The following is a 128,456-nucleotide window of genomic DNA, read 5'->3' on the forward strand; positions in this document are numbered from 1 at the left end:
ACAACTGAAATGCTCTGTGATCATTGTAGGGATCAGTAGCTTCATTCTGAGTTGGCCATACAAATAAATCATAGGAATCAGCCTTTCCTGGTCTCCTATGTAGACCACTGCATCAGGAACAAGATGTAATCATAGGACTAATTTCCTATACTTGCTGAATGTTTGTTTGTTTCTGCTTATGATGCTGCCCTCCTAAAGTGTTACATAACCCAGGGAGAAATCAATAGACATCCATCCTAATATTTTGAAGGATGTAGTTTACGTTATATGGGTGGAACATTACATAAATAAGCTCAGCCCTGTGGTCCGTAAATAAAATCAATCAGCAGAATTGGATAACAACTTTAGTGAACTACCAGTCAGAGAGGTGGGGGGCGGGGGAGGAAGGAAGATCTTCATCATCTTGGATGCTGGAAAACTTGGGAACTAGGGGGAGAATTGCAGTTACTTAAGCTCCATAATGGAGAGTGCAAACATAGAGCCAACAAGAAGCAGAGATTTAGCAGGTTGTCCCTCCAGGCTGCCCATCTCCATCTCTGTAGATCAGGGCAGGAATAGTTCAGTCCTCGGCCTACAGGGATCCCACAAGGCTATTTCTGTGGCTTTAGCAATCCTCCAGGCTCCCCATTATCCCCACCCCCAAAGTGATCTGTAGTTCCCAGAAGTCTTCTGAGTGGTGATTCACCTTTTAAATTGACCACAGCCCGCTGCAGTTTTCATTTTACGTAACTGAAAACTGACTTTGAGCCACTTCCATTTTCATTTCTTGCAGTTGGTAGTTTTTGTTTGTTTGTTTGTTTGTACAGTACTTGTGCTTTGCATCATGGCATCCCATGAGACCCCTGGGGGAGTCTTGGAGACAGAAAACTAGTCCCAGGACCCACCTAAACTGTCCATCCCACTTCTACATAAAGAGCCTTGCAGGCTGAGAGAAAACTATCAGTTCACTGCCTTTTACTGAAGCACTTCTGTATTGGCGCAGAGCAGTACCAAGTTAATTAGAAATTTCTATATCACCCAAACTGAAGATTGAATTGAATCACTAGACAAAACAGTGTGTAGAAGCCAAATTAGATTACCTAATATCAGAGGAGATGGAATATGCAGCCTCAGGAGAGAGCATATCATTTATGCGAGGCTAGATTAGATGTTCTGCCATGAAAACATACTTCACAACACTGCCCTTGACCAAAATGTGGTGCACACATTGTGATATCAGTGCATTAATATTCAGACTATACCTGAATAGAAAAGAGAGGGAATTTCCTGGCCTTGGCTTGAAATGAAGGTACTTTCCATTTAGCTCATTAAAAGTAATCTTTGGGCATCTCTGTTGGTTCATTGGACCTAAAAGAGACCTTGAAACACAGATGACTGATGAATATGTAGGTTTCACTTTCTTTTTTGTCCTGAACCCAAGGGTGCCCCAGTAAATCTCATGACAATATTTTAAAAATTCAATACAGTGGGGGGTCAGAATGTAAGTTATGGAGTCAAATGCATCATCACTGACTGACAGGACCTCCATGGATAGATTTATTCAGAAGAAATGAATAACACTGTGGGAAATGTAAGAATGAAGAAAGAGATTTATTACTCAGTAGGAGTGGGTTGAAAAGTGTACATGGCCATTTACCACTTTCATAAAAGACCTGTTCTCCAACTTCATGTGTGGGCGTGGAGAGGCTCTGGCAGCAATGTGTGTATCATCTAGATCAGGGAAGGGCAGATTTCAGGCTGGTGACATCTAATTTGCTTTTTTTATTATCAGAAGCTACGGTCTCAGCAATTTGAGCAAAAACTCATCTCCCCCCCCCCCCGTTGCTATTTTTAAACATCTGGCGTCAGAAACTCTTGACGATTATTTCCAAAATCATTCTGCTAATAGATCCATTTATATCTTCTCCTCATTCAGATCTTTTTTCCTATTATTCTGTATTGCCTCATGATTATATGTGCTAACTCTCCCAGGGAAGGATTCTTCAGAAATGCAAATTCCGTGGATAAAAGGCTACCATCAACAAGTTCTGTGCTTACCTACCACAAATCTTGCAGTCAATATATGTAGAATTAGTCATGCTTAGGAGCATGGGGAGGGACAATAACTCTGTGGTAGAACCTGTTTTTCCATTCATAAAGACCCACATTCAATTCCTGGCTTCTTCTGAAAAAATATAGAATAAAATCAAGTGGCAAACCACGGTAAAGAGCCTACCAATCAACCACAAAGTAGGCTGCCTGGACAGGTGATCTGTCCAGGTATAAGGCAGCTTCCTTCTTTAAATCAATAGGCTAGCTGAACCTGTGATACCCGGTATGGTGAAGTGGGCAGAATGATGGATTAGAACTCAGGAGGCCTGGGTTTGATTGCCTGCTCAACTATGGAAACTCACTAGGGGTGTACAACTAGTAATGTCTCTCCTTAAATATCTCACTTACCTTGAAAGCCCTATTAGGATTGCTGTAAGTCAGTTCTCACTTGATGGCACATAACATAAAAGCTGGATCTGACTCAGTATAGAATTAAACTGTCAATTTCATTATTTGTATATGCTTCAAATGTCTGCATGGATTCTTGTGGACATTTATCGCTGTGAATGCTCATGAAAGAAGAGAAGAGTCAGTGTTATGTAGACATGTGGATGGTCAGTGCTACTATAGACCTTCGTTAAAATGAAACAAGTGGTTAAAAACAAACACTGAATTTTTATTGAGAAAGTTACATTTCAGATAGAAAAGACTAAGCCCTAATTCCTAACTAGATGAACATATTCATTAGATCACATACAGGAGAAGAGCAGTAGCATGGCTACTCTTTATAGAGAAATAGAAAAGGAAGTAAGACTGTTAGATGAAATCCCAAGAGTATCAATTTAACAAAGATGCTGGAAAAATAGAGGTCAGAAAGTCAAAAGGATAAGCCTCCCTGGCTTCTCTACCTCTCCTAATAACAATGGAATTAAAGTGTGAATATCTTAGGCTTTGATCACATCAGCAAAATGTTTCTGAGTTACTCCTCCTTAATGCTGACAGGTTTTTTTTTTGGGGGGGGGGGGAGGGTTTCAGATGAGGCAAGCCCATTACTGATTCTTTTGTACCCCCTCCATGCTATCTCTGCATCAAATCCAGTCTGCTGGGAGGCTACTACTGTATTTGTTCCACGTTTCATCACACAGTACAACTAACATCCCACTGAGTGTGTACTCCAAAAACTATTCATTTCCTATGCATCTGGCATGTGGTCCCACTTCCCTCACCTTGTTATTCAACTCCCTTAATTTTTAAAAAATAATTTTCAAATGAGAATGTTGGCACGTTCGTATATTCCTGTCAAATATGGAGCATCACTTCTCCACTGTCTTTTCACCACCACTGCAGTGAACTGTGTGTTCTCCTTCATAGAGGGTAACGAAGCACAAAAATAGGAAGAAATGGCCCAGATCAGTATGTGGCCAGCAAGGACATTTTGCCGACACATCAATGTACCCACACAAGATTTTTTTTTTAAAAAAGGGAAGGGAGGCAGAGAAAGGCACAAGAAAAGGAAGGAGATATATCCTGCTCAAGGCGTGTAGATGAATGTACCACATGGAAGAGTTAAAAAAGATATGAACCACTCACATGATCACAACATGTGGCTATACAGGAAGCAGAAGACACAAGAAAGAAAGGGGGCGTTTCTCTAGTGAGACTGTGGCCTTAGTCTGGGTCCAATCCATTGTCTTTAGGATTAAAAGATATGTTATGCAGACCTGCCTGGAATCCTTAATGAACTTGGTAAATTACTTCAGAGTAGACATGTACAGAATTGCACTCTAGAGCACATGTGTTGCCAACCATTTAGTCAAAGAAAACTGCAGATAGCTTTAAGCCTTAAACGGTTTAGGGCCTCATTACCTTATGGAACGCCTTCTCCCACCTACATCTACCCGTATCACCCGATCTAGACAGGAGGTGAGACTGAGGAGCCTAATGCCGAGGCCCAGAAGGAAAAAACAAGAAACCGGGCCTTCTCGGCAGTGGCTCCTTGTCTCTGGAACAATCTCCCTCCTGAGATTCACATGGACCCTTCCCTGAGCATCTTCAAATGCCAATTGAAAACCTGGTTGTTCAAGCAAGCCTTCCCTCCATCCACAGTCTGAATTTTTGTTTCTTGTGTTTCCTCCATCTTGGATCATTGTGTTTCTTAGTAATATATTGTCATTTTAAACTGTAAATTGTTATGTTATGTTGTTACCTGTCCAGAGTAGTCTATATGGCTAGATGGGCAAGGCTATGAATGTAAACAAACAAACAAACAAACAAACAAACAAACAAAGCTCCATTCCTTTGGCTATACTGAAGATTCTCCACTATATCCAATCACTGATCAGAGACAACATAGATTCCCATCTGCGCTTTGCTCCTCCTGCTCCTTCCCTGCACAGCTATTTGCAAATATGCTGGATGAGAGCACTTCTCCTCCCCCTTTCTCATGCCACACTCTTTAGTATCATCCAGCCAACAACACTCTTCTTCTTAGCCTGCCACCCTTTAATGCGTGTGGCAGCACCTAGATTCAATTTCTGTCATCTCTAGTTTAAAAGGATCTCAGGCACTAGATTTGAAGATGGCAAGAGGACTTTGGAGCACACAATACAGGACTTGAGAGAAGGCAACTCGAGAGAAGTATGTGAGAAATTGACAGAAAGAACCTATGGATCACTTCTTCCATCAGAATTTGGGAAAGTTACGTTTTTGGACTACATCTTCAAGAAAGCCCAGACAACACAGTCAGTATTATAGTCTAAACTTTTCCGAACTGGACTGTCCTCACACGATATTGTTTTTGTCCATTCTCCCAGCCAACAGGGAGAAATGCCTTTCACAACTGTGGCAGATAAGCATGACCAACTGTGCTCTTACATGGAGAATCTACACTGCTTTTTAGACCTATTCTGGACTTGTTTATACAACAAAGCTTTCTTACTAATGTCAGAATAATCAGGACCAACCTTACCCTGAAGCAACATGAAGCAATCACTTCAAACAGATTCCTAACCAAGTGCAATTTCATGCCTCCCACCTCTTTGCCTGCCACGAACTAATGCATGCAGGATGGGTGACATGTAATTTTGGCTCGCCTAGGTAGCACAGAGAACGTTTTTCTTTCAAGTGAAGAATGTTAGGACTGCAGAGATCCCAGCTGAGAGCCACTCGGAACATATGGTGGAAGCAAATTTGTAGCATGCTTAGCAGAGCCCCACCTAGAGCTCTCCATGTTAAAAACCTGGTGCAGTATTTGTACAGTAACTAGACAAGCAAGGCTCTCTTTGGCTTGAAAATGCAAATTAAAAACAAGAGCTGCCTCTTTTAAGGCCCTGCAGAAGGCAGTCTGTCATTCACAACCTTCCAAACACACTCTCCTCCCATACATCTAGGGTTACTGAAAGAGCTCTCCAGATACTATTACAGTATCTGCATCCCTTACATCTGCAGAGCTTACAAAAGTCACTGTACATAACATTTCACACTCTGCTTTGTGCAGTTTAAATTTCCGATAGCTCAATGGGTTAGGTAGAGGCTGGAAGTTTGATTCCCCACTGTGCCTCCCTGACAGGGGCTAGACTCAATGATTCATAGGGTCCTTTCCAACTCTACAGTTTAAAGGCTATTATTATTATTATTATTATTATTATTATTATTATTATTATTATTATTATTATTATTATTATTATTATTATTATTATTATTATTATTATTATTATTATTAATAATAATAATAATAATAATAATAATAATAATAATAATAATAATAATAATAATAATAATAATAATAATAATAATAATGCTTTCAGTAGCAAAGCTTTCCTTGCCTTCAGAAGGAGCAGCAGAGCGAGTGCGATGGTTAGGATAGGGTTAGGATACTGCACTGACAGTTAGTAGTCCTGAGTTCAAATCTCCTCTCCCTAGGGAAGCTCCTTGAGCAGCCATGGCAAAAACCACATCCTCACCTACCTTGAAATCCCTCTTAACCCCATAAATCAAATCAAAGGCGACTTGCTAGCACCCCGAGCGCGCGTGTGTGTACAAGAGCAGCGAAGGAGGCAGCACGCTGTAACAATTCAACAGGTGCGGCTTCACCCTTCAGCGACGAGCCCCTTCTGTTTACTTTCTGCCTGTTGCGCTGTCCCACGAAGGACAAGAGCCCTTTTGGAAGGAGGAAGGAAAGAAAGGCAGGCTTTCCAAATCCAGCAATACGTAAAGCAAAAAAACGACACATGGTGGACTTTTCCCTCTGAGATTGCCCTTTCCCCTCCCCCCACCCCCAGCTGAGGGTTCTTCTTTCGAGCCGTGATGGGTCAGGGAGGGGACACGGGAGGCCCGAGGGTGCTTTCGACCCCCCCCCCCAGATCAGAAAGCACAGGCTTTCTGTTAAGTCGCGGCGCGGGAAGAGAAAGCGAGGGGGGGGGAAAGACGACGAGCGCGGGATGCTGCCGCCTCACCCCCCCTCGCCCCGCTTTCCCGCCCCCGGAGGCCCATTCCCCGTCGGGAACAATAGAGCCAGCCGCGCGAGCCGGCGCCCGACAAAACAAAGCGAAACGGCCTGGGCGACGGCTCCGCGCCCCGCCTTCTCCCCCCCTCTCCCGTCCCGTCCCGCCCCCACACCCGAGCCTCCTTCTCCCCCCTGCTTTCTCCCCCCTCCGTATGTCCTTTCTCCCTCCCTCCCTCTCTCTCTTTCGTTCCTCGCCCGCCGCCAGAGAACCCCGCCGTCAAGCAAAGAGGGCTGGGAGGCAGCGCGGGTGGGTGTGTGGGCTCGGCTCCCGCGCGGGGCGGGGGGGAAACCCCGCCGGCGCGGTGGTTGGCGGGGAGGGAGCCAAGCGCGCCTCCGCCGCTCCGCTGCCCACGCCGGGACGGGAGGAGCAAGGCGGAAAGAGAGAGAGAGAGAAAAAAAAAGAGAGAAGTTCGCCCTGAGCTGCAGGAGAGGGAAAGCCCCCTCACCGAAAGACCGACGTGCACAGTTTGATGTGTGTGTGTGTGTGGTGGTTTTCTCTGGCTCGCTGGACAGGGCGGCACGTCGACGTCGCTCGCCTTTTTCTTTGCCTTCGCGCGGCTGCCGAGAAGCGGGCGCCCCTTCCCCGCGTTGCCAAGGCGCCGGGCGCAAAAGCGGAGGGAGCCACAAAAGCCTTTTGTGTGCGGCCGCGGCGGCGCCCTGGGAGAGCGAAGCGGGGAGGGGGGGGGACCGCCCGGGCGGATGGAGAGCCTCGCTGGGAAAGAAGCGCTTCGTACGTCCCGCTGTCCCGGTTGGACGGCCGTGGCTTCGCCGGACGGGTTGCCGTGCTCGCCCTGACATGCGGCGGCGCTGCTCCGGCTGCTGCTGCTCCGCCTCCTCCTCCTCCGCCGCCGCCGCCTCCTCTTCTTCCACCGCCACCGCTGCTTCCCACCTGCGCCTCCGTGGGGTCGGCGGAGCCTCCTCGGGTTGCCCGCCGTGCCCACGTCTTCGTCGCTTCGGCGGGGGCGGCGACCCACCCGCCGGCCAGTCCCGGGGCCGAAAGTCGCCGCGGCCTCCGAGCCAGAGGAGAGGGGCCGCTTCCTTGGCATTATGTGGATCCCGCTTTTGGCGGTGCTCACGGCCGGGCTCGTCTCCCTGCAGAAATGCCCTCGAGGTCCTGCTGGCCCCCTTCTTGGGGTAGCTCGCTTGGTCGCCGCCGTGGTGGTGCCCGGCTTGTGCCAGCGCCGTAAGTTTGCTCTTTTGAGTTTTCTTTGGCGAAAGAACACCTGTCTTTCTCTCTCCCTCTCCCCCCCCACCCCCGTATACGAATCGACAGATATAGCCGGAAAATGCACCTCTGTGGCTGCACTGCTTTTCGCATTGACCTGGGAGCGAATCCCTCTTAAATAGGGCTGGACTTCAACTGGAGGGGATAACCTTGCGATGAAGTTTTACCTGTTGCTACCAGGTCACTTCGTACTTCGAAATAGATGGGGCTTTCGAGGAGGGATTTGCTACCCCACAGTTTTCATGGTCCAGTGGGGGGATTTGAATCCAGATTCGCTTAGTCCTAGTCTGACGTTCTCCCACTGTCTCAGCTTTTAGACGTGCTTACCAAAAAGGATGTCTGGTAGATTTAAGTGGGGCTTGCTGCATCAGGGGTGCAGCCCTGATGTGAGAAGGTAGTATTTCAGTTGCCAGGAATGACTTTCAAAAAACTGAGGATTTCTATCTAAGTTGTGGCCTTTTCTCCCTTTAATAGAACTGGCTCTCATTCTTTTACATATAAAGAGACCTGAGTTTTACTTTGCATGAATAGAAACGGGAGTTCTGTGATGAGAGCGAGTGACTTTTAGTGCTCTGGTGCTCCAAGAAAAATAATTTGTAAGTGGCAATTGGCCCATGATTCTTGGATCCCAATGCCTACTGTGCCTACTGTTTTGTTACCTTTCATCTGGTCCCTTCCACTTAAGGTGACCTTTTAAATTAAGGACCCCTCATCAATTCTCACATTAACAGAAATTGGTTCCTTTAGTGAATCAGTGCATCTCATATTTGGTTTCCCTCATTCCCTACTGTCTTCTATTTTTATTAGCGTTACTGTGTTTTCCAGTTATGGTAGTCATGTCTTCTCATGGCCCGTCCAAAGTATGGTAGCTTCATTCTAATTATTTTAGTGTCTACTGAGAGTTCAGCTTGATATGATGCAGGACAAACTAGTTTGTCTATTTTGCAGTCCACAGTATCCCTAAAACTCTCCTCCAAAACCACATTACAGATAAATCAATTTTTTTCCTGTCAGTTTTCTTCATTATACAGTTTTCACATCCATGTATCATAACTAGAAATACCACAGTATTGTGACCTTGGTTGCCAGCCAAAACCAAAATTTTTAATGTGTGAGGTTTTTTCTAGTTCCTTCGCAGCTGCCCTTCAAAATTTCAGTTTCCTTCTGATTTCTTGGCTGCTGTCTTTATTTGGATTGATGGTTGAAGCAAGATATTATAAATATTTTAACAGTTTTTGCTTCATGTAATTGTTATGTATTCATTACAATATTTTTCTGTTCTTAATATTCAGCTGTAATCCTGCTTTTGCACTTTTTTCTTTAAACTTCTTCAGTACAGTAGTCATTTCAAATCATTGCTATTTTCTGCTAGTAGTACTGAGTCATTTGCATATCTTAAATTACAAATATTTCTTCCACTGATTTTCCCTCTTCTTCCATCTGAATCTAATTCAGCTTTCTATATGATATGTTTTGCATAGAGATTGAACAGAGAGATAAAACACCCTCATCTGACGCCTTTGCCAGCTGGAAACCATTTTATTTTTCCATATTCTGTCCTAACAGTAGTCTCTTGTCCAGAGTGTAAGTTACACATCAAGCCATTCAAATAATAATCTTAGAACTGCAGAGCTGGAAAGGACACTATGAATCATCAAGTCTACCCCCTGTCAAGGAGGCACAGTGGGGAATTGAACTCCAAACCTCCAGTTCTGCAGCCATAAACCTAAACCACTGAGCTATCACTTGTGGCACACACCTTTCTTGTAGAATGATCCATAGCTTTTCATTATCTGTAGAGTCAAAGGCTTTACTTCAATCTGGAAAGCTCAAACTGTTTATAGTGCAGTCCCAAAACTTTGTGATTTGAATGGCTGCAGTATCCTTCAAGTGGATCATGGGCCTGGTATCATAGAAATGGACCGTACTCTGAATCTAAGCATCTGTTTCTGTATTGTCTCTAAGCAGCTGTCCAGGGTTTCACACAGATTTCTTTCCCAGCCTTTGGAAATGCCAAATATTGAACCTGCAGCCTTTTGCGTGTGCTGTAGCCCAAATCTTAGGAAAGTTACTTTTTTTGGACTACAAGTCCCAGAATCACCAGCCATCATGGCTATTCTGGGAGTTATCATTGAAGACAGACAGACAGACAGACAGACAGACAGACAGACAGACAGATAGATAGATAGATAGATAGATAGATAGATAGATAGATAGATAGATAGATAGATAGATAGATAGATAGATAGATAGATAGATAGATAGATAGATAGATAGATTTACAAGCCCTTACTGTACCACTGGGATATGGCCCTTAATTGTATGTGGCTCTATGCATTCCTTGTGTAGCTATCACACTAGAAGTGTTCATTAATGCAGAAACACTTGGGTGATTGTACAGTATTATGGACAGTTACTACTGCTGTGTATAGCCACTGCACTCTTATCTGAATTGTACTAGACTGTACTTCTTGCACTCCAGTTCCATTTGACAATACTTCTCTCTGTGCTTATGTATCTAGAGGTGCTACTAGATTTGAGAGTCCCCTGCACAAGCCTCTCTGGACTGCAGCTCCCGAGATCTGCACTCTTGTTATCCAGCCCCAGCAATATTGTATAAATCTAAGGGCAGCCCTTCATGCATTCAGTGAAATCAACAGGTCTTCTCTGGGCCTGGTGAGAGTCTGACAAGAGGAAATGGGCCAAAACAATATATGATAAACATCTCTAACAAGTGTAGCATGCTGGGGAGTATTCTTTCAATGGAGGATATACTCCTATTCTCCTGTTGGATGGTGTGAAGCCTAGCAGAGCAGCTATAAACAGGACAAGAGTGTTAGATTTTTCCATTAGAAGTATTCAGCTTGTTGCTGAGCCAAAATCTGTGAGAGTTAATGAGCAGTTGGTTCACCTTTTTTCTGTCTCTATCCGTCACTGAAATAATAATAAAGGAAGAGTTGCAATAAAAGCCTGGGTGGAGTGCTGTAGAAATAGTTGTTGCTGTTTCAGTTCCAGAGACAGAAAATATGTAGGTGATATTTGTATTGGATCCGTTCTTGTTAATAAGAATAAGCATGTTTTTGTGTTTCATAGCATTTGTCACTGGGCAAGACAGAAAGGCAAATTAAACCTTAGCAGTGTACAAACCAGGGCTGGTAAATCCCTGAATACTGTATATTTTTAGCCATTTCGACAGTGGCCTAACTATCAATAAGTTCCTTTACTTCTTTAAAAGTTATATTGCTGGCCTCTAGTACCTACAGCCTTGCATTAAGCATCTCTTGTGGCCACCAAAACCAGGTCTGTGAAACTAAGCTGGGTTGGGCAGCTGGGTGACCTACACTGTACAGTATTTGCTAGCATTCTCTGCCATAAGGACACAACCCTGAAGTCAAATAGTTTTGTCTGCTTTTTCAAGGTAAGCAGAGTATTTGTTAGTACTTAAATGGAAAACTATGAGAGAATACCAGGGATCACCAGGCAAGGCTAGGAAAGAATCTTGCCTAAACCTCTTGAGAGCCATTGCTGTCAGTCAGAACAGACAGTGCTATCTTAGATGGACTAATGACTTACTAAAGAAGACCATTAGTCTATCTAAGCTAGCATTGTCTGCTCTGACTGACAACAATGGCTCTCCAGAGATTTAGGCAACGTTCTTTCCTAGTCTTGCCTGGTGATCCTTTTTTTTATATACTAAAGTTAGCCTCCTTTGTTTCTAACCATGATCATCTAACAATGATATGCAACATTTCAGAGAGCAGAATTTGCTCTCTGAAATATTGCATATCACATTTTATATGTTGCAGTGCAGTTGAAAACAGTGTGGTTTGGATATCAAATGACCTAAGTTGAAAGTTTTGCCCAGTTGTGATACTCACTAGATTGCCTTGGACAATTTGCTTGTTTGTGTGTGGATATACACTTCTCCCTTGAATTGCAGGTCTGAGCAGACTTTTTTTCAACAGACAAACAAACAAATAAATAAACCGTTAATAAATACGCTTTGGGCACCCAAATCCCATGGGTTAAACATCTGAGGTGTTGAAATGGTCTGCTAGCCCTCAAACACAACCAGGCCTCTAGATCAGGGGGGTCATAAGAACTTTTAAAATTCATTACATATGGTACTGTATGGAAAGAATGTCAATGCTGTGGAAGAGAACTTTGATAGAGAGAACTGTGTGTATGTGAATCAACTGTTTATGCTTTGTAGTTATGTTTTGGGGAGCATAAGAGTTACACATGCTTTTTGATCTACATCGGGTGCCTCTAACACCAAAATGTTGAAGGGACAAGTGTATCCAGTTCACTGATGAGTGTATCAAAAGTGGAAGTACTTCATCTGGAGATCACCCATGCACATAGAGGAGTACTGTTTACAAATAATCATCCCTAAGCACATTAGTGTGGAGAGTCCGTTTATACAAATACAAAGGCATGCGTTTGTACATTTGGCAAAAATATATTCATTTGAAAGGAACAATGAAACTTTTGATTGCACCTGTAAGGAGTAGTTGGGCTAACCATACTGCCTTGCAATACACCAAGGATGGACAATGTGTGGCTGTCCAGGTGTTGTTCAAGTGCAGCTCCTGTCATCCTTCACTATTGGCAGATTGTGGCCAATGGGAGTCGCCTGCTCTTGCTGTAATGGGTTAGGAACTATCAAGGCTGTACCTCCTGATTTTGCCTTAGTAATACAGAAGGTGCAGCTGCACTGAAATTTAATGAAAACTCATGTTCATTTTTGCTCTTCTGTATGACCCATATGCTATATGCCTCTGGCAGAGCAGAACTTGGAAAAGTTGCAAGAGTACCACTACTAGAATCCCTGTGGCTGACATGGCTGGTGGTGATTTTGCATGCTATAGCCCAAACTAACTTTTCTGAGTTATGATGTGTCACACACCCCCAGTCCCCCTGTTTGTTTTTCTACACACCCAGGTTCCCTTTCGGGCATGACATGTACTTTTCACCCTTTTTCTCTGCCACCAGAGGACCTGTTCCTCTCTACACCAAATATGACTATTAGATCATTGTTGTCCAGTATAACAATGTTTATTTATGGGTTTGTATGTAAATCATATAAAGAAAATAATGGATGGTCTTCTATTCTTCATTCAATAACGTTGCTTTGATTACATTTTACTTATGTAGATTCACTTTAATCAAGGTATTTATATATTCAACTATTTATTTCTTAACACATTTAACTCTGTTCAATCTTAACCATATAAACTTTCCAAGACTTGTCCTATTCTTATCTCTTTCTCTATCTCTATATTACTCTTCTCTTTAACACAACCATGGCCCTAACTGCCTAAACTCACTCCTCACTAGTTCTAACTGATTATAACTGTCTTTCTGTTCCCTTTTATTTCCCTGGTTCCGCCCCTTCTGTCATGTCATTGGTTATCACATCAGTGTTCTACTGTGATGGACAGGTTAGGTATTTGGACTGTCCATCATACGAAGTGAAGTGTAAAAGGAGAGAAAGAGAAATCTCACACAGGATAGCTTGCATTTTTGGCCTTACCTTGCAGGCAAGAGACCTCAGACGTAAAGCTTTGCATTGCTATAAGACATAATAGTTATTTTGGTCCTCTGTACAATATGCTCTTTCAAATCTTGAAGACTGTGGAAGCATAAAGAAGCTGCTTCAAGTCCCATACAGAGTTAATTTCTGCATACTTTAAGCCCTGGGTCGAGTAATACAAACCTTTTAGAATACAACTTTGGAAAAGATAAATGCGGAGATATGCTGGCAATATATTCAATCAACAGGGTGGATTAGAATCCAACTCCCAGAATTTTCCAAGAATTGTCAAAGGAGAATTCTGGGAGTTCTAGTCTACATACCCACACCATCAGCAATTTAACATCCCCCTTGCCTGGGGAAAACCTACCCTTCAGAGACTGCATTCTAGGCCTTTATTTCCTGCTGCAGTGCTTCCTGGGCATCATAGTTCTTCAGAAGGCACCCTCTATAGAGCTGAAAGAACAATGAAACAGATGCCCAGGAAGTACAGTGGTGCCTTGCAAGACAAATTTAATTCATTCTGCGGTTAATGCTGTCTTGCGAAAAATTTGTCTTGCGAAACGTGTTTACCCATAGGAATGCATTGAAATCTGATTAATGTGTTCCTATGGGCAAAAAAAGTCAGAACAAAGTCAAATTTGGTTTACAAAGGGTTTATTAAATGTTCTTTAAAGCCATACACATTGTGCGGATGATTTTAAAAAATCCAATCAAAAAATTAAACATCATAGAAAAATAAACTCCAGAAAGTAGAAGTTTAATAAAGAACTCTGCATTCCCAGGGGCCTGAATCCAGTTCAGGTCAGTAGACCCTGACCTGAAGGCTTGAATCCAGTGCAGGTAAGCATTCTAGTAATAGTCCAGCTATGACCTAAATTCAGTTGCTAGTCCCAACCAAAGGAATTCCCTTGAATCAATTGCTGAATGATGAGTCACTATTTACAGGCCAGTGTAGGATCATAATTTATAAATATTGACTTGTCATTCAGTACTTGATTCAAGGGAATTACTTTGGTTGGGACTAGTCATGATTTTGAACAACTGGCACATAAACAGAACAATTGGAATTAGCAAGTTAGTGATAACCTCTTCTGGATTGGCCCTGTTTGGGGAAAATTTGACAAGCAGCCAGCATTCACTTTGCAAAAATGAAGTACTGCAGGAAATAGAAAGGAAAAGAATAAAACTGGTAGCTTGTTCATCAGAATGAGATAGAAGGCAAAGGTAAAGTAATTACTGTATATATTCGAGTATAAGCTGACCTGAATATAAGCCGAGGCACCCAATTTTACCACAAAAAACTGGGGAAACCTATTGAGTATAAGCCAAGGGTGGACAATGAAGCAGCTACTGGTAAATTTCAAAAATAAAAATAGATACCAATAAAATTACATTATTAATTACTAATTGCATCAGTAGGTTAAATGTTTTTGAAGATACTGTACTGCCCTTTTGAGCTGCAAGACACACTTCACTGCCTGTGGAGGGAAGACTCATATTGGTTGCTGCACTTATCTGCTGCTCTACTACTGCATAACAAGTTGGAGGGAGACGGAGGATGGAGGAGGAAGGTGGGTGGAGGAAGGTGGGTACATAGAATATGCAGGAGGAGGAGGATGGGAGTGCCCTGGAAGCTGAAATGCAGTGTACTTAACCCGGGATATCAGACCACCACAGAGGCTGCAGGTGCCTGTAGATGAGCGGGGGAGTCTGGAGAACACTCACACTACAGGGGGAACATGTAATTTTGACACTGACTCGAGTATAAGCCGAGGGGGTGCTTTTTCAGCCAAAAAAAAATTGTGTTGAAAAACTAGGCTTATACTTGAGTATATACAGTATGTGTTGTTTGGAGTCACCCAGAAGCAGCACAGTGTATTCCCTTTCACTGCACCACTTCACCTATTGCTGAGATTGGAAATGTGATGCAGTGTTTTCTGGGAGGGAACGTGCAGGAAGCAGCATGACAGCTTCCTTTTTTTGTACATTAACGATAGGAAACAAGGCCAGAGACAGCCATGCAGCCTCAGAGATCAGCCCTGGTCCAAGTGAGTGAAATGTAGGTGTCTGTAGGTATGCGTCTGTGGGCTTGTATTTTGCCTGGAGAATTCTTGGGAGAATACTGGGAGTTGGAGTCCAGAAAGAGAGACAGAGAGAATGGCACATCGGTAGTCGTGATCCTTGGTGATAGAAATGGTTGGCATGTACTGTATTGTTCACCTGTAATGATAAATGAGAAGAATAAGAGGCTTCTAAAAAGTGTTTGTGGCAGTGTATTATCAGATAGGAAGTAATTTAACACAGTAAATGGAAATGAATTTATCCTAAATGTTAATGTGATGGTTTCCTTACACTTATGCAGATGTTAGTATCACAGCCTTTTTTCCGATAGGACTCCCTCATTTAAGTTGTGAAAGGAAATAAGCAAGGTTTACATACTATATACAGTGGTGCCTCAACTTACGAACATCCCTACTTACGACCATTTTGAGTTACGACCAGCTCCGGCTGCAAAATTTTGCTTCTACTTGCAACCGGAGCTTCCACTTAACAAACAGAAAAAGGCAGGGGGAAAAGGCAGGAAACTCAAATTTCTAACTGTAGGTGGCGACGAGGCTGCTTCTTTGTAGCTCTTTTGTCCCATCAGTTAGAGAGTGTGCATTGTTGGAGGCTTGTGACAGCTTCGCTTCTGCTTCTGAGTGTGTGTGTTTGTGTGTGTGTGTGTGTGTGTGTGTGTGTGTGTGTTTTGCTGGGAGGCTTCTGCTTCCTGGTAAGGTGCTGTTTTCTGCTTTTTAAAAACTTCTGGGTGTTTTTGCAGTGTGGTTTTGGGCTGGGGGGTTATATTTCTGTGCTGTGATCGGTCTTTGGGGGTTTGTTTGTTTTTTGGTTTTTCCCCCATTTCCTATGGGTCTTGGGGGGTTGGTTGCTTTTCTGGGGGTCCCCATTTCTGATGGGTCTTGGTTTTTTGGGGGGCTTCCCCCCATTTCCAATGGATCTTATGGGGTTTGGTTGCTTTTGGGGTTTTCCTCCCCCATTTCCGATGTTTCCTGCATGCTTCCCTTGCTTTTCCTTTGTTTTCTTTGCATTTCCGACCTGCCTCCTTTGTTCTCTGTGCATTTCCGATCTGCTCCGTTTGTTTTTTGTGCATTTCCAATGGGTCTTGCACTCTTGATTGCTTCCCCCCTCCCTTTGGCTGGAAGGGATTAATCACATTTCCAAAGAGTCGTGCAGTGATTTTGTGTGTGTGTGTGTGTGTTGATTTTTTTCCTCCGGCCAGAACAGATTAATTGCATTTCAATGCATTCCTATGGGAAATGGTGCTTTGACTTACGACCATTTTGAGTTACATCCGTCTTCTGGAACGGATTATGGTCGTAAGTCGAGGCACCACTGTATATCACTTCAGACACTTGTTTCTTCTCTTGTCAGTGGGTTGGTGTTCAAGACTGCTGTTCTATGATTCAAGTCTTCTTGGCCATGTATGTTAAGTAAAGGCAAATTCTTGCTGTAATTGGAATGAAATTAGTACTTCAAATGCTGTATTGTGAACAGTATTGTGAAGCTGTAAATCTCAGAAACAAGGGTCTTCAGAATGTTGATTAAGTAGATCAGCTTTACACCCCATGACAAAGGATTCCTTGTTCTGTGACTTTACCCACAGGAGAATTGTAGTTCAGGTCAGCCAACTGAAGCAAATACCTGATGCAAGGATGGGAACATTGGAAAGGAAAACTTGCCAGAACCGCTGTGCACAATGACTTCGGCTCTTTTTAAAAATAATGTGAAGAAGTTATCAAATGAAATACATTTAACAGGCTAACATAAGTAAGCCTATGGTGCTTGAAAGAATCTGCTGCATGAGGTTGTTCTCTGAATTAATGCATTTCTGTGGACGCATTGCCAAGATCCTGAACTTGCAAAAGGAGGAAACAGAGTCTCTTGCTGAACATTGACTTCTGCAGTTACTGAGACCTGGGAACTAAGTAGAACAGGAGAGTTGGGAGTGGAGGAGGGGGACTCTTTAGCACTTGGTGAATGAATAGTTGCAACTGTACATCAGGAAGATTTTGCAGTGGTTGCTTAAGAATGCTTTGACCAGGTGTCTATCTGATTATTGTTAACAGTCCGAGAAATACATTACATATAATAATACTACTTAGGGCACGGCTTTTGCTGCAGTTATTCACCTTATTTTTAAGGACCTGCTGTGCTTAACATAGGTTTCATGCCAGGCTATGTAAAGTAAAAAGATAGTAAAACATTTTGCGCAATTCACATTCCAGCCCACAACCTCTCCTTCCTTCCTTCGGCCTCACCTCTTCCAATCTGCCAGAGAACTGATGGGAGTATAAATATGGGAACAGATAATAATGGTGACCCAGGAATATGGTGATAGAATGATCTAGTTCTGATCTCATACAGTGGGGTCTCGACTTACGAACTTAATCTGTATTGGAAGGCAGTTCTCAGGTCGAAAAGTTCTTAAGTCGAATCTGCATTTCCCATAGGAATGCATTGAAAACCATTTAATCCGTATCTGCTTTTTTCGTCCATAGAAACTAATGGGAAGCTGCTATTCCACCTTCTGCCACTAGAGGGGGATATTTTTTCTTTTTTTCTTTTAACCTAAGATGACTTAGCTTTTTAAAAAAGGGAAAAAAGAGTTCGTAACTCGAATCTAAGTTCGTAAGTCGAGTCCATATATTCCTATGAGAGCAGTTCGTAAGTCGAAACGTTCGTATGTCGAGCCGTTCGTAAGTCGAGACCCCACTGTATATGTAAGAATTATTTTCAAATTTTAAATTTCAGAGGACAATTAGAGAAAGGAAAGAATATGGGGGCATGTTTCCCCAGTCATGACCATCACACCCCAACTGTCTATGTCACTGAAACACCACCTATAGACACTTCCTCCCATCTTTACAAGAATTTATCATAACTAACCACATGGGGAAAAGCCTTTCAAATTATTTAAGCTTAAAAAAGGAGAGGCTACCCTCCCCAGCAACAGGAAAAAAAACTGCTTTGGGAGCAAAAAGGGCTGGACCAATTTGCATCAGTCTTTGCATCATGTGGTCAGTAAAAAAATTACTTCGAATTCACCCGTTTTATAAGCAGAGCAAATCCTACAATATTTGACCATGTAGTCGCTACCTGAGTCAGATGTATTTGCTGATCTACTCAATATCACCAAATGATCTATTAGTAAATATTGATTTATTTTGTGCCTTCCTCTGCAATAAAATGGTGTCATTATACCTGTAAAAGCTGACATGTGGATACTAATATGTGATGGACAGAAAAGTGTTCTTTTCACATACGTACAAATGCAAGTTACAGGTCGATATTTTCATTTTCTTGACAAGTAATCTGAAGCAGTCTGAATATTACTTTTGAAGATGCTAAATTTGGAAACAGAGTCCTCTAAAACAGTGACATTGATTACTTATGGAGAGATGATTTGATTAATTGTCTTAGAAAATTTATCTTTATGGTGTTGCATTTCAGCTAGGCACATAAAAAGCGAGCAATCCATTTTACATGTAGTGTTAGTTTATCTACCCTGTTTCCCCGAAAATAAGACCTAACCTGAAAATAAGCCCTCGTATGATTGTTCAGGATGCTCGTAATATAAGCCCTACCCCAAAAATGAGCCCCAGTTAAGTGAAACTCCACCATTGTGCAGCAACCAGAAGATGACATGACCGCATTTGAATCAATGTAGATTGTTGTACATAAAAAAATAATAAAACATCCCCTGAAAATAAGCCCTAATTTGTTTTTTGGAGCAAAAATTAATATAAGACCCTGTCTTATTTTTGGGGAAACAATAGTGGAACAGAAACAAACACTCAGTTTCTGAATCTGAGGATTCCACTTGTTTGTGTAGAAACTTAGTTAAGCAAATAATTAACTCATAAGTTAATGTTCACTATTTGCTGTATGGTAACTAAGGCAACATGCAAGTTCAACTGAGGTTCTTTTACAGTTGTCATTAAAGCATACAATGTCACACCAAAACTGCAGCTAAATTCTTGATGCAAAGAATAATGGAAAAAATGCTGGTTCCTTGGGCACTGTATGGGAATGTAAAAAGTGCTTGCTAAATTCTTCATGCATAGTGATTTACACTGTTTCACCTAGATAAGATATATTGAGCAGTTTTCAAACCATGTGATGTTCTTCACCTCCAGACAAGAATGAGACAAGGGGAGCTATTTCCTCAAGTTTATCATAATTTGTCTGTTTTCATTTGTATGCTGTCTTTCTCCTGATTAAGGAACACAAGGTGTCTCACAAACTATTAAAAATATATAGTTTTAAAATAAAAATTATGCAAATTGTACAAAACCAATGTCTTCTGCCTTTCAGAAGCAGAATGTACACACAGCAAACATAGAAAGACTGGCTAATTGTTGCAAAAGACACAAATCAGGCCTCCAGTGCATCTGATTCTTAGCGGTACCTACATTGTTTGCATTTAACTTTTGTTTGCATAATTTTCACAAAAATCATTCCCATTCTCCCCTTTGTTGAGAGCATCACAGAAGACCGTACTCTCAGAATAATTCTGTGCTACCTCATCCTTTCACTGCACTGTCTTGCTCCCAGGTAGGATAGTCCATGCAATGATAGGCAGACATCCTAGGAAATTCCACAATCATGGTCAGTTGGGAAACCAGGCAATTGACAGAGTTTGATCAGAATCAGGTAAATGAGTTGTGGGAAATCCAAACCTAAATTCTTAAAAGAACAATCCAAAGTCAAGTTATTCTAGCAGTCAGAATAAGCTAACAGAGTGCCAAGAAGCATTGCCAAGTCCGTCCAAAAGTCATATATAGCTAAGAAGTCAGTAGCAAAAAATCAAGATATTCGGAACAGATGGTGCTAAAAGATGCATTGTCAGTCTGTGAGGGTTCAAATTTTACCTCCTCTGGTTTCAACAGAGATACTGGGGTCACTCGCTTTGGAAAATCGTAACTATGTTTTTTGGAACATGTAACAGAAAGTTCGTATGTTCAAACTCAACTTCTGCATTGTCTCTCGTTGCCAATGGGTCCCATGAGGGCATCCAAATGTCTTTATTAAAGGGGTTACAGTTTGAGTCATTCCAAAGTCCCTTCATAAATGGATTACTGCTTTTCATCTCAGCAGTTCCTGCCTCAGGGTTTAATCAAGGGGTGGTCTCTTCATCTCGCCCCTCCGATTCATAAGGGTCTTTCTCTCCTTGAAGAGAGGCCAATGGTCCATCAGGTATCCCCTCCTCTGGGCTTCCTCCAGACACCAAAACCGCTGTTCCTTTTCCTCCCCTTCTACCGCCTCCTTCTCTTCCCTGAGCCGCCTGCGCTACTCTCTGGCTTCTGACTCATCCCAGTAGGAAGGATGCGGTGGCAGCCCCCTCCTCCGTCTGTAATCAGCTTCTTCCCTAGGGACCTGCACCTTCTCCCATTTTCCTGTCCATGGGTTCTCTACCCATATCATTTTCCAATCTCCCGGTATTACGTCCACCTCCCCTTTTATATCTTCCATTCCTGCCTCTACGACGGAGCTCCCCCTTTCTTCTCTTCCCGCCAACTCATTCCCCATCTGAGTGGCTATTGTCATCTTCAACAGTTCCCGCTCTAATTCCCGGGTATCAACTCCCCGCTGTATATTCTCGATCGGTGGTGTAGATGGGTCTGCCTGTGCCTCTTCTTCCTTTTTGAGGGAGGACAACACTCCGGCGAGGGCTTCTACCCTCTCGCCTCATGCCTCACACAGTCCTAAACTGGAGTTGATGTATCTGAGCTGTTAGAGCCTCAGTCAGAGCACAGGAGCAGTTATTTGAACAAATAGTAGTGGAGGTCAGCTGCAAGATTTTTGCTGTTGATCTCCCTGGTAGAAATAGCTTTCACTGAAGAAGACACCCAGATTCCTCTTCTCCTGGGGAGCCTTCAAGGCTGTAAAGCAGGGGTCTGAAACATGCGGCCCGGGGGCCATTTGTGGCCCGCTGGATGATAGTTTGTGGCCCCCAACTTGCCTGCCCCCCCCAAAGTGCCCACGCGTCCTCTGCTGTCAAGAGCACCTGTGCGGCCCCCGCCCCGTTCTGTTTAATTTTGCAGGTACCGGTGGGGGCTTTTCTCCTTTGGCAAAGTGAATTCTGTGAGGGTTTTTTAAAAAATTATGTCTTGCCCTCCTTCCCAGCTCCCGCTAGGCGGTTGCCGGTGCTCCCTCCCTTCTCCACTTCATCCTGCTGCTGGTGGTGGTGGTGGTGGTAGTAGTGAAGTAGGAGCTGGAGGGGTTCGTGGCTGGCGACGAGGGCTCGTGCACCCCTCCTCCTCCTCGGAGCCCCAGCCGGGCTAAGGAAACTCCTGGGTGCCTTTCTTGGGCACTTGCTCCACTTGGCGGGAAATCTGATGCGGCCCAGCCTCACCCAGATTCTGCCTCCAGCGAACCCCACGTAAATTGAGTTTGAGACCCCTGCTGTAAAGTATTTTGCCTGGGGACTTTTAACCAGGTTCATGCCATCATCCTGTAGTATTCCTGTAGACTGGTAAGAACCCCATCTCCTTTCCCAATTTGGGCACAGAGCCATCATCATCTAGGGGTTCAGTCTCCTGGATCTTAGAAGGTTCAAGATATGCAGTGCCCAGAAATTCCTCCCTCAATTTGAGTTGGGGAAAGGGCATTTCTACCTCATTTTCATTGGATAACTGATCCAGGAGGGCCATGATATTGCACTAGCTCACTCTGATCAAGGATTGCTTCCTCCTCTTCTTTCGTTCTTTCTTCTTCTCCTTGACTACCAGAGGTTAGAAAACATTGTGGCTAGTTTGACTTTGCATATAGAAACTCTAACCAATGGTGTTCTGCTACATCCAAACCAGCTGTCGAGATTCTTTGGGCAATAAGGCCTTCTCCTTCCTTCAGTTTTTTTTTTAACCTTGGAAAATCTGTAGTTCAAGTTCTTTCTGCTGATTTAGTTTCAGTTGTAAGTCTCCTGTTTTTAATTTTTCATGTAGCATAACAGAGTAACATTGGATTTGGGTATGAAATAGTATTCTGCCATCTGTTGGGCTGTGATAGACAAAACTGGTCCAGAATTGTGGAATATTATGAAGTGCAGGTCCTCCTCCTTCCTCTGCTTGAGCTCCTTGCTGAGATTTGGGACTGTAATATATTTCTATAGATCAAACAAGAATTAGGTAATGAGCATAGGTGGCTGGTGGATTTTCATTAATGCAGATTGTAGCAACATGGCAGTATAATGATTCCTTAAACAAAGTGCTAGATGTGAGCGTTTTGTGGCTTGCATAGTATGTAAGGCATTCAACTTAACTGCTCTTCAAGTGTGCTGTGTTTCTTGTTCTAGAAGAATTCTCTTTTTTTATAATGAAATTTCATTCTTGCAATATCTGGCCTATTAAGCCTTGCTTAGAGATCTGGGATGTAATTCTTCTAGAATGCATAATATGATATACAGTTGGACATGATCTAACTAGCCACACATACATTTTTATTATGTATATATGCTGTGTAAGGGTTTTGAGCCAAAATGTGGCCTGTCTTGTTTTAAAATACTTTTTGGCATGTATTATTTAACTAAAGCCAGTAGAAGCTTGCCTCTTGATTTTTGGCAACACCGTGGTTCAGTTTTGTCTGGATTCTGTTGGTAAAATGGTAAGAAAAGTCTCTCTTCTGTATAAAGCCAACTCATAAAAATATTTCTGGCTCTGGTGTATTTTTTTAAAAGATATAGCTAATTTAGTAGTGTCTTGGTTTTAGTTCTTTTATTTATTTTTAAAATAGACTGGCAGCTAAATGAGAAATACTTCATGAATGAATGTATGTCTGTAACTGGTATTTCTATAATAAATAATTGGAACAGATTATTAACACAGATTCTGAATTTTATTTAAACATGATTATATGAACTGAATTCAGTTTTTTCAATTTGTTACACTGATTAATACATGCACTTTAAAACAAATGAGCCTCCTGAAGGGAGTTTTTTCCAGACTTCTCTGTACTGGTGTGATTTCATTTATGTCCATGCTGCTACTATCTCTCAAAAGCCAAGCTTCCGTTCTGAACAGGAAGCTAGGCAGAGATAGGCCTCTCTCGGCCTCGTGATACTTGGGAACTTTCTTTTTAGACAGAGCTAGGTCAAGCTAGGCCTGATAGTCTTCCAATTTAGCCCTTTTTCCCAGGTGACCACATGCAGATCAAGTGGAGCTCCCAGAATGGAGGATTATGGGATTTGTGGTTCAAAAAATTGAAAAATCCAATGGCTCTGTGTACATTACCAGAAATGTTCTTTGAGAGAATATTTTTAATCTGACTTGGCCTACATACCGTATTTTTTGCTCCATAAGACGCACTTTTTCTCTTCAAAAAGGTGGGAGGGAAAGTATATGCGTCTTATGGAGTGAATGCAGTAACCCAGGGCTCAGCCACCACCACCCAAAAGCCTCCCACTGCCATGCTGGGAGGTCTCTGAACTGGCAGCAGAGACTGCTTGCTATTTAGACCTCACCATTCTGCACTGCTAGCTTTCCAGGACCTGCTTCCTGCAGCCCACCTGGAAAACCAGCAAGGCAAATAGGCCTATGGCAGCAAACAGTGAAAATAGCCAAGGACCAAAGGATAGTTCTAGAAACACCAGGGGAAACCATAAACACAGTCTCCCACTTAGGCAGTTGATTTTCCCATGTTTGGGGAAATCACAGGAGTCAGCTCATCTGAAGTGCAATAGATGAGCCTTACCCTGGGAGAACCACTTTTACAACAATGGTATCTCCCCTGCCAGGTCTGAGTTTGAATGGCTTCTAAGCCTCCTGGCCCTTTGTGTGCCCTACCCTCCAAAGGCATGGTGACCCCCGGCTGCACCTCCTGATTAGAACAGGGCTGCATAGCCCCAATCCCAAAAGAGGCCAGGAGAGCTCTTCAATGTTTTGGGGTGCCCTGCAGGACCCCCATTAGGGGCTGGATGTTCCTCCCACAATCCTTCAGTGCACAGATATTAGCATATCTGCCTGCTTGCATCACCCAATTGGCTATTGGAGAAGCAAAGCAGGAAGGAGGAGTCTCTTTCCCTTCACCTTCTGCAGAGAAGTTAAACCATGTGACCAACCAGACATGTGGAGAACCAGAGAGAGAGAGAGAGAGAGAGAGGACAGAAACAAAAGCTTCTAAAATTGCCAGTAAGTTTAATATTTTTTTATTTATTTTATAGGCCTTGGTAGTAAGCTGCATCACTTCCCCACAAATTAAGCCTAAATAGAAGTAATTTTGCAGATATTTAAAACATTAAGGGACCTGGGGGGGAGGCTAATGTGTATTGTTAGCCAAATTTCATTCTGAAGCACAGAATGATTAAAAAGGCACTGAGCACATGCAGAATAAAGTTCAAAAGGGAAACTAAAAGGGACCTAACACTCCTTTCCTTAATATATTACCACTAGGGCTACAGGTTTTATTTGGTGTATTAGCTTGCCACAGTTTTTATGGACTCATCAGGAGTAAGGCAATTTGAATTGCAGAGGGCAGATCTGAATCACAGATCTGAATATGTCCAAGTAAAGCTTTGAAATCTTGAAAATTGGTTTAAGAACCCAACATTTCATAAATAGCATTTCACACGTACACACACACAACTGGAAACAGAAATTTTAGTACTATTTTTGTGTTAATAAAAGCTGCATGGTGTCACTCCCCCTGTTTTTATTGGTTTTTCTTAATCATTGTTGTTCTACAATATTGCTGGTAGATTTTATCTTTTTATTGTGATTCCCAGCTACTGTATTTTATCCTATTGTAGTCTCTAAAACTGGACAACCATCTGTCAGATCTGCTCTGATTTGGATTCCTGCATTGAACCAGGGGTTGGAATTGATGGCCTTACAGTATAGGCCTCTTCCAACTCCATTATTCTATGATTCTGTGCTGCTTTGAGATTATATTTGTAAAAGCAAGCAGGCAGTAGATGTTGTGATGTATAAGGGGCACATTTTTCTTGCAGAGTATGGGAACTCATTCTACCAGTGCAAGGATGATAAAGCAGAAAAGGCTAGCATATAACATTCCTTTTAAACTAGAGGTAGTAAAATATGCTAAGGAGTATGGAAACAGTGAACAGTGCAGAGACATTTTGGGCCTCCTCATCTGAAAAAATGATTAAAGAGTGGAGGAAACAGGAGGATCAGCTGCAAAAAGCTGATAAAAGTAAGCACAGTTTCTGTGGACATGCTGCATGCTGCAAAGTAAAGAACTGAATGATGGAGAGAGAAAACTTTATTGCTGTAAAGAAGGAAGGGAGGAAGGGAGGGAGTGGAAGTGAGGCATGCTTTGCTGTTTGCTTACACCTGTGCTGGTGGTGATTTCTTCATCATAGCTCTTATTGACTACCCAGCAACAATCTGTTTATTCATCTCTTTCAGTGCAATAACAATTCATTATAAGTGTTAAAACTTGAGATGGTAATTCCCACTCATTGTGTGTCATCTTGGTGTAGAAGTCTGCTTCATGATTCTCCACTTCTGGTACATGTATGACTTGTGAAATGACATGCTTGAGAATACACCAGTCCCAAAACTGTACTGTTAGTAGCAAGAAAGACATGGATTTTGTTCCTCCTTGGTGGTTGATATAAAGCATTGTAGTGTTGTTGTCTGTGGCTATTGGAATAACTTTGCCAACTACAAATTGTTCAAAAGCTCTCACTGTGTTGTACACTGCAAGAAGTTTGAGGTAATTGATGTGACAACATCTATCTATTGCTACTGCCTTATGAATTTGCCAGAATATTTTTTCCCTGTTTTCCTCTCCTAAAAATGAGGTGCGTCTTACGGAGAGGTGCGTCTTATGGAGCGAAAAATACGGTACTTTACCTTTCTTAATTGCCTTTAGTGTACTGCAATTTAGGCTCCTACAGAAGAAAAAGGGACAATGAGAATTATGACCTTCTGCTTAATGTTTAGCCCTTAGTGACCCTGCCCCCAACTATAGTCCCATTATTTAACACTGAAGTACTAAATAGTTGTTATCAAGGCTCCTTCATCAATGCTACCTCAAATAGATTCCCCTTATACAGTGGTGCCTCGCTAGACGATGATAATCCATTCCACTGAAATAGCTGTTTAGCGAAATCATTGTCTAGCGAAAAGCATTTCCCCATTGGAATGCATTGAAACCTGTTTAATGTGTTCCAATGGGGAAGAATCGTCATTGTCTAGTGAAGATCAGCCATAGGAAAGCCGCTTTGTGAACCGCCGATCAGCTGTTTAAATCACTGTGAGCGCGGAGGGAGCTGTCAAAATCGTCATCTAGCAAAAATTGGTTTGCAAAGCAGGGACGAAACATTGTCTAGCGAAATTCCCCCATAGGAATCACTGTTTTGCGAATCACTATAGCGATTGCAAAAAGCCAATGTCTAGCGAAAAAACTGTCATGCGGGGTAACTGTCTAGCGAGGCACCACTGTTCATGGATGTGAATGCAGTAGTTTGTCATTATTACCCCACTGAGTGCTCTTGAGACTGGACAGAACAAAGAGTAACAGTTTGCATTTCAAAGATATCTTTTAACGTTCTTTGTTGGAGGGAGAAAAATAGTGGATGACATGTTTTCTTTTTAAAAAATATAAAACATATCAGAAGGCATAAAGTATACAACATTTTGGAATGCTGTTGCAGCAGCAAATCACTTGTGCCTAAATGATTTCAGATTATTAACTGAGGAATAAATGCTCCATAGTGTTGGAAATCCAATTTTGGCTGATGCTGTCAGAAGAGAAGTAAAACAAAGAATTAAATTTCCACTCCTTCTAGGCTATTTGAGTATGCTAATACCTGAAAAGGGAATCAAATTAAGGTAATTTATCAAAATTATGAGTGGTTGGCCACAGAATATTAAGAATGACATCTAAGAACAGATCAGTCAGTAAGTGGCCAATGAAACAGTCATGGTAGCCAGGATTGCCAATAAGGTTTTCTGGGAATTATATAACATTTGTAAATTCCCCCCTTCTGTCACACACACATAGACAGAACTCCTGGTTTTGCAGGTTGGTATGTTTCTCTGGATTTTGGAAGACCAGAAGATTTTTAAAAAGGCAGGAGGGCCAACATTTGAAGTGTCCAGATGAGCTAGGACCTGTGGAAATAACCCTTCGCAAACATATACGGAGGGACAGCACTGCAGCCACTCAACACACCTGCCTTTCCGACAGGCTGACTGATGGACAAAAGAGCCTCGTGGCGCAGTGGTTAAAACGCTGTACTGCAGCTAAAACTGTGCTCACGACCTGGGGTTCAAATCCCAGGTAGCCGGCTCAAAGTTGACTCAGCCTTCCATCCTTCCGAGGTCGGTAAAATGAGTACCCAGCTTGCTGGGGGGGGGCAATGTGTAGCCTGAATAATTAAAATTGTAAACCACCCAGAGAGTGCTTGTAGTGCTATGGGGCGGTATATAAGTCTAATTAATAAATAAATAAATAAATAAATAAATAAATAAATAAATAAATAAATAAATAAATAAATAAATAAATAAATAAATAAATAAATAAATAAATAAATAAATGCATGTGTAAATGAAGATTGCCAGGAGCTTGTACCCTATTTTTACAAATTTCCCTTTCCCTGTGGTTCTTATTGCAGCCCTTATTGAACCCTCATGTAGAGTACCTCATTAATCCTTAAAGCACCAATTATCATCTGTTTATGCTTTCCAGCACAGTTTGGAGAAGTCACTTGGACTAAAACTTCCAGCATTCTTCAGCCAGTGCAGCCATTAGCTACAAGTACACAGAGGGATTCTAAGAGTCACAGTCAAAAAATAATGTTTTAAAGCTCTGCCGTGCAGTTGTAGTTTTACAACAGTTCCATTGCTAAAAAGAATGTAGTGTTTTGTGTTTTAAGATTGTGTTTTAAAATAAGATGGATTTGATCTAAAGTTGATTTTAAATAAAAATATCTGGTTTCTTTGATGATTTCAATCAATTTTTATTTAAATAATGATTTAATGATTTAAATTAATTTTTCATTTTTATCCACCTTGTTTAAAATTGTATTTTATGGACTGTTTAAAAACAGTGCTCTGTTGAAGGAACCTTTGAAGTTTGCATTTAATATTTTTGCCAATCATTGTTTTAAAATTGCTGCTCTATTGCTGGAAAGAAATTGTGACATCAGCATTTTAATAGTTTTCTTAGTCATATGTTTAAAATTAGGAGATATTGTGCCTCTGCCAACTCTACATACACATAGCAAATTGCTGAATGGCTTTTCCTCCTAATTTTTGCTCCTCCAGCGGACAACAGGTGTGCACTGTCAAATGCAGGAACATGTACTAGCTGTCTTGCTGTGGGCCCAGAATGTGGATGGTGTACCCAAGAGGTAGGTTATTTTTCTATATTGCTTATCTTGGCCCTTATTTGATTAGCTGCTCTTAGCCTATCTCTGCCAATAAACAAAATCTTCAGAATCAGAAGTAAAATTTTAATTGTTATGATACATTAACTTTTTGAATGCACAAGAGAATGACAGTAATAATCAAGAAACACTGGGGAAAATATTTTCCATGAATATAATTTTTATAATTGATATAATTTTATAAATGATTTCTTCCATGAATATCATCTTTTTATAATTCGTTGCATAGATGTTTACTGAGTTTTAGCAAGCCATGGTGCTAATTTTCAAATTCCTGGCATTTCCCCCTTATAATGTAGCAGCATAAAATTGTAAAAACCTGAAAACCTGGTTCATTCGTCATGTGTTTCCTTTTTTTTCTTCACCCTGAGAGGACTCAAAGTGACTCATACTTTATAGGAGGAAAGGGGGACATGAGGTCCTCCTGTTGGTCTTGAACTTCAGTTCACCATTCTTCACCGTGCTCACTAGAGCCGATAGAAACTGCAGTTGAAGAATATCTGGAGGACCGCATGTTCTCCATTCATAGTCTCCAGTACTAGAGTTTGAATATTATTCAAAGATCTTTGGCATACATTTTGTACAAGCCCCAGCATTGCCCTTGAGAGAGATGGTGTGGTAACTCACCTGACTTAAATGTGCCACTTCAGATCTACTTAACAGTAATCAGAGATTTCCAAAATGTCTTGAAGAACAATGGTGGCTATTATCTGAAAAGAACAAGAAATGTTTTGCTGAGGCTCAGCAGATCTTAATCATAATCTATTGCGGCTCTTAAACTTGTAGCTCCTCCATTGGTTGGCAAAGAGGGCACAACAAAAATATCCTTACTGATACAAGAGTGGGGTTGGAGTTTCTTTTTTCCATTGCAATATGGCATCTATCCCTGCTCCTCCCCTTTTCATGTTATTCCTGCCTCCAAGCCATTTTCACCAGATTTACTGCTTTCAGTGTAGACAATGCCTTTGGCGCCAGTTTGGCCTTTCATTACAGCCAGTTAGCTTTTCTGGTTCCAGCTTAATTTTAGAAAGTTGGCAAACTGAAGGTACCTTGTAAAAAAAAACTCACATACTTTACCATGTCTAAAGCATTTACCATGTCTGAGTTCCACTTTTAGAGTTTGGAAGGAAATTGTAATGATTCTGAACAACAGCCAAACTCAAAAGGGCTTAAATTCTCCTATGTTATAGTTTAGACCTTTATAAGTCACTATTTTTGCACATTGAAGAAGAAAAAGTAGCTATGAGACTTTTATACTTAAAAATGTTCCTCATCCATATTGTAAGTAATGTGAGATTCTTATGGCAGACGTAGGTATGCCTAAAACTGCTAAACCATACACTTCTTTATTACGTACTGCCACACATCAGAAGTAATGTGCAGTCTGTACAGAAGATCACAGAAACTTGAATTTCTTAATTGTACCCCCAACTATACATATTTAATCCCATGATTATATCTTGTTTCATGTTGCACATGCATATGATCTCATCATGGCTCATTCTATGTCAGTGTTTGTCTGGGTGATGGAAATGGATTAGTTGTGTGGATTATCCTTGCTCCAGACTTCCATGTGTGAAACTATAGTGTCAAGTGTGGGCTAGTTACAGCAAACCTTTGTTATGATGACTCCACTGCCTACCAGGTTTGTTTCCAGAATCAATAAAATGTGTTGGTTATGATTTATAAAACCTTAAACAACGGGTCTAGCGAGTCAGAGGTAACACATTTTCCTATATGAGCTTGCCCAGACGGTAATATCTTCAGAAGTGACACATTTCTGAGTTCTGTCAGCCTCAGAAGTGTGTTTGGTAGGAACACAATAGACTGATCTTTAAGTTGCTGTTCCCAGCTGTGAAATTCTTTGCCACAGAGGCTACGCCAGCCCTCTCCTTTTTGTTATGCTGCCTGCAGGCAACGGTCTCTTCATTCAAACAGGTTTTTGGCAACTCACTGCCGGATGAGGAAAAAAACTTTAAACTGGCTGTGCTTTTCACAGAAATAGTTTTAATTGTAATTTAATTGTGTTTTAATATTACAGTCTATATTTTAATATTATGGTGTGTATTTTTTTATCTGTACCTTTTTTAGTTTACTCTGAGCTGCCTTGAATACCAGTTTGGGGAGAATATAGATCAAGTAAATACAGTACATGCATTCAGTTAAATGCCCACATAGGATTTGTACTTAATATTGGAAACCCTGCTTTTCTAGAGTTCCTAATTGTGTGGACAAAGCCTTGCGCGAACACATTTGTAACTATATGGAGGTGTGCCTCTATGATAACATTTCCAGCAAGGTGACTCACGATGTATGTAATTTGTACAAGTTGGAAAGCCTGAGATTAATATAGCTACCAATCATTGTTATTGCTTACAGAATAATGCTTCCTGGGAGGGGAACTGAATATCAACAGGTATCATAAAAGTCATTGCCAGGTGTGAAATGCTGTACCATCAACAACTTGTGCCCAGGAACTAAGCAGTCTCTTTGACTGGGGGCCATGTATGAATATTTGCCATATAGTCCCACTCCTATGTCTGAAGAAGTGGACTTATCTATGAAAGTTCACATTAAAATGTAGCAGCTAGTCTTTAAGATACCATCATCATCTTGGAACTGAAAGGGATCCTATGGATCATCAAGTCCCTGTTAAGGAGGCACAGTACAGAATCAAACTCCTAACCTCTGGCTCCGCAGCCACATGTCTAAATGAATGAGCTATACATGTTTTTGTCTTATTTATTTTTGTTTTTGACCTGATACGCTGGCACAGATTAACATGGCTACTTCTTCCAAAACTTCTCTTTCTGAAGCTAAGTGTGCACACATAGCAAGCACAGTAGAACATGCAGATTGATCAGATAAACATAAGCAAATCATTCACAGCTACTATTCTTATTACAAGACAAAAGTTACTGCATTTTTTGGCACTGCATGTTTTACATCCATGTGCTAAAACTGCTTGTGAAGATAGGAGAATTCTCTCTGAGACACTCCTCCACAAGCCGGTTGCTGTGCAAGCACTTTGTGGTGGTGAGGAGAACATACCTGTATTATAATTTGCCTTATTTGTCGCATTAGGATGAATCAGGTTAGGATTTTAGCTGCCGTATACAGCACCAGCTGTAGCTTCTGAACATTCTTCAAAAGCCATGCCACTAATTCCAGTTATACCCGGTACACATCATTGTTTTTCTGAGATGCTTTTTAGTTATATGATTATGCTTGGTGATTGTATGAAAGATTTTGCTTTACTGACTATTCTGTCTTTTATTGTCTCTTTTGAAACAGGATTTTATGATTGGAACAAAGGAACTGAAGGCCCGATGTGATACAGTTGTTCATCTAATTAACAGAGGCTGTAGAGCAGATTTTATAGAAAGTCCCAAAGTCAGTGTAATGGTATCAAGAAACGAAGCTAATATACAAGTGACACCGGGAGAAGTTTCAATCCAGCTCCGCCCAGGTTTGCATATCAAAATCAACAAGATTGTTTTAGTATATAATACATATTTTGAGTTGGTTTCAGTCAGTTAGATTGAGGAAAAGGAAGTGCATTCACCCAGCACTACCTGTTTAGACCAGGAAAGATACCCAGTTCTGGAGAGGTCTTATAAACTGAACTTCAAGGAAGGACTGAAAGCAGTATAATTCAAATACAGTGGTGCCTTGATTTACGAACTTAATCCATATCAGAATGGCATTCGTAAGTCAGAATGTTCATAAGTCAAAGCACCATTTCCCATTGAAATGCATGGGAACGGGATTAATCCGTTCCAGCATTTAAAAAATAAATAAATAAAAATAAAACACTGCAAGCCGCTGGGGCTGCAAAAAAACAACAACAAATTAAACATTACAATAACCCCACCAGCCCAATCCCACCCAGCAAAAGCCACCCAAAAGAGTTTTTAAAATTCAAAAAGCAACATCTTACCTCACCACGAAGCCTCCTCTGAAGCCTCCCGGCCATGCTGAGCCACCCGGGCTCCACCACCGCCAAAACTGCCGTCGGCGGGAGCCCTCCGTGTGCCCACCTGGCTTTCCTCTGCCGCCACACGGGCTCACCTCCAGGAGGCCTCCCTGGCTTCCACCACTGCCTGGCCTGGGCTCCGCCACCACTGCCCAGCCAGGATGAGTCCTCGCCTCCCAGCCGGGATCTGGCTCCTGGAGGGACTCCCATGCTTCCACTGCTGCTGCTGGGAGGCTTCCACCGCCCGCCGCCTCCTGCTCCAGCAGCGCTCGCCCAGCCAGGAAGCACTCGCTCGCCCACCAGCCACCTCCTACACCTCCAGAGCCCCAGCCTTCCCTCTGGGCAACAGTACTTGCCGGCCCGGTAAGCGCTCACCCGCCCACCACCTCCTACTCTTCCGGAGCCCCAGCCTTCCCTTCGGGCAGCAATGCTTGCTCGCTTCCTGGCCAGACTCCGGGAGGTAGAGCCCGGCTGGGATGCATCCTAGGGACGCCGCCACATCCCTTTCCTGAACCATTGAGACAAAAGAGCTACAAAGAAGCAGCCTCTTCGCCACCAATGGTTAGTCTATTTGAATTTCCCGCCCCTTTTCCATGCCTTTTTCTGTTCGTAAGTCAAAGCTCCGACTGCAAGTCAAAGCAAAATTTTGCGGCCGGAGCTGTTCATAAATCAAATTGTTCGTAGGTCCGGGCGTTCGCAAGTCAAGGCACCACTGTATTGGGGCGGGCGGGCTCTAGAATACTATTTCAGAAATGCTAATTCAGTTTGCATTCTGCGCGTTATCCAAAATTACTAATAATCAGCTTTGACCTCCACAATTTATATCCTTGTCATCTGTTTAAATAGATAATGAGTCCTAGTTCATTATCCGTTGACTAGTTCCACTGATCATTCACTGAAATTGGATAATTACAAGTGAACAGCTCTATATTTAATTACCCTTTTTTGTAAATACAGATGTATCCTATAAATGACAGCATAAATTCTTAAATTTTTAGCAAGATTTCTTTTTTGGATAGAAAAACCGATACACCTCCACTAGACATACGTTCTTCTGCTGTGGGACAATTCCTGAATCTCCCCACCCTTACTGCACTTCTGTCACATCCAAACTGGCTCTGACTCCACTGGATTTTCATCAAATTCTATAAAATGAGTCGGGAATGATTTTTGTTTTCTGAAAAGCTTGTTATTTCACCCATCCGTGCACCTAGCTCTAGATGGTTTATCCATAACTTTTCAAGAGCCCGTCATTTTGTTCTTGCTTTTTACTTGTAAACTTTGTCCTGGGTGATTGTGAATAGCAGGTTGGTTTTGCCAGTCCGTCAGTTAACACTTAAATTGTAAAACAGGATGGGAAATGTGTGTCCCAAGATTCCAAATGCAGTCTGATCATCCTTATGCATCCCCAAGAAATTTTAAGGTATTGGAGGGGGGGTAGCTCTCCCTGTCTCAGAAAGCCTCTCTAGGGCAGGGATCCCCAACCCACGGCCTGCTGCTGGTCTGTGGCATTTGCAGATCAGGCCATGGAGACAGATCTCCCGCCCCCCCCCCCCCGCATACACTCCCCCACGCCCGCCCACCTGCACACATGGGTGCCCCACCCCCTGCATGTGTTAGAAAAAATGCATTTGAAAGTGTGGCCCTCCCAATGTGTAATCCCTAGACCTCTGAATATTGCCTAAACCTGTTTTGTAAAATTGGATAGCACCAATCTTTTATCTGATATGTACCTCTAAGCAGTTACTTTCATTCAACAGTGCATCTGTTACTTAGTGATCCATATGAGGACTTTTAGAATAGGGTGAGGACAATACATAGTGGATCAGTGTTGTTCTTTCAATTCGGCACATCACAAATAGTAGACTTTGTGACTAAATGAAGGATTTTAAAGTGCCCTTTGTTATATTTTGTTTGAAAAATAAAAATAACTTGGAGATCCACCAGCTGCTTCGGGTAACATGGTCCACATCACTCACCAGTTAGATAGAACAAAAATCTCCCTATTACTCGCTCTGTGAATCCCTTCTTTCTTTCCAATCTTTCATCCTATTTTTTCATACTTCCACCTCTTGCATATTAGTTTCTTGAGAAACACGTAATGTGTATCCATTCTTTTTATCATAAGCAAAAGATGAATTTTGAGATCTTGTAGGGACATTCACCTGCATCATAATTTTTTATAGAAAGTCAGTACACCTGCTAGTCATCTGCAAAGATGAGGCTGGGTCATCTGCTAAATCTCAAAACTGGAGACTGATGTATTTGGTGAGCCAATCCTGGCTTCAATCATGTTGGAGCTACACACGTGTACACGTGATCCAACAAATGTTTGCTGTGGTATGTTAAATACAGAATAGAAGAGAAGCCATTGTTTATTCATAACGCTTGTGTTCCAGACTCATGGGGATTTAAAGTGATGATTTAAATGAGAGAAAACAAAAACTCCATTCAGGGCAAAACTATTTCACACTGTGGGAGTTGTCCGAAACTTTGGAACCTTTGTATGAACTTCATTTGTAAAAACATAGTGCTTAGTGATCCTTTTAGTGCATTGAACTGGTCATTCAAGATCCAGCTCTGGGCAGAACCTGACAATGTGGGCTGGATACACGCAGGAGATTTTTTGCAGTTAATACATATATATGTATATACATATGTATAATATACATTTTATTTATTTGTTTGTTTATTTGTTTGTTTGATTTATATCCCACCCATCTGGTATATTCTACCACTCTGGGCGGCTTACAGAATATCAAAACAATTTAAAAAAAAAACATTAGCATACAACAATAACAAATAGTGCAGGAATAAATAAATAATAAATAGCAAAGCAAAAGAAATCAGCAATTGACAGGAGGTAAGGCCTGGATGTACATCCATGTTTTCAGCTGGCATTTGAAAGTACCCAGCGTAGGGGCCTCGCGAATCTCCGGAGGAAGGTTGCTCCAAAGGCGAGGAGCCACCGCTGAGAAGGCCTGGCTTCAAGTCTTTTCTCTCCGGGACTCCCTTGGCATCAGGCTCCTCAGCCTCACCTCCTGACTCATGCGGGTGATCTGAGTAGATCTTGGTGGGAGCAGGCGCTCCGCCAAGTATCGAGGTCCTAAACCATTTAGGGCCTTATAGGTAAGCATTAGAACTTTGAAGTCAATGCGGAAACGGATGAGCAGCCAGTGCGGCTTGGCCAGAACAGGAGAAATATTTAGGTATTTTCTAATTCCAGTAAGGAGTCTGGCCGCTGCATTCTGCACCACTTGAAGTTTCCGCATCAGCCTCAAAGGCAGCCCCATGTAGAGCACATTACAGTGGTCTAATCTTGAAATTACGAGCGCATGTACCAAGGTAGTGAGCGCCCCCATGTCAGGGTAGGGTCGCAGCCGGGCAATCCTGTCTTCCACTGCCTCCCCGAGCCACCCAGGCCACCAACCCCAAGGGCGTCCACCCTCAGAACTTCCATTTTGTCTGGGTTCAGCCCATTTTCCTGCATCCACTGCAGTATGGCCCCCAGGCAGCGCTGGAGGGACAGGACGGCATCACCTGCAGTTGGTGAAAAGGAGATGTAGAGCTGGGTATCATCAGCATACTGATGACACGAGGCTCCACACCCCCTGATGACCCCACCCAGCGGTCTCATATAGATGTTAAACAGCATCAGGGAGATAATCGACCCCTGTGGGACCCCACAATTGAGATTCCATGGGGCTGAGACATTCTCCCCAAGCTGTACTCTCTGGGGTCGGTCCTCTAGGAAGGAACGGAGCCAGGCTAACACCAAGCCACCAATTCCCAACTCGGAGAGCCTCTCCAGGAGGATACCGTGGCCGACGGTATCAAAGGCCACCGAGATGTCGAGGAGAACCAACAGAGACACTTTGCCCCTGTCAGCCTCCCTCAACAGATCATCGTACAGTGCGACCAATGCTGTCTCTGTACCGTGGCGTGGCCTGATGCCCGCCTGGAATGGATCCAGGGCATCTGTCTCATCCAAGTGGGCCTGAAGCTGGTCAGCGACCACCCTGTCAACCACTTTGCTCATGAAAGGAATATTGGTGACAGGCCTATAATTGCCAATCTCGTCCGCCACCATATTAAGTTTCTTTCTAATGGGCCTAATGAGTGTCTCCTTGAGGGCAGATGGAAACCTGCCCTCAAGGAAAGACCCATTTATTATTGCTGTGGCCCATTCTGTTGTTTTCGGCCTGGCTGCTTTGATTAGCCAGGCCGGACAAGGGTCAAGGGAAGAGGTGGTGGCTCGACAGCGAGCAAGCACCTTTTCCACAGAATCAGGCGTCACAGGGTGAAAGGAGTCAAAAATCACCAGCCAAGATGGAGTGCTGGACATCTCTGTTTGACTCATTGTATTTAAAAAAGGAGAGAGCTCCCAGCGGATGGCCTCCACTTTAGATTTTAAAAAGGCTGCAAACTGGTCAGGTGAGAAACTAGGGGGAGACCTATCACCTGAACCAGTTCCGGATAGGTCGCGCACTATACGGAATAACTCCGCCTGCTGGTTGGACGCTTCGCTTATCCGGTTAGCGAAGAATGATCGACATGCAGCCTTTACCTTATTCAGGTAAAGGTTAGTTGCGACCTTAACAGCTATCCAGTTATGGTCTGTCAGGTTCTGCCTCCATCTACGCTCTAGCCTTCTCCTTATTCACTTCATCACTCGAAGCTCCTGGTTAAACCAGGGTGCTGGCCGAGCTCTACGACGGAGGGGGCATTTAGGCGCGATTGTGTCTATGGCCCAGGTGGCAGTGACAGACCAGTTGTCAACCAGAGCGTCGACAGGAGCGCTAACCAGGTCAGCTGTCACCCCTCTCATGACGTCCTGGAATCCGACCAGGATTCGAGGGTGGACCATAGAAATAGGTCCCTGCTCCCTGCGAGGGGGAAGAGCCACTGTGAGGTTACATTTTATTAGGTGGTGATCTGACCATGACAAGGGGACTGACATGAGGTTTGTCACCACCAGATCACACTTGCTCCAACTGGAGGAAAAGACCAGGTCCAGTGTATGACCACCCACATGGGTGGGGCCGTTGACATGTTGGGACATGTTCAAGGAAGCCATGGTTTCCAAGAACTCAAGAGCTGACCCAGATGCCTCTGCCCCCGTGTGCACATTGAAATCACCCAAGACCAAAAGCCTCGGGAATCCCAATAGTGCCGCGGAGACAAGTTCGGTCAACTCCGGAAGGGAAGTGGCTGGATCGCGGGAAGCGCGGTAACCCCGCAAAATCCCAATACCATGCCTGGCCCCAATCGACACGAGGAGTGCCTCTAGACCCGGCTTAGCACTGAGGAGCGCCTAGAAACCTCCAAGCTGGATTTATAAACAAAGGCTACTCCCCCCCGCCCCTCCAGTATACCCTGGTGCTGGACAGCATAACTGGACGGACATACAAGAGCCGGGGGAGGACCCCCCTCCCCGCTGATCCATGTCTCGGTTATCCATGCCAGGTCTGCATTCTCCTCCAGGATAAGATCATGAATCATCTGGGGCTTGTTGGCTATAGACCTGGCATTCAACAGTACCGTGTACATATACAGTATATCAGAGAAGTGAGTACACCCCCTCACATTTCATAAATACTTTAGTATATCTTTTCATGTGACAACACCGAAGAAATGACACTTGGCTACAATGTAAAGCAGTGAGTAGACAGCTTGTATAACAGTGTAAATGTGCTGTCCCCTCAAAATAACGCAACACACAGCCATTAATATCTAAACTGCTGGCAACGAAAGTGAGTACACCCCTAAGTGACAATGTCCAAATTGGGCTCATGTAGCTCTTTTCCCTCCCTGGTGTCATCAGACCTGTTAGTATCACAATTCTGAGGTGTGAAGGGGGAGCGGGTGTTATCATTCTTACTCTCTGAGACTGGTCACTGGAAGTTCTACATGGCACCTCATGGTAATGAACTATCTGGGGATCTGAAAAAGTGAATTGTTGCTCTACATAAAGATGGTCTAGGCTATAAGAAGATTGCAAAAACCCTGAAACTGAGCTGCAGCACAGTGGCCAAGACCATACAGCAGCTTAACAGGACAGGTTCCACTCAGAATAGGCCTCACCATGGTCGACCAAAGAAGTTGAGTGCCCGTGCTCAGCGTCCTATCCAGAGGTTGGCTTTGGGAAATAGACATATGAGTGCTGCCAGCATTTCTGCAGCGGTTGAAGGGGTGGGGGGTCGGTCTGTCAGTGCTCAGACCATAGGCCACATACTGCATCAAATTGGTCTCCTGGGCTGTCATCCCATAAGGAAGCCTCTTCTAAAGATAATGCACAAGAAAAACCACATATGGTTTGCTGCAGACAAGCAGACTAAGGACATGGATTCTAGATCCATGTCCTGTGGTCCAATAAGACCAAGATAAACTTATTTGGTTCAGATGGTGTCAAGTGTGTGTGGCGGCAATCAGGTGAGGAGTACGAAGACAAGTGTCTCATGCCTACAGTCAAGCACAGTGGTGAGAGTGTCATGGTGTGGGGCTGCATGAGTGCTGCCGGCACTTGGAGAGCTACAGTTCATTGAGGGAACCATGAATACCAACATGTGCTGTGATATATTGAAGCAGAGCATGATCCCCTCCCTTCGGAGACTGGGCCGCAGGGCAGTATTCCAACATGATAACGACTCCAAACACACCTCCAAAATGACCATTGCCTTGCTAAAGAAGCTGAGGGTAAAGGTGATGGACTGGCCAAGCATGTCTCCAGACCTAAACCCTGTGGGGCATCCTGAAATGAAAGGTGGAGGTGTGCAAGGTCTCTAACATCCACCAGCTCTGTGATGTCGTCATGGAGGATTCCAGTGGCGACCTGTGAAGCTCTGGTTAACTCTATGCCCAAGAGGGTTAAGGCAGTGCTGGAAAATAATGGTGGCCACACAAAATGTTGACACTTTGTGCCCAATTTGGACATTGTCACTTAGGGGTATACTCGCTTTCGTTGCCAGTGGTTTAGACATTAATGGCTGTGTGTTGTGTTATTTTGAGGGGACAGCACATTTGCACTGTTATACAAGCTGTATAAGGTGCCTGCTTGGGAGGAAAGTGATGACAAACCTTGACAGCATCTTAAAAAGCAGAGACATCACCTTGCCAACAAGATCCGGATAGTCAAAGCTATGGTTTTTCCAGTAGCGATGTATGGAAGTGAGAGCTGGACCATAAAAATGGCTGACCGCCGAAGAATTGATGCTTTTGAATTGTGGTGCTGGAGGAGACTCTTGAGAGTCCCCTGGACTGCAAAGAGAACAAACCTATCCATTTTGAAGGAAATCAACCCTGAGTGCACACTGGAAAGACAGATCCTGAAGCTGAGGCTCCAATACTCATGAGAAGACTCCCTGGAAAAGACCCTGATGTTGGGAAAGTGTGAGGGCAAGAGGAGAAGTGGACAACAGCTTTACAAATCCATCTTGGGGTCTTCAAAAATTTGCCTGTCTAGTGAGATTAAGTTCCTCATGAGAGCAACGTGGAGCTGGCTTAAGGAAAAGTGAGTCATATACATATATGCATAATACAGTGGTGCCCCACAAGATGATGTTAATCCGTTCAATTGAAATCGCTGTTTAGCGAAAACATTGTCTTGCGAAAAGCATTTCTCCATTGGAATGCATTGAAATCTGTTTAATGCATTCCAATGTGGAAAATAGTCGTCGTTTTATGAAAATTGCCCATAGGGAAGCCATTTTGCAAAGCGCCGATCAACTGTAAAAATCACTGTCTTGCGAAGCATCGGTCCCCAAAACACCTGTTTTGCAAAGATCGCCCATAGGGAAGCCATTTTGCGGAGCTGCCGATCAGCTGTAAAAATTGTCATCTTGCGAAACATTGGTCTCAGGGAAAAAAAAGTCTTGCAAAGCACAGACCGAAACATCGTCCAACAAAAATTGCCCATAGGAAACACTGTCTTGTGAAGCGCAATGGTGATCGCAAAACCTCATCGTCATGCGGATTCGTCATTTTGCAGGGTAATCATCTAGCGAGGTACCACCGTAAATGAAAACTTAATCTCATTGCTCTTCCTAAAATAAAGAGACCCATGCGGACCACAACAGTAACTGTGTCTCCTGTTTCAGGTGCCATCCATGTTGGTAGCAAGGACTGAACTGTAGCAAAATTTGGGAATTTTGATGGACAGTTCAGTGTCCAGTAAAACTACAGCTGCTGACATACCATGGATATTCCAAGCAGTGTTGTTTGTCATAAGCATGGGGAAGGTGTGAAGGAAGAAGTGAGTAAAAAGAGTAGCTGAGAGTAAGCTGCCATGGGATGACTGTATTTTGCCTATGATAAATGATGTCAGAATTTGTATCACTGGCTTTCAGTGCCAAGAAACTTCCTAATCATTTGCTTCCTGACCAAAACTAAAGTAAAGTGTAATGCTTCTCCAGTCTGCCACAAATCTCTTTATACCAAAGATGCTTGGAAAGAAAGCTACTTTTTCAGCTGTAACAGCCTGGATTTTTCACATGGGCTCTGAGGGCTGTAATTGAAAATGTGATTCCCCCCCAACTCTACTGCACATGTTACTCACATGCAGAGAGCTTTATGAGTATGGTTGTCTGAGGAGCATTCATGGCCTTGTGATTTCTCTGCTCCAACGAGTCCCATAATGTAGGGGTACCCAACCTTTTTCACCCCGCAGACCAGCTGGGGAAGGCAGGGCACCCCCTGCAATCATGCGCATGTGCAAATGAGGGTGTGCGTGGATGCACAAACACTGCCATGGTGCTTGTGCGGTGTGCTCATGCGCATGCGTGAATGACAGCATGGCATGAGCATTCTTATGCGCATGTGCAAATGGCAGCATGGTGCGATCGTTCTCATGCGCATGCGCAAATGGCAGTGTGACATGAGCGCTCTCATGCACATGCCCAAATGGCAGCGCAGTGCTCGCATGGGCCAGCTGGAGCGCGTGCGCATGCCCAAATCAGCTGTGCGGAGGTGAGTATATGCGGGGGTGGGTGGGAAGTCTGTCTCCACGACCCGGTCCGGCAGTGGGCCGCAGACTGGCACAAGGCCGCAGACCAGAGGTTGGGGACCTCTGCCATAATGAACTTAAGACATTTGTAAAAAGGAAATCTGTTTGCATTGACTGCTTTTTAACAGATATCTGCTTGGCCACTGGCCATATGGAAACAGTTTAATATTTGGGAGTAAGGTTAGTGAAGTGATCCTGGAGTCCTTTTCATGTGAATAACAGATGAAGAGCAGTGAATGTTGATTTAGCATCCTCCGAATGTTTGTTGCATTGGACAACCAAGTATGTCCTCAACGAGCTTAAAATAATCATTGTGTGCCTGCAAGTCAGTTCTGACATCTGATGACCCTTTTCAGCATTTTATAGGTAGAAAGCTCAGAAGTAATTTGCCATTCCCTTCTTCTGGGGGCATCCTGGGAATGTGTAGCTTGCCCAAGGCCACATGGGTTGGCTCTTCTGGGATGCACAGTGTGAAACTGAACTGGAACTTAGTTTCTTCCTTAAGCCAAACTGTCTACAAACAACTTGGATTTCATTCATTTACAGACAGCTGCAAGCCTGCGGGCCAAAAGAATGCACTGTATTTTTGACAGGCTGCCATTCCAGATTAAGTATCCCATGTCTATTGAAAATGAGTTATTGAAAGACTTCAAAAATCATTTCATATTTGTATATCCCTCCAAGGAATTCTTCAAGGAATTTGGCATAATGTTCATGATGTGATCCAATTCCATCTGTCTTACATACAACAGCCCTGTGAGGGAAGTTAGGCCAAAAGATAGGGTTGTTCCCACATTTTTACATTCTTCAAAGATCTGTACATTTTATATACATTAGTGTCATTTTCTTGTTAATATTGACAGTTGTGGTGAGGAAACATGGCTGTCATAGAAGTGTGTTACAGTTGAAGCCAATCAGCAATTTCACTGGTGGAGATGATGTCACCCTACATAAGACCAGGAGTATAGAGAAAAGGGCATGTTATTTAAAATCTTATTTTCTTTTCATTATCTCCTTTCCAAGGGGAGTTTTTAATTGCCATAAAATGCAAGCTTCTGTACCCTAAGTGTTTTAATTACAGTACTAGAGAAATATAGTGAAGCTTTGTGTTCTTTTGCCAAGTCAAACAAAGCTGTAATCTCTAGTACTGTTTTGTTTTTTTTTTTTTTTTTTTTAACATAACAATCTGCTAAGGAGTCATACAAAAGTGGATATTTCTGGTTTGGTATAATGTCCCTCCAGTTGCACCATACACAAATAAGGTGGCATCCAGAATTTGAAATGATAGTCTTAGAACTGCAGAGCTGGAAGGGACCCTATGGATCATCTAGCCCAGCTCCTGTCAAAGAGGCACAGTGGGGAATTGAACTTGCAAGCTGTAGCTCTACAGCCAGATACCTAGACCACTGAACTATCCAGCAGTTACAATGGCTTCTGTTATCTCTGTATTTCATTTGTTATCTCTTTTTGTGCACACAGTATTCTAAAAAAAAATCTATTTTAAGAAATCTTTGTAAGAAAGAAAGAAGTTTAAAATGAACAATTATTTTGGTTTTTCTACCTGGTGTCAACTGATACCGATTATGTCATTTTTCTGCCAAGGATGCTGGAACATGAAGTCCTGGTGCCTTCCCTGGGCCAGAAACGGGCTTTCCATCTGAGAAACAGAACATGCTTTGCTGCCACTTTTTACCTCAGATAAGGCTGTGGGCCCTGAGGTAACAGGAGACAATAGCATTAAATGGGTTCCCTGTTTGTAGCTGGTTGGAAAGCCCTTAAACATATTCCAAATTAAACGAGCTACTCATTTCTCTGTGTGTTTTTGTTCAATTTCTTTCACTATCTATGTCCTTAATAATTTACAACAATGCATTGTCCCCAAATTAAAGTGAGGTCTGTGTTTTGTAATGTCCTTACTCCATAATCACCTCCGGTACTTTAACATTAAAGTTCTTACAAATGCAAGATTTTTTGTCCTGTTATTGTTAATGGGGTTGATTGCTATAAAGATTCCTGTTTCTTAGAGCAATTTCATTTGTTTCATATTCCAGAACGTTTTTATTGATTCTAAGTCTGACGTGCTTACGCTAAATTGGAAGCAAGCCCCTTCTTTCTCCCTCTTCTCCCATTCTAACTGAAAGCGAGTAACCAGGTTGAAATATATGGATCAGTAATAATTAATTGCATAGAAAATTCATTTGATCACTGTGTAACTAAACTAAAACTAAACTGCTTTCCAGTACTTTCAAAGTCAGTGATTCCCAACCTTGGGTTCCCAGATGTTCTTGGACTGAAACTTCTAGAAGTCATCACCACTAGCTGTCCTGAGCAAATTGATGCTTAAGCATTGCATCTAAATTAAGCCAATGACAGGAAGCCGTTGTGGAAAAGCAAAAAAGGAAACTTTCTGGGATCAGCAGTTTTTTCATTCTGCTATGTGGCTACACAAGAAGAGTGCTGCTCCTGGAAGGATGTGGCTCTTATCCAGCGGCAAGTGTCCTAGAAGCAGTGAACTAGAAAGTTCGGAAATACCGAGGAACCTAAACTGGAACAGAACTTAAAAGTTGTAGTTCTACTTCCTGATCAAGGATGTCCCATTTGTAAAGAAAACAAATAGGTCCATTCACAAACTGCCAGCCCTGAACGAATGGCTGTAATTCATATGCAAATCTATCCTCATTTTGAGGCATATTTTGAATTATTTCTCATAAAGGCAGACTAACTTGACATCCCAAGATTAGAAAGGAACATTTACAACTATTACGAATAATGTTTTTTTTAAAAAACAAAACAAAACACTATTAATATTCACCTGAAAAATGTGGTTTATTTCAAAATGTAATGTTGCATAATGGAAGTTTGTCATGGCTGTTCTGTTTGTCTCAGCACATGGTTTTTCAATAAGGATGCTATTTCTTCCTATTTGTGTCGTGAATTCAAGCAGAAACAAATGTCTTGTCTTTCTGTTCTTCCTTTTTCTTCTTTTCTTTCTTTTTACATTTATTTGCTGTCTTTGGCTTCTGATCTCAGAAACTTTAATTCTTGTAGCTGCCCACCATTCATTTTCTTATGGGCTCATCTAATCCTTTTATTCTTTTTCCTCTTCTCATTTTTGCTTCACTTATTTATAGGAAAACATACCATTACTAAGGAGACCACAGATAATTTTTTAAATTTTTTTTACTGAAGATGTTGACATACTGCCTTAAATTTTAAAACTAGTAAAATGCAAATGAACTCAAAGAGCATCTGAAAACATTTAAAATGAAAGCAGTTAAAATCCACATTTGCAATACAGAACTGGGCTACATTTATTTAAAAGCAAACTGAAACATTTCAAGCCTTTAAAAGTTCATTCTAAAACTAAATGTTAAAAACTAAAACTGTAGAAGTCAAGGAGGCACTTAATACCATGACTTTATCATTGCTTTGCAATGTAAACTTTGTAATTTAAAGTTTATGTTTTCTGTTGTTTTTAATGAAATTAACAGTCAAGCCCCCAAATCAGTAATGTAGGGAGAAGGCCTTTCTCCGTGCATTTACCCTCCTGTATTTGCTGGGTGTGCTTTTGACTGAAGGGAGCAGAGCTTAACACTTCCAACCTCTTTTCTGGTCTTGATCTCAGTCCTGATCTTGACAGTAGTAGCCACAATGGAGTTTTGATTTCTGTGCTAATGTGCTATTTGCTTTTTTTTTTTTATCAAAAGGAGGAGCACTCAGCTTGTGCTGATGGGACAAGAATTGAAAGCAGACATGTTAAGGGGAAAAAAGGGAAATGCTTTTACTATTAACCCCTTGGCCTTTAACAGTAATAATCTGAGTGAATGAAGAGAACAATAAGAGAAGTCTGTTTTGTAGTCAAGGCTGTCCTGAAGGATGGAGAATTCGTGGGAAGGATTTTGTGCAGAGTTTAAATTTAATTAGTTATAAATCATTATCTCATATGTCTGAAGAAGTGGACTTGTCCACAGGAGCTCACATTAAAATATACCGGTCTTTAAGGTGCAACGAGGTTTTTTCTTATTATTTTTTTTTCTTTGTATTTTGCCTAATACAAATCACTTGGTTGCTATTAAAATTTTCACCAGCAAATTTAAAACCTGTTATTTCAATACTAACATGGTTTTTAAAACCATTTCTTGTTGTGTTAACTAATTCTGCTGTTTTTAGTCATTTTAAAAAGTATTTTTAAGTTTACCAATTTAATGGTTTTTCCTGATTTTGTTATGCCTGAAATCTTTTTGCACAGGTCTGTGCCTGCAACATTGATGATGTCACTAGCAGTAGCAAATAACAGCTGATTAAAGGCTTGCATTGGCAATTTTGGCATGCACCCATCTTCAGTGCATTGTGTTTGAGTTTTGTGTAACCTAGAATTGCCATTAATTGTGATATCATCATCAGCATACGTGAGACAGTACAACAGGATTTCAACCAATATTTTTAATATTATTTATTTATTTGATTTATGTACCGTCACATTAGTGCAATGCACTATTCTGGGTGGTTCATAACATAATAAAACAAACATACATATAACAATAAATATATAACTAAACAGTAATAAAAGTTAAAACCAATGACACCAAAAGCCACAGTTTCCATGAATTAAGCAACAAATTATTTTAAAAATCAGATAGTCCTTCCATTTTAAAGGCAACAGATTAAACGTTCTTAACCATTTAACATGAAATGCATAAGCACTCTTACTAATATTGCTAAACTCGGTGCCCACCCAGAAATATTTCCCTTGATTTCTTTTCTTTTGCTTGCAGAAAAGCCCAGGCAGTGTTTTATGAAAAGGGGTGCGGTGCTCTAGTTTTCCAGCTTATAACTTGGGCAAAAAATGTATTTTATTACTGCAGCCTTATTCATCGGCTGCTAAAATGATGGTTAGATTAATAGTTGGGGGCTGACCGGAAATATGGCCGTTTTTGTCACCTAGGAGTGAAACAAAGCAAAGGTGGCTTTTTGAGTTTGCTAACTAGTAATCACCATGTTTGCCCATGATAACCTGAAATGATGTATATTGTTGAGATCTTATGGGACAATATGGCCTATCTGTATTTTTTAAAAGAATAAACTTTACATTACGTCAACAGGATTTTAGCCACAGAATAAGCCAAATTCTATGAAACTAGTTTTAGAAGTCTTTAAGGTAACCAGACATTTAGGAATATTGATTATAGTTCTACTTTTCTACATATCAGGATCTGAAGCAAGTTTTATGTTGAAAGTCCGCCCACTGGAAAAGTACCCTGTGGACCTCTATTATTTGGTTGATGTGTCTGCATCTATGCACAAGAATATCGAAAAATTAAACTCTGTTGGATATGATTTATCTCAAAAGATGAAAAATATTTCCCTTGATTTACACCTTGGATTTGGATCTTATGTGGATAAGACAGTGTCACCTTACATTAGTATTCACCCAGGAAGAATCCATAATCAGTGCAGGTAAGTAATTTTAAATGCATGTTTCAAAATCAAAGAAAAAATAACTTAAACCAAACTGTTTAAATGTAAGTCAGGCAGGAAAGGAAACAGTTTTTTTAAAAAAATAAGGAACAAACATTTGTATTTCTTTTATCTGCCTTGCCAAAATGCTTCCTAATATCATCTGATGTCTTTGTGAATCAATGTAATAGTTATATGTTTCCACCTAAATCTGCTTGCTCCAGAGCAAAAGTCAGTAGGTTAAATACAGCATTAGTTGCACCCTTAGTGGGCCAATTGAAAGCAATGGAAATTTAGTTAGTTGTGGCTAAAATGCCCTTTTTGTTTTAATATGTATACTTTAGATCTCACTGGTGTTGGATTTAGCCATATATAGTTTAGACTCAGAATTTTTGTCTGTTTTTGCTAAAGTTTCAGTTTAATGTAGCATGGTAACTGTGGTAGATATTCTTGAAGAATTCAGATGCATTAAACAATTGGAACTCTGCAAATTGGTCTTACAGACAGCTTGCAAAAACTTTTAAGGGACCTTGCAAGGAAGATTTAAAAGAATTTGCAAAGGGAAATTTCACGCTCTTAAATTTGATAAAGATTTCAGAGCTAAATTTTAAAGGTACCACAAGACTTCTTTTGATACCTGCTGGTTTTGTTGTATCTCATTTGAAGGAAAGATTAAGTCTTTTTAAAACTATTTCTTACCATCCCTGAATGGGGTGTTAGAGTAGGGGCAGTGTCTTGGTTTTATCTTCTCTCCAGCCAGGTGTCATCCTTCATTATGGTCAAATGTTACAGGTGTCTTTGGGAGGCCAGACTTCCTCCTGGTCAAAACCATCATTTTATGACTTTAGGCGCAAAAGGCTTTTTCTTCACTTCTTGGTCACTTTTCCTGCTCAGTGATTTAAATGAGATATAGCTTAATTCATCAACGCTTAACTGTTCTTTGTTGTGATATGAAAATTACTTTGTTTGTACTTAATACAGTTAAAAGTGGAAATGGTTTCCGTGTTCAAGGAAAAATAGAGTAATATAATGAGGATAGTTTTATTAGTAGTTTATTTACTGCTAGTTTTATTTGTTTATGTTGTTCACTCATATTTAAAAAAGTCCAAGTAATATACAAAAAATGAAGATTAAAAGCATTATTACAACTTGGCTTATACAAAAAATGAAGATTAAAAGCATTATTACAACTTGGCTTATACAAAAAATGAAGATTAAAAACATTATTACAACTTGGCTTAGAATGTATTTATAATTTCATTTCATCTCTTTTTGCCGAACAGTGATTACGATCTTGATTGCATGCCTCCCCATGGCTACATCCACGTCTTATCACTGACTGACAAAATAGCAGAATTCAGAAGTGTAATTAATAAGCAGAAAATCTCTGGAAATATTGATACACCTGAAGGAGGCTTTGATGCTATGCTTCAGGCAGCTGTGTGCCAGGTAAGAGGTAACTGATAATTTGCAAAAGATCTGTGTTCTGTTGCCACACTCTATAATAATTATGTGTTATCAAGTTGATTTTGAGCTAGTTCCTGTTTCCAGGAATTCCTAGAATAAAGTACTCAAAAGTAGTTTATTAATCACTTCTGATGATGGTCTGTAGAACAGTGAATGGTGGAGAGTCACTCCCTAAACACTGTGTTGCAAACACACCACTATAATGTGTATGCTCGGCACATCTCTCAGAGATTCAGCTCTCACTCTCCGCTTCATGAATATTTGAATGCTGTTGTGCTGGCACTGGTGTCTATATAAGCAGGTAATTCAGTCAGTCATATGAGCAGTATTCACTGAGTGAGTTCTCCCATATCTTCCGTGATGTATTTACTTGAATCATTGTATCTTTTGAGTTTAGAATGTAAATATATATACACTATCTGTTCACCTTATTATTCTATTGCTTTTTTAATTGAGCTGCTTATTTACAGTTACAAGATATAGATTTGAAATAACAGCAACCATATTAATTACAAACCTTTTGCTAATATGAAAGATACTGTTTATGGAAATAAGCTGCCAAGGGGGTGAAAAAAAGGTTGGGAACCACTGCTGTAGGACCATGCAGATTGCCCAAGGCTATATAGGTGGGCTGTCCTATAGGAGGCACAGTGGGGAATTCCACAGAGAGGCAAAGCAGTTTAGTGTTCAGTAACTTTGTCAACTTTTCTTTCCATGCTCCTGGTCAAAGGTCTTCTGCAAATGTTTGTGGAATTTGTGAAGTTGTCAAAAGAATAGATACCACTGACACATGCAGCCACCTTAAATTCTATTTAGATAGAATGTGCAAACATTTTCTCACCCAATACAGCATTTTTTGATATAGTTCAATGTCGCCACTTGCATTTTCGCTTTGTACTGCTGTGAGCTAATATTTTTCTTTTTGCAGAGCCACATTGGCTGGCGCAAAGAAGCAAAGCGGTTACTTCTCATGATGACAGATCAGACTTCTCATCTGGCACTTGACAGTAAATTAGCAGGGATAGTAATTCCTAATGATGGGAACTGCCATTTGAAAGATAACGTGTACGTCAAAGCAACCAGTATGGTAAGGTATATGTCATATACAGTATTAACTTTGGACTGTGGTTCCCAAAGCCTGTGAAAGGCCTGTGAAATGAGATGCATCTACCGAGAGCTGTGTAAACCTGCTAAATCCCTCTTTACTCAAGTTGTTTCAGGGCTTTGATTAGTTGGGGGAGGTCAGAATGGTATATTTCTCCCCAGTCAGTTCAGTGTGAGTACCTCTGGAGTCTTGCTGACTGGACTTGTTCATCTTATGAAGTGTGGTGGGTTAAAAAGAGGTTGGTTAAGACAGTTTGTTCTTCATACATTTTTTGTGTATTTTGCTTGTCTGAGATTTATATAACAAAGACTTTAGGACTTCCCAGTGAAATCATCTGTCCTCTTTCTGTTTTGGTCTGCTGTGCGTGGCAAGCTTGGATGTAAATGACTACTGCCAGCTTTTTTTCTGTCTCTCTGTTTTCTATGCATGTATTCTAAATATAAGTAAATTTGGCGAGAATCTAAACTGCCACTCGGATTATTTCTGGGTAGTTTCCATGTTTGGAAGGTAAATATTCCACTCATTCTGAAAGAGTAGAGACTGAGAATGTTCACAGCCCCAGAAAGAGGTCTCCTGGATAAGGATGGGATTCTTATATTTTTTTTAACTACAAATCCAATCGTTCTCCAGGCTGAGAATTCTCCCTGGCAGACACACATCTTACAGAAATCTAAGTGTGGCTCATCTGGGAGAAAGGCCTCAACAGGAAGACTACCTCTTCTTGCTCCAGTGCTAGCTAGGAGCTTTTTTTTCCTGACCACTGCCCCTTTGCCCTCCCAACCCCGGAATAAAATGCGAGACAGTGATATGGGTTAAATATGGGCCACATTTTATTAATATACATTCATATTCAAAATTTGCCATTCAGAAGGAAGGGGGGCTGCTGTAGTGCGGAAACAGTTAAATGACGTGAGCATCTAAATACTCCTAGAACAATGAAAGGGTGAGTCCCCAGCCCCAGGCTCCAGCGATATTAAAGATAGCAGGAACCTGGCTGGCTGCTAACAAACACCCCCAGACCTCGATCCCCCTTTAATTGAGGGTTGTTAGTCTGGCACTGTAATCGCACAATCCACAGTGCCAGGAGATCGGATGTACTGTTGGCTTACTTGCAATTACAGTGGGACCCACCATAAATACCTGTTTTTCCGCACTACCCGCAAGTGTGACCAAAGTTTATTCCACCAATTTGCCACAACCCTCTTCTAGTGTGGATAGGCAAAAACTCCCCCATCCACAGGCCAATCAGGAGGAAGGCCAAAATTCCTATCCGGTCCTGTAACGGCGACCCTAATAATTCACACTAGAAACAGGGAGGACGGGTGGGTGCCCAAAAAGAAGAGGGTGTTTCAGAGAGGAAAGCCTCTTTAAATACCCTGGCTTTCCCCTCCCACCCCGGAATCACATGAGACTAATCCGTCTCGCAATATCCCGGGTGGAAGGCAAGGCCAGCTTCGCTGTACGAGGTCCAGGGACCCTCCAGCGACTGGATCATTTAAAAAGATTAAGAACACTTTTTGTAAAAGATACACAGACAGTGTTATTTTGGTGATAGAACCTTGAATGTCTGTCACAATATACACAGTACAGTGGTGCCTCAACTTACGAACATCCCGACTTTGCGACCATTTCGAGTTACGACCAGCTCCGGCTGCAAAATTTTGCTTTGACTTGCAGCCGGAGCTTCCAGTTACGAACACAAAAAGGCAGGGGGGAAAGGTGGGAAATTCAAATTGCAAACTGTTGGTGGTGAAGAGGCTGCTTCTTTGTAGCTCTTTTGCCCCAGCAGTTAGAGAGTGTGTGATCAGAGGAGGCTTGGGATTGCCTGGCTTCTGCTTCTGAGTGAGAGTGTGTACATTTGCAGGGAGGCTTGGGGCTGCCTCGTAAGGTAAGTTGCTGCTTTTTGCTTTTTAAAAACTGCCTGTTCTGGGTGGGTTTTGCAGGGTAGGTTTGAGCTGGGCGGTTATGTTTCTGTGCTGTGTTGTTGTTTTGGTTTTTGGTGATTTTTTTTTTTTTTTGCAGCCCCAGCGCCTTCCTATGGGGCTTGCTCCATTGTTTATTTTTGGTTTTTTAAATTGTTTTTTAATTTAAAATTTTTTGCAGCCCCAGCGCCTTCGGGGCTTGCTCCGTGGTTTATTTTTGTTTTTTTTTTTAAAGCCTCAGCACCTTTGGGGCTTGCTCCGCGGTTTATTTTTGTTTTTTTTTAAAGCCTAAGCGCCTTCGGGGCTTGCTCCGTGGTTTCTTGTTTTGTTTTTTGTTTTTGTTTTGTTTTGCAGCCCCAGTGCATTCCTATGGGTCTTGCAGTGTTTTATTTTTATTTATTTTTGGGGTATTTTTTTTCTTCTGGAACAGATTAATCATTTTCCAATGCATTTCAATGGGAAATGGTGATTCGACCTACAACCATTTCGAGTTACATCCATCTTCTGGAACGGATTATGGTCGTAAGTCGAGGCACCACTGTACATGTATACAAAATATAATATTGTATATACAATATACATATACCTTATGGCTGCTTTTTAAAAAATGTAAACAGGGTTTGTAAACCAAGAAGAACAAGATGAGCAGGATAGAAATCCAATAAATAAATAAATTTATTGAAAGAAAATATAAAAGAATAAGATTCTTAATAGTATAAGTTGTCAGGTTCTTTTCATACAGTTTTACTCTTTCTCCACTTTCTTTTTTCATAATTTAAACATTGGGAGTCTCAGACAGAAAGAGAGAGATCATTGCTTTTACACAAGTCCATTGCTTTTACACAAGTTCCAACAAAAACACATTTCCAAATTATTTTCACAAAAACAGCACCCCCAGCACTGCCTACACACCTCTCCTCTCTCGCTTTTTCTATGCCTCTCAGACTCTGACTTAGCAAAAACTGCTTTTATAAACAAAACCTTACTTAACTGATCTTACATCTCAACTCTTCCTTATAGCTCTTTCAGTCTCTTAAACTGCTTTTAACTAACTCTCAAAATCAGTGATTCCCAACCTTGGGTAATCCAGATGTTCTTGGACTAAAACTCTAGGAAGCCTTCACTGGCCAGGATTTCTGGGAGTTGTAGTCCAAGAACGTTCGGGGAGCTAAAGTTGGGAACCACTGCACTAAATAGTCTCCAACTTCAGCTAGAACTAAACTAAACTACACTGTCATACACTCTCACATACATCCCCAATTTATATATAAAACACCATCTACAGCCATAAAATACACCAAACAGGATATGTGTCCATTCACACACATTGTATCCCCTTCCCAACTGTTTTGATGGCATGTCCTGGCATACGTCCAAGTTACTGCTACCAATCAAAATGCACTCTCCATGCATATCAGTATATACTCATGTGCAGATATGCATCATAGAAGCACCACAGTATGCATGATTCATGTGCATGCATGCAACAAAGAGCATGGGACCTTCCAAAATACTGTGATCAGACTGGGAAAGGCTTCCATTGAAATCAGTGGAAGGCTTTTTCCAAAAAACAACTGATTGCCAAATATGCTTAATTTTGTAACAAACATTAATGGGGGGGTGAACTGTAATAAATAAAAATGTGGTGAAATTACCCAAATTAATTAGGGATGACCCATGGAAGAGTATTATGAATGCACAATACATAAAGTGACAAACCTTGCCGCTTATGTAACACTGCCACCTGATGGATAATTGATTTAAATATACAAGTAACCACTTAAAAGCAAAGGATGACAACATGTTTATATCACTGCCATTAAGCTGTCATTAATGCTAAAAAGTGAGAAAAATAATATAGTCATTACTTATAAGCAGGTGTAGCCTATAAACTATAAATGGGAATGGAGTTTCTTACTCTGAAATAGCAAGAGACATGGCAACAGAATGTTTATCGTGAAAGTTGTTAGAACAGCCAAAAGATTATGATGAGGCACCAAATCATCAGCAGTGGATTTTATATAGACATTTAATTATAGCCTGGCCAATTTGGGTGAGAATATCATGTATTGATTTTGTGTGTTCTTAACATGCTTAGAGGCTAAATATTTTTTTTTACCTTATATAATTTTATTTTTAGAAACTGATTCATTTTAGAGACATGTTCTCTATATTTATAGGTTATAAGCAGGGTCAAGGTATTCGCCTGGGGAGAGAAGATTTTGCCCACCCCCACCCTCCTCCACATCCCTCTGTAGGAATTAGGCATGAGGGAAAATCCTTCCTTCAAGGCTTTCCCTAAGTTTATCTACAGTATCTCTTTGTGTATTGGGGGTGTCTCATGCTGCAGCTGTACCCCATTCCTGCCATCAAGCTGCAGTTAGACTTTCCAGAAAACTTTGAAGTGTTTTTTCCAAGCCATTTTGAGTGTTGGAGGGGTGCAAGCTGGATGGGATTGTTTCATAGGCCAGAAATTAGTCATTGCGAGCTTGAGGTTTACAGAGTTAAATGAGCCTGCACTAAATGGGACTAAGCTGGGATCCAGCTCAGTGGATTTTTAGATGAGGTCAGCTGGAATCCCAAATGCTGTATGTTTCTAAAATTCAGTAGAACTATGCAGAACATCTGATAGCGGTTTCATCAGGGCTGTAATGAATACACCAGGAGGAGGAAGGGGTGCAAATATCCTGAGCTGGGCAACACAGAGAAAGATGTTCTGTGATGTGTACTCTTAAAACTGCCCAGTAAATCAGTTACAGTAAGAAATCAGCAAACGTTTGTAGTCACAGGTAGCCAGTGACTATCTGAAGGGGGTGTGCCCCCGGTTATGCTGTCCAGTGCCAGGGTAGACCGGAGGGTCAGGGGGGAGTTGCCATTGTTTTATAACGACACCCTTGAGGTTGTCAGGCTCTCTGCTGTGGCAATACCAGGCCTAGAGCCCTCCACGTGTTGATAGGGGAAAGGGACGGTATTGGGATCTTGCTGGCATACCATGCTCCCTACGATCCAGCCACCTTCCTAACCGACTTCGTCTCTGCGGCTCTTTGGGATCCCCAAGACCGATTGTCTTGGGTGATTTCAGCATCTATATGGAGGTTACTGGTCCAGCTCTTGAGTTCTTGGAAACCATGGCTTCCTTGGACATGTCCCAACATGTTAACGGCCCCACGCACGTGGGTGGCCACCCTTTGGACCTGGTTTTCTCCACTGAGCAGAGAGAGTGTAGCCCGATGGTGACTGACCTTCAGTTGGTCCCCTTGTTGTGGTCGGACCACCATCTGATAAAATGTAATTTCATAGTGGCCTTCCCTCCCCATGGGGAGCAGAGACCTGTTTTCATGATCAGCTCTTGCAGGCTATTGGATCCTATTGGATTCCAGGATGCCATGCATGGGATTCCGACTGACCTGGCTGGAGCTCCTGTCGAGGCCCTGGTGGGTGGATGGCATGGCTAGGGCTGTAGACATGATCGCTCCTAAATGCCCTCTCTGCCTCAGAGCCCAACCAGCGCCTTGGTTTAACCAGCAGCTGTGGGCTATGAAGTGGAACAGGAGAAGGCTAGAGAGCATCTGGAAGTGAAACCTGAGGGATAATAGCTTAAAAGCTGCCAAGGTCACGTCTACCTTACTCTGGTAGAGGCTGCTAGAAAAGCTTATTTCGTTGTCCGGATAAGCGAAGCATTCAATCAGCAGGCGGAACTTTTCCGTATAGTACGCAACCTATCTGGAATTGACCACAACAATTGGCTCCATTTAGCATTTCTCGTGAACAATTTGCAGCATTTTAAAAATCAAAAGTGGAGGCTATCCGCCGATATCTCGCACCCTATTTGAAAACAGTGGATTGAGCTGAGACATCCAGCACAGCACCTTATCCATTGAGAATTACTCAGTTTCAACCTGTGATATCTGCAGAGGTGGACAAGGTCCTTGACCGCTGTCGAGCCACCACCTCCTCTCCTGACCCTTGCCCAGCTGGTCTAATCAAAGCCGCCAGGCCAGTGATAACTGAATGGGCCACTGAACTAATAAATGGGTCTCTTCTTGAGGGCAAGGTTCCTCTTGCCCTTAAGGAAACACTCATTAGACCCATTATGAAAAAAACGAGCTTGGCAGTGGACAACATTGGCAATTATAGGCCTGTTGCCAATGTGTCTTTCCTTAGCAAGATAGTTGAGAGGGTGGTGGCCGACCAGCTTCAGGCTCTCTTGGATGAAACCGATGCCCTGGATCTATTTCAGTCGGGCTTCAGGCAGTGCCATGGCACGGAAACGGCATGATTGCCCTGCTGGATGATCTACTTAGGGAGGCCAATAGGGGCAAAATGTCCTTGCTTGTCCTCCTTGATATCTCAGCCTCCTTTGATACTGTCGACCCACGTTATCCTCCTGGAGAGGTTCTGCAAGTTGGGGATTGGTGGCCTTGCTCTTGCTTGGCTCCGGTCCTTCTTGGAGAGCCATCCCCAGAGAGTTCAGCTTGGGGAGAATGTATCGGCCCTGTGGTCCCGCAGTTGTGGGGTTCCGCAGGGTTCAGTCATCTCCCCAAAGCTATTTAACATCTATATGAGGTTGTGGGGGTCATCTGGGAATGTAGAGCTTCATGTCACCAATATGCTGATGACACCCATCTCTACATCTCCTTTTTTCCATCTGTAGTGGATGCTGTTCCGTCCCTTGGACGCTGCTTGGAGGCCGTTCTGCAATGAATGCTATCAAATGGATTAAGGTTGAATCTGGACAAGACAGAGATCTTGTGGGTGGATGGCCCCAAAGTCAGTGGTTTGGGGAATTCCCTCTCTTTTGGGAGCATGACTCTCACCACAAAGAATTCAGTTTGCAGTCTGGGGGTCCATTGGTTCGGTCTGCCCACTTACATCTTTGGCGGATCGCCCAGCTGCGTCCCTATCTAGACACGGGGGCGCTCACCACGCTGGTCCATGCACTCGTAGTCTCAAGAACAGACTGCTGTAACACTCTCTATGTGGGGCTTCCTTTGAGACTGATGTGGAAGCTCCAGATGGTCCAGGCTATTAACAGGGGTGAAAAGATTTCACTATATTTCCCCCACCCTGGCTGCCTTACACTGGCTACCTATCCACTTCCGCATTGATTTCGAGGTGCTAACCATTACATACAAAGCCCTTAATGTTTTAGGCACTCAATACTTGGCAGAGCGCCTTCTTCCATCCAGTTTTACCTGTATCACCCATTCCAGTCAGGCTGGGCGGCAGAGGGGCCTATGCCAAGAGAGGTCCAGCAGGAAAAAACTAAAAATTGGGCCTTCTCAGCAGTGGCCCCTCGCCTATGGAACAACCTACCTGTAGAGATCTGCCTGGCTCCCTCGCTGAGGGCCTTCAAAACTAACCTGAAGACATGGGTATATAAGCAGGCCTTTCTTACAGCCATTACCTAGCCTATATTCCATTTACTATTTTCCCCCTCTTTCTTCTTTTTTCCTTTCCCCATCTTCAACTTTGTGATTAATTTGGATTTTACCTTAGTTTATTTTTCATGTTATATGTAAGCCGCCCAGAGTAGACACATTCCAGATGGGCGGTATATAAGCCTAATAAATAAAAATGAATGAATAAATAAATATTCATAGAAACTGACACACAAATAAGGCATTAAGAGCAATATACAGTGGTGCCCCGTATAGCGAGGGTAATCCGTTCCGGATTAACCTTCGCTATACGAAAACATTGCTGTGCGGGTAAGGAAAGCCTATTGGAACGCATTAAACTTAGTTTAATGCGTTCCAATAAGCGTCCAAACTTACCCTCCAGCGATGTTTTCGTGTCCGGCGGCCATTTTGGAGCGCCGATCAGCTGATCGGCGGCTCCAAAATGGCCGCCGCATGACCCGAAATGGCCCCTATCAGTGTTTTCACGCCCTCCCCTTGCTTACGGAGGTCGCAAAAACACTGCGGGGGGCACTTCAGGCCATCCGCGGCCATTTTGGAGCCGCCGATCAGCTGTTCGGCGGCTCCAAAATGGCCGCCGGACGCCCCAATCGTCGCAAAGCGAGTGCGGCGATTGGGGCTGATCCGTATAGCGATCCCCAAAATGGGATCGCTATACGGATTCTTCGTTAAACGGTGCGCTCGTTAAGCGAGGCACCACTGTATTATTACAAAATCCTCTATTAATTGGTTCTAAAATTAACACTGATGTTCTAGTGGCTGATGCAAATTCAAGCAAACCTCTGTGGGATTCTTGGCAGCCAGCATATTTTAGCAGTTTTTTCCACACCCCATTCATGTTGGGTTAGAAGAAAACTTAACACAGGGCACATGGTAGCTGCTCTCTCTCTCTCTCTCTCTCTCTCTCTCTCTCTCTCTCTCTCACACACACACACACACACACACACACACACACACACACACACACACACACACCACACAACACACACACACACACACACACACACACCTCTCTTTATTGAGGTATACTCTTCCCTCCCTAGATAATAGCCTGTACTGTCACAGTAGACCAGGATGGTCAAAGATGTCTCTGTATCTAAATTGTGTTGACAGGGAATACCCCCAAACTGACTTGCTGAGCTACATTTACTTGACATGCTTCAACCTGACTCTCATTTTGAAGTTCCTAAGGAGGTAAGAAGAGTCATGCTGGAACAAAGCATAGGTCTCTCTGGCCCACCATGGCCAATTAGATGTTTGTGGGGAGCCCGCACAAAGAAGAGATGTGTAGTAACACTCTCCTATTCATGTTCATCTGTCGCACTAGTATGCAGGGATATGTTGCCTCTGATACAAGGCGTAGTTTATAGCCGTCATGACTAACAGATAGTGATTCAGGCCGATCTCTTGAATCATAGTTTGTTGTGGTGTCCGTACACATTGAGAAATTGCTGTGTGACTTCACATAATTTGTACTGGCCCTAAACCTCATTCTGTTTCAAGCATTTAAAGGTTTCTCGTAAAAGTATTGCAATTCTATAACTGCAAAGTTTCATGTTAATTTCACATCCATAGTATTCTATATGTATATTATATTCATCTATGAAATTCAAAATATATGTTCCCTTTTGCAATTTACAGGAGCATCCATCTCTTGGCCAACTTTCTGAAAAGCTCATCGACAACAACATTAATGTAATTTTTGCAGTCCAAGGAAGCCAATTTCACTGGTATAAGGTATTTTTAAATATCAGAATTTTTTGGTTATGTAAAGTACAATAACTACACAGGGATTGTAACTGTAAGACTATTCTTTCATAGGATCTTTTGCCTCTGCTTCCTGGAACGGTTGCAAGACAAATAGAATCACAAGCAGCCAATCTTGGTGATTTGGTGGTAGATGCCTACAAGGTACTGTATATGCTTTTCAAGTTCATGTACAGTTGTATTTCCTTTTTTTCTCTTTCTTATTTGTTTTAGGAAAGCATCAAGTGTTTGGGTTCCAGATGAGACACAAAATATGGCATGATGGTCAGGGAATACTTTCTATTATAATGACAGTTGTGTGCCCTCAAGTCAATTCTGACCTACAGCGACCCTTTTTGGGGTTTTCTAGATAAAAAGTACTCCCAAATGCTTTACCATTTTCATCTTCTGGGGGACATCTTGGGACTGTTCAGTTTACCATGGGCCACACGGACTGGCTGTACTCACAGGAGGCACAGTGGGGAATCGAATTTCCAGCCTCTGGCTCCATGATCAGATACCTAATTTGCTGAGCTATCCAGCTAGCTCTTTCTGTCTATACATATATAAAAATACACTTTTTTTCTCTTGAGTTAAGGGAGTTAGCAGGGTTCTCTTCAACTGACTACTGTGAGGAGAACAAGTGGAAGCTAGTCCATTCCATCCCTCCCCTTTGAACAGTCAGCAATGTACTTCTGGTCCCTCACTCATAAGTGGTGGCTGGTTCTTATTGGGGTTAATGGGGCAGAAAGCACAGCAACCAATAGCTGTTGGAGGCAAGAGAGGGCAACCATCTGTTAATGGTTGGTGCTTCCCTTTTATTCCTCCCAGCCTCACGTTCATACACAATGTGAGACTGGAAGCTCATCAGTAAGGGAACACAGTTGAGGCCCTGACCCTTCCCCCTCTCGTTAGGAGTCAGAAAAGAGAGGGCTGACTAGGCATAGTCTTAGTCTGAGATGTTGTAGCATCCCACTTGCCTTAATCCACCAGCCACTACGAATGGGATTTGAGATATATACTGTATACAGTCATGCCCCACTTAACAATTACCCCGCATCACGACAAATCTACTTCGCGATGATGTTTTTGCGATCGCAATTGCGATTGCAAAACAATGTTTTAAATGGGTTTTTTTTTTTGCTTTGCGAAGATCGGTTCCCTGCTTCAGGAACCGATTCTTCGCATTAAGACGATCAAAACAGCTGATTGTCGGGTTTTCAGAATGGCCACCGGGTGCTCAAAATGGCTCCCCGCTGTGCTTAGGGACAGATTTCTCGCTATACAGGCACCGAAAATGGCTGCCGTATGGAAGATCTTCGCTAGACAATGAGTTTTTAGCCCATTGGAACACATTAATCGGGTTTTAATGCGTTTCAGTGGTTTTTTTATTTTTGCTTTACAACGTTTTCTCTCTACAGCGATTTCGCTGGAACGAATTAACGTTGTTAAGAAAGGCACCACTGTATATATTTACCATAACTACCAGAATTCAGCACAGATTCCCTCAGATCGAATTCTGGAGGTTTTGGCCACAAAATCCAAGTTCTCAGATGAGTTGCAGGATCCTCATGTGTTCCTTGCAAAAGGCTTTCTCTGCAGACGGCCATTAAAGCATGGACATGGGTGGAGCCTTCTAAGCTCCATGGGATAAGCAAATCATTAAGGAGTGGTAGTTTTTTTAAGACACATCCTCTAAAAGGCCTGATGAACAGAGAGACTGCCAGGGACAATAGTATTTGTGTTCATTAGGCCCTGTAAAGTTGCCTCTCAAAAAACGGCCACTCCCCTAATGCTTTGATGATCCCATGGAGTTTCAAATGCTTCATCCAAGTCCATGCTTTAATGGTCATCTGCAGAGAGCACCCTGGTGAGGAACAGGTAAGGATAGTTTTTATAAGAATTATCCCTGAGACAACCTGGAAAATAGGGCTTGTTCTATGTGAATAAAATGTAGGTGTGTATAGGTGTTTGTAGGTGTACATTTATGGGCAAGAAATCAGAGTTCTGTCTGTGGAATTCTTGAAGAGTTCTAGGGGTTGGAGTTCTGACAGCAGCATGTATTGAACTGGTGCCCAGATACTACTTGCGTGTATATACGGACATGGTACCAAAGTAAGAAATGAATGTATAAGCTTGTCTTGTAGCATTAGAATGGAATATAGGCTTACTGTAAACACTGAACTGTACAACTCTAGAATTTGCTTGAAAACACAGTAATTGCTATCCTGGTTCTCCTCTTTTTCAGGATTACAAGTTCCACTGGTGTAACTGACTGATTTATAATAGAGTCCTTATGCTGAAAACAATTCAATCCTTTATTCAGAGAAAGACTGTTCATTTCAGCTAAATCCACTGAGTCAGGCATGTTAATGTTTACTGAATGCTTACGTTAATACGTATTGCCATGCAGTGAGATGGAATTCTTTTGTTTTTTGTTCCAGAAGCTACTCTCTGAAGTGAAAATTCAGGTGGATAATATAGACAAAGACATAAATGTCAAAGTTACTGCACTGTGTCCCGACGGAAGCAGAAAAACAGGCTTGGAAGGATGCAAAGATATAAAATCCACTGCTGAAGTATGATTAAAGAAAAAGAAATACTTTGTTAATGCTTTTTATAATGGTTTTCTGTGGAAGAGGGTCTTCATGTGGATTTCAAATTCAATTTCTATGGGTCATAGTCATAGGCCCTGTGCACAGTTTTTCAATTCATTTCTTCAGAGCTTTATTTTAAATTAGATTGAAGAATAAACATTTCTGCTTATGGTTATCAATAAGCTCAAGCCAAGTTTGCAAATGATTTTTTTAGAATTGGTTTTCCTTTATGTACTTCGTTTGCTTGCTCAGACTTTTTAAGTCTCCATTGTCTGAAGTCTTTTAAATAAATGGTGTGTAAAGGCATGTCGTTATTTTGAAGAATTGTGGCTAGCCATTTTATTCAGCAGAAGGAAGCAACAGTCAGACAAGTAATTTGGCATAACACAGAAGAGCAGCTAATTGCCAGTTATTTAATTTATTATTGTATTTTTACACCTTATGAGAGTTTCTTTCTCAGAGGCCAAAGTAAATTGAGTTGCTGTGGCTGCTGCACAGTTTAAATTAGGGTGGGAGAGTGCCACAGCCATTCAACCTTAGGCAGCGGCACGTTTTTTGTTGAGGGGGGGGGCTCTAGGAAAGTGAGTACAATTGAAAACAATGTGAACAGTTTTTAAAACCAAGTTCCTAACAGATGGCCTTAATTGTCATCGTTAACTATTCCAACGCCTGTTATTTCAATATCCATTTAGCAGTTTATGCATACTACTCCTAAAGTAATGTGAGTTGCAGAATGAGTTTCTGGATGCCAATTTCTCCATTTCCATCTTGGTTTGTTTACATGATGCTTCTCTGCAAAAAGAGACAGGGAAACCTTATGCAGATTAGAGAGTTCATAAACATATCCCAGCCATACATTTGAAATTGGGACGAGTAAACAGGAACATAGAATCACATGTCCAGGCTGAAGTTGTCACTGTCATAATTAGAGATGGGAGTATTCGTATACGAATGTCCCTGCACAGGAGGACATAACGAGGGTCTAGCCCCCTGGGGTCAGATGGTCCACTCACCGTTCTGCTGCTGCTGCGACCTCCACAGAGATCGTGTTCAGCGAGCCACTCTTCTACCTAGTAGAGAGGCTTGTCGTCCTGACTCCTGCCAGGAGTGGCAAGCTGAATGCGATCTTTGGAGTCACTGGACGGTTTTACGGAGGCTGCTGCAGCAGCAGAACGGGGAATGGACCGTTTGGCCCCAGGGGGCTGGACCCTTGTTATGTCTACCTGTTCAGGGGTATTCATATACAAATAATGAATACCCCCATCTCTAGTCATAATCATCAGAAGTAAATTGCCGATGCACAATTAAGGCCCAGCCTGTGTAGTTTTTGTGGGGATTTCACAGCACTGCAGTTTTGCTTTCACCTGAAAAATAGTGATAGCGTGCAAAACTTGCTTTTCAAAAAATGTTCACATGCACAGAGTTAGTACTGCACATCAGCTTTTTGTCAATAGTCTCAAAAAAGCAGTATGCACCTCATCATGTGATGGTCACAAATGTCCTTTTGTGTAAGAAGTGATCCTAGGAGAGAAATAAGATCTAGCTAATGCTTCAGGAATTCATGTGGTGATTAATTTTTCTGAGCCATCTTGCCTCATTTATAAAATGGCTAAAAATAAAGAATTTGGTGAAGGAGTAATGACAGGTGACTATTTTTCTTCTGGAAATCTTTACAGTGGTGCCTCGCTTAGCGATGTTAATCCGCGCAGAAAAAATCGCTAAGCGATAAGATCGCTACAGTAAGTGAAAATAAAAAGCCCATAGAAATGCATTGAAACGCGATTAATACGTTGCTGTGGGCTTAAAACTCACCTTTAAGCAAAGATCCTCCATAGGGGCGGCCATTTTCGGTGCCTCTTAAGCGAGGAAACACAGTGGGCGGCCGTTTTGTTTACCCGGCGGCCATTTTGAAACTGACAATCAGCTGGCCGAAAATGAAGGCTTTGCAATGATCACTTCCCTGCGATCATCGCAAAGCGAAGTTTCCCCATAGGGACCGTCACAAAGCGATCGCTTTTGCAATGGCAAAAAGTCCATTGCAAAGCGATTTCATCGTTATACGGAGCGATCGCTATGCAAGGCACCACTGTATTTGAAAAATACCATTTTGTGTTTTCTACTGTTCCCCTAAAACGTGGGACTATATCTGATGTTATAGGAGGTAAATACCTTGTTCTTATTAATACTGTATAATTATTCTTGCAGATACTTTTTAATATCTCTATCACCCTGAAAGAATGTGGGACAGGTGACAGAAGGACCTATGTGATGGTAAAACCCCTTGGTTTCAATGAATCCACCAGAGTTAATATAAACAAAAGATGTGCTTGTCAATGTGAGGAAGGCATAAAGTCAAAAAGGATATGTGTTGATGAAATGTCTCAGGATGCTCAAATGTCCAACTGCAAGGGGAGCGTATGTGTTTCCAGCGATGAAGTCTCTTCTGAGCAATGCAAGATGCAAAAGGACCATCTGATTTGCAATGGGCAAGGAGACTGCGTAGCTGGGAAATGTATCTGCCACAAAACCAAACTTGGTATAATATATGGCAAATACTGTGAAAAGGATGACTTTTCCTGCCCACATTACCTTGGAAACTTGTGCGCTGGTAAGTGCCAGAATACACCTGCTCAGTTTGTAGTTGCCTTTACAAAAATATTCATTAAGTGCCTTAAAGCTAAGGCCCTGATTGAATAACTCTTACATCATGATTATTTTTCCATTCATATATGCCTCTACAGCATTATAGTTTGAGAAGATTAAAATTGTCCTATAAACATACTGTTTAAAACTTACCTTTAAAACTTTTGAGGTGATTCCAAGAAGTCTCTTATTGGATAGATTTTTCAGGCAGGCCAGCTATAGCAGTAATTTATTCAACAATGCCCTTGACAACATCACATCTTTCTATACCTCCTGCTGGAGAATCTCAAAGAAGTAGTCCTCATACCAGATGCTGGTAATTATACACACATTTGATGCACCATTAGGGAAATTCAGGTGAGCTGTGTTTATTCTTAACATCTGTCTTCAGGAAGGCTTGCTAGTGATTCAGATGGATGGTGCTATGTAACACCAGATGGAAAAGAAGTTTCAGTTGCTCACCTTGAGCTGTTGTCCTTCACAGATTCCAAAAAACAATGGGAAGGTCCTTTTTAAATTGTTGCAAATAGTATTCTACTAAGTGAATGTATTGTCCAGACATTTGTACACCTACAAGAGTATTCACACGACACAATGTTAATTTTTAACTGATCAGGGTCCATCATACAGAATGGGATTTGTCAATTAGTGAGGCATGTAATATTCTTTGCTAAGAGCTGTAATTCATTTCTGTAAAGCAAATTCTGGACATTTCATTAAAATGCACATCTCAGGATTCCATAGGATGGAGCCATGGTAGTTGAAGTGGCAGGAGACTATTGTAACAGTATAGTGTTAGATACAGTTGATGTACAGATTGTTGCACAAGAGCAATCACTAAAAGTGAACAGATTATAGCCGGAGTCTCATGGCTGTGGTTTTCTTGATCCAAGTCTGCTGGGCAATATTTTTGTGCTTCATTTTTGTAGTTAGTGTCTTCAGTGCATGTAAGATTCTTATTCATTAAAAGCTGAATCCTGAAAAAAAAAATCTTAATCTTTTTTTAAAAAATTCTGTTATTCCACTACATGGAATAGAAAATATTTTTCCCTTAACTATTGTTAGAAACAATACATGATTTGAAATACATGCACTCCAATGTATCTCAGTCAGACCTAATCAAATACATTTTTAAATTCTCAAGCATTTTGTTCTTGTCAAGAACCCATTGATTCTTTCTCTGCTCTTGTAGGCAATGGTGAATGTGAAGCTGGCAAATGCAAATGCTTTGCTGGCTGGGAAGGTGATCGCTGTCAGTGTTCATCATCATTACAAAAGCACTGCATTAATGGAAATGGCCAGATCTGCAGTGGAAGAGGAACATGCCTGTGTGGAAGGTGCAGGTGCACTGAGCCCAGCAGTTTGGGCCGCTTATGTGAATTCTGCCCCAATTGCAGAACAGCTTGCAGTGAAAAGCGGTATGTTTGTGCCGACTAAAATGTCACTTGGTGCTTTCAATATGTGTTGTGCCAAAGCAGACGTGAACATTGTACACCCCATTGCATCTCAAAGTCTTTACTCGAATCCATGCAGTGTCCTATTATGAACTTGTGTTACTTCACCAATGGTTCCAGGAGGAAAAAGAAAACCAAGAGGCCTTCCATAAAAGCATAACTGTGGTATTCAAGGTAGTTGATATTATATTGATTGCTAAGGGTTGACTCTTGTGCATTAATGCACTTTACAACCCACAGACAGCCCTTAAGTAGAGTTTTTCAAGGATATAAAAGACTGCATCTCCCTCTGTGAGCCTGTTCAGGAGTTAAGATGATCAGGGGAGGCCTTTTTCTTGGCCTTTTTCACCTTCACAGGCATACTTGGGGACACGAGAGAGGGTTTTCTCTGTTGCTGCTCCCAGACTCTGGAACTCCCTCCCACTAGGCTGGCCCCATTTTTGCTGTCCTTCTGCAAATGGGCAAAGTCGTTTTTCTGCAGGTGGGCTTTTCCTTTCGTGACTGGCAGCCTGAGAGGTGTTTTTTGTTTTTGTTTTTAGAATTGATTTGTTGTGCTCTATTGTTTTTAAATGTATTTTTAGCATTAATTTTATTGACTATTATTAATACTTTTATACGTTTAATACTTTTTAAATATTTATATACTCACCATTTTTAGCTTGTAAACATTGTCTTTTCATTGCTGTAAGCTGCCTTGTTTTCCTTTAGGGAGAAAGGCATGATAACAATATTTTAAATAAATAAGTAAATGTAAGAGAGTCTATCCCAGCCTACTGCCCTCCAAAAATCTGGACCGCAACTGCTATTTCACCTTTGACCATGCTGATTGGGCCAGATGGGAATTATAGTTAAAAGCAGGGTATGGATTCTTACTAAAATGTAGTTCTGGCCACTGTACGATACAGAATGACTTTTGAGTTTAAAAACCCTCAATTTTTGTGAGAGGGAAAAAAAAGGAGAAGTCACAGAGCAGGTTCCCGCCATTTTCCAGGGATGGGTTTGTGTGACCCCAGTCTTCTGGAAATTACCCACCACTAGCTTGTACTATCCTGTAGCTTAATTTTGGCATCTTGACATCTCTTGTTTGAAGCAACCTTGGGTGCTGTTGTCCTTGCTCTTCTTGTTGCTTATAGGAGTAAAAGAAAATGCTGAATTTGGTTCCCATTGTAGAGCCGTGCAGCAAAAAAGATACACTGAAGGATTCATTCCATTTCATTTTGCTTTGCAGGAATTGTGCACCCTGTCACTCCAATTCGTCTCAGATGACACTTGACCAGTGCAAAACCTCATGTGCTTACAGAGTGCACTATGTTGAACAATCTTCAGGTAGGTTTTTTAAAAAGGCCTGCCTACATTACTAAGAGACCTGGGACTTCTTCTGCATGAAACTTTTTTTATCTTCTCCTGTTGGTTTTCTTGATGTGTCGTTTCTTATATAAGATGTCACAAGTGTAGTCAAATGGTGCATTTAGGATATAGCCTTTCAACTTCTGCCATTCTTCCCCTTGATACACCACTAACATGTTACAATAATGCTTAATGTTAGGGCAATGCAAAGGTCCCATGATTTGGTTCAGGATCCAATTGGGGTTTGGTCCAGATTTGTTTAGACAAATTCAGATCCAATTCAGACCCCAATAGTTGAAATTCAGAAATCCAAATCTCCCAATGATTTGCATTACAAAGTTAGAACAGCTAAAACTGTTATGTTTTTTCGTACCTCTTAACATTCTCCCTTGAGCTACAAGGAAAAACAAAAAGGGTTGTTGCTTCTGGAGGATTTGATTGTGCTTAAGTGTGTGAAATGTGTATGTATGAAATGGAGAGGGAATAAAGGGATAAAAAAGTGCTAGGCTTCTTCAGGTTTTATAATGATCAGTAGGGGGTCGGGCACATGCATAGAGGGAGCAGGCCTAGTTCCTGGAAGGGAAGCTGGCCCACCGTTTCTGGCCAAAGTGGCAGAGGCAGCATCAGAGGAGGAGGCTGCAGGACCAGGTAGGGAGGCGACGAGAGCAATGGGAAGGGGGCGGACGGATATGTGTGCACCGAGAGGTCAAAGGTTTGGCACTTTCAGCAAAACAGGATCCCGAAATTGGGTCATGAACCAAACCATGAACCAGCCCAGTTCATCAGTTTTTCTGGTTCATTGTTCAGCTCATACCCATCCATAGTGGATACCCAATCTATCTGAAATGCACAGGAAAAATTTTAAATCTTATATAGACTTACTTCCAGAGAGATTGATGAATTGAAACTTTTGGAATTATCAGCATAGTTTGAGGGTTATATAGGAACCATTAGTGTGATCTCGGATACAGCTGTAAATGTATTGGCTGGAGAGTACTGAATGTTTAAATAATAGTGTGCCATCAGGTTGATTCCACTTGCCAGGGTTCCTTAGATATGGAACATTCAGAAGTAGTTTGTGCTAGTTCCTTCTTCTGGTGGCGCTCTAGAAAGGTTACAGCTAGCGCAAAGCTACACCGGCTGGCTTTTTTTTCTGAGAGATGCAGTGAGAATCAAAATCCTGCTCCTTGACTCCATAGCCAGGTCCTTTAATTTACAGTGGACCCTTGACTTACAGACGGCTTGACTTACAGACTTTTTGAGTTACAGACTTCTCTGGCCGCAAAATTTAGGTTTGACTTGCAGACTGAGATTTGACTTACAGACCAGAAAAAAAACAAAATGGAACAAAAACGGCCTGTTACAGGATTAATCGGTTTTCAATGCCCTGTAGGTCAATGGAGACTTGACTTACAGACTTTTTGACTTGAGAACCGCCTTCCAATACGGATTAATTTCTCAAGTCAAGACCCCACTGTACTGACATATCTAGCCAGCTATAGTATGTTTAGAGGGAGGGGATGATCTTTTCTTTGACCTCGGCAAAGTCCCTGGTGTGCCCAGAATTTTGGCTGTGAAAGAGGAGATTAGCAAAGCATGTATTTGGTCTCAGCTGGTGTGTTTTTACATACTAAAGCATCTTGGATACCAGGATTTTAACTGCAGACCTTCCTTATCGCCCTTGCTTTAGATATTACTTTTGAAAAGTAAGATATTTTGTATAAACAGGATAGTAATGACAAATTCTTGCGTATCATACTACAGTTTTGTTTGTGTGTTTCATTTACTGCATGGCTCTTTTGGAGAAATTTTACATATAATTTTCCTGTTACAGAATGCATCTCTGATGATCCAAGCCACTTCAGGATATTTTCCATCATCTTTATAGTTACATTTCTGATTGGTTTGCTCATTGTGCTTATAATCCGGCAGATAATTCTACAGTGGAACAATAACAAAATTAAATCATCAGCTGATTACAGAATATCTGCGAAGAAAAAGGTAAGCAGATCATGAATGATCTTGCTGAACATAAAATGCTAGCTATTTGAGAGATTCAGTGACAACTTGTTATTTTCTCCTTCAAGGATAATACATTCTTGCCTACTGTTTGTACAAAAACAGTAACTTACAGGCGAGACAAGCCTGAAGACATAAATATCAACACCAGCAAGTTCCAAGGAAATGAAACTTTTAGATGCAACTCCTGAAGACTGTTTGCTTCAGTGTTTTTGTGTTCGCGGTCAAGTAGTTTATTTAAAGACTTTGCCTGAAAACTTTGGATGTTTCTAGTTTTGAACACTGTAATGAAAAACTGACCTGGAAGTCTAGTTGCACAACAACATGGATTCAAGTAGAGCTGCTCCATCTTGGAAAACAAATGTGCATTAACTACTGATTAACAGAATGACATTACCAATTAGCTGAATACAGAGATGTTTTGATTGGGAGTCAATTCAGTTCCATTTGAGGTCGGTAGGATCAGATTGGTTTAAATTTGTTCTGGCTTAAGTGGACTTCAGATCAGTTCACAACACCACTCTGCATTGTAGCACTTTAATGTAAAGGCATTTTTTTTTATTTGTGGCATAGAATGTTAATCTAAACTGGTATGAAAAAAAAAGCACTGGTCTCACTTTAGAGATAGCTAACACAGGTTTAGTTTGTGGCAGGCATTCTCAAACTGTGTTTAAATGTAGTTAGTACATATCAGTGACAAATCAGTTGTCAATTCTTTGTCCTGTCCTGAGCACTGGGAGCAAGCAGGTGAGAGGATGGGCTGTGAGGATATGGCTTAGGTGCCCCTGGAGAGAAGAAACTGCCAATTTAAAGTCCTGCAGAAAAAAGTACCATCAGTAAATTACTACCATCACTCCTAGAATTGGCGATTTAAGCCTCAATTATCTGTATTGCACTAATTTTGGAGGAGGCTGAATGAATGTGTTTTCAAAAAGATGTTAAAGCTGCAGTTCAAACCATCTTTTCTCTGAAGCAATCCCTACTGATTTCTCTGGGCTTGACCTGCAATTATCTTGGACTACAAATGTTCAGGAGCTGGCATGGGTCTGGGGGAGAGCTTCTTCCTCCTGGCAATTATGTACCCCTCCCTAGAGATGCTCATATCCTGAAGAACCACTGCTCTGTATGAAGTAGCAAGTTAGGTGATAACACTAACTGTGGTGTACTTAAAAGAGCACCAGATAAAGCTGCAAGCATGATTGCATCCAAAGCACATGTTGATGACTGTTTTTTATGCATACCAACTGTTCTGAAATTGTTGCTTCGAGGTCTTTCTAAAATTTCTTTTTAAAATACTGGAATAAACAATGGTTTAACCACTACTGGATTTTTTAAAAAGTGGATTTGTGTAGGGGTTTATAGTTACTTAGGAATAAATTCTGTGCCATCTATTATTCCATATATTAAATACATTAGCAGAGCAACCCTGTAATTAAATCAGAGCACTCCAAGGTCAACATGACCCAGAGTCATTTCAGACCTGTGTCATACAGCAGAACTTGGCATGAACTGTGTTTTCCTTTTATTCCTTCATTTGATAGCAGAGCATCCCATTTTTCTCCCACTGAGAAGAATGGTGGAGAGATCAGTTTAGACCCTAAATATTTTAGGCATATAGATGATACTCGGAAGGGCTTTGGATCCTGTGGATTCTTAGTCTCCCTTCCTCCCCTGTGCCATAGCCTTAATTATTATCTTCCTCCTACTTTCTGTTGTTGGAGAAATGGAGGGCTGCAGGTCTTTTTGTAGGGGAGGATCTGCAATTGAATATCTGCAAAGATTGGAGTCATTTCTTCAAATAACAAATTAGGGGGTTTCTAATGTGTTCTATTGTTCCTGGGATTCTGTTCCCTTAAAGAACTGAACTTAGTTTGACTAGTTTCTATATATATTTAAATATATATACATATATTAAATAAATATATATACATATATTTAAATAGTTAAATATCTATATACATTCTGCAATCCTGGTAATATTTTGTTACTGAAATGTCATCAAATTAAGCACTCTGTCTCAACCAAAAACCTAACATAAGCAGAGTTGCCTGCGAGTTGAACTCGACAGAGCAAACTTCTCGGTAGTCCTATAAAGGATTGCACTGTTAATGTCTATGAATGAATGGCACTTGAGTTATCATTTGACTGTGTTGTTGGAAATTATGTGCACATGCATCCCATTCAGGGAGATTCCTGTAGCATTGGAGTAAATAGGTGCAACTTGCACATCTGGAACTGTGCACTGTGATCCTGTGGACCTTTTGAATTCTGATAGAAAAATTATTTAATTTTTAGATTTTTTGGAAATGTGCTCCACTGAGAATAAAATGCTCAAACTGCACAATTGTAGCACTTTTAGGATTGTCTATTATTCTTTAAAAAAACTCCAACAACCCCACAATGTAATTTCCAGAATCAACCTAGCTGTTTTGAATTTTTATTAAATTTCTTTCTCTCTCACCCCCATTTTACATAATCTTGAATGAAGGTACCAAATAAGTTAAATGTCAATAGCAGCATCCTGACATCTGTAATTTCTCCATAAAAATATAAGATTTTTTTTCTTTCTGTTTATGTTGCCATGAACTGTTTCACACATAGATATTATTATATGATTTGAACAAAAGAAAAGGTCTAATCTGAAATGTATATTTTGCAGTTATTATTTGTCATATTTCATGTGTGACATCCTTTTTTATAAAAGCAAATATGTGAGAGCTTTGGTTTTATAGTTTCAGTGTTTAATATATAGACTAGGAAAGAGAAGATCTCAGAGTATAAATGTAATTTCCCATTCTTTGTTATAATCTTAAACACTTTGAAATCACTGCCATAACTACCATTGAAACGTATTACATATTTTATTTAAAAAGTATTTTTGTAGTGTCCATGACTAACTCTTTTAAATTTTGGGTTATTTATTAATTTGTCATTTGACTACATTGTGAAATAGTTTATTTTTCTATGAAAGTTTTAGTAACTGTAACTGGATGTTAATTTAATGCAAAATTATTGAATGGAGTGTCAAACATTTAAACAAAAAATCTCTAATCCATTAATGGAACTTTGTTATACTAATGTGAATGTCTATCTCATTCAGTTTACTATTTTTAAAAGTTTTCCTTAACAAATAAAACAGCTTTCACTACAGAGGGCGTCGTCAGTCCCATGATATTATAATTTTCATGCATATCGCCATTGACATGAACTGAATCAATATGATTTTTATACGTACAAAGAAAAGGCTTTTAAAAAAAACTTTTAGAAATCTTTAGGTGTGGCTTCCAGGGGTTGTACTGGAGCTCAGAGCAACCAGAAGAGCAAAGATTCAGATTCACTTCTTGAGAAAAACATGTGATCTCAGTTTTATGTGACAGAATCTCTTTAAATTTCAGTAAATAAATAAATAAATCTACGTGGCTGTATAGAGCAGTGATTGTGTATTTTTGCTGCTCTGTGGTCCCACTTCAGCCCTCTAGGCTTCCTTTTGTGACATCACTATTTAGAGGTTTCTGAATTTTGTACTCTTTCTTCTTTATTCTAAATAGCTAAAATAAATCACCGAAGTATTAATTACTGGCATATAGTGTTTTAAAATTGAATATTCTCTCTCTCTTTCCCCCCCGACTCATTCATATTTATTCTTGCTCATCACCAGAATGTGCTTTCTAAGAGCATTTCTAAAACTGAGGTTTCCATCTCTGTCCATGAGGTTTCCATCTCTCTTGAACTGGAATGGTAATGAGAACAAAAGTGAAAGATTGAGTTCCATAGTCTGTTGAACTGATGCAGATCTGGAGTACAAATTGAATTAGATGAAGCCTAAAGTGCTCCTGGCATAGAGGGCAGGGGGAACAAAATTTAAAAGTGCCTGATAAGCAAACTGCTGAAGAAAATGACTCTTTGAAATTCGGCAGACTTATTCCTGCCTTTATCATGTCTTCAGATTTCATGTACATTAATTCAAAACGGAAAAAAAGTTATCTCCATTTTGTTTCTTCAATGCAAGTCAGTGGAAGATTTTACAAATCAGAAGAGAGCTACCACACACACAGGGAATGGGCTGGAGCACACACTGTTCCAGAATGAATTAAGATTCACTCTGATGCCTGGATTGACTTCCAAACTGAATTGGAGGACCTGTACATGACCCCATAGTTTCTTATTTGAACAAAGGTCTCCTCTGAATTCAGGAGCGGGTAACTAGTAGCCTTCCTGATGTTGAACACCCAGAGGTCCTTGTCATTGACTATACTAAGAATAAAAGGGTATTCAGAAACATCTGGCGAGCCAACCTTTGCTTTGTTTGAATTTATTGAAAGGGTTGGATGCAAAATCTCTTCTTTGAGATCAATGGAGAAGCATTAGATTGCTTGCATACACTGGTTTAGACTAGGTCGACCAATGTTTTGTGCACAGCTGCTTCAAACAGAGTCATATATGCATTTTCACCTGCTAATTGTTGTGGTTAGTTCACATTTTTACCAATCCTGTTTGGCTTTAAAGATTTCATTTGTTTTACTTTGGCCTGTAGATGCTCATTTTAAGACTTTGTCCTTCTATAATTCAATTGTGTCACATTGTTAAGACCCTGTGGAAGGTGCATACCAAAAACCTATGTGTTTTGTTCAGCATGCCTAAAAGAATCTTTAAATATGGCTAATAACAGACATTGGATGAAATAATATCATCCAAGACCAACAGAGTCTGCAGGAATTTTTCCAGGAAACAAGAAAGCTACATAATGGTTTGGTAGCATCATTCACACTCATGGCATGTGCTACTTTAGCACAGCTTTACATTGTGTACTTTGAGCAGATCAAAAAGTGTTTAGATTTGCCTTCCAGTGAGATATTAAATCCCGCTATCAAGGAATGTTACAATCTTGTTGCCCCTACCGTGTTTCCCAGAAAATACGATAGGAACTTATATTAATTTTTGCTCCAAAAACACATTAGGGCTTATTTTCAGGGGATTTTTTTTTCATATACAACTATCTACATTCATTCTGATACAGTCATGTCATCTTCTGGTTGCTGTACAGTGGTGGAGGATGGGCTTTCACTTAACTAGGGCTTATTTTTTGGGGTAGGGCTTATATTACAAGCATCCTGAAAAATCATACTAGGGCTTATTTTCAGGTTAGGTCTTATTTTCAGAGAAACAGGATATTAGGGCAATGTGTAGCCTGCACAATTAACTTGTAATCCACCCAGAGAGCACTTGAAGTGCTATGGGTCGGTATATAAGCCGCATACTTTGCTTTGCTTTGCTTTATTTCAAGGCAGGAAGAGCTTCTGCTCTCCAGATATTTTGAATTACATCCCATAATCCCTCTGCTGCCTGGGACCTCTATGAGTGAAGTCAAAGAAATCTGGAGGTCACTAAGATTTCCCCTCACTGTTGCATTTCATTCACTTCCCATACTCATTAATGCTTTAAGAATTAAAGAGAATTGAGTCTGGAAATGAATTGGGAGTCTATGTACAGTAGTACCTCGACTTACGAACGTCCCAACTTACGACCATTTTGAGTTACGACCAGTTCCAGCCGCAAAATTTTGCTTCAACTTGCAGCTGGAGCTTCCAGTTACGAACAGAAAAGGGCAGGGAAAAAAGGCAGGGGAATTCAAATTGCTAACCATTGGTAGGCGAAGAGGCTGCTTCTTTGTAGCTCTTTCGCCCCAACGGTTAAAGTAAGTGCAATCAGAGGAGGCTTTGGACTGCCTGGTAAGGTAAGGTGCTGCTTTCTACTTTTTAAAAACTGTTCTGGGTGGGTTTTGCAGTGTGGTTTTGGGCTGGGGGGTTATGTTTCTGTGCTGTGATGGGTATTGGGGGGTTGGTTTGTTGGTATTTTTCCCCCATTTCCGATGGGTTTGGGGGGATTATTTGCTTTTGGGGTTCCCCCTCATTTCCAATGGGGCTTGGGTTTTTGCTTTTTGGGGGGTTTTCCCCATTCCCGATGGGTCTTGGTTGTTTGCTTTTTGGGTTTTCCCCCCATTTCTGATAGGTCCAGGAGGGTTTCCTTGCTTTTTCCTTCCTTCTCTGGCTTTGCTTTTTTTGTTTTGTTTTGTTTTTTGCATTTCCAATGGGTCTTACACGCTTTGCTTGCTTTCTGCTTTGCTTTTTTTGCATTCACGATGGGTGTTGCACGCTTCGCTTGCTTTTTGCTTTGCTTTTTTTTGTATTTCCGATGGGTCTTGCATGCTTTGCTTGCTTTTCTCCCTCCCCCCCTTTCGGCTGGAATGGATTAATTGCATTTCCGATTGGTCTTGCAATGATTTTATTTATTTATGGTGATTTTTTTTCCTTTGTCTGGAACGGATTAATTGCATTTCAGTGCATTCGTATGGGAAATGGTGCTTCGAGTTACTACCATTTCAAGTTACAATCAGAGTTCCGGAACCAATTAAGTTTGTAAGTTGAATCACCACTGTACTTTGTATAACACTGTTATTAAATATTAAATAACAAAATCACATCCAAACTTGCTGTTACATATTCTACATATTCCTCAAAGAGAGAACAGCCATTTTCTCACAAACTTTGATTTCCTGGCTGCCCATCTCAATGCTCTACTGCTTCAGTTCCATAAAAACTGTACTTTGAGACCAAGTTTTACTTATGCAACCTTTCCTTTTTCAAAGTCCAATTTACAAGAAAACTAATTTTGGTTTCCATTGCCCAGGAGAATACAAGCAAATCCTTAAGTCTTTATTCTTCTGCTTTGGGGTTTTATTGCAAATCGGTGGTGAAATTGCAATGGGAACAGCTAAATCTCTGTAAAGCTTACTATTTCACTTCTGTTGTTATTTTTCATTTCATGGTTCCAGTTGTTTGCTCAACATAATCTCCGCACATTCCCAAGAACTTACCTTTTTGTGGTATTATCTGGAATATAGTTTGAGAACTTTGCAATGAAGTCAAAATATAATAATGTCTTGAAAGAACCTGTGTGCAAAAGAGAATATTTCCTTTATGAATGTTCAAGGTGAGTGCCACTATTTGTATATCACACATGCACCAGAGAGAGAGAGAGAGAGAGAGGGAGGGAGGGAGGGAGGAAGGAAGGAAGGAAGGAAGGAAGGAAGGAAGGAACATTTAAGCAGGCTTGCTGATAATTCAATCTTTAAAATTAAAAAAAACTTTGGGGAAAAGGAGGGGACATCCCAGAAACTACCAATAGGAATCATGGAATGCTGCCTGCTGGCAAGAATTGGGATAGGAAATAGAGTATGGTATTTCTGTACTTTAGTTGAATCATCAATCCAAATGGAGACCACAACCAAGAAATCAGAAGACGACAGAAACTTTGAAAGGCAGCTATAAAGGAATTTTAAAAGATCCTTAAGAATAAAGACATGACATTGGAGACTAAGACCAAGATCATCTTTACTATGGAATTCCTAATTGATACCTATAGAGGTAAAAGCTAGACAGTGAAGAAATTTGGGGGAAAGACCAATTAATTTGAAATGTGATCTTGGAAGAAAGATCCCATGGACTAGCAGAAAGACTAATAAGCAAGTGCTATATAAAATCAAAATTGGTCTCTCTCCGGGAGCAAAAAGACTACACTGAGGTTATCATGCTTTGGGTACATCATGAGAAGACAAGAGACTCTAAGGAAGACAATAACGCTTTGGAAATGTTGAATACAGCAGGGAAAAGTGAAGACTGAATATGAACAGGATATTTTGGAGGTCACTAATATTTAAAGATTTTCAATAGAAGATCAGTCTATGCCAGTGATGGCAAACTTTCTTGAGCCCGAGTGCCCAAACTGAAAAAACAGAACAAAAGTGGGTGGTGGGCGGAAGCAGAAGTGGCGGCAGAAGCAGAACTCCTTGTCACAGAGGTGACTCCAGACCCCACTCCAGATCTGCCTCCAATCGTGCCCAACCCCGCCACTACCTATAGCTTGACTGGCCCGCTACCGGATCCACCGACTTATGGCTTGTGTGCCCACAGAGAGGGTTCTGTGTGCCAGCTGTGGCACGCATGCTATAGGTTCGCCATCACTGGTCTATGCTATGTAGACTGCAGCAAAGCCTTTTACTGTGTGGATCACAGAAAACTATGGGTTGTTCTGAAGGAAACTGGTGTTTCTTAGCACTTGATAGTCCTGGTGCAGAACATGTATTGTGGACAAGAAGCTACTGTTAGGACAGAAGATGGAGAGGCAGAATGGTTTCCTATAAGCAAAGGTATTAGATCTGTACACAGAATATATTATATGGAAAGCAAGAGTAGATTCAGATGCAGGAGTGAAAATCGCTGGAAGAAACATAAGTAATTTAAGATATCCCTTAGTACATCTTCTGGAAAGTGTCAGGAAACGTCAGTGGGTCCACAACGCAGCACCAGATTGCTAACTGGGCCTGGTCACAGAGATCACATAACCCCCCAGTTAAAGCAGTTCCGTTGGCTGCCAATCCTCTCCCAAGCAAAATTCAAAGTGCTGGTTCTAACTAGAGATGGGCATGAACCAGATAACCAGGGGTTTGTGATGGTTTGTGGTTTGTGACAAACCACCAGCCACCCCTGAACCCCCAGAAAAACAAACCAGTTCACAGTTCAGTTTTCTGGTTCATGCCTGAGGTGAGAGGAACCTACCACCTTCACCCCCTCTGCCACTCATCTGCACCCTTCCCACTGTCCCCATCACTTTGCTACCTAGTTTTGTTGCCCCGACCACTGCCTCCTCCTCCTCCTTTACCACCATCTTCAAAGACAGCATGCTGGGGTCCTTTCCAGGAGCTGGGCTGTCTGTCTCTGTGCATGTGTATGACTGTCTACTGGTATGCGGGTGCATGCACAGAGATAACAGGCCATTTCCTGGAAGGGAAGCCAGTCCACTGTCTCTGAAGTCAGTAGTAGAGGAGGAGGTGGCAGGACTAGCTAGGGAGGTAATGAGAGCAGCAGGAAGGGGGTGGGCTGGCATCCGTTTTGCTGAAGCAAAATGAAGCACTGAGCAGAAAAAGGTTTCGAACTTCGTTTCTTATCAGCAAAACAGCTTGCATGAATCAAACTACAAATGAGCCCAGTTCATGATTTTTTATAGTCTGTGGTACGATTCATGCCCATCTCTTGCTCTGATTTATAATGCCTGAAACAGCTTTGGCCCAAGTTATCTCAAGGACTGTGTCTCCCTTCATGAACCTGCCATCAGGTAAACATGAGAGGCCTTTCTCTTGATCCCACTACCTTCACAGGTGCATTTGATGGATACACGGGAGAGGACCTTCTTTGTTGCTGCTTCCAGACTTTGGAACTCCTTCCCAAGGAGGCCAGGTTGGCTCCATCTTTGTTGTCTTTCCAGAAGTGAGCAAAGACCTTTCTCTTCAAGCAAACTTTCCCTAAGTGACTGGCTACCTGAATAGGGTTTTTAAATAGATTGTTGTACCTGGCTCCTTTGAATGTGTTTTGGTGTTACTTTTGCTTACTGTTTTTAGTATGGTATTTGTTTGATCTTTTAAAATAATTGTATATTCGCTGTTGTTAGCTTTAAATGCTGTCTTTTAATTATGTAAGTAAACTATTAATGAAATAAGGAGAAAGGCAGGGTAGAAATATTTTAATTAATTATTTTGCAGATGGCACCATTTTATGGGCAGAAAGCAGCAATGACTTGAAATGATTTTTAGTGGAAGTTAAAAGAAGAGGAGAAGGGGACGACCGAGGATGAGATGGTTGGACAGTGTCATCGAAGCAACCAACATGAATTTGACACAACTCCGGGAGGCGGTGGAAGATAGGAGGGCCTGGCGTGCTCTGGTCCATGGGGTCACGAAGAGTCGGACACGACTAAACGACTGAAAAAAAAAAAGAAGAAAGTGCCAAAGCAGGACTGCAGGTGAACATCAAGAAGACCAAAAACATGACTACAGAGAAAATATTCAACGTTGATGTTGACAGTGAAGAAATTGGAGTAGATCCTAGTTCAGTTATCAAAACAAATGGAGACTGCAGCCAAGAAATCAGAAGAAGACTAAGATTTGGAAGGGCTGCATTGAAGGAACTAGAAAAGATCATGAAGTGTAGGGATGTGTCACTGGAAACCAAGACCAAGGTCATCCACACTCTTGCATTTTCAGTCACCATGTAAGGGTGACAGGAAAAAAGCTGACAGGAAAAAAAATGATTTGTTTGAAATGTGGTGGTGGAGGATTGCTCTGCTCCCATTGGTAGGGACATGGATTTCAGAGGTGAATAACACCGGTGTCCATAGATGCTAAATGATATTCTGTATCCAATTTGTTTGACCACAGTGATTCTACAGTCATTTTGGTATATGAGTGATTCTGGCTGTGTGAACAAAATCATATTCCAATTGCATTCTTACTGATCTATACCATCCTTCTGTGGATTTTCTGCCATGTTTTATCAATGGAATTGAAGAGTATGATAAAAGTGAAAAGCCAGGGCTCAGAACATTACATACTGAAAGGAGCCTATTGCATTACTTACATCTTTCTCATCAGCCAGGACATATATTCCTCACTGAGTCGATTCATTGGAGTAGTGTGGCTGATTTGTTGCAAGGCAGTTGGAATTTCCCTTGTTAACAAAAGATTCATGATATTACACAATTTCCTCAGAACTGGATGAATAGCTTTATCTCCTGACTCACTGTTACACAATCACATAATAGTGACCAGCTCATTAAGGTACTTCTCCTTTGATAAGCTGACATGCTTTTGGTGTTCTAAAGAAATGTGGATGAATTACATCACAGCAGCTACACATTAGCTTCTGAATTTTAAGTTGCAATGAAGTTTCTCCAGCTTTATTATAATTTGGGTTTATTTTTATCTTGTACACTTTTGTTTCACTTTTATATTTCTGTTTCTAAAAGAGGCCTTTATCACGCACTGCCTCATTTCCATAATGTTGCAGTGATCCAGATTTCCCTTTTCAAAAAATAAGAAGAAGAAATAAAAACAGGATAATTAAAAGAAATGTCCTTTTACTGGAAGTGTGGTGGCAAGTACTGTTATTGTAACCTATGGCTGATGCTACATGAACTCATTTAAGTGATTGTTATAAATCTACTTCTTGCCATCACCACTTGCCACTCAGGAAGAAAGGGGAATGATGATAGTATGAGGCAGAAGTCAAATGGCCTAGTACTGATGGGAAATAATATGGTGCTAAAGATTAGTATAAACTACTATATTCCTCATTAACATGCTAGTAAATACAAGCTTGAACAACTATCAGAGCTGGATGCATGGCATTTTCCCCCATCTGACTAAAGCCATGACCGTTGACATCCCTTAATGGAGGCCCTTCAGGGAGTGGTCTACACTCCACTCTCTTGAGAGAAAGAGACTGCCCTAGAGAGTCAGCTAAAGGCCATATTTACTACTTCATCCACTGGAATATTCTCTTGCGGCTTCAGACTGTAGTGACTGCAAAGCTATGTGCTGATTAGAAAGTCTTCCACCAAGTGAAAAGTAGATGGTACTTCAGTGTGAGACATTTACATTGATTAAAATTAATTCATATATTTTATAAAAACAAATAACTTTTTGTGCACTTCCCTGAGGTCTTCATAGCATGCATGCCAAGTTTCAAGTGTCTGAGTTTTATGATCTTGAAGCTATGGTTCTGATAAGTACACATTCTCTTTTATTGTTATAGATGTTCTCTGCTAAACTCTAAACTGTTGAATTATCTGGTTTTTCTGTAATTCTGTGTGGGAGAATTTGTTTATATTTTGCACAGCTCTTTTTTTATAGTCATCTTTCTGGGGAATCTCATAATGAGATCCCTCCTCCTCCATTCTTGAACTCAACAGTTTTTCATTCAAGTGTTTATTCATCTGTAGCTGGTTTGTGTCTGTTGAAAATCTGCTTCATTTCTGCAGCCCCTGTGATTCTGAATTGGCTCTGTGCCCTGGTTTCCACACAGAACCTTTGCCAATGATGCTCTAGATTTCCATAGCTGCTTTGTCTTCCTTATTGCTCCCTGGGAATATTTTTTCCTACTCATTCTCATGTTTGCAGACCACCTAAAAGACTTCAGAAGTTGATGGGTTTAGAATGGACCAGTATCTACAATGGCTTTGCTAATAGCCTGGATTCACCAGAAGAATACAGTACTGGAATTGTTTTGACTAGGCATTGCTAAGACCAGGATGGAACAACTGGAAGGTGTCAATCCTTTCCTCGCCTGTTTCCACCTGAGTTCTTGGTGCTACACCAAAATAGCCTTGAGGAACAGGATGAAAGGGGTCCTGAATTCTCTAACAATGGTTAGAGAACCTCGAGGACCTTGAAAACCTCCAAATGATGGCAGATGACAACTTCCAGAATCCCTAACAATTGGCCCTTCTGGCTGGGTTTTACATCTGGAGATGTAAGGTTTGGAACTGTTGGTGGATAGGAATATACTTTCATTTCTAGCATTCTTGCCCAGCAGAGTATCAATTTGGATTTAGATTGTTGCCTGGAACTGGACACAAAGAACATATTAGGACAACTTTCCCCATGGATGCAAGTCAGATTTACTCTAGGAATCCAAACATGATTTTTTTCTAATCAATGAAACAGAACACATATGTCACACTTGCCCAAAATTTGTGATGTAGTTCCCAACTCAAAGCATGTACCAAATATGTATAAAATGCTGCTCCTGGAATACAATGTTTAGAGTGCATCATTTGAGATTAAATACATTTAGAAATACATATTTTGTCAGGAGGGAACATTTAGGTATGAATTCCCATGTGGGTTATTGTTAAAAACCACAAATTAATGTGAAAACAGGATAGACTCTTTGTTTGAATGAATATACTGTATGGGTATCTGCCATAGACTAGTATTATATTAAAAGTAGTAAGAAAATGTTTCAGAAGCTAGAGGACAACTGGAACAACTTGAAAATTTTAGCTATTTAAAAAAAACTGGTGCTGCCGTGATCTGTACCAGCCCCAGATATTATGAATTCCGGAACAAAAGCTCCAAAATCAATAGCTTCCAAAATAAAAACAAGGTCATCAAGACAGAAGTGTACACATAAGGACATCTAGTGGTCGGAAGAAAGTACTGTATAACAAGTGGATTAGAGTACAGCTGCAAGGAGAACAAACCTATCAATTCTAAAGGAAATCAACCCTGAGTGCTCACTGGAAGGACAGATCCTGAAGCTGAGGCTCCAATACTTTGGCCATTCATGAGAAGAGAAGACTCCTTGGAAAAGACCTTGATGCTAGGAAAGTGTGAGGGCAGGAGGAGAAGGGGACAACAGAGAATGAGATGGTTGGACAGTGTCATCGAAGCTACCAACATGACTTTGACCAAACTCCGGGAGGCAATGGAATACAGGAGGGCTTGGCGTGCTCTGGTCCATGGGGACACGAAGAGTCGGACACGACTAAATGACTAAACAACAACAACAATTCTCCTACTCTAAATGCTCCAAAGAATGCTACTGTATATGCTGTCTTAAATAGCTGGGATTCGTACTTGGACCAGCAGTTTCTGCCCAATTGCTACAATATCATACCCAGTATGCAGAAAGTACAGGCCTACTTTCATCTGGGGTTTTGGGAGCAGCCTGTTTCCATCCCATGATAGCCCGTTTTAGCAGGAAGGACCCGCATGGGTTTGGAAATCCTTGAAATTGTCAGAAAAAAATGAAATTCCTGCCAAATGAGTGTGCAGTGTTATGGGCACAAGGCCCTGTGCATGGAGGGATTTAATGTGCAGTATTGTAATATCATTCTCTCCTTTATCAGGCCAGAAATATCATATCAATCCCTTATTTATAAAGTCCTGGAAGGTTCCCCACACAGTATTGCAAACCCTGAAGGTGGAAGGGGCAATTGTATCATATATTTCCTGGATTACATCTTGCATCCAAGGCTCCAGATCTCCTCCAGGAACAGGTCTGGTGTGATGTCTGCTTGAGGTGCTAAGAGGTAGAACTTGCTTTCCTGGGCATCAGACAGGGCATCTGCAATACCATTATCTAATCCCGGGACAAATTTAGCTGAAAATGTAATGTTAGCTTGCAGACATACAAGAACCATCCGGTGTATGAGGTGCATCACCCTCTCAAATTTGGATGTCTACCACCATCTGGTTGTCACACTAGAACTTAACCCGCTTGTTACTGGATTCTGCCTGCCATATGGTGATAGCCATCATGATTGAGAAGAGTTCAAGGAAAGTTAAATCCTTGAGGATACCTGTCCCTGCTCATTCCTGGGACCACTTCTGGACACAGACACCCTCCCGCAAAATACAGACCAAAACCCACACTTCCATCTGCATCTGATTGGACCTGCAGGCTCTCCCCAGCATCCCACGGCTGATGCCAAATTGTTGTCCCATTATAGTCTGTTGAAAAGGCCAGCCATATCAGGAGGTCTTTTTTATGCATTTTGTGATCCTAATATGATGGTGTGGTGCCAAGACTGGCCTAGCTCTAGCCAGCCTAGCCCTGTAAGGCCCACCCCGGTGCTGCAACCCTTCATGAAAAATGCAGGTGGCCCAATAGATCCTGCACTTCTTTTCCTTTTTAAATGCTTGAGCGAGGTTGCTAACAGATCCCCAATAGCCACCAACTTCTCCTGTTGGTACCCAGCTTGGCTGCCAGCCCTGCTGTCTTATCCTCAGCAAGTAGAACGCTAATTCCTGGACTATCCTCAAGAGGTTAGCACAGTCTGAAGAACCCGCCCTCCTGATGAAAAGAAAAAACATCTAAATACCGTCTAACTGAGTCAGAATTGGCCCTGGACTTGACCGCCCACTCCAGAAATGTGCTGAACATTTCAAACACTTCACATGAACCTGAGGCAGCCCATGGGCATAGCCTTGTCCACATAGCAGCTGTCCTGAAAATTGAAACCTAATAGGGAAAAAGTCCTCAAGATGAACTGAGAGTAGCCAAAAGGCTGACTGGATGTCACATGTCAATAGCAGTGCTATCCTTTGAGCAAACTCACAGCATGATCAAAAGAGGCGTAGTGCACTGTGCAAAGGGAGGAATAGCATCATTTACAGATGCTCCTTTGGGGTATGACAGGGGGTGAATCAGCTAGCATTCCCCCAGGATTTTTTTGGAAAGAACCACAAGTAGAAAACTCACAAACTGGGAAGGGAAGGTAAAAGTGCCTGCTATGCACTTACTCAACACCTCTCTCCAAATCCTGCCCACCACTACATCAGGCAGTTCTCTGACTTCACATTTGGTCCGTATGTCCTCAAATGTGTGCTATTGTATAGAATTCTAAAATCCTAACTGAAGCCCTTCCAAAGATATAGGACTTCCCTCCAATTCAGAATGGCAGCTCAATAGGAGTACGGGTAAGAGTAGCTAGGCTGCTGCCATCATGCTCAAGGACCCTACCTGCCAAGACCTTATATAGTGGCTGAGGTGGCACCATTATTTGACCCTCCCTTCCTTCAAGTGGCACCTTTGAGGGGGGCGGTCTAGCTGAGTGAAAGGGCTGCTAAGTGCCCCAGAGACATGCACAAGTTAGCCTGGGATGGGTGCCCAAGCAGCTGTTACAGTTTTGTTCGAATTTACACCTGTGAGTCTGACACTTACCCATGTTATATTCCCAACAAAACCCGCTTAGTGGCATCCCTTCATCTACTCCACCTATCTGCTCTGGGTCCATACCGCCTCTCCTTGGCATGAGGCCCCACTGTGACCAGCTTGTCATTCAGGAGATCCCATGTAATCTGGGCCATGTGGGAGGCATGTTTCCTGTATGCCTCATTGTAATTCGGAACTGTCCCATCACCAACAAAATGTGCTTACTTTGCGCATGTTATTGAAATGGTTGGTTAGGTGCTGTCCCCATTCCGGGAATGCTGCCTGAACTGCCCCCATAAATATTCCATAATCTGCCAACCAATTAAGTTCCTCTCTGCCTCTCCATTTTTGGTCCTCTTTTTTGGTCCTATCTTTCCCCCATGCTCTTCTCCCTTCCTCCCCTTTTGGCTTCAAAAGCGTAAAGACATTCACATACTGTAGTACCCATCCAGGATATGTTCCCTGTTTTTTTGCAAAAGGAGAATGCCTGGAGGGTCCTCATTATCTGTGAAGGATGAGTGATTGCTTCTCCCAGGGGTTTGGCCCTGTTCTACCCTCTTCTTTAGACCTCCAGAATGTCCAAAACACCTCTGGAATGCCCAAACCTGAAGCCCTGGAACATGCACTGCTTCCTGCCAATAGTCCCCAGAAATCCGATGCATGTCCTCATTCAAGGAAGACTCACTTGATGAGCCATCTGAAGAGGATGATTCCAAGTGCCTGCTGTAGCTCCCTTTTCTGCAATATTTTCCACATCTCCTCCTCCTCCTCTTCTTTGGTTGATTGGGTTCTGTGCTGCTATTGCCCAAATCGCTCTGCAGATTGGCGATCCTCCACATACACCATCTGCCTCTTTCCTGCTCCTGCTGGTTGACACTGGGCCAGAGATTCCAGCTGCTCCTGAAGACCAAAGGCCTGGGATATATTCTGGAAAAACCACTTCCTGGTCTTCTGACTGAAGAGGTTGTGGTGTGTTTACCCTAGGCCCCCTTTACCCCCTGGCAGGCAGAGCCCAAGATCACCTTTCCTATCCTGCCTGGCCCCAAATACAAGATACTGTAGTGGCCTGGCCCGGTGCCTCATCCCTTGTCCTTCACCTTGCATTTGATGCAATGTGCTGGCATCCCCCAAGGCCCCTGTGGTGTTCGCCCCTCGTACCCCTTGCCTAACTCTCCAAACACAGATCACATGAAGGCAAACTACTACTCCTTTTTACCCCGCTGCCACCAGTTGATCACTAAATCAACATTAATTATGGAAAGATGAAGATGCAGGTCCAAACTTCACTGTCTTTTAAATAAAACATTTTTATTGATTACAGATGTTATTATTAATCTTAGGTACCATAACTTCTATTATCATTAATCTCAACCTTCTATTTGTCATTACAGTTCTTATTCACGCTTCACTCTAATCGCACCTCAGATCTCCCAAACTCCACACTCTATCTCCTTCTCCACTCTCTACAGTCCCTTTTCTTGCTTTTAAAGAGCCATGGTGGGGGCATTCAGCTGTGTCTCCACCTCTTGGGAGGCAGGGTGGGCCCACCTGGCTGAACTCCCTGCCTCTCAGGAGGCCTATGAGGAGTGTTCCTTGCTCCCTGCCTTCTAGGTGGCATGGTGGGCACTTGATTCCAATACCCTATCAGTCATTTGTGGTCTGTTTAATTTTTTTAAAATTTTTCCTCCCCCCCTCCCAGTTTTTTGCTGTCCCTCCCTCAAGGCACAAGCAGGGTGCGTTCAGCTCCTGCCCTTGCAGAATGGAGCCCTTGCAGGAGGAGCACATCCACTCCTCCCTCTGGTGCAATTGTTGGCGTCCTCACCACTGCCCAAGCCTCACTGCACTACCGCTGCCTCTTCTTCAGCTTTGTCCCTAGGTTATACAGGCCATGTAAAAGACATCTTTACTTTTTATCCCATGTTTCTCTCTTTCACATGACTAACCAGGAAATAAAAATATTAAAATTTAACCAATAGTTCTGAATTACTAAAAAAAAACCCCACAAATTATTACCACCTATAAGTCTCAAACTATGGCAATAAAAGCGATCTCAAGCAAAGTGTTTCTAAAAACAAGAAATGAACTGCTTGCACAGAGGATCAGCACCAATACTGGTGCACAGGGTTGCCAGGATACCTCTGGTCATCTGACAGATAAGCAGGCAGGGCTGTGATGTCAAAATGGAGGACGTGTCACAATGGCTTTGCTAAGCTGATTCAGTCAGACTCTTCATCCACATTAAATCTTTTAGTTTTAGGGTCATCATTGTTTTTGAATTAATCACTGTTCAAAATCCTGTTGGGATTTCATAAATGTGTAAGCAGAATCTCAGACATAAGGGGTTCCCAACTATGTGCTGCAGCTCCATGGGGAGAAGTCAGGGGCAGAATGGGATAAGGGACAGAAGACAGATCTCTGAAGGTGCCATTCTGTCCCTTCAGCACTGTCTGGAGGCTGTGCTGCGATGGATGCAGCTGAATGGGTTGAGGTTGAACCTGGACAAGACGGCGGTCTTGAGGGTGGGCGGCCCCTCCATCAGCGGTTTGGGAAACTCCCTCTCTTTTGGGGGGGGTGACTCTCACTGCAAAGAGCGTGGTGAACAACTTGGGGATACATCTGGACCCCGCGCTTACCATGGAAATCCAGGTGGTGTCTGTGGCCCGCTCCGTCTATTTCCACCTGTGGCAGATTGCCCAGCTGTGACCCTATCTTGATGGCGGGGCTCTCACCACTCTCGTCCATGCGTTTGTATTCTCGAGATTAGACCACTGTAATGCACTCTACGTGGGGCTACGTTTGAGACTGATGCGGAAGCTTCAAATGGTGTAGAATGCGGCGGCCAGACTCCTTAGTGGGGTGAGAAGGAGGTGGCATATAAACAAACAAATAAATAAATGTTCTTGGACGACAACTCCCAGCTGGCCAGCACAGCTAGTGGTGAAGGTTTCTGGGAGTTTTAGAAAGCTGCTATGTTATTTATTTATTTATTTATTTATTTATTTATTTATTTATTTATTTATTTATTTATTTATTTATTTATTTATTTATTTAAATAGATAAATAGATAGATAAATAAATAAATAAATAAATAAATAAATAAATAAATAAATAAATAAATAAATAAATAAATAAATAAATGGCTATTTTTGCAATACAGATATTTTAAAAATAATTTTATCAGAATTTGACAATCAGATGTTAAAAGCATGGCTATTTTTCATTATTATTTTTCTTTCCTTTTCCCCCTTGTTTTATTTTGTTTGGTAATATGAATAATTTGCAAAATGAATTTTTAAGGCAAGAGCTCAGAATACTAGCTGACCACATGCTTTCTATTTCTTGCAAAGCCTATAGAAGCTTTGTGTGTTTAAATTATTGAGCAGACTATTCAAAACTGTACACTGAGATACAGCGACTGCAAATGTCAACTCTGAAACAATTCTGGTTTGGACAGGTTTGGGACTGTGCACAAGGTTATGCTGTTTCATCATATCATAATTCACCATCTGAGGGAGATGCTACAGTAAAATATAGGCTGCTAAACATTGAAAACCAACAGGTTTGGTTGGTAGGGCACTGATCACAACCCTCTGCTTCACCCTGTTTTCCAAAACAAAGCAATCAATTGAAAATTTACATTGAAATGTTAAGTATAGGGCCTTAGACAGTCGCGATATCAGCCAGTGCACTTCAAGATACGCTGGACAGCAATTTCTTCCTTCTTTCCTTGATTGATTTCCTGCAGCTATAGTTAAAAAACATGGTGTTGGTGGAAGCTACGATGGCAAGTTATGATGGCTGGATTGCCCAGCTCAAATAAAATCCCATGAATGAGGCAGAGTAATTGGGCAGGAAAAAAACCTTATCTGGAAGCAACTAAAGGGAAGATTAGCTACAACTTGCAAGACAAAGCGGAGGGAATGAAAATATAGTTTACTTGTGGCTCTTCAGAATATGTTTGCTAAATAGATACAAAGATAGGTATTTTGAATATTGCTACTCTTAGAGCACAATTCTCCAAAATATTATGGCCAAAATCCTGCCATCAAAAACAAGGTAGACAAAAGACAATCACGCAGCTTTTGGGCAGGTTAGCCAAGATTGGTTATGTGCCTGATTTCCTGACCAGCTCACAAGTGGGCACATGAGGAAGAGCCTGTTAAAGGAGAGAGATGCTTATGTGATGACTCTTCTGCGATCACGTAATCTAATGGGATTTTGGACTACAGGTTTAGTGTAAATCGGAATGTTACCATTACATTTTATATTATTTTGTCGCATGATGACAAGAGTACATTCCTGATTTTCCTCCGTCAGAATTTGCTGTTGTTTACAATGATTATGACTTATCTTAAAGTTTTACCTTATAGCTACTATGACTTTTGTTTTTCACTGATGAGCATACATTCATGTTAGGATATGCTGTGACTGACTTCCAGAATAATTTACTCCTGCTCTGTGTGATGTCAGTTCAGAGTGGGAAGGGATCAGAATGGGTGAGTCATCATCATTTACATTTGCACTAGAGCTGAATGATTCAGCGGCCAAACTACTGTAGATGAAATGCCATGAGATCCATATTCCAATGTTCTGTTTTAGAATTAGCACTAATATATTATGTGCAGTTAAGCTGCATACGAATTATAGCAATCCTAATGGGGTTTTCAAGATAAGTGAGATATTTAAAGAGCAATTTTACCGGTGTCACATTCACTTTCACCTGAATTTCCATGACTAAACAAGGATTCCAACCTAGTTCTCCTGAGTCATAGCTCATCCCACATTAATTAGTATTAGCTGAGCAAAATGCCATGTTTCAAGATTAACTACTTCCTCATTCCATTTTTCTGCTTTTAAATCCCCCCCCAGTTGCTATTTGTCTTATTTAGGGCAGCTTTCCACACAATGATTTGTGATTGTATATTTTAGAATATACAGTTCATTCTGCAGTTCATTCTCTCTTCCTACATATTCTTTTCTCTAAAAATAAAGAATTCTTTCTACATTTTTCAAGGAAATTTAATATAATAATAATAATAATAAGTTAATAATGTCCTTAAGTTACAAGCTCTTGAAAATCCACTGTAGAAACTAATCTCTCTGCCTATTTATGATCATACTTGTAATGAGAAATAGAGAGCATGCCAACTTCATTTTTCCCTAGAGCTTCCAACTATTGTCTCCACAAAGAATTCTTAGAGCCACTAACTACTGATACCAGATGGTTAATGGACTTTACAAGACTGGTGGAAGATCAAAGATGAAATTATAATAAAAATTATAATTTAATATATGTTAAAGTATGTTCATTTTTGCCTTATCTTACAGTGGAAACTCTTTTGCAATATTCTAAATTACAATAAACAAGATAAAAATATGCTAACTATTTCTTAAGATAAAAATTGCCTGAAACAAGAAGAACTAGAAAAGAATTATGAACAGGGACATTAGTCCATTAAACCTGGGATGAACCCTTTCACTGGGTATGTGGTAACAGAGTTTGCAATGTTACTTTTTGAACCTGTAGCTCCCAGAATTCCCTAGATAATATGGGCAATAGCTAAGTAACTCTAGGAGTTACAGTCCAGAAAGTAACCTTTCTAAACTTCGGCCAAATAACTGGAGAAGGGAACACATTGCCATACATTTTGTACCACTTAGACCAGTGGTTCTTAACGTGGGCGATAATGCCCCCCAGGGGGCGATTTAATTTTTCAAGTGGGCGGTAGAACGAAAAGGGGCGGCATGGGGGCGCTGGAGCAGAAGGGAGCGGTAGGGGGGTGCTGGAGCAAGCCAAACCTGCAGCCTTTTTACAATGTGCATGAATATATATTTTCCTCCAATCTTAATTTAGTTTCAGAGTTTTCATCTTGAAATTTTTAATTCCTGCATTGTGGTTTGTTTTTATGCCCTTTTTATATTTCTTTTTGCATCTTAAAATTCGCTTACAACTAAATCATTAAATGTTACTTTTTGGGGGCATTTCATTTTCTTATAATTGAATTTTGTTTTCAGGGGTCATTGTATTTAAGTGCAATAAATAAATAAATAAATAAATAAATAAATAAATAAATAAATAAATAAATAAATAAATAAATAAATAAGAAATATATCATCACCGCGGGGAGGGGGGTGATGATACTTCCTCAATGGCTCAAGGGGGCGTTTTTTTCAAAAAGGTTAAGAACCACTGACTTAGACAAACAGCTGGACATCATTAGCCCCTGCAAATGTTCCACCTGAACAAACCAGAATGGAGAGACACATAATAGCCAATTGGAATATTTAAAACTGGCAAATCTATCTAAACCTATCTAAACCTGCCTGATCACTAAGATCTGCTGGGGAGACCCTCTTCTGCTTTGTACCATTGAAAACAGTTCAATATCTGAAGATACCAGGGAGAGCTTTCTCGGTTGTAGCCCCCCAACTGCAGAATGCCTTCCCTTCGGAGGCTCAACTGGCACTTATGTGGTCATCATTTTGACATCAAGTCAAAACATACTTATATATTAGAGCCTTTGGAGGTTAAAGATTGTGGTCTACACATCTTTTAACACATTGGTTTTAATGTTTTGATTTTGTGTTTTAAATGGTTTAAATTTAAATTGTTTTAAAGATTAATTAATTATTTAATAATGTCCATGTAAAGCTGCTGATAGGTAAGCAGCTCACTGTGACCTTACTGGAAGAGATTGGACTGCTGATTGATCATGTTTGTCCTGTCCTTCATGCACGTATTTACAGGCAACAATGGCAGAGAAACATTTTGAGACAGGGCAGGGGAAAATAGTTTTGAACTGAAATGCTCCTCTTGCTTTTCTGCAGTTGTGTCCTGCTGCTCTGCCATGCAAGCCAAAATGCTAATGGTGCCAGAGCTACAGCTGTTGCCAGAGTTCTTCTCAACTCCATAATATGACACAGGGCATTGATTAGCACAAAATTGCACATGATAAAATTGCACATGATACACAGGTACAAAATTAGAAGTGTTTTTTTATGATTGGAAGGAGGATAACAAAACATGTTGTTCAAGTGAGGAGGTCAGTGTCAGAGTAACCTGTGTGCCTTCTGAGTCTGTTCTCCAGGTGCTAATTGTGGATCTCCCTTCTTACTATTATTGTTTCAACTTATATAGTGCCCCATGGTACTAGAGAACCCTCTAGGTGGTTTACAACATACTTAGGCAAGGAACGCTTTGCCCCACTTACCCCTGAGCTAGGGGGGAAAGTGTTCTCATTTTCCTGATCTTGGGAGGATGAAAGGCTGAGTCAGTCTTGAGTCAGCTACCTGAACCCATTGGGATCAAACTCGTGAGCAGAGACTTGACTACAGCAGGGGTCGTCAACCCTTGGTCTGCGGCCCGGTGCTGGTCCGTGGGCTTCCTTTAACTGGGCTGCAGACATGGATCTCTGCCCCCAGCACGCACGCATGGGAGCGCTTGTGGAGGGGCATGTCACATTTCCAGAGGGGCGTGTTGCACTTGTGTCACCCGCAAGCGCGACACAGCCACCCACTCTCAAAATCTGCCTGGCTTCTAATTTCAGCCCAACCTGGAGAGGGAGCAGCAGCAGCGGCACCTACTTGGCAAGCACGGGGTTTCCTCATTAGGGGCTCCTAGAAGCGCCGTGCTTCAGAGTTTTCTCCCTGGTCCTGGGAGGCACAGGAGCAACTCTGCAACTGACCCTCCTTGCCTAGTAGGGGCTGGGTCCCGCCTCCCCCCGAAGCGCCCATAGGTCCAGAGGGGGAGCCCTCTCTCTGCCCGGCAGTCTTCTCCCTCGGGGGTTTGGCACCACCAGGACTTCTGCTTTTAGGTCTCTCTCTCTCTCTCTGTCATGAGTGCAGCCGAAGAGGAGTTAACTGTATCTGAGGAGAATGCTGAGCGATTAGAAACACAAACAGCTGAATCACCCCCAGATTCTCCTCCCCCAGTAGACAGGGTGAGGGCCAGGCTTCGGGGAAGACTTATGATGAAAGGGTCAGAGGATCGCTTGAAGGCTGCCCACAGAAACATCTGATCAACTAGCCCTGAGTTCTGACAGGATGAAAAGGCTTCCAGCAATTCAAGGACTGTTTTTACTATATAAGCACCTCCCAGACAGCTGGAAGTCTGTGGAAGCAACAGGTCAGGCCTCTGGCTTACATCCATGCTCCCGACTACCTTGAACCTTGTTCTTTGGAACTTTGGCTTTGGACTTTGACCTTGGACTACGTTGTGCGTTTTGGCTTTGGACTCTGACCCTGGACTATGTTGTGTGAGTTGGCTTTGGTATTTGGATATCGGCTCTGCATTCTCTGAATTTCTGATATAGGACTGGCTTATCGGACTCTGCTGTTGTAACCCCCGGGAACGTGACACCCCCTCCCACTCTTCACAGGTCACCTGGCGAGGCTGCTGCTGCTGTCGCCTCGTCCTCTCTGCGGCTGAGGTGAAGGAGGGGCCCTGCTCACAACCTGGCCTCATGCTTCTCCTTCCTCCCACCTGGTGCTCCTCTGCTCCCTGCCCAGATGTGCCACGGGAGGGGGTTATGCTGAGAGAACAGCCTTCTCTCTCGCACTCCCCTCCCCATCTTCTTTCACAGCCTGCCGCGGAGAACTCATGCCCGTCCATGCGTCCGTCTTGATGGTCTGTTGCTCGTTCCCTCCCTCTCGTTCCCTTTCCTGCTGCTGCTTGTTTGCCGCCACCGCTGGGGCCGAAGAGCCGCGGCCAACAAGGAACAAACAAATTGCAACAAATTCTGCTTGCAGCATATGAGATCAAATCAATGAAATGCATTTGTAAATGAAAAAAATTAAAGCTCATCTATATTTTTCAGTATTTTTGGTATCTAGTAGAACAGAACAAAGCCTATTTTACATTTGTTTCTTCCATGTAGGCAGAACACAATGTATTTCAAAATACATTGTTATTGTCACCCAGTAGAGTGGTCTTAACCGGCTAGATAGGCGGGATCTAAATAAAATAAATAAAAATAAATAAAATAGTTGAAAAGAATATGTGTAGCACCAAAGACTGAAAAGGAGCAGTTTTGCCTCAGTGTGAGTAGAATTCTGTCTTCAAGCCCTGATGTAGTTTCATTGTATGCAGGACCCGCCATGTACCACAAAGAGCTCTACCATCCAATACTCCACTATTCCTTTCCATTCCCCGGTATATGACTTCTGAATCACCCATTCCCTTCTGCCTAATGGCAGGACCAAATGCAGACTGAAAGAGGAAAAAAGGAAATTCAATTTTTAAGCAGGGAACATCTTACTCCAAGACGTTCAGTTGAGGAGACAGTGGTCTTCTCATCCCTTTCCTATTAGAGGCTGGATGTCATTGTGGCCATTCTGACCATGCATGCAACAACTCTAAACAATGATATTGTGTTGTATACAGACCAATAACTGATTATTCTTCCTGCACTGCTTCTTCCATGCATTTTACCTTTTACCTATATGATCAGCGGTAACAATCTGTCACAGATTGCTACAAATACCATCTCCATCTGCAGCTCTTGGAAACTTCTGTTTAAAATTTATAAGGGTCCAACCCTTGGATCTCTATCCTTCAGGATCAAGAAAAAGTGGAAAGCTTTTTTTCTTATGTCCAAATGGGAATGCCACTAGTTTGATGTTTTCTTGATAAATCAGCAATGCTGATCATGTGAGCCCTGTCTCGGTAATTCACCTCTTGTGTGATAAGAGGCAGAATCAGTAGGGAATCAGTATAGTGTCAGGCCTGTGATTATTCTTGTAGATATCCTACATTTGGAGGGGTGGGAGATGGAACTTTGCTCGTGGCAGTCAAGACTGCTTTTGGGATGAGCTGTGGAGCTGTTTGAAAAGAATGCAAAAGAGAAAATGTAGAGGAGACATGTAAACTGTCTGGAAAGCATTTGAGAATTTTTGTAGTTAAAATATTCTACTGTGGTCCCTTGTTGACTATTGACACTTTGGAATATACAGTAATACTATGATTTTCTAAAATACGGTAGATTTATTCACATGATATTTTAAAGTTCATGAAATTAATATTCAGTGTTTTCCTCCACCACTGTTATTTAATCTCTGCCCACCCACTCCTGAAATAAAGAGACGGATACAGGTGTTGGAGTTAACTAGGGTCACACTTTATTGCTTTTAACCTCCAATCACTCTCATCCTGCCAAGGGGCTTGGGCAACATGTGGATCCCTGGGGCAGGATCTAAGGGTATCTCTTACCACCTCTCCAATCCTAAGTGGGTCCAAGCCCCTGGTCAGAGCTGTCCCCTGAACAGCTCATACCCAGCTGGCCACAGACTGGAAGAAAAACGTCCCTATCTGCCATCCATGCAATTGTCTAGAACTAAGACATGCAATGGATGGGACCATACCTTATTCACCCCTCATCCCAGCAAGTGAAACTCTAGATCCTGGTTGCTGTGATGCTGGGTGCAGTAGAACCCCATGTGCTTTTTGGGAACTCACCTTCTCTTCCACACTACCTGACAGTTTTACCTATTTAACCGTGACTCAAACCTAGAATAGTCCTCAGAATCCCATGGGTAAACAGTGTGGGATAGGCAAAAATACATCCGCCCACCTTTTATATGCCAGTCAGGTGAGACGGACCCAAAATTCCTATCCAGCCCCGAAGCGACCACCTCAGCCACACTGGACCCAGGGTGGGCAGGTTAACTCAAAGGCAAAAGGGCTGGCTGGGGGCAGAAGGATCTTATAATTGCACCAATTGGACTGTATAAGGAGGGAAGGCAGTTAAAAAGGAAGAAATAAACCAAAATTAGTTTTGATCTCTTACCTGGTCAGTGTCTTCACCTGCATAAGGAGGGAAGGTGGTAAAAATGGAAAAAAATAAACCAAAATTAGGTTTGATCTCCTACGTGGTCGGTGTCTTGGGCTGTATGAGAAGGGAAAGTACTGTAGTAAAAAAGAAATAAATCTAAATTGAGTTTTGATCCCTTACCTGGTCAGTGCCTAACCATAAAATATGTTGTTTTACCTAGAAGATAGTTATGTGACATGTATTAACATTTATAAACTATTATCTCTTTAAATTTTGAGCAAGTAATTAACATTATGAATATGAAAATAAATACAAGAGAAATCAACCCAGAAAGAGAACTATTAAGCTGAACAAGTCAATAGATCCTGGCATATTAACACATTAAATGGGTAAATATTTCAGACAATAATCTTTGGAACCCTTCAGACTCGGAAACAATACTCTTCCCCATCTGTGTGGGAAGTCTATTATTGAAATCCAGCTTACATCTGGCTGCCCCCTAACAAACCCATTTATCTCCATTAAAAAACAACAGCAACCTCTCAAAAATACCACATCAACTGCCCTGCCAGACCTCACCACCTTAAACCTACATTACTCAGGCCTTAATGTAGTTTCCAGAGCTATAGACAAAACAGGAAGCAATCCTGTCCTTTGATACAGAGTACATCTCTACAAACTATGAACCTGAATGGCTGAGAAAGTCCATGGTTAAGCCCGGATGAAAGGTAAATATAAGTAAATTTGAAAAGCCAAGGTCTCTCTAATTCACTCTGCTCCCAATAGCTGTTGAGGCAGGAAAGCAGCAAGTGGGCAAAGACCAACTGTCATGAACTTAGAGCACTGTTGCTCTGGCAATCATGTGACCTCAGAGGTCATGTGACACCTTCACTCATTATGTCCTCAGCGGTATGTCAGTAGTAATTTAAATGTCTCTCACACTCTTAAGCCCAACCAGGCTGCTTGCAAGAGTGAAATAAAAGTCTTGTCCTGTGGATCATGAATACTTTTGCATGGGCTGCTGTTGGGCTGTTTTATTTTTGTTTTTCTTATAAGCTCATAAATGATAAGTAGTATCTCCAAATGAGCATCCATTAATATCTTAGTTAATGACGTGGAGCTATTTACCTACTCCTTTTTAGGTCAAGAGACAAGAATGGAATATTAGAAGATGTTGAAGAACTAATTGCCATTCAAAACACTATTTATATCACAGGACCCAGGTCCAAATTCAGAAAATGTTAATACTAAATTAAATCTTTCTTTCTTTTTCTCGTCCTGACTTAGGGCACAATCGTAACTAGCCAGGCTGGCCTTAGGCTGGCTGAACCAGACTCTCACAATTAAGAGGGAGATGCCTGTTAAAGGTACAGTGTGCTATTTCCCCCAAATGCAAATCCTTTCTGCAGCTGCCATGAAACCCATTGCAACACCAGTTTGCGCTGTAGGAGGCTAAGCCCCTCCTAGTGCATCTGGTGCAGTCAGAGTGCTCCCATGACATCTGCCTTTCTCTCATTTAAATATCCACCCACCCCACTGTCTGAGAGAACCACAGGAGGCAGCCAAAGAAAACTTCTGTTTATTGATCTGTAGGATGGCCTCACATTACTCCCTCTTCCCCCTGCCCTAGCTCATGATTAGTGGCAAGGTTAGTGACTAGAGCTGTGTAAAGTCATACTTCAGGCAAGAATTCTTGGGCTGTGCTTTCCAGGGATCCTATAGTTTGTTGCCCATCTGACACAACTCTACACAATTCTACACAACTCTACACAGTTGGGTAATGTTGAGTTTGCACTTGGACTCTACCTTCTGTTTTTACTCATGATTGGGCAGGTTGCGTCCCTTCTACTAAATTTGTGGCTTATGATTGGAGGGCCAGCTTGAATCCCCACCACTGTCAGTCCACCTGCCTCTTACCTCTTGGTTCATGGTTGGGGGGGAGCAATTTGAATCCCTCCCACCCTCACCTCTTGGCTCATGATTGATGGGGCCAACTTGTATCCATCCCAGTGATATCTTGCCCACCCCCTACCTCCTGACTGATGATTAGGGCACCAGCCTATTTCCATGCGAGTGTCTTCCCAGCCCCCTCAGCCTCAAGAGTCATCCCATTCACACAGCTCATGACTGGCAAACCATGCATTCCTTCCCAACCTTCCCATCATTATCAATGAAAATAGGGTTTGTGTCCCTCCCTTTTTCCTGCAATATCCTTCCCTAGGAGCATGGCCCTGAGCTATCTTGTCTAATAAAGAACCTTGACTCAGAGTTGTTGTACTAGCATTTTAATGAGCAAGTATCTCTCCTCTGAAGCACCCTTATATCTTAGGCAATGAATAGACAGACAGCAAAGAGACATGTGCAAAGTGCTTTTGTGTAGCTGTGCTATATCTGATGCATAGCTGTCTGACCAGACCAGCTGTAGGACTCGGGCAGTTCAGTGGCTGCAGTCACACATGGTTGGGTGCTTTTGGAGCTGCACCTGTAGCACAGCTGGCTGTTGATTCCAAATCCAGATCAAGGTGAATGTACCCATGAAAACCATCCTTGAGCCTCATCAGGAATTCATTTGGGGATTCCGTGGTTTTTTTTTAACAATCTCATATACTCTGTGAAGGTTTCACAGCCTTTAGCACTCCTAGTTTGAGGCTATGAATTACAGCATTTCTTGCTGCTTTGAGCAGGTGGGCCCCAGCAAGCTTATTAGGATTGGGATCAATAACTCGGGTTATGAGGGCTGCTGCTTCAGGCCCATCAATTGTTCCATTGTCATTGGCTATTTGTTGAACCCTATGAGTTCAACCCTACCAGGTGTAGGTCTTAGCAAGAGCCTGGCATTTCTCATCTTTGCTTAGGAGGCTGGTCAGAAGAGTGGTGAGTAGTAATGATCCATTGGATCAAGTCCAAGTACTTCTGAAGGGCCTCTCAATATGGTGGAAGATCTTGTTTCCAGTTAAATAAATCAGCAGTGGGGAATGGGGTATGGGCCAGAACTAATTTATTTCCCATTGGAAGCTCCATTAAGGGCAGAACTTTCTCCACAGATTTAGGCATAAAGCAATCTGGGGGCACTCCCTGTGTAGTTAGTTTAGATTGGGGTCCTCAACCCCCAGTATGCGGCCTGGTGCCGGTCCATGAGTTTCCTTCAACTGGGGCGGCGTAGGCTTCCTTCAACATGCATGCCCGGGGTGTGTATGTCGTGCTTGCAGTGGAGCGTGTCACGCTTGTGGGTGGGCGTGGCACACCCATGGGTGGGCATGTCATGCTTTCACGGCTTCCCATTGGTCGGCGTGCGGGCCGGTGGTGCCTGCTACTGGCCACTTTGTTCTCTCGGATGGAACGTTCACTCCCCTTTGTTGGCCACGGCTCTTCGGCCAGGGCAGCGGTTGCAAACAAGAAAACTATCCTCTGGCAACTTTTGAAACAGAGGACTGTCCTCTGTAAAAGAAGACACATGGACACCCTGTTGTCACATCTTAGAGAGAAATTCACTGGGAGCCGGGTTCAAGAGGGTGGAGCAGGGGCAGGGGGCAGGTAAAAGAAAGTTCTGTGTGAATGAGAGGGTTGGGCAGAAGATAACTGACAGCAAGTTCATGTAAAAAATGAATGAAGCTTGTAAAGACATCAAACACCACTGTGTCAAAGGGCCCAGCAATACATTATACAATATCTCACTAGAAAAAAAAAGTCTTTATATGCTGGTTGTGTGGGATTGTCTTATTGGGTGCTTTCCTTACCTCCTGTAGTACACAAATCAGCTTTCATTGTTGTGTAATTGATCTTAAAGCCATAAACACTTTCTTCCTAAATCTGATTTCTTACACACAAAAGATTGCCTATATCCCATCTCTTAAACACTACACTATTGTGATTTCACTTCTAAAGAGGTACCATGTCTTGACACATAATTTAGCTCAGTGACTTGGGAGCTATCACTTGAACAGAAGACCATATGGTCAGGACTACACTGCCTTCTGTGATACATTTTCTCTTTCTAATACATTGTTTAAGAGAGTTTGACCTGCCCTTCTAAGGGGAGAGGGGCCTGGAAAAGCAAAGTATGCTGCTTATATACTGCCACAGAATGCTTAAAGCTCTCTCTGTGTGCTTTACAATTTAATAATATAGCCTATACACTGCCCCTCCAGTGAGATGGGTACTCAGTTTCCTGGCCTTCGAAGGATAGAAGGTTAAGTCAACCTTGAGCCAGCTAATTGAATCCATCAGGATCAAACTCAGGTTGTGAGCAGAATCTTAACTTCATTACCTCAATTTTACAACAGCCTGCACAATGTGCAGAGTCTTCTGGCATTGATTCCATAGACACATGGGGGAAAGGATGCTGTTGAACAACTTTCATTAATTTTTACAACCAGAATCAGCAAACAGGACTCAGAGATGTCCCAACTTCAGCACTATTCCATACCTTTTTGTGTGTGATTGATCTGGGGCAGTATATAAGCAGCATACTTTGCTTTTCCATGCCCCTATCCCTTTAGAAGGGTAGAACAACTGTGGAATGTTTTCCTGTACTCCTCCCTGAGTCTGTCTGTCATTCTTTGCTGGGGCTGAATACCTTTCACTAGCCCCAGTCCAATGGCACCTTTCAGTGATGGCTGGTAGTCTCTGACAGAGGACTGTCTCCTCCTGTAGACATGAAAACAGGGTGGACTGCCAGCCAGGGACAGCCAGAATATCTCAGTCACAAGTAGACTGTATGGTATAGTACAGTGGTACTCAACCTTGGGTAACCCAGATGTTCTTAGACTGCAATTCCCAGAAGCCTTTGCCACCAGCTGTGCTGGCTGGGGTTTCTAGGTGTTGTAGTTCGAAAACACCTGGATTACCCAAGATTGGGAACCACTGGTGTAGTGGATTGACTTTTGTACTAGGAGATCTGAACTCAAATCTCCCCTTAGCCATGGAAACTCACTGGAGAAGGTGGGAAATGGTAAACTACAGTACTTCCTGAGCATCTTATATACTGTGGAAATCCTGTTAGGGTCATAATCACTCAGAAGTTACTAGACAGTTCGTAACAATGAGAACATATTGTTTAGTCAGCATATATATATTTATACTTCATGTGCCTGTTCATAAATGCTAGTCCCATTTAGTTCTGTGTAAATGCCTGCTTTATCCTGAAACACACTGGTTGAGATGTAGCAGGAAATATTGTGTAAATCTGTACAGATTATCTCACCTTTGTAACAGTGAATTATAGAGGAGTTTGCCGCTGACCTTCCAACAGAGAGGTGTGTATCTACTGAGGGTAGGTTGCATAATGTTGAAGTTAGACCCTGAAATACTAGTTGACTCTGTTTCTCAAACTACAGAAGCTAGTCTTTCCATAACTTTGGTTGCTTCTTGCATACAGCGATGAAGTGTTTAGTGGGAGTAGGTGCTAAATGGATGGCCAATAATATTATATTGCCCTCTGTGGATTGTCACAGTGTGAATTGCCTCACTTTAGTTCTGAACCATCACCTCTGAGATGTCCAAACATGAAGCCACCTGCTGCAAACAACAGAATGAGAGTGCACTGCTTTATTAGCTTTTTGTCAATATGCAGAAATGAAATATTTAAAAGGGCATTAAGTGGAAATATAAGAACAGTGCCCCATCCTGTATTGCCAGGGACTAGTCGCAGAGATCACATAACCCTCTTGTTATAGTAGCTCCACTGGCTGCTGATCCATTTCCAGCCACAATTCAAGCACTGGTTCTAACCTATAAGGCCCTAAACAGCTCAGGCCCAAGCTATCTCAAGAACCACCACTCCCATTATGAACCTGCTCAGGTGTTAAGATCATCAGGGAAGGCCTTTCTCTTGCTTCCACCACCCTCACAGCTGCACTTGGAAGAGGGCCTTCTTGGTCACTGCTCCCAGACTCTGGAACCCCTTCCCACAGGAAGCTAAACTGGCCCCAGTTTGCTATCCTTCCTTTCTCTTCAGGCAAGCTTTCCCTTAGTGACTGACTAACTGAGTAGTATTTTTAAAATGGATTACTGTATTTGACTGCTTTGAATGTGTTTTGGTGTTGCTTTTGTTTACCTTTTTAGTGTGGTATGTGTTTGATCTTTTCGGTATTGTATATTGACTGTTGGTAGATGTACATATTGTCTTTTAATGTTGTAAGCCACCTTGGGTCCTTTTTTAAGGAGAAAGGCAGATTGAAACTATTTTTAATAAATGAATAAATATTTAACCTTTTCAGATGCTCACATTAACCCCTTAATACAATGAAATATAATACCACCTCTCGTCTTTTGCAGAAGGCAAGAGTTTAAAAGGTCTAGCTTGTTAAGTGCAAATGAAATGGACCAGCTTGTTTCTTTGTACAAGAACCAGAGCAAATAGATATAGTAGTTATAAGAGCTTTAAATCCACTGTTTAAAAAAACTCTCTCTTTTTTTGTCCCTCTGCCTGGCACTAACAAGACTAAAGATGCTCATTCCCACAGAGTTCATAAAGTAACAGAGAATTTTCCTCACTGTCCGACAAGTCTTCCAAGAAATTGTTCCTGTTCAACATTTTGAATGTTCCTTAAACATTTGTGTTCCTCAAACCTTTTATTTTTTTTCCAAAGGGGAAGGTTGGCCACCGTCATACAAGACCCGTCACCAGTTCTTGCTCAACTTTGAAGCTCTTTGGATCATCCTGAGCTCTTATTCTCTCCTTCAGCAGAACTACTGTGCTCCTAGAGGACCCAACACATGTGTTAATTTCGCAAGTCCCGCACATTCAATGGATCTACTCTTGTTGGGACGAACCATGGGATTTAGCCCAAGATCCCCCAGTCTTTTTTTTGGGGGGGGGATACTTTGCATGAGTGGCAGCCTGAAGAATTCAAGGAGGAGATTAGTAAAGAAATGTTTCCAAGCTCTAGTTTTGTAGCAGATGTGAAAAAACTCAGCTCTTTATGTTCACAACGACTTAGTACGGCACATAGCAAACACATTAGCCCCATGCTTTTTCCTGTTTGCTCTGCTCCTCGACCTCTTGCATTGTCAGAACCTACTTTCCTCATTCTCCATCATGAATATTTGCCCAACTTGTCCTCAGGCTCTTGTTGACCACACTTTGCACGCTATGGAAAGAGCACCGAAAGTTGAAGCAATTCATGCTAATTCACTCTTGCCCTGAACACTGTTTTGCTTCAGCAGTTGCAGCACTGATGTAAATGGGTGTGGTTTCTCTCACAGGGTCTCTGTGTGCCAAGGGTCTTATGGCTGGGCCGTACCAAGAGCACCTCCTAAGGTTAATTGCTCCTATCTGGAAGTTGAGTCATGGCAGCTGAACTTCTTTCTTGTTAGCCTGAAACGTTTCACTACTCATCCAAGTAGCTTCTTCAGTCTTGGATGAGTAGCAAAACATTTCAACCTAACAAGAAAGACGTCCAGTTGCCATGGCTCAACTTCCAGATAACCACACCTGGATGACTGAGAATCTTCACAGTGAACTGCTCCTACTTCACACCTAGTCAGCAGGTAATTGTGGACAAGAACTGGGTAACCAAATAGACCCATTAGAAAGAAAATCCTAGCATATAGAAAAATTGGTGTGAACTAGACAGGTTCTCTATACTAATGCCCCTACTATGCTGACTTTCAATGTGCAGCTAAGTCCATTTCTATAATTCATCCACCCTCACACACATGATGTGAGGGTGGATGAGTTAATTATAGCCAGGGTGGTGCAGCAGACAGATTGTTGGAACAGGACTTGGAAAACCAGGTTGAAGTTCCTACTGAACCATAAAACTCACTGGGTCATCTTAGGCCAGTCATACTTGCTCTGTTTGATTTCTGTCAAAGTAGTGTGGAGGAAGAAAGCCATATGTGCCACTTTGAGTTCATTGGAGGAGCAATGTGATATAAAGGTACATTGAACACCTTGAAGACCTTTGACGTCCCTGGTATGAGATGTAAAATTTCTATTCTTTCCTGGAAAAAAAAACAGGGAGAAAATGTGTTCTTTGGGGGGGGGGGTTGTACGTATGTAAAGCTGTCTAGACTGGATGAACTGAGAAATTTCAATTTTTCCCCAGAAAAAAAAATGCATTTTTTTGTGGAAAAAAACAGACATTTTTGGAAATGTTACATCTCTATGCAGTTTCTCCATCATGCAGGTCACAGTCAGTTCACATCATCATTGTGCTTATAGTTGTTGTGACCACTACATCTGTGGTCGGCCAACCTTCTGCTGACAAGCATCTCCAAACTTAGCTTGACCAGTCCTCATGCAGCAGTCACACAGTCCACTGTCACTGCTACATTGAAAGCCACTCCATCTTGGTAGGACCTACTGAGAGCTTATACCCTACGTTTATATCTGCTGACAGCCCAAATTTCTCACAGTGAAAGCACAAGCACTCTCAACCCCTCACATGGACCACCCACTACCAACCCAACATTTCTCAAAAATTCACCCAGGAGAAGAAAGGAAGTTGGGTGGCAAAGACAGCAGCACCCCCACATGCTACTGATGAAGAGGCAGAGCAGCCATTGTTTCAAGAGAGCTCTTACTGCTCCCGAATGCCATTCTACTTCAGTTGCTCTTTGGCCAACTAGCTCAAAAATACATGGCTCTGGGAGGGGGAGGGATGTTTTTTGTTTGTTTGTTTGTTTGTTTGTTTGTTTGTTTGTTTGTTTGTTTGTTTGTTTGTTTTGGACTTATATACCGCCCCATAGTGCTACAAGCACTCTCCGGGCGGTTTACAATTTTAATTATACAGGCTACACATTGCCCCCCCCCCAGCAAGCTGGGTACTCATTTTACCGACCTTGGAAGGATAGAAGGCTGAGTCAACCTTGAGCCGGCTACCTGGGATTTGAACCCCAGGTCGTGAGCACAGATTTAGCTGCAGTACAGCGTTTTAACCACTCCGCCATGAGGCTCTTGTGGTCAAGGCACTTTGGGTCAACCTAATGCTCCTGTTAGCCCCTACCTAATCTATACCTCAAAGCCAGGTATTTCTACAATGGCCAGCCAAAAAGCAGCCAAACTTAGACATTATGCAGCAGTAATGGCCGCCTGGGGCAACAGCTGTTGCACCTGTTTCTTCAGTGATGTGTAATGGGTGCAAACCACTGTTGCTTCTGCCTTTATCATTTTCAAAGCTACCACTGCCTGTATCTTCTTCTTCCTATCAGCCGAGAAGCAGATTGTAAGCTCCAGTGGCAGACAGCTGTAGTGGTAGGAAGCAACTGGCAGTGGTGCCTCTGCTGCCACTCCGGCACTCCTTTGCTTGAGGCAGCTGCCTCACCAAGCTAATGGCATAGTGGACCTTGATCACTGTGACGTGTGCCATGACGTCACCTGCCTGTCTTGGCTAAGGCTGGAGTTTCCTGGCCTATGGCAGGGCAGGAGGTGGGTCTTAAAGGGGTGGAGTTTGTGTATATAAGGGGGGTGTGCAAAGAGGGAAAAGGTGGTTGGGGAATTAGAGAGTTGGAGAGTGAGAGGGTTAGATATAGGTTAGGTAATAAAGTAACTGAGTGTTAAGTAACCAAGAACTGTGTAGGGTTAAGGTCTGATAAATATAGTATGACAAGTAATTCTTTTATTCAGTGATTACCATTTTATTTCTGTATACAATAAATTATCATTTTATTTTGAAATCCACAATAAGTCTGAAGTGTCAGGTTTATGTGTGGTTGGTGGCAGCGAAGTACTGAGTGTGTGTGTGAAGGATCGTGACCTGTCATCTCTTGTGGTGATGTAGAAGGAGGTGGCAGTCGCGACAAAACTGGTGCCAGCGTGTGGGATACGAGTTGTCCAGTTGCCCAGTTGCCCAGAAAAGCCTTGGCTAGTGTGACCAGAGCAAAAGGATTTCAGTTAGGTGCACCTGAATTGGGGTGTGGGTAACTCTCTAGGATTTGTCTCCAGGGGGGAGCAGATCTAGTAGAGAGGCACCTAAACTTCAGAGTGAGGGAACTGACTTATGAGCTCTAGTAGGTCCATTTTTGTGAGGGAGATTGACCCAAAGTAGGAGGCTGTTGTGACTTGGTCTGAGAGTCCAGAGTTGGGAGAACTCGGAAGGGACAGACAGACCAAGGGCAGCGAAGATTTGGGATCTCTCTAGTGAACTACAGAACCTGAGAGAAGGTGAAGCTGTGGTGGATTTTGGAAGTAGAGCCAAGGGCAGAAAATTAAAGTAGCTCTAAATCTGGCAAGAGGCCCAGTGAAGGGGCAGAAGCCATTAGAGACTACAGTAACAAGCCTAGCCATATCTGTTTGTATACCCTGTTAGAGAGTGTCAGACCTTAGCACAGGAAAGGAAAAAGTGACGTTTTAAACAGAGGCTTGAAAATAGAAAAGAGCCTTCTGTGTGATTAAAATGCCTCTCACGCGCAGTCAAATGGCAGAAGTGAGTGAACAAAGAGACCAAGCAATGTCAGAATGGTCTGGGGATGAGTCAAATGGTGAGGGAAGAGTTCCCTCAGTGCAGGAAGAAGCTAATGGGGAACAGTTATCAGAACTGAGGAAAATTCAATTAGCCCAGGAACATGAATATAGAATGAGACAAACAGAAAAGGAGGAAAGAATAGAAAGGGAAAGGATTGCCCTAGAAAGGGAGGCTGAGAGAGAGAGAATTGCCTTAGAGAAAGAGAAAATGGCATCTGAGATAAGAAAATTGGAAATGATGAACCAGAACAATAACAACAACAGAGATTCTGGTACTGAACCAAGCCAGTTATCAAAATCAGATTTGAAGAAATTTCCTACATATAAACAGGGGGATTGTCCTGAAAACTTCCTTAAAATCTTTGAACGAAGTTGTGCTGATTTTTCTGTAAGGGAAACAGAGAAAATGATAATTTTGAGGTCTCTCCTGAGTGGAAAAATGGCTGAGGTGTATGCTGATATGCCAGTTGAGCTCAGTAAAGATTATTCAGAGTTCAAAAAAATGGTTTTCAATTGTTTTGGCATTAATTCAGAACATCTTAGGCAGAAGTTCAGAAAACTTACTAAAAGATCAGATGAATCTTATACCCAACTTGGTTTTAACTTAGAAAAGTGTTTAGATCGGTGGCTTGAACAGGAGAATGTAAAAACTTTTCAGGAATTGAAAAATGTTGTGGGCCTGGAGCAGTTTTATTCCTTACTCCATGGGGAACTTAAATTTTTAGTTCAAGAACAGAAACCAACTGATGTTAGAAATGCTGCACAAATAGCTGATTTTATTTCTCAAATAAGGGGTCCTAGTTGTTATGAGGGGAGAAGTGTGAGGAAAACATGGGACCCAAAGTTCTCTAAGGAACAAGCACAGAGACAGACTAAAGTTGGCGGCCATTTTAGTGAAAAGCCCTCAGAACAGGGCCAGCACAGTAAACAAGTTTTGGAGGGAAAAGAGAAACTTGAGAGATTTGATGGGAAAAGCTCATGGGGGGAGAGAATCTGCTTCATTTGCAAAAAGAAAGGCCACATTGCTGCACGATGTTTTAATACAAGGCAAAATAAAGAAATTCCACCTCAGAAAGTTAATGTAAAAGAAGCAAAGGCTGTATTTTGTGTTCAGAATAAACCTCAAGCTTCTTCCATTGAGAGTTCTGTTGCCATGGAGACCCAGGCAGAGGCAGTTAGGAGCTCTGAATTGGATACATTGAAGGAGCTGCCTCTTGCTGAAGTTGTCCACTGTTATTACATACAGACCAATTGTGCTTTATTGGAATCTGCTGGGGACAGGATAAAAGTTTTTGAAAATGAATATTCTGCTTTGAGAGACACCTGTTCTCAAATTTCTATATGCCACTCAGACATAGTACCACAAAGTTGTATGATTGCTGACCAGACTCTATCTGTGAAAGGGATTGGGTCAGAACTAGTTTCACTACCTGTAGCTGATTTGGAAATTGAATATCAAGGTTGGAAGGGATTTTGGAGAGTGGGGGTGTCTTCTGAGATTCCTACCCCTTTTCTTATTGGTAAAGACTTAACAAAGCATGTCAAGAGTGCCCTGGTGGTAACACGTGCACAATCAGTACAAAGTGAAGCCAGTAATGAGACTGACTCTCAAGAGCCAGAGAAATTTGTACCACAACCTGAGGCATTCTCAGTTGAAATGCCTCAGAAAAGCCTCTTTGTCAAGGAACAAACAGCAGACCCCACCTTAAAAGACTGTTTTGGAAAAGTGACTGATAAAGATTTATCACTTGAGTGCCCTGAACGTTTTATTATTAAGGGTGGTTTACTTTACAAGGAAAAACTGAATAATATTTCAAAAGGGGGGCCTGAAGTTAAGAGACAGTTGGTGGTGCCTGAGAAATATCGCCCTATGATTGTGGAAAAGAGACATGCAGACATTTTCTCAGCTCATATGGGGATAAACAAGACCAAACAAAGAATAGCCCAAAACTTTTACTGGCCTGACATGGGTAAACATATTAAGAGTTTCTGTCAAAGATGCCATATTTGTCAAAGACAGGGCTCTAACTGTGATAAAACTAGAGCAAAGCTATGCCCATTACCAGTGATTTCAACTCCTTTTACACGTCTAGGGGTGGATATCATAGGTCCAATGCCCAACGCCACTAAGCGGGGGAACAGATTTATTTTAACTATAGTGGACCATGCAACGAGATATCCAGAAGCGATCCCATTATGTAATATAGAGACCCAGACTGTAGCAGAAGCCTTAGTAATTTACATGAGTAGGATGGGTTTTCCTTCTGAGATAATCACAGACTTAGGAACCTCTCATACATCCAAACTTATGGAAAGGTTAGGCAGGGGGGTCGTTCACATCAATGCCCTGAAGCCTTATTACAGAGAAACCAACCATGTGCAGTTTGCAATAAAAGCGGCTGATAAGGAGGAACATGGGTTGCCCTTCGGGGAAGGGAGGGGCCCACAGAAGTTCAATCCACAAGAAGTGCAGATCAGCCCTGCTCTATCCAGAGAACAGCAGAATAGTTGTGGAATGCTGGTTACAAAACCTCAGGAAGTGTTCTCAGACAAACCTGGTGTTGACAAGGGAGTGCTACCCAGGACTGACACAGGGAATGCTTCTCGGTCTGTAACACCATATAGAGTAAGAGGTTATTACTTTGACAATATTCGCAGAACGCTAGACGAAATGCTGAACGATCAAACTATTGTACACTCATCTAGCGCTTGGTTAGCCCCTGTAGTTTTAGTAGACAAGCCGGATGGCAGTGTCAGGTTCTGTGTGTACTACAGCAAGTTAGATTCAGTAACTAAACCTGATGCTTATCCTATGCCTAGGCTTGATGACTCCTTCATGGATTGCTGCCTTGTCGTGGCGAAGGGGCTTGAGTAACTCAGAGAAGCTATGGGCTATGCCGTGCAGGGACACCCAAGACGGACAGGACATAGTGGAGAGTTCCGACTAAACGCAATCCACCTGGAGTAGGAAATGGCAAGCCACTCCAGTATCTTTGCCAAGAACGCCCCATGATCAGAAACAAAAGGCTAAAAGATATGACGCTGGAAGATGGGCCCCTCAGGTCGGAAGGCGTCCAACATGCTACTGAGGAAGAGTGGAGGACAAGTACAAGTAGCTCCAGAGCTAATGAAGTGGTTGGGCCAAAGCCGAAAGGACGCTCAGCTGTGGACGTGCCTGGAAGTGAAAGGAAAATCCAATGCTGCAAAGAAAAATACTGCATAGGAACCTGGAATGTAAGATCTATGAACGTTGGGAAGCTGGAGGTGGTCAAACAGGAGATGGCAAGAATAAACATCGACATCCTGGGCATCAGTGAACTAAAATGGACAGGAATGGGCGAATTCAGCTCAGATGATTATCATATCTACTATTGTGGGCAAGAATCCCGTAGAAGGAATGGAGTAGCCCTCATAGTCAACAAAAGAGTGGGAAAAGCTGTAATGGGATACAATCTCAAAAATGATAGAATGATGTCAATACGAATCCAAGGCAGACCATTCAACATCACAATAATCCAAGTTTATGCACCAACCAGCATTGCTGAGGAGACTGAAATTGAACAATTCTATGAAGATTTACAACACCTTCTAGAACTGACACCAAAGAAAGATGTTCTTCTCATTCTAGGGGACTGGAATGCCAAAGTAGGGAGCCAAGAGATAAAAGGAACAACAGGGAAGTTTGGCCTTGGAGTTCAGAACGAAGCAGGACAAAGGCTAATAGAGTTTTGTCAAGAGAATAAGCTGGTCATCACAAACACTCTTTTCCAACAACACAAGAGGCGACTCTATACATGGAAATCACCAGATGGGCAATATCGAAATCAGATTGATTATATTCTCTGCAGCCAAAGATGGAGAAGCTCTATACAGTCAGCAAAAACAAGACCTGGAGCTGACTGCGGTTCTGATCATCAGCTTCTCATAGCAAAATTCAAGCTTAGACTGAAGAGATTAGGAAAAACCACTGGGCCACTCAGGTATAATCTAAACCAAATCCCTTATGAATACACAGTGGAAGTAAAGAACAGATTTAAGGAACTAGATTTGGTGGACAGAGTGCCTGAAGAACTTTGGATAGAGGCTTGTAACATTGTCCAGGAGGCAGCAACGAAAACCATCCCAAAGAAAAGGAAATGCAAGAAAGCAAAGTGGCTGTCCAACGAGGCCTTAGAAATAGCAGAGAGGAGAAGGGAAGCAAAATGCAAGGGAGATAGGGAAAGTTACAGAAACTTGAATGCAGACTTCCAAAGAATAGCAAGGAGAGACAAGAGGGCCTTCTTAAATGAACAATGCAAAGAAATAGAGGAAGATAACAGAAAAGGAAAGACCAGAGATCTGTTCAGGAAAATTGGACATATTAGAGGAACATTTTGCGCAAAGATGAACATGATAAAAGACAAAAATGGGAGGGACCTAACAGAAGCAGAAGACGTCAAGAAGAGGTGGCAAGAATACACAGAGGAATTATATCAGAAAGATTTGGATATCCCGGACAACCCAGACAATGTAGTTGCTGACCTTGAGCCAGACATCCTGGAGAGCGAAGTCAAGTGGGCCTTAGAAAGCCTGGCTAACAACAAGGCCAGTGGAGGTGATGGCATTCCAGTTGAACTATTTAAAATCTTGAAAGATGATGCTGTTAAGGTGCTACATTCAATATGCCAGCAAGTTTGGAAAACTCAACAGTGGCCAGAGGATTGGAAAAGATCAGTCTACATCCCAATCCCAAAGAAAGGCAGTGCCAAAGAATGCTCCAACTACCGTACAATTGCACTCATTTCACACGCTAGCAAGGTTATGCTCAAAATCCTGCAAGGTAGGCTTCAGCAGTATGTGGACCGAGAACTCCCAGAAGTACAAGCTGGATTCCGAAGAGGCAGAGGAACTCGAGACCAAATTGCTAACTTGCGCTGGATTATGGAGAAAGCCAGAGAGTTCCAGAAAAATATCTACTTCTGCTTCATTGACTATGCGAAAGCCTTTGACTGTGTGGACCACAGCAAACTATGGCAAGTTCTTAAAGAAATGGGAGTGCCTGACCACCTTATCCATCTCCTGAGAAACCTATATGTGGGACAGGAAGCAACAGTTAGAACTGGTCATGGAACAACTGAGTGGTTCAAAATTGGGAAAGGAGTACGGCAAGGCTGTATATTGTCCCCCAGCTTATTTAACTTATATGCAGAATACATCATGCGGAAGGCTGGACTGGAAGAAACCCAAGCCGGAATTAAGATTGCCGGAAGAAATATCAACAACCTCCGATATGCAGATGATACCACTCTGATGGCAGAAAGTGAGGAGAAATTAAAGAACCTTGTAATGAGTGTGAAAGAGGAGAGCGCAAAACATGGTCTGAAGCTCAACATCAAAAAAAAACTAAGATCATGGCCAATGGTCCCATCACCTCCTGGGAAATAGAAGGGGAAGATATGGAGGCAGTGTCAAATTTTATCTTCCTGGGCTCCATGATCACTGCAAATGGAGACAGTAGCCCTGAAATTAAAAGGCACCTTCTTCTTGGGAGGAAAGCGATGACAAATCTTGACAGCATCTTGAAAAGCAGAGACATCACCTTGCCAACAAAAGTCCGAATAGTCAAAGCTATGGTTTTTCCTGTCATGATGTATGGAAGTGAGAGCTGGACCATAAAGAAAGCAGACCGCCGAAGAATTGATGCCTTTGAATTGTGGTGCTGGAGGAGGCTCTTGAGAATCCCCTGGACTGCAAGGAGAACAAACCTATCAGTTCTAAAGGAAATTAACCCTGAATGCTCACTTGAAGGACAGATCCTGAAGCTGAGGCTCCAGTACTTTGGCCATCTCATGAGAAGAAAAGAGTCCTTGGAAAAAACCTTGATGTTAGGAAGGTGTGATGGCAAGAGGAGAAGGGGACGACCGAGGATGAGATGGCTGGACAGTGTCTGCGAAGCAACCAACATGAACCTGACACAACTCCGGGAGGCAGTAGAAGACAGGAGGGCCTGGCGTGCTCTGGTCCATGGGGTCACGAAGAATCGGACACGACTAAACGACTAAACACACACAGGCTTGATGACCTAAGTAAGATGATTAGAGGTTGCAGAGTCATATCCTTTTTAGGTCTAACCAAAGAGTGTTTGCAAGGAAGAAGTGATCCTAAGGCCCAAGAGAAAAGCGCATTTGGTAGTCCATTTGGCCTGTTTGAGTTCCGGGTCCTCAGTTTTGGCCTGAGAAACTCACCAGCAACATTTCAAAGGCTCATGGACCATACTCTGAAAGGGCTTAGTGACTTCACAGTAGCTTATATCGATGACATAGGGGTCTTTAGCAACACCTGGCAAGATCACCTACATCATCTAGAGTTAGTGCTACAAAGATTGAAAGATGCTGGCTTAACCGTTAAAGCTAGTAAGTGTCAGCTAGGTAACTCAGAGATGAAGTACCTGGGTCACATAGTGGGAGGAGGCCTAATCAAACCTTTAGAGGCCAAGGTGGAAGCAATCCTGAATTGGCCCAGACCTACCACTAAAAAGAAAATGAGGTCCTTTTTAGGTCTGGCAGGGTATTACAGAAAGTTTATACCCGGTTTCAGTGAGATTGCTGCACCTTTATCAGACCTGGCAAAGAAGCACAGCAGCAACAGCGTTTCCTGGTCGGAAGAGTGCGAGATGGCGTTTGGACGGCTGAAAGATGCTCTAACCAACCATCCAGTGCTGCATGCTCCTGACTTCAACAGAGAGTTCATCATCTACACGGATGCGTCTAATGCCGGTGTGGGAGCGGTACTGTGCCAACAGGATGACAGCGGAGACCAACATCCAGTGGCGTACCTGAGCAAGAAGTTGCTTCCCAGGGAGAAGAATCTTTCTACCATCGAGAAAGAATGTTTGGCGATCATCTTTGCGATCCGGAAGCTGAAGGCTTACGTCTGGGGTCGACATTTTACCTTGTGCACTGATCACTCACCTCTATCGTGGTTGCGGACTATGAAATCACAGAACAGTAAACTGATGAGGTGGGCGCTTCTTTTGCAGGTCTATGATTTCGAGGTTAAGGTGGCCAGAGGGACTATAAACTGTGTGGCTGACGCCTTATCCAGAAGACCGGAAGACAACATCTGAAGGACTTATGGACTCTGTGTATGGTATATGGCAATGTAAAATGTTTGGAAAGTTATGTATTGTGTTATGATAAATGTTTTGCATTGCATGTTTTTATTTACCTGTATGGAGGAAGTGTAAGTATATTTGTAGTTGTGTTCAACTGTGTTGATAAATGTAATGATTGATGTTTGTTGCAGTTGTTTTGGGGAAAAAGCACCTTAGCTTTCCCCCACAAAACAACTTATTAAAGGGGGAAGGTATGTGACGTGTGCCATGACGTCACCTGCCTGTCTTGGCTAAGGCTGGAGTTTCCTGGCCTATGGCAGGGCAGGAGGTGGGTCTCAAAGGGGTGGAGTTTGTGTATATAAGGGGGGTGTGCAAAGAGGGAAAAGGTGGTTGGGGAATTAGAGAGTTGGAGAGTGATAGGGTTAGATATAGGTTAGGTAATAAAGTAACTGAGTGTTAAGTAACCAAGAACTGTGCAGGGTTAAGGTCTGATAAATATAGTATGACAAGTAATTCTTTTATTCAGTGATTACCATTTTATTTCTGTATACAATAAATTATCATTTTATTTTGAAATCCACAATAAGTCTGAAGTGTCAGGTTTATGTGTGGTTGGTGGCAGCGAAGTACTGAGTGTGTGTGTGAAGGATCGTGACCTGTCATCTCTTGTGGTGACGTAGAAGGTGACGTATACAGGCTACACATTGCCCCCCCCCCAGCAAGCTGGGTACTCATTTTACCGACCTCGGAAGGATAGAAGGCTGAGTCAGCCTTGAGCCGGCTACCTGGGATTTGAACCCCAGGTCGTGAGCACAGATTTAGCTGCAGTACAGCGTTTTAACCACTCCGCCACGAGGCTCTTGTGGTCAAGGCACTTTGGGTCAACCTAATGCTCCTGTTAGCCCCTACCTAATCTATATCTCAAAGCCAGGTATTTCTACAATGGCCAGCCAAAAAGCAGCCAAACTTAGACATTATGCAGCAGTAATGGCCGCCTGGGGCAACAGCTGTTGCACCTGTTTCTTCAGTGATGTGTAATGGGTGCAAACCACTGTTGCTTCTGCCTTTATCATTTTCAAAGCTACCACTGCCTGGTATCTTCTTCTTCCTATCAGCCGAGAAGCAGATTGTAAGCTCCAGTGGCAGACAGCTGTAGTGGTAGGAAGCAACTGGCAGTGGTGCCTCTGCTGCCACTCCGGCACTCCTCTGCTTGAGGCAGCTGCCTCACCAAGCTAATGGCATAGTGGACCTTGATCACCATTCTGTCATGAGATGGCAGAGCAGGGACTATATGAAGTGTGTGTGTGTGAAGGTACTGTATAACATTCAGACATGGGGTTTATATATAAATGCTACCACCTGGAAGGCATTGTCCCGGAAATGTTTCATCACATAAACTGTTGTTTCTTTCAGGACGATCACTCAAAAACCCATGATTACAAATGAGTAATCTGTCTTTTCTGTACAGCAGTTCTTACGAATTTGAGGATTTTTATATAATGTTTGTTTTTACCCTCTTATCTGCTCCCTTTTAAAAACAGTCTTGTTATACTTTAACCTGAAAAGCAGTAAAATGTGAGGGCAACAGAGTTTAAAGCCCATATCAACACTCTAGAAAACATAGATAAAATGACCATGCAGAGAACATGATCAATTTGCCTATATTCCTCATGTTGTATGGTATAATAAAGTCTGTTTGTTTACCTGCTGCTTATGTGTGGATGCAAACATGCTCTTCCTGTGTTGTTCATTGCAATGTGTCAGGAACAAGCTGTAACCCTGGGCAGAAAAGAGGATCCCAAAGGGATATAGGTGTTCTCAGGAGTGAAAAGAGATCCTGGATCCTTATGTTTGTTTCTGTTCCTACTTATTTCTAAACAGTTAATGCATGTTTTAGGTTTACATAGATGTAAACTGAGATAACTTACTATTACCCTCCCCCCCAAAACTAACTCAGTTTATTAATTGTTTTTAATTGTTGCAGCCAATCTCTGGTTTTAATGTTGACTCATATTAAAATGCTTTTACCTTTTGATAGAATCTATATACAGAGAGAAGGAGATATCCAAGAAGCAAGAAAAAAAGATTTTTGTGTTTGTGTTTATAAAAATGCACTTTTTTATTGCAGTGATGAGGAAGGTCATATTATGGTGCAGGCATTTCTTTTTCCTCAACATGCTAACTTTTGTTCTCAAGAGGAACACTGCATACTTGGGAATCAGGGGGGGAAAATCCATCGTATGGATAGTATTGTCGATGTTTATTTTTAGAAAACAATAGAACTTTTGCCTTCTCAAATCCTTCACAGGTTTTTGATCTTCTCTTAGAATAGATACTTCTCTTGTTATATTACCAACCTTTTTATCACATCAGTTACAGAAACTGGGGAAAATTTCAGCAATTCAACCACTCTAATCAGTTTATGGCACTTATACTGAATCTTTATTGTGCATCTTATATTTGCAGTGTTCAGCTAAGCAGCACGCTAAGCAGCATTTTACTATGGTTTGAACATAATATCTTCTGTATTCTGAAGAACCAGTTTTTCTTTTGGTCTTGAGCCTGAGTAAGTGAGTCAGATTCGACCCCAATTCAGTTTGCGTCGGTCAGGACCTTTGGGTCAAAACCCAGATATTTAAATCTTCATAACTCCATCTGGCTTGCCTTTGAAACAAAAGACTGTTTGTAACTCTGTCTGTCTGTGTGTCTCTGTGTGTGTGTGTGTGTGTGTGTGTGTGTGTGTGTGTGTGTGTGTGTGTGTGTGTGTGTGTGTGTGTGTGTGTGTGTGTGTGTGTGTGTGTGTGTGTGTGTGTGTGTGTGTGTGTGTGTGTGTGTGTGTTTCCTGTAAGTGCATAATATTTGCCAACATGGAAACCCCCTCAGAGTGGATTAACCTTGCCAGATTTCAGATGTAAAGGTCACTGAGTTATATGCTAATCATCAACCCTAAATCTTTATCCTTAAAATGGCAATAACATTTTTGTCCTGATTTTGCTTTCATTGCATGAAATCTGGAGATGCATTAGGCCTCTCAGAAAGAGCCAGACAAGCTGGATTTCAATCAGATAGGTGTTCCCACTTGCTTTAATCCAGTGATTTTCAACATTTGGCCCTTTAGATGTTTTGTACTTGAACTCTCAGAAGCCACGTACAGCTCAGGCAAAGGCCAGGGATCCTGAAAACTTGAGGTGGTTGAGTACCGCTGCTTTAATATAAAAACGCTGCTAATATATTTGCTACTTTCCTGCATTATTGTAATATGGGTGATATATGTGTGCTCCTGGTGTACTAAGATTTCCTCTCTATATGTAACATACACTCTTAAGACAACCAGATACAAGATAAAATAGAAGATAAGAAAAGGTGAAGAAAAAATTAACATGCTATACACGGACTGCATTTGGATCAGATCAGCCCTGTTTAATTCCAAATTCAGCGGAATGGTTTGCGCAGCCCTAATACACATTGTGATCCTGAAGCTGAGGCTCCAATACTTTGGCCATTCATGAGAAGAGAAGACTCCCTGGAAAAGACGCTGATATTAGGAAAGTGTGAAGGCAGGAGGAGAAGGGGACGGCAGAGGACGAGATGGTTGGACAGTGTCATCGAAGCGACCAGCATGAATTTGACCCAACTCCAGGAGGCAGTGGAAGACAGGAGGGCCTAGTGTGCTCTGGTCCATAGGGTCACGAAGAGTCAGACATGACTAAATGACTAAACAACAAACAACAACACATATTGTAAGGTATTTATTCAGACTTGTAAGTAGAATGGGGTGAATGAGACCTTGGCCCAGGGTGCCAAAATGTAGACAGTGCAAGAATTTGGTGCTGAAAGGGTATGAGCCCACCTGCTGGTATTTGCTGCTGGTAACACATGAACCCCCCCTGCCCAGAACACAAATGCCCTGCAGAGTCAATATGGCCATGCTCAGACCTAAGCATTCTATTCTCTTCCTCCATTCTCTCCCACATATGCCAGCCTCCCACAGTGTGTCTTAAAATGAATTAAACAGCTAAGCAATGCTCCTCTCCACAAACACAGCTCCTTACATGCACCAAAAATTTTGAAAGCTTAGTTTCTTCCATACTACAAGAATGTGTCTGTCATGAAGTAGTTTTTTAAATGATACGCATTCCATGTGTGCTAAAGTGTGGGGGTATTTTTTCACTTGTTCGAACAAAATTCAATGTAGAGAGTGATAGAAATGCACAGCGATAAAGCAGATCATTCTAAAAAGCAGGCCTGGAATATCTTGAATTTGCCACGGGCTTCTGTGTTTAAAACTGTATTTGGTTAGGGTAAATATGCCAAACATACAGTATGCGTAGTGCCGCTGATCTTTTTGACATGACATTGGTGCAGCCTCTTTCAGTTGTTGGAGTATGTTGCAACATAGTATACACTTAAGCCCTTATTTTTAAAACATATACCTGACCTTGACAGTTCAAAAAGTAAGCATTAACCACACCCTCGCAAATTAATCCATAACACATTAGGCAACAAAATACTGTAAAATATGGTAGGAATTGTTCTGTGTCAGCTATCCACATGTAAATGAATGATTCACAAGATAAGCAAGCTAATTCCTGCTTAGCCTTATCTATTATCAATTCATGACTCAGGAAGTTATTAAGAGGAAGTTATTAAGTTATAATAATATATATAATATAATATAATAATAAATATAATTTTATACATACATACATACATACATACATACATACATACATACATACATACATACATACATACATACATACATACGTGTGTGTGTGTATGTGTCTGTGTGTGTGTATGTGTGTATATGTACAGTATATATATATATATGTATGTATATGTATGGGGGCTTTGCGATGATTGCTTCCCTGCGATCATGGCAAAGCAAAAATACCCCATAGAGAACATCGCAAAGTGATCGCTTTTGCGATCGCAAAAACAGCATCGCTAAGCGATTTTGTCGCTAAACAGCATGATCGCTAAGCGAGGCACCACTGTATGTATATAAGTTAGAATTTTGATTCATTTATTTCTCATTCCTAGCATGGACCACCCAGTGGAAATCTTGGAATCTTCTAGTATTATCCAAGCTAGGCTGAGGTGTTGTGAGGAGACATTTTCTTTTAAATGCTGTCAAAATGATCGTTTATTTCTTGGTGTGCAGAGGTGGAGCTTCAAACATTTATCTCCAGCCACATCAATTGTTGTAATATACTATTGAAAATGAACCATGAAGAATAATACTGTACTTGTTCTGTTATGAGGTCCCTCATGAATCAACCGTTTCTTCAATTTTTTAATTGTCTATATGAAGCAGCTGGAAGAAATCACGTGGAGAGTTGGAGTTTGCTTTTATCAAAATGCAGATTACACACTCTTCTCTCTCTCTTCTTTCTGCAGGTTAAGTGGTACAGGTCCTTGAGCACCGTCTATCGATAATGTACTGGATGAAAGCCAATCAACTGGAACTGAATCCAGAGAAAATGGAGTTTCTACTGTTGGGAGATCGTCTGATCAGTTACAAGGATAATTATCTGACCTTGATGGGGTTACACTTCCCCTGAAGGATCAGGTTTGCAGCTTGGGTGTATTCTTGGACCCAGTTCTCTCTATGGAGGCACAAATATCTGCTGTGGCCAAGAGTGCTTTTCATGAATTTTGGTTGATGGCCCAGCTGCGTCCCTATCTGGTGAAGAAATGCCTAAATGTATATGTATATTCTGATTACTATAAATAGATATAATCCAAACCATATATCCAGCAATTCTTAGAACTGCAGAGCTGGAAGGGACCCCATGGATGTTGAAAATATTTTAAAAACTGTAATCTAAATCTAATGATTACCTTCCTTACACAAAGGGAAACAGTTTAATATATCCTTTTAAGCAATCTTCCATGTTCTTGATTCCAGTAGCAAAAAAGGAAGTTATTTTTTAAGATTGCTGAAACATGATACTGTAGGATGCATAGTGACCTTGACAAAACACATCTTGAACCCAGATAAATATCGAGGAAGAAAGTGAGCAGAACTGGGAGGATCCATGGAGAAGTAAATTAGATATCAAATAAAACCAGATGCAGAATCTTTATTAATCAAGGTAGGTAGGTAGGTAGGTAGGTAGGTAGGTAGGTAGGTAGGTAGGTAGGTAGGTAGGTAGGTAGGTAGGTAGGTAGGTAGGTAGGTAGGTAGGTAGGTAGGTAGGTAGGTAGGTAGGTAAATACAGTAAGGTATGGCATTCTCATTTCTGAAGGGCATTTCTCAGCATGGAGAAATCTGTCAGGGATGATTTAGCTGTAGATTCCTGCATTGGCAAGGGGTAGATTAGATGAGTTTTTCATGTTCAATTCTATGATTTGATGATTCTATTAAAACAAAAAACGCAACCTTTAAAAAGTCATCTTAGTGGTGGGGAAAAAAATCAGTATTGACCTATTCAATAAAACAGACCCAATAAGAATCAGTGGAACATGTTAAATAAACACTTATATATTCCTCATTCATCCAATGAGGTCCAGAATTTGGAATTAGCCCCAAATGAGCCAACAAATCTATTCCTGGTTTTGTCATTAGAGAAATTTACTTTGCTATGATTCCATGTGTTCACATCATGCTGTTCAACTATACGGTGACACACAACACCTGGGCAGTCTTCAGGCATCGCTGAAAAAATTATGTATCAAGAAATAAAGAAAAATCTTGAATGCAAGGGCCTGTAAAACAAAACCCTTAATTAGGTGTATCAGGTTTCTCTTCTGCTTTGTAAGTCTACAGTGCAGGAGGTCAATAAAGAGGAACTGTCCGGTGGTAGCATTCTGGCATGCAGAAAGAACCTGCTTGATGTGTCATTTCCCATATGCTGGTCATAGCACCAAGAAAAATTTTCAGATAAATGTAGTGCTTCAGAACTTCCTTTTTGTGGGGGATGAAGCTTCAGAATTCATGTTTGTTATGCAGCTATATCATACAGGTCATACAGTGGTAAATGTTAAAGCATAGGTACCTATCATAACAGCCCCCACAGTAAGCCTCCAAAGATTGGCCAGGAATGCAGATAGCTTAGTTGATCTATATAACAAGCATTTACTTCTGTACCAGCAGCAGGGTTGTGTTGTTTTGTTTTGTTTTGTCAGATTAATGGGTCCCAACTGCTATTCAAAACCAAGCCACCCTACATATTTTACAAGACAACAGAAAAAGGTTATCACTTCAATATTTCTTCCAGGAAAAAGCTGCCTAACCTCTCCCACTATTTCAAGAATTGCTGCCAAGCTCAAAGGAAATAAAGAAGCTTGTGATGAAGTCACATCTAATTAAAATGTATGAAACCTCTTGCGAACTCCAGCTCCGCTACACCATGAAGCCCATGATGCTGGGGATGATGGTATCCTCTGATACCCAGTACTATTTTCCCTCTTTTTGTTTGTTTCAGTGAACATAGCAAGAGAGATTTAGGTACCTGCTGTTTCACCAGGAGAATCAGGTGACTGTGTCTCAGACTCAGTCCTGAATAAACTAGGGAGAAAGTCAATTTGAACCTAGTGGTCTTTACATCTGAGTAAATATGTTTAGAGCAACAGCATCAGTTAGTTACGTCAAGTTAAAATTAAACATTTTCCCTATGATAACGACCTTGATAGGAGCAAAAACTCAGAAGTTCAGAGTGCACATTACTGGTTATTGTCAGTAGAAACATAAGATGTTCCACTTATTATGTTTGTAGAGCTAACCCTCCTGCCCCTCTTGGCTGGCAAAAGATGCCTCTCCTTTTATGGTATGAAGTAAACTAGATTGACCCAAGCAAATGAGCAGATCACCTTCATAATTGAACTCCAGTGACCGAAGAAGAACAGCCAGATTCTTTTGTTTTATGAGTACATTGCCTGAATTCTGTGTACAGTATTGTATACATTTCTTCAAAGGCAATTAAAGCATATTGTTTGCTTCCACAAACTGAGCAAAGTTCAGGTCTTGCAATAATACTTCTATAGCTCAACCTGAAGCATGCTAAAACATGGGATAAGTGAGTGGGAGATGATAGCTCTATTCAAGTATTGTAAATGGCAACATGGTGGACATCTTTAGATGGGACTGCCTAGCCTTGTCCATTCTTATCATGATCTTTACAATTTCAGTGTTGGGTCTAAGGAACAGAAGGGTCCTATATGTAGGCTCTAACAGTTGTAATAATTACATGTCATTAAGTTAATTCCAATTTACGGCAACATTTTGTAGGGTTTCCTAAGTATAGAGTACTCAGAACTGGTTTACCATTCCCTTCTTCTGGGGGCACCCTGGGACTTGCTGAAGTCTACACAGGCTGGTTCTTCTCCTGCAAAACACAATGAGAATTCAATTCCGAACCCCTGTTGTTTCATCTCACTGAGCTATGCAGCCAATATGTAGGGGTGCTGCACATGAGCAAAGACTTAGATAGAGCCTATACTCAAGCAGGAGTCCCTCCTCTTCAAAACCCACACTGAGACCTTGGAATGCAGTGGTGGAGTGTTTGAAGATATAATCCTTTTCAATTGTATTTACAGCACTGGCCTTTTACATATGTGTCCGAATAGTGCTTTTCTGGAAAAACCAGTTTTGTGTTCCATTGAGGAAGAAGGTGGGATAGAACAGCAAATTATCATCTTTACCATCATGACCGGATGCTTGGGTGGGGAATCCCATAGTCCTTCATCAGAAATCCAGCTTTCTCCGGGTCCTCTTTGCCATGACACTACCAATTAATAGTTCTCAGCTTTTCTACAGGGTTTTCCCCATTCAGAAAAGTGAACATGTCTCTTTTATTACTTATTTACTAGCCATAAGAGATTTAAACTAAAATATAATGCTTTTTTTAAAAAAAAAATTCAACTTTCAGGCTGCAAAATGTTCCCCACCCTTGAGTTCATGTGTATCAGACATATGTTTTCTTCCCATTTTTAAACCCAAATTACTAAATTCTATGTTAGTCATTTGGCTTGGATAAAGACTGAGGAAGATAAAACACAACAATTTTCAATAGATTTTTCCCACCTTAATTTTGAATAAGGCAGAAAATTCAAAATGGTACACTAAGCAGTAATAAAGAACAATAGGATACCATATCTGTATTTTAAACAATTGTGACAGCTTTTAGCTAATACAATAAACTTGAACTGGATTGGACAGAAAGGGGCAGAGAGAAAGAGAGTTTAAAAGTTAAGCTCTACTCTTCATCTATTTTTGAGGCTGCTCAATCCTCCAAAAATGTATTCCAAAAATAAATTGGAAAGATGAATACATATGAGTGTGACCACACAGTGCAATCCTGAATCAAAGATGTGCCAGCAGTTAGAAGACTAGAGTCATGCACACGGTCCTTTTGCCAGTAGAAATGCCCTTCTCTGCTGTCTAAAATGTGCTGGCAGAACAGGCAAGAAAGGGGTAGAGAAAAAGCAAGGCAAGAGGGCAGATCTAAACCAGCAGATCCAAACATCTTTGAGCACAAAAAACAGATGTAAGGTTGGCACAAGTGTAGGGAAGAGTCAGGGTAGTTCATCTGTAGGTTTGCGTGGGGTTGGTTTAGCACAGCTACAGCTGTCCTAATTTCAATTCACCCGACTCATACCCATTTTAGGATTAAGCTCTTGATTTGGGATACATGGCAACACTTTACATTTATTAGTCTCTCTACACTGGGAACAGCTTTGGCTTCCCAATGAATGCTCCCAGACCTTTATGTATTTCATAAAAAGCAGACCTTTAGCTGTTACTTCTGTTCCAGACACAGTTTCGCTGCACAGTGACAAACTTGACAGAATTGCCCATTCAATTTAATTCTTGCAGATATGAGTGACCTCTTAAGGTCTGGACACAGTGACAACTTCAGGAGTCCAGCTGCAAAACAAGTGGTAAAAAATACCTGTGCGAGGAAAATCCATATCCTATGCTTTAATGTAAGAATTTCATGAATTGACTAGATTACACAATATTACAAAGGAATGCTCTGACAGTGCTGTTACTTCCTTTTCCAAGAAGAAAACTGTCAGTAAGCAACAAGCATAGCTGATGGAATTGGATTAATGAACCTCATAGCTGCACTGTTACAACATTTAAGCCTCCTCCCGCTACCATTAATATTTGTAGCCAAAATCTAGAAGGCAGTATTTCTTAAAAAGCCTTGTACTGCCAATGGTCAAGCTTCACAGCATTGGCTTATCTATATTCATCATTTTTATATACTGTTGTTGTGGTGGTAGTGGTGAGAATGTAGCTGTGTGCAAAGTGCCCATGGAAATGTACAAAACTATTCACTAACAAATGAAACCTGTTGCAGACCATCATGTTCATGAGCATTCGGTTAAACCTGCATGCAGCATCTTCCATGGCAAACAGTGTCTACCGGGAGGGTGTACAATTTTTGATGGGAATCTAGTGCAGAGCTCCAGAAGGCTTATCAGACTCCCGTGGATGCTTATCCTATGAAATGAAAGCAGCTGGCTTGACACCAATTTTTACAAGTGTAAATACCAGAATATACAGTTTAACTCTTAGTCCTTCTACTTTTTTCTCCAATCATTTACTGGATAGACAAATGGAGCTTGGAAAAGTTTTTTTTTTTTTAAGACTGCAACTCCCAGAAATTACCAGCCAGGATGAGCACAGACCTTTTCCAAGTTCAAGTTTGGAGACTGCTACCGGCCAATTTAGAAGAGACTCTACCTTTTCAATAAGCCGGTGACAAAACATTTTCCTTCCAAAGGCAGAAGTCTTCAGAGTTGTTATGCCTACACCGTCATCTTGCAAATTAAACCCTTAGTTCCATATGAAAAGAAAGTAAGTTTGCATCTTCTGGAGCTGAGAAGCCTTGGATCATGATAAGCTAATGCATTTAACCTCTTAAGGGTATGCCACTTTTAATGATCAGCTTACAGAAACATCTGTTTCGACCCGATACTGTCTTAGAATATTGCGACAGATGAACATATTCCCTCCCCAATGTTTTACATAAGAAAATTAAGGACATGATTATAATGCCCCTGTCCTCATAGAAAAGTCACTACCTAAACTGGCTCCCACCTCAAGAACACACTTGAAGGTTCTGTATGGGTGTGACCCATTCTTTACCTCTGCTACTGCATGTCTCACACTGATTTCAAAGGTAAAGAGGGGGGGGGTTGTGCTCATATAATAGAATGACATCACTGGTCTACCATATCAGGAAGAGTTCAAAATATATTTCCGGAGCTGAAGTATGTCAAATAGCAAACTGCTCACTGTATGGTCCCTAGAATGACTCACACATGCAATATTCCGGCTAGAGATGGCACTGACCTTTCCACTAAATTTTATACTAGCTGGATCACACACTCCTCGGAGTGTGGCAAGCATCACACAGGCAATATTTGACACCTTTTAATGCCTAAAATCCTAGTAGTAGCTTTACATGACATGAATGCATTTGTGTTTGACAGTAGTCTGGGTTCCTTATTCTTAGTTAAGAATGAGGAGAGATTAGTTCAAATAAGATTTTTATTTAGGAATTATAGCTGGCTGGATTGCTCCGTAGTTTAGGTTGGAAGTTCAATTCCCCACTGTGCCTCCTGTGAGTAGACCCAGCCTGTGTGGCCTTGGGCAAGCTGCACAGTCCCAGGATGTCCCCAGAAGAAGGGAATGGTAAACCACTTCTTTACCTAGAAAACCCTGAAAATCAGAACTGACATGATGGCACCTGATTATTATTATGATATAAATGATAGGTATGAAGGGAAAGGTAGGCTTTTATATGTAAGTGATCATGGTTAAAACAAAAGTATATTCAGAATTTAAAGTTCAAAATGATTATATTATAGATTCTCAATCATCCTTACATGCAGACTCTAACTACTATAGACAGATTTCTGTTCACAAAGTCTATTGAAGGCTACTATTCTCAAGCAGATTTTTAACTTTCTTCAGCTCTCTAACTTTCTGGTTTCTCCCTCTAGAGACAATCAAACCTTTCATGACCATGGAGAGGATTCACATGCACTACTCCATAACAAAAGCAAAGGCAAAAGTACTAAGGCATCTTTGGAATGGAAGGGTTCATTTCAAGCATGGGTGTTCATGGATTACAAAACTAGATCGTACCCAATGAAAGCTCATACTGAAATAAATACGTTAGTCTTAAAGATGCCACAATCCCTTTTCTCTTGTTTTGTTTTTGTTTTACACACTGAAACAGGGGAGGTGCAATGAGATGAGCATATAGCACATTATTTGGTTCGCTTTTGATACAGTTTCATTCACCCTATTTTCTGGCAACCACGTGTGTTTTAAGCAAGAGTGATCCATCCTGCCTTTTTGCAAGCAGTTCCCCTCTTTTCTGGCACAGCACTAGGGCTGCAGTTTATTTTTTGTAACTGGAAGTGCTCCTGATTATCCCATTCTGCAGTCTGTGTGGTTTGCTCCTAAATCAAGCTGTTGGTGACATTTTCTTTGGTGGCAGCTCTGTGATATACGCAGTGGTTTGTGGCAGTAAAAAGGATGGCAGGGAAATCCTGTCCTCCGTTTTCCTCTTCTCTTAATTTTAAAATATATTCTCCTAAGTAATGCAGCGCTATTTCAGATATAAGGCAGTATCCATGGTAGGTTGATGTATTGCTGTAGTGATGTGCCACTTACTAAATTAAACAAAGTATCACTCAAGTGTGAGATAAAACAGATCACACCAAAAAGAAGAGACTTTTAATCGCACAGTTCCCCTTCTCAACCTGCCCAGACTAACATGGCCAGCTCTTTGAAAGGTAATCCAATGCAACATCTTAAATTACTATTGCAACATCTGATCTTTATTGTTTCTCCATGTAAATCCATACCCCTCCATGTTTATAATCGGAAGTCTAATCAATGATGCACACAGAGTATTGGTTCCTGTTACATGCTGTTAAGTCACTTCTGATATTGGTGAGCCTAATGGAGTGTACAAGGTATCTGAGATGTTCAAGGAGTGGTTTACAACGGTGGCATTTACTCTTGATTAATAAAAAACGAAATGAAACAGAGGTCTTTGTCAAAGGCAAAAGAAAGGCAGGAAGTTGATCAGCCACTGACCATGGTGGCTGGCTGGGAGATTGTGGGAGTTGCAGATTTCCCAAAAGTTTCCAAGCCCTGATATGAATGAAATCAATAAGTATCACCTAGTGAATACTGTACAAGGAGGCAAGCAAGAAAGCAAAGACAATCTTCTCTTTTTCAATCTTTCTTCTTATTACCGCTTTGCCTGCTTTTTTCTTTTCTTTCTTTTTTTATTTTTGGTAAGATTAGGCTTGCTTTTGTGTCTTTATCAATGATTTGAGAGAAAGGGGGTAAAAACCTATTTTCTGGATTGGAGAGTTGGAGATGAAAGCACTGCCAACGTAGTTGCTATACGCCATGCTGCTAAACAGAATTGCCAGGTCAAGAGTATCTATTCTCGAAGATTTAGAGCGTAAAAACCAAACAGCAAGAGCGAGCTCTTGTGAAATCACAAGGATGGGGCAGAAGGGTCATCAGGAGTGCGGCTGGATTTGTGGTCAGGCCAGCATCCCTCAAAGCAGCAGCTGTGAGGATTAACAAAGCAGTCATATGAACCTGGCATACCTTTACTTGTGGAAAACAGGAAGGGCAAAGACATCAAGGCAGATTTAATCTTGTGCTAATGAGGTTTTAGCTGGCTGGATAGCTCAGCAGGAGCCAGAGGCTGGGAGATGGATTCCCCACTGTGTCTCCTGGAAGAGTCAGTCTGTGTAACCATGGGCAAATTGCACAGCCCCAGAACCAGTGGTGGGATTCAAATAAATTAACAACAGGTTCTATGTCCTAATGACCATACAATCAATCAATCAATCAATCAATCAATCAATCAATCAATCAATGCCCAGGACAGTGGGATCTGATGAGGGTTTCTTCCACAGTAGTGTCCCTACTGCCTATTATCACAACTACTTCTCACATGATTAAGACATCTGGATAAGTGTATCTGTTTGGGCATATCGCTGCCATTACCCTCACCATGGGCATGTGCCAAAAACACACACACAAACACACCTCTCTGTGGCCGCTTATGACCAAGTTTGACAAAGAACTGACACATCTCTCCTTCCCTTTACCTCTTATTTCGCCCTATAGCTCACCAGTAAAAATAGCTTCCCTCCTCTTTCCTGCTCCTGAAATGACTGATAGCCCTGTTTGTTGTTACCTGGAGACCACCTTTGCGCACCTGTTGTGGAGTTATTTCCCCCCCCGCTTCCTTCTGGCTTGGAAGGTATGGTCTCTTTTCAGTTTGTCGCCACTCCATCTCAATCCCACCACCTCAATCAGTCCTTCAGTTACTGACTCTTCTGAGGTCTCCTCCTCCTCCATCTTTCCCCTCCACCCCGCGCCAACTGCTTCTCCTCGCCAGTCGCTTTGACAGGTGTTGGTGTTGGTGGCAGCACTGGTGGTGATGATGGTTACCCTCAGAGCTCTGGCGGGCTCCCCCTCCCCTACTCACGCCTTGTCAATTACCCTCCTCTCTGCCTCGAGGCCACGGGCTTTCCTCCAGTGACGTCAAGGACTCATCCTCCCCCCTTTCTCCCAGTGACGCCTTTGCTCTTTCCAGGGCTTTATCTCTCTCACCCACACCCCACCTCCGACGGCTCAGTGTGGCGCAGGAAGGGGGGCAGCTAATTGCGCCCCCTCCCCCTGCTCGTCGCTGGTCACCTGGCGCCTCCTCCTTCATTCATCTCAGGCCAGCAAACGGTTCTATGAACCAATGCTACATTTAGGAATCGGTTCTATAGAACTGGTGCGAACTGGGTGAATCCCACCTCTGCCCAGAACGTCCCCAGAAGAACGAAATGGTAGGCCACTTCTGAGTATTCTCTACCTGGACAACCCTGAAAAGAGTTATTGTGAGTCAGAACTGACTTGATGGCACATGGCTATTGTTATTAATGAAGTTTTACTTCAGTGAACATTTTCCTCCTTAATCATTTGCAATCTGGAGGTGTCCTCATATTGCTTTCTGAAGGCAAGCAGTTTAAAAATGTCGTTGCATCTTTCTCTTGCCAGGCTATAATGATGGATCAATATTTATTCTGAGATGGCTTAGGCCAGAAGAGGAAGGAGTTGAAAAAAATTGTTACTTGAGAATTGTTGAAAATAATAGTTTGTGTCAGAATTTAAAAATTATGAGCTGAACTCCATGGCTCATGGGGTCCCTTCCAGCTCTACAATTCTATGAGTCTGTGGGAAAACTTGGGAGGGATATAAATTGAAGGCAGGATAAGAACATCTGGACCAATAAACTACACAGAAGAATTCTCATCTGGAACAATTCCTAAGTACAACCCGAAAGAATCTGAACAGCTGGCTGAGGTGTAACTGTAGCTGCTTTCAAAGTTCCATTTTAAGATCATAACTAAGATCATAACTCCATGGGTTGAAATTCAGTTTGTTGCCTCCATTCACCCCAATTTGCTTTGTATCCTGCCTTTCCTCCGTTGAGATTAAAATTACATACTTCACTCTCGTCCTTCCCATTCTTTCCTCACGACAACCCTGTGAGGTAGATGAAACTGAGAAACTGTGACTACCCAAGGTTACCCAATGAGTTTCATGGTCAAGCTGGAATCTGAAATCAAGTTTACCTGAGTCCTATTCCAACACTTTAGAATGCCAGAACTCTAGAATTAGTACTCTTTAGAATTTAGTACTCTGGTTCAAGACTCTAACTTAGTTCCCTTACCTGAACATTTGCACACCAGTTTAGTTTTGAGTGGGTCTGAAGAAGATA

General features: G+C 41.9%; 1 protein-coding gene and 1 pseudogene across 4 annotated transcripts; one reads left to right on the forward strand and one right to left on the reverse strand.

Annotated features, from left to right (window-relative positions):
• The first annotated feature begins 7,334 nt into the window (after nucleotides 1-7,334).
• ITGB8 (integrin subunit beta 8) lies at nucleotides 7,335-72,012 on the forward strand. Of its 4 annotated transcripts, none has more exons than XM_020781277.3 (14): nucleotides 7,335-7,718; nucleotides 28,587-28,672; nucleotides 32,003-32,177; nucleotides 46,896-47,142; nucleotides 48,426-48,591; nucleotides 49,538-49,696; nucleotides 58,698-58,793; nucleotides 58,878-58,967; nucleotides 61,247-61,381; nucleotides 63,605-64,007; nucleotides 65,235-65,460; nucleotides 66,725-66,822; nucleotides 68,678-68,844; nucleotides 68,931-72,012. In XM_020781277.3, the coding sequence occupies exons 1-14, from the start codon at nucleotides 7,583-7,585 to the stop codon at nucleotides 69,051-69,053; spliced, it is 2,307 nt and encodes a 768-aa protein (XP_020636936.3). In that variant the 5' UTR covers nucleotides 7,335-7,582; the 3' UTR covers nucleotides 69,054-72,012. The 4 variants fall into 4 exon arrangements, with proteins under 4 accessions (XP_020636936.3, XP_020636952.3, XP_020636944.3 ...); XM_020781293.3 differs by having other exon boundaries at nucleotides 7,444-7,718; nucleotides 68,776-68,844; nucleotides 68,931-70,376; XM_078377186.1 differs by lacking the exon at nucleotides 7,335-7,718 and adding an exon at nucleotides 22,210-22,959.
• Nucleotides 23,944-24,096, reverse strand: LOC144583908 (U1 spliceosomal RNA; annotated as a pseudogene).
• Nucleotides 72,013-128,456: the final 56,444 nt, after the last annotated feature.

This window comes from Pogona vitticeps, chromosome 6, assembly GCF_051106095.1.
Source record: "Pogona vitticeps strain Pit_001003342236 chromosome 6, PviZW2.1, whole genome shotgun sequence".
In the NCBI taxonomy this organism is placed as follows: Eukaryota; Metazoa; Chordata; class Lepidosauria; order Squamata; family Agamidae; genus Pogona; species Pogona vitticeps.

Excerpts from the sequence above, each read along its gene's own strand:
- ITGB8 (XM_020781277.3), top strand. The coding sequence starts at position 7,583 with ATGTGGATCCCGCTTTTGGCGGTGCTCACGGCCGGGCTCGTCTCCCTG. Across the intron at positions 58,968-61,246 it reads TGGTGGTAGATGCCTACAAG|AAGCTACTCTCTGAAGTGAA; the intron begins GTACTGTATATG and ends TTTTTGTTCCAG. Across the intron at positions 65,461-66,724 it reads ACAGCTTGCAGTGAAAAGCG|GAATTGTGCACCCTGTCACT; the intron begins GTATGTTTGTGC and ends TTTGCTTTGCAG.